The following is a 144,179-nucleotide window of genomic DNA, read 5'->3' on the forward strand; positions in this document are numbered from 1 at the left end:
GGATCCGTTTATAGTCTTACAAATTGTAATTTTGTAAGAAATGAGAACATAAATAAGAACACCCTCCACCCCAATCTTTGTTTATGTAGGTTATGTACTTTAATATTCACCATTTTAGAATTATTAATGAAAATAGTTTTGACCTCACAGAATCCTAAGAGTCTTGGGAACTTTCAGAAGCCCTGAGAACATACTTTGAAAACTGCTTGTTAGGATCATTTAACTGTCGTGCAGGAAATTTATGACATCCCTGTAGAATGCTAATTTTAACTGAGATTTGGAATTTAGCTTAACACAGTGCCTGGCACATAGTTAACATATATTTACTGACTGACTAAAAATCCTTCTTGTGCAGATCATACATGCATACACATAAATACAAAGACTGCTAAGTTGGAAGGGACTGAAGAAGTCATCTCAGCCAGTCCCCTCATTTCATAGATGAGGAGACTGGGCCCCAAGGCTTAGAAAGTGACCAATCCAGAGTCACTCTAGTAGGAAGCATCAAAGTTATTTGCTACATCAAGAGCCTCTAATTCCAAAATCAGCATTCTTTCCACTATATCATATTATTTCCAGTTTCAAGGCTTATAACTTAAAGCCTGTATTATTTTCTTTAACATCACAGGATTCATAAAGAGTGTACTCTTCACACATCTTTTTTTTTTTTTAAAGAGTAAGGAAAAACGGTGATTCTAACAGATGAATTTTAAACAATATAAGTAGTTACTACTTATAATGCTTGAGAAATATTTCATTGTTTTTTAGTTCAACTCAGGCTTCCTTTATCTTTATTAATAAATCAAAAATGATTCATTTCATTAAGGAGATAAGTCTTGTTCAACCTCTTCAGCTATCAAGGTGAGAAAAGATAATTTGGTCTACAGCCATGGTCTCATTAAAGAAAATGAGGGCAGCTAATATTCATACCCAACACTGTTATTTTAGTTGCTTAGGAACTTCAAAGCAGAGCCAGAACAGATAATGAGGTATGTGCATGACTCAATGAAAATACCTAACTCTATGTTAGGTAGGTGGGTAGAGGGAATTTAAATAACTCCTAGAATCATAAAACAAGCATATTTATAATGTTTCTTAGGGATAGAGACTAGATCTTTGATTTCATTTATGTAAAGAACTTAAAGGTGAGGAAACTTCTTGCAATTTATAATCTTAAAAGTTGCCTAGAGAAGAATTAAATTAAAATAGAAGTAGGGAAAGGCATAAAACCATATATAAGGATGCCTGCAGGGACAGACATAAATTGACTTAGAAAATCACATACTAATATAATCTATGTTTTATTGTATTTTTATTTATTTTGTTAAATATTTACCAATTTCATTTTAATCTATTTTGGGTATTCAAGGATATTAGATGCCCTCATATGCTTGACACTTTTGGACTAGAAAACTGAGAGATTTATTTTGCCTAGAGTCACAAAATCAGATTTTATTAGAGACAGGACTTCAGCCCAGGTCTTTATGGGTTCTGGATAAGGGACCTTTCCTGGTTCTCTGTCCACTATATGTTGCTGTCTCTCAATTTGCTTTAAGATTTGGAAAATAAAGGAAATGATATAATTATGAATAGATACCCACATTTATATTTTCTAATGTAATGGAAATGAAATCTTCCCATTTAACACATTGATTACTACTGAAATTTAGAATAAAACCGCAGCTTTAATGACATGCTATTGTTAGACATTGCTGCCATCATGTGGCTAATGCTGGAATCTACAGCTAGAAAGAGTAGGACATGTATGTGAAAATGGTATACAGGGTTTTCTGTCATCATTGAAAATCTTATAGGAATTAGTATTTTGCTAATATACATCATCTGATGATCATGAAACCAAAGATTTAGAGCTAAAATAGGGCAAAGACCATCCAGTGTACCTCTTTCTGCTCCTATTTTACAGATGAAGAAATTGGAACCCGGAGACTTTTAAATTAACCTGATATCTATCGCTTGTAGAGTAAGTAGTCAGGCTGAAATGTAAGTCCAGGCTCTAATTCTAAATTTGGTGCTTTCCTCTTGAAAAGTAGATATAGAACTTGGAGTCCTGAATATTTACACATGGACTATCTTTTGTTTCTTTTTGTATTACTTAGGACAGTGCCTGGCATATAGTAGGTGCTTAATAAATACTTAATAAATTTGAACACAGTTCAAATCTTGCTTAGGACATTTGCAAGCCATTTAGTCTTTGGTAGGTAGCTAAAACTCCTAACTTTAGCTTCTTTACCTGTATGTAAAGTAGGGATAATAATAGCATATACCTCATAGGGTATATCACAGTTCAATAGAGATAGTATGTGTAAGGCACTCTGAAATGCTAAGAGAATTTGACCTCTGTTGATAGTTCAAAATCATATATGTAAAACTGGCCTTTATTGAATGTAGATCTTCATGGATTCTGGCTTAGGGACTCTTCTTGAGTCCATTATACCAAGCAGCCTCTCAATTTGTTTTATGATTGGGAAAATATATAAAATTCAAGAGTGACTAGACATCCATATATATCTTTTCTAATTTTGTTGAGCTCTTTTCATATTCAACTCTCAATGTGTGACTCTATTTGGAGTTTTCTTGGCAAAGAAAATCTTTTGTTTTGACATTTCCTTCTCCAGCTCATTTTACAAATGGCAAACAAGATTGAGTGACTTGCCTAGGAAAACAAATTTGCCTGACACCAGGTCCAGTATTTTATCCAAAATATATATGTTGTGAAGTCTTTGGCAGGAAGTAAACAGTGTGATCCATCTTCGGTCCTTTGAACTTGTGATTTATTATATCAATCAGGATTCTAAGTTTAAAAAAATATTTTTATCATTTTATAAAATGTTCTCATAGTTCTGTTCATTTTGCTCTGCGTGATCTCAGAAGTTCCATTCTTTTTGAAATTTTCATCATTTCTTATGACATAATACATTTCCATTCCATTAATATGCAATTTCTTTATTCCCCAATAGATGAGCAATCCTTTAGTTTCCAGTTTTTACCTATTATAAAAAAACTGCTATAAATATTTGTGTACATATGGATGTTTGATCTCTTTAGTGACCTAAGTTTAAGGGTTATAGGAAGGAAGGAAAAAGAGAAGCAAACCTACTATATTTTAGGCACTGTGCTAAGAATTTTATAAATATGACCTTATTTTATTTTCATAACAACCCCAGGAGGTGGATGTTGTTATTATCCTCATTTCACAATTCAAGAAATTGAGGTAGAGGTTAAGTGACTTGTCTTGATTAACATAGTTTCTAAGTGTCTGAGGTCAGATTTGAACTCAGTTCTTCCTGACTTAAGATGAACAGTCTATTTATTGAGCTACTTTGATGCTCCGAATATAACTGGGTCAAAGGGTAAAAGTTCAGTTTAGTTACAAATTCCCTACCGAAAAGAACAAGTTTTTTCTTTATACATTTTTTCCTCCCAATTTTATTGAAATTCATCCTGCTGCAGCCTGCCTTTAGTCATTAAGGTTTCTAGTTTGGGTTCAGTAATTGACTGTGTGTCTCTGTGCATCTTGCAAAGTGCAGAGCATTGGCCACTGATCAACAAATTCTTTTGGCCATTGCTGTTGTTCAGTTGTTTTCCATCCTGTTCAACTCTTTGTGATCCCATTTGGGGTTTTCTTGCCAAAGATAATGGAGTGGTTTACTCTTTCCTTCTCCAGCTCATTTTACAGATGAAGAAACCGAGGTAGACATTGTTAATTGGTTTTACCAAGGTCACATAGCTATCTGAGGCCAGATGTGAACTTAGGAAGATCACTTTTCCTGATTCCAAGTCTGACATTCTATCCACTGTAAGACCTAGCTGTCCCTTCATAATCAAAAATTCAAATAGGTCTAATCAATGTGATTCCCTCTAGTGTTGCAAATAAACCCATCCATGTCTGTACAGGAAAATTTACCAGAGGGTCCATTCAGTGGGTGCAAGGCTTTTTTTCCCTCTCATCTTCTGGCTATGGAAGCTCATTAAATTTTTTGGAGGGTTAAGTTGGGTGAAGAAACATTTTGGTTCTTCAATCAGTGAACCAGGGTTTAAATCTCACCTTTGTTGATCACCACTAGTGTGATTTTGGATAAGTCACTTTTAAGTAAACTTCTTGGTCCTTAGTTTTCTCATCTACAAAATGAAAGAAATGGACCAGAAAGGCCCTCAGGTTCCTTCCAGCTCCATTCTTTCAGATGGGCCAGATTTAGATTGTCTTGAAGACCCTTTCCATCATTGATCTCCAAGGTGAGCTCCTTACTTTACTTAAGTAAGTACTTAAAGTCTTTACTTAAAGTAAAGCTTACTTTACTTACTTGATGTAAAAGCGACATTTGTTGCTTAATTTTATTTCTTGGATGCTTCTTTCTAGTTCTTTTCTTTCTTTTTCTTTCTCTCTTCTTTGCTGCTCAATTGAATATTTATTGAGCAACTGTTATGGGCCTTAACTCAATGCAAAGGAAAAAAAATAAACCTCACAAGAAATTCCAGTAAGAAAGTAAAAGTATGGTTTGTGAACCATTTCCTGTATAGAATAACCCTTGTGGGTAGCTTAATTTCAGTTGTTTTTTCTTTCAAGTAACCGCACTCTAGAACAATTAAACAAGGGAACAATAAGGTGTTTTTAAAGACATAGTTGGAAGAATTTTAAAGATTTTTTCACTCTTCTAAGAATAAAGAGGGATTGTATTGATCAAAAAGGTTGCTGAATGGCCAACCATGAGGTTTTCTGCTTTGGCAGACTAGGTGTTCTTCTAGCCAACTTCTGAGATGTTGTGATTCAAGACCTGAATTCAAGTCCTATTTCTCAGGCAATTAACTCTGTAAATTGCAGAGCAGGTGTTCACTGCATTGATAGAGGTCTTCCTCCTAATAAATTACAGATTCAACCTAAAGGGAAAAAAAAAAAAAAAAACAACTCATTAGGACTCATGAACAACAAAAGTGATTGTGAAGTGCAGTTATAAAATTGTAGTTTTTTTTTTTTTTTGGTTAACATTTGAGCCAAGATAAAGGGATCATTCAAGCTGAAATCTCCCACCATTCTCCTCCAAACAGCTTTACAATGTAACAAATTGAATTCTAAGATGTTTTTCCTGCCCAGGAAAACTTATAAAGTCAGTAGGAGAGGTTGGGGACAGTGAGCTGGGGGCTGGCTTGGGAGTGCACAAAAAGTAAGACCAGGTCTGGGCTTTGATGGAAGTTATGGTGGCAGCACCAGTACTGGGAGCTCTGCTCAGTAAATGGATTGAACACCTGAGCAGAGATGAAGAGACTGCTGTGCTAGCACTTGGCACAGCAATGGGCTCCATTTGGCAAGTCCACTGTTTATTACCTAGTTCCAGATTTCAGAGGAATGGTTGGAGTTGGGAGAAGAGACCTTTCCTGGGTAAGGACCAAAGCCCAGACCTCACAAACGTGAAGTGACCACACATTTCTTCTGATTGTACCACTTTGGACGTGATGTTTTTTGAGTGATCTAGATTAGTGACTATAAGAGAGTTGTTAAGAATCCCCTTTAAATCGGCTGCAGGTTTTAGGAGTGAAAGAATTCACTCATTCCTGAATTATTAGTTGCAAATGAAAGTTTATTGTTAGATAGAAATCAATTTACCAAGAGATTGACTTCTATAGTGACAGATCTATTGGAAAATGGAGTTTTGCACTGAGAATGCAGTTCTCAGTGGACAGAAAATCCTGGCAACTGAGTGAGCCACCAAGGTCCATCTGCAAAAGACCTTCATTGAAGGAAGCTATTATTAGTCTTAGTGGGAGCTGGAACAGCCCAAGCAAGTCAGACTTAGTGGGGGCTGGGACAGCCCAAGCAAGTCAGATTCAGCGGGGGCTGGGACAGCCCAATTTGATTCATTTACAAGCTGGGTTTCAGCTTAAGGAATTGAATAGAATTGAAAGAGTTTTTGAATTAATTCAGTAAGGTTGGAATTCTTTTGCTCAGGACTGAAACAACCCCATCTAAGATAGCAGAATGAAATTGTCTTGTTTCCCTTGGGCAGGTCCCTCACTGAGGCAGAGTTGAAGATTTTCTCCTTCTAGGAGTTTTTGAGTTTTGGGGTCCCTTCTTCAGAAGTACCCAAAACATGAAACACTCTAGAGCTACTCTGAAAATAGCAGCAAGAAAAAGCTTGAAGTTTGGGACAATGCCTTCCCATCCCTTTAATGAGCACAAATCAACTTTATCTTAAAGTTCAAACTTAAACAAAAGATTGGAAAAATGGGCAAACAAAAAAAGAATCTGATTATTGAAAATTACAATGGTGACTGCTAAGATCAAAACACGAACTCAGAAGACATGAAAATAAATCCAAGCAAAGCCTTGAAGAAAAATGCAGATTGGGCACAAGCCCAACAAGAATTTCTGTAAGTGCTAGAGACAGCAAAAAAAACAAAACAAAACAAAAACAAAACAAAAAAAAAACACATTTATAGAAAACTTATTAGTATGCTTCTGAAGAATTACTAATCTCATTCAATCCTCCCTTATTTTACAGATGAAGAAACCAAGCTAAAGTAGGAATTCTAACTTGGGGAACTAATATTACTCAAAATCTTGTCTCATTTTACTATACTACAATAAGATCCGAATACATGTAAGGAATGAAAACCAATTTTCCATCATATTATGAAAAACAGAACAAAACATACAACAAAAATAAAGACTCACTAACTATTTATTTCAAACTTTTTAATTACTATTTCACAAAGTTGAATGTTTTTCTAGAAGAATTTTTTAAAAATCAGTGTGCTTGTTGTAAATAAAATTATATGCAAAGTTATAGAGAACATAACAAAAGAGAAGGAAAGGGAGAAATTATATGAAGAAAGCTAGAAGCAGCAATAATATTAATAACTACAAAAAAACTAGTAGTGCAATAATATAAACAGCAAGCAGCTTTACATGGAGGAAAAAAATACAGCTCTTTTAAATATAGAAATAGCACCTTTTAAAAAAAGAAGTTGAGAAATGTAAACTTGGTCGCTAGATTCAAGTATTTAAGTTATATCCCCAACATTTGTACCAGAATGGAAGGGTTTCACAAACCCTGGACCATCTGTGCACCTTCCTCAGTGCAAATACAAAGACTGCATTGTCCTAGCAGCATTGCTGCCATTTTTTCCCCTTTTACATTATACACTTATGAGTCTAGATTGCCATTGCTTTTTCACTACTAAGAAAAATCTCCCCCAAATAGTCCAACAACTCAAGTACCAAAAAGTATTGTCCCCACAAAATAACCACCTTCATGGTCTCTTTTATCAAGGCCACACATTTAGAAGGGGATGTTGGACACTTTAGGAACACGTTCTAGTCTTAGTTTTCCAAATATAGCTATCCCATCACCAGTCCTGCAGAAGTGACAGGCTTGCAATATAGAAGATTCTTAGGATCCCCCAAAGTCCAGGCATCCTTCTTCAATGTTGTATACCTTGTGATTAGAGGCATACCATGCAGGAAAGAATAAAATGTGAGTTAGGGAAAGAATAAGGAAGAGACATAAAGTGGTGAATTTTTAAGTAGAGTGAGAAGATTGGGGAGAATAGAGAGAAGGAAAGTTTTAATCTAAGGCATCTAATAGGCCATTTCAGTGAAAATGTAAGGGAGAAAATTTTATATTTGGCCTATAATAAAAACAAACTTGTATTCTGTACAGATTTATAACCTGTATATCACATTATCTTCCAATCATTATCTCTATTAGCTCAGGTTCATCTCTCTGCTCAATCATTGATAGGATGGGGATTGAACCTGTGATTTCAGTGAGAGGGAGCTCCCAGAGGAGAAAATTCCCAAAGTGAGTTGACACCTCTATACCTTGTCATTTTAGTGTTGTCTAGAGCATGGAAAAATGAAGTGACTTGCCCAGGTGTCACACACCCTGGATCCAAAGTTGGCCCTGTGGCCACTAAGCCACATTGTTCTCTCAATCACTTGAGCACTAACTATTGGCCTCTAATAATTCATTTCTTTTTTCAAAAAGCAACAAAATCGTTGCTTTCAATTTATTTAACTTTTAAGAAATATTCAGAAGGAATTTAAAAAATCATGTAAACTTTTAAGTGTAGTGTCTATAAAACTTTAAATTAAAAAAAAAAACTGGCATTTTTAGTCACCTACCTCAAAGGCTTTTTAAGATTGTTACTTTTCTGTTTCATTCAACAGAATATAAGTTTTTGAGGAGAAAGACTATTTGATTTTTTTCACTATATCTCCAGCACCTAAGCATAGTGCCTGGCACAGGGCAGGAGCTTAATAAATGTTTATTGAATTGGATTGGTTAATAAAAAGCTAATCAGACTCCCAGAGTCACATAAGTTACTATTTTTTTTTTTATGACATTTTATTGGGACTAGATTAGAGAACTCTAAATGTAAAACAACAGAGGAAAAAAGGATAAACCTATTCTAAAGAGGAAATGAGATAAATACCAGCACATTTAGGAGTAAGCAGCACCATTTTGGGTATCTTTGTACTTGTTTCAATCCAAAGGCATGAAATTGATCCCAGGGATACAGTAGAAAGGCACTCTGGCTACTGTTTTCACAATCTATTTAATACCTGTAAACTAACCATTCATTTCTTCAGAGTATCAAAATACTTCTTTGAGTACACTTAGATGCTTAATTTACAATGTATCTATTTTTTCTTTATCCCTTACAAGAATGAAAAAATGAGTCAAAAAAAAGTGCTGGTTTTTCCTATACAAATTTATCCATCTTAGATGACTTAAGATTTTTTCCTGAATTTCCTAATTCAGATACCTGGCAAAATATCCCAAGTTTCCTCCCCTAAGACCTACTCTAGAAGGACAATCTCTTGTCTTTTTTCATTTGACCCAAAAGAAAGTGCTAGAAAGAATTTCTCCAATAATTTCCCTAAATTTCACATTGTGAAAAAAGAATATGGTGGTGGTTATGGATGTGGGTGGGATAGGATTGGCAGGAGGGAAGGAAACTGGATGTATGGGATTTAAAAAAATAGCACCAAAACCCAATTTTCCACTTTGATACATGGGCACTAACTATTGCCCTTCTATCATTCATATCATTTCTTATCTGCATAAATAATGTTAGTACAATTCACTTATACTACATATACCATAATATGTTGTTCTTCACAGTTAATTCTGGTCTTAACATTTTTCCCCCATATGTGTACATTCATGTATAGGTGATTAAGATTTTTAAGTACAAGGCAAATTACAGAGGAACTAATATTAACATTCAAGTAGTCATGCCCTGAGAAAAATCTGTTTTTCTGTAGTTGTAAACTTTTTTTCTTCTTCCCACTAAGTTCCATTTCAGGAACAAAATAAATAAGAAAATAAAATGTGTAGATGATGCTGTCTTTGCTGACAGAGATTCAGAGAGCAATTGCATTTTTAATTGAAGAAAAGTAATTGGTTTTACCACAGATTTACTCAGGTAAGTCGAGTCTATGTAAAGTAAGGAATGATTACCCTATTTAAGTGCTAGAGAGCTCGCCTGTTCCCAAACCACAAAAACTCTGATAGTTTCTTCAATCAACTTGAGAGCAAGATGATGTTGAAACCACAACTATGAGTCAATGCTTTCATTGTTGCATAATGTTGGCTCTCAAATGAGCAACTAATAGAGTTACTTTCAGGAATGTGAATGACTTGAAAGGAAAGAGAGTTAGCAGGACTAGTGGAAGAGAATGGGAAATGAGACTCTTTAGCTTTGTAGTATAAACAGCCTATTAGGGACTAGCATGCCCCTTGTAACAAGTGTTAAAATCCCTGGTGGATTTCCCTATTCCACTTGGCCAAGCTATAGTTAATCAGTGCTGGCACTGGATATCTGCAGTCTCCTCTGTGCAGAGCTTAAATTTCTTTGACTCCCTTCAATTTTTCTCCAAGTCATAGGTTCTTCAAGGCTGCCAGGAGTTTTGAAGAAGGTCTCACAATATGGTGACCGGATGCTCTTGGGTGTCACTGGGCCTGGTGACTGGAAATGAGAAAAAGGAGATCATAACCAACATGATGCAATGTGACCTATAAATCAGAATGTTAAATCAGTCTCTATTATAAAAAATAAACTTTTTTTTCTTAATATAAAGCCTTCAAAGACTCTTGAGACCGTGAGAACATTAGTTAGGTTTCAGCTCTGAGTCAGAAATATGTTGCCAGCTCTTCACTCCCTAACATAGGTGGTATTTTCTGTTTCCAATTGCAGACAGACATAGCCCTCAGATATATCGCCTTAAGACCTTGACAACTTGACAAATATAAAACTTAAAGAAATATTGTCTTACTGCCTGTCTGGGAATGTAATTCTTAAATGTGATAACCTTTGCCTCCTGTCTGGGAAAGGAATCCTATTATTATAATGAACTCCTTTGTAGAATTTTCCTATATGTTTCCTATGTGTTTCTGAAACTGCTTGATATTGACCCCTCCCAGTCCTGATGGGGCTCAATCCTGACCAGTGACAATAAATGCTCTTAAACTTTTATTATTTTGGCTGTCTTGTATTTTTTCTCGTTTGGGCACTTCAGACCCAAAGATTTTGGTCCCAATAACTCCCTTATCTAGAAACTCCCTCTAACCCATCACTAGAATAAGAATAAATCAGAATTAAGAGAGAACTAGAACATAAATTTGCTTCCATTTTTATTTCTTACACATAAACACATCGCCTACTCTTCAACCCTAACTTTTAAGTATGTATAGATCATAAAATCTCTAGGGCAACTCTTCTTCATTTTTCAACTATATTAGTTTAATATCTGAATATTTCTATGGCTGCTATGACTGAAGAGGGAGGCTGGCACTTTACTGGCTAGAATAGGAAGAAACACTCTAAAAATACTGGGTCCATTGCAAATCAATGTACGTATACTGATGTACTATTGCAGGAATCCTGAAAACCTGAATTTAAATCCACGCTTATATATAATAGAACCAGGGTTGTTTTGAGGACCAAATGAGATAATTATAAAGAGTTTATTAGCTTAGTGCCTGGCACATAGTAAGTGCTATATAAATTTCAGTCATTATTAATATTACCACAGTTCAGTGACATCATATCAAGAATGACAAATGTTCAGCTCAAGTCTGAAATATTCAAAACAACCCACCAGAAGGTCTCTGTCTCACAAAGTGACTCTGTTGTGAACGGCTCAGAGAAAGAGATGCATAAGAATTATATGAGGAAATAAAGTGCGAAAGATTTGAAATCTAGGTTTGAGAGGTAATGGAAGCACAAAGATGTTAGGACTTTTGACTCAAAAAATGAAATGTTCTGATCCAGGCTTTGTAATTTACTACCCGTATGACTTTAAATAAATTACCTCATGTCTGAGGGCCTCAGTTCCCTCATCTTTAAGATGAAGGGATGGAGAAGATGATCTTAAATAGATGAAAGCCAAAGAAGTAAGTTACATGGAGGTGGGGGTGAAGTGTAGCTGTACTAGATTTAGGAAGACCTAGCTTCAAATCTTATTCTCAAGAGACTTATTTGTTATAAGACTATAAATAATTTAACTTCTTTTTTTTTTATATTTTATAATAATTTAACTTCTTTAGGCTTCAGTTGAAATAAGAGTGTTGGTCTTGATGGCCTTATAGATCTAAGTCCATGATTCTATGAACAACATTTGCTAGCATGGCTGATCCAAGTTCAAGTCTGAACAATCTCCCTCCAGAAAGTCTAAGGGAAGACAACACTGTTTCCCCTCATCTTTGAGTCTCAGGAAAAAATAACTTTGCTGTAATTAAAACTGTTAATTAATGTAAAAGTGTTGTTAGCACTTACCTGAGGTAATTTCATAATTGTTACTGGGTGACCCATGCAAACAGGGGAATCTGGTGTGATTGTATTACGGGACCTGGACACCCCAGAGCTGAGGTGAACTGGAGACTGGCCTGGGTGTTGTGGGTCCGTGGAAAGGGCTTTTGATGTCTTTGGACTAAGAATGTTGGTGTCAATGAGAAGCTGAGTTGATGATCTGAGACCGGGCAAGCCAAAATTCACTGGGCCAGGAGAAGGCACTGGACTGTTGATTGCCGGAGAATAAAAAAAAGGCATTGTGGCCAGTGCTGTAGATGGCACAATCATGCATGGAACATGGAGAGAAGTCAACTGACTTGGAGATGGTCCAGCAGCATTGGCAGCCTGGTGGTCAGGCAGCAGGAAATTAAAACCATTTAATCCTAAAACAACACAGGAAAATTAATGCTACTTAGTATTCAGAGAGACACAATAAAAAGCACTTCCAAGGAGAACAGTGGGAATGATTCCATCAAGGAAAGATAATATGGGAAAGGAAGATGGGCTGATCAGACATCAAGGGCAAGGACAAATAGGCAACTGGGATACTCAACTCTTACTCTTTATGATACCAGGAGAAATCAAGGAAGGCTTCTAGCCCTTTGGGTGTATCCTTTGTTCCCTTAGAGGAGACCTTAGATAAGATTTGCATTAGATGGGCAGAAATCTGCCTTGTTGGCATGAAGTCCTGAGTAGGTAACATCACAGATCTATACAGAGGCAGCTAGATAGCTCAATGGAGAGAGGGCTGCACCTAGTCAGGAAGATTTGAGTTCCAATCTAGCCTCAAACAACTACTAACTGTGTGGATCTAGGCAAGTCACTTAATCTCTATATGCCTCAGTTTCCTCGACTACAAAATGTAGATAATAGTAGCACCAAGGCTGTTGTGAGAATTAAATGACATAATATAGTCAGGCCTTTAACACAGTATCTGGCACAGAGTTGCTGCTCAAAAAATGCTTCCTTTCTTACCTTCCTCCGATCTGAAAATACACTTGGATTCCAATTCTTTACTAGTATACTAATAGTGTGATGTAAGTTGTCTCTTTACATTTTAAGATTTAGTTTTCTTATTTCTAAACAAACCAAAAAAAACCTAAACCCCCAAAAGACTTATGGTTTCTAAGACTCCTTCTTGATCTACATCTATAATCCTAAACTCATTTCCTTTTTAGCTCTTAGAGATGAGATGTTCAATATAAAGGAATCAGTGAAGAATTTCTAAGTAAAAATATTAGTAAATCATGCAGATCTTCTCTAAAATCTTACTTTGATAAGATTATAGAAGCAGAGAGGTGAATCTTAGTTATTGTCAGTAAAATAAAAGGTCTTATCAAGCTGGAAAGGCTAAAAGAATAGGCTCAACAAGGATCATCTGCTTATGCTCAGCAGACTAACAAAGACAGCTAATAAAAGAAAATGGACAATTGTTAAAGGGGCTCTGAGAGAAAGGCACACTGATATATTGTTGGTGTAGTTGTGAAGTGGTTCAACTATGATGAAAAGCAACAACAGCAGATAGCATTTATATGACACTATGCTTACAAAGCACTGCACAAATATATTATTTGATGCTCACAACAACCCCAGAGAGGTAGGTACTATTATTATCTTCTTTATCACACAGCTTGTGAGGCCAGGTGAACTCATGTCTTTCTGACACCAGGTCTAGTACTTTATCCACTGGTCCACCTAGTAGCCTTTAAATAGAATTTGGCAAGAATATGTGTCTGACATTCAAAGGAACAGATAAATTTTAAGACAGTCATCCCAGAATTGAAGGTGAATTTTCTATATACTCATAAAGCATGCACAGAAGTGGAGCCAAGATGGTGGATTAGAGACAACTCAGCTGAAGTCTTCCAATATTTTCCTCTAAGGAACTTTAAAAAAGTCTCAAGTCAAATTTTGGAGCTTCAGAGCCAACAAAAGGTCAAGGGGAGCCTTTTTTTGTGGCATGAGGATAAAGGCTGTCTGGAGGCCATATAAGTGGTGGCAGCAATAGCAGCTTCAGGCAACTTGTTAGGGGACCCTTTGCTGACAATGGATACAACTGGCTCTGATATATATATATAGTCACAAGGTTAGTCACAAGAGATAAGGGGTCCTGGCTCTGGGTAAAGACCAGAGTACAGATCATAAGAACAGTGACCATGCTTCTAGTATCATATTCTAGTATCATACCTTGGAGAATAGGAAACTTGCAAATACCTAGAATTTAGCTCTGAAAATAGCAGCATGAAGAAGTCTGAAACTTGGCACAGTGCCTTTCCACCCCCACCCCCCCAAAAAAAAACCCCAAAAAACAAACAGCCCAATTTTAAAATAAAGTCCTAAGTCAAGAAATACATTTTTAAAATGAGCAAATAACAACAAAAAAGAAAAAGTCCATTAAAAGCTGCAATAGTGTCAGGGAATATTAAGACAGACAAATGCAAAAGAAGATAATATGAAAACAACTACTAAAAAAAATCTTAAAAAGTAAAATGCAAATTGGATCCTAGCCCAATAAAAATTCTTGGAAGAATTAATTAAAGAAAGAAGAGTAATAGAAGAAAATTAGGAAAAGAAATGAGAATGGTGCAAGAAAATTGTGAAAAAAGAATGAATAACTGTGGGAACTGATTCATTGAGTCATCAAGAAAAAAAAATCAAAGTTAAAAGAATAGAAGAAAACGTGAAAAATCTTATGTTAAAAAAAAACAAAAACAGCAGATGTGAAAAATAGAACAAGAAGAGATAATTAAAATAACTCATTGATGTCCAAATGAAAACTCCCAGGTATATTATAGTCAAATTTCAAAGCACTGAGGTCAAAAAGAAAATACTTCAAGCATCCAGAAACAAACAATTCAAGTATCATGAAGCCACAGTCAGGATGACAAGATTCAGCAACTTCATGTTAAAGGAATAAAGGATTTAGAATAAGATATTCAACTGGGATTAAAACCAAAAATCACCAATCCAGCTAAAGTAAGATAAGACTGCAAGGGAAAAAATGGACTCAAATGGACATTTAATGAAATAGAGGAATTTCAAAAGCATTCCTGATGAAAAGACCAGAACTAAATCAATGTTAAACACAAGACTCAAGAAAAGCATAAAAAGATAAAGTAATGATGAAATAATCATAAGAGACTCAATAAAGTAAAAAACTGTTTACATTCCTGTATGAGAAGATGAGACAAGTAACTCCTAAGAACTTTATTGTTGTTAGGAAAAATCAGAAGGAGTTATTTAAAGGGCATAGATATAAACTGATTTATGTTGGAAGGATCTCCAAAAAATGAAGGAATGAGAAAAAGTGATGTGCTGGGAGAAAAGGGAAGGAAGAGATAGAATGGGGAAAATTTTCTCACCTAAAAGAGGTGTACAGGAAACAGCTTTTACAGTAGAGGAGAAAATAGGAAGGAAGAGATAGCAGGCAATGCTTGAACCTAACTTTCAATGGAATCAATTCAAAGAGAGAAGACTATACACAGATACGGTCTCACTTGTGTATAGTAATTTAACTTACCCAATAGGAAATAGGAGGGGAAAGGGATAAGAGAAAGGGCAGAATGATAAAAGGGAGAACAGACAAAGGGAGACAGTAGTTACAAAAAAAAAAAAATAAAGACTTTTGAGGAGGGAAGAGGTAAAAAAGAGAGAAGAAACAGAAAAAAAAAGGAATAGAGTAAACACAGTAATCATAACTAAATATGAGGCCACCCATTAAATGGAAGTAGACAGCAGAATAGATTTGAAACCAGAATCCAACATTATGCTGTTTACAGGAGACACACTTGAAACAGAAACACACACTCTTAATCTTACACTTCTTAAAATAAAAGACTAGAGCGGAATCTATTATGCTTCAATGGAAATAAAAAAGGTAATTTCAGACAAAACAAAAATGGACCTAATTAAAATGGATAGGGAAAGCACATTGTGCTAAAAGATTCACAGATAATGAAGTAATATAAAACAATTTTTATAATTTCTCTGATAAAGATCTCATTTCTTAACTGTACAATGAAAAGAGAACTGAATCAAATTTATAAAAAATAAGAGTCATTCCCCAGTTGATAAATGGTCAAAAAGGGGCAGATAGATGGTGCAGTGGATAGAGCACCAAGCCCTGAAGTCAGGAGGACCTGAGTTCAAATCTGACTTCAGATACTTAACACTTCTTAGCTATGTGACCCTAGGCAAGGCACTTAACCCCAACTGCAAGCCAAAAAAAAGATAAATGGTCAAAAAGATATAGTTTTCAGAAGAAATCAAAACTCCTTATAGGCATATGAAAAAAATGCTCTAAATCATAGATAAAAGCAAATTAAAACAACTTTGAAGTACCATCTCACCCCATCAGAAAATGACAAATGCTAGAAGGGTTGAGGGAAAAATAGGTACACTATAACAAACTGCTGATGGAGTAATAAATTGGTCCCACCATTCTAGAGAGCAAACTGGAATTAGGTTCAATAGATTATAAAATTATGAATATCTTTTGGTATTCATGGGCCCTTTCGTCCAGCAACATTACTATTAGGTCTGTGTATTCAAAAGGAAAAGACTTATATGTACAAAAATATTTATAGCAACTCTTTTTGTAGCGGCAAGGAATTGGAATTGGGAACAGAGATCCTAGGGCAAATCACTTAACCTTGCTTGCCTCAGTTTCCTCTTTTATAAAATGAGCTGGAGAAGGATACAGCAAACTACTCTAGTATCTCTGCCAAGAAAATGGGATCATGAAGTCACACATGACTGAATAATAAGAACAAAGATTTGGAAATCAAGGGGATGCTTTTCAGTTGGGGAAAAGCTGAACAAATTGTGGCATATAATTATAATGAGAGTGCTACTCTGTTATGAGAAATGATGTGGGTGATGGTTTCAGAAATATGATAAGAACCAGAAGAACAGGTGTAAACTAAAGTGAGAACTGGGAGATCATTGTGCACAGCAAGAGAAATGATCTAATGAGAAAGACTTGACTATGCCAATCAATATAATGATCAAAGACAATTCCTGAACTAATAATGAAAAAATAACACCAGAGAAAACTGAACTACGAGTTTAAGCTGAAGCATAAATTTCTCACTTTATTTTTGCTTTTTTTTTGCAAATATGGCTAAAATGGAAATTTTTGCATGGCTTCACATATATAGTTGATACCATATTGCTTGCCTTCTTTATGAGTGGGGTGGAGATAAGAAAATTTGGAAATTAAAATCTAAAAACAAAAGAATGCTAATATTAAATGAGAAATTAAAAAAAAAAACATTAAAGAATCATGCAGCAAGGATAAGAGGGATTGCAATCTGGCTTGGTAAAAGAAATGTCAAAGTCAGGCCAATCTCAGACTTTTTTAAAATCATGAAAAATAATAAATACCTAAGTCACAACAGTGATATATCTTGGCTAGTAGAACAGTTTCATACTCGCTATTTGTTCTTCTTTCAGTAATGGATTTCTAGCAAGTTTGGGCTTTAAGTTAACACAGAGCAGAGCTAAACTATCTTACCAAATTGTTTCGAGAATTTGCCCAGGGCCGAGAGGGTCTACTAGAAATACTAAAGATTAGTCTGCATCATTCATTAGAATGCTAATGATCCAATTAAGCTCCCTACAGAAAAGGACACAGTGCTTGGCACATAATTAGTGCTTAATAAGTGTGTGTTAGCCAACTGACTTTACACATCTCATTTCATCTATCTGTTCAGTATCTTTGAAATATAATTTGCCATTATCTTAAATTTATAGGTAGAGCTCTCATGAGGTTGTCACACATGATTTGGAGTTGGAAAGAAGCCAAGAGATGATTTGAATTTCAAGCCAAAGATGAACCAATAGAATAACACTCCTTAGGTGACATAAATGAAAAAATAACAAAAACCTAACCCACCAGTTTAGGAGAAATGAATGTGAGAGATGAAAGTTTTTAGAATTTCTTTTATTTCTTACCAGGTGCAGACTGCACATAAAGATACTGTGGCTTGGTGTTTTCTTCAGAGAGATTTTCTCTTTCTTTTGAGGGTTTTTCAATATCTGCATTTCTCAAAGGTTTCCTCTTCTCAGGGGTAACTAGGCACTGGATTGTAGTTTTTCTTGCTGAATCCTCAGCAAGGGGCATTTCTGAGAATCTCTGAAAAGCTTCAAAGGGCATGGTATCTATATTGCCAATATTCCTGGGAGAGGCAACATCACTGGGGTCTGTAAATTTCTGCAAAACCAATTTGAAGAACAAATATGAAAGTTAACAAACACCCAAAAAACAGCCAGTCTAAGTCCCTTATCAGCCCTAGTCTTCCCAAAACACAGCATTTAAAGTTAAAACATAGTTCCAATCATTTGCACCCTGTGCTAACTCAGTAGTTTGATGAGACCATTCACCAAAAATGTAGCAAAAATGACAATCAGCATGGTGTGGCGAACAGAAAGCTGGCTTTGGATCCACAAAGACACTGGTTCAAATCTCCACTGCAGCTCTACTCTTATTAATAATAATATCTAAATTGGTTGTTTTTTTCTATGATATAGTATATTTTTTACAATAGGTATAGGGACCAAACTGGTAATTTTTTGGTATGTGGAACTTTAAGGTAAGTCAGCACCTTCTCTTACATTTCTAGATTTTAAGAGTTGCCTAGAAAACAGAGAAATTAAGCCCAGAGTCACCCAGCCAGTATGTTTAAGAGGAGGGCCTTGAATCCCAATCCTTCTAGTTCTAAGGCCAATTCTCTATCCACTAAGCCATATTTACTGCTTTTAGACAATAATAAAATAATCCTAACAACATATATAGTCTTTTATGCTAATATTATCATATAACTATGGTTATATTGTCACAAATCTTTTTTTTCAAACATTAATAATACATGCATATACATATATGTGTGACTGTATGTCCACATAAAGTGTGTATGCATACACATATATGTATGCATGCATATATATTTTTCACTAAGTATACATTCACATGTATATGTAGTTTATATTGTGAGCTCCTTGAGAGCAGAGACTATTTTTTTTGCCTTTATTATTCCCAGCACTTATTATTAGCAGTGCTTGAGTGCTTAGCACACAGTACATAATAAATGCCTCTGGAGTGACTGATATCTAATCCTTGAATATCACTTTGCAATTTCCAAAATCTTTCATTTCTTATTTTTGGTAGAGTAAAAAAAGATGAATCAAGAGTTCTCTTTTCAAATATTCAAAATCCAATTTCACAGAATCACAGACAAGCATCAATGGATGCTTATATTAAAATAAACCACTCCTACAAATGATTAGGTATCGTGTAGTTTCTTGAAGCTTCTTCCAAGAGGGAGAGCCCATCCCTTCTGAGGCTGCTCTCAGTATTGGGGAGTTCCGCCTCATCTCAAGCCTAAATTGGCTACTTTGTAACTTTTTGCTGTTGGCTCTGTCTAGTAAGTACCAGCAGAATAAACTGAATCCCTTTTACAAATACATAAAGCCAGTGTCAAGATTTCTTTAAAGATATTTCTTAAGAAGAACACTCTGGTAGCTTTTTAAATAGAGGGTTACATAGGACCAAACTAGTTTTTAGGAAAGGAGTTTTCTAAAAACAGAATTTTAAGAAAGTATTTTTAAGCTTCAATTATAATAGAGATATGTAATAATTTAAAGGGTGATATGACTAATGATTCCTTTCCTCCCTTCTGTGTCTCCTCATTTCTTTTCCAAAGTAAAGCAGTAAGTTACTGATTTCTTTGGCTGTTAAAAAAAAAAATCTTCTGGGTTAAACAGATGCAAATAGGCACCACCTCCCCCCAACCCCTTTACCTTGGGCAAGACCAAGGAGAGTGGGCCATCCTCAATCTCCAAGCTCTGTCTCTTGGCAACTGGCTCGTGAGTTGCCTGAGGCCTGCGCTTATAAGAGCTTGCAAGGGGCAGAGCTGACAGTTCTGTGGAGCAGGAGGCGGCTTGTGCCACTTCAAGCATTTCATGGCCCTTTTCAGGTTTGGAGTGGCCTTCCTGGAAGTTTCCATATAGCATAAAGAAAGAAGCAGAGGGAACATAGATCAAAGGTTGATTGGGAAGCACAGTGGGCTTCAAGCTCTCTGTTTTGGAGGTTGTGGGAGTGGGTGTGAATGTCATGTGTCCATCAAGACCATTCTGCAGATGAATTGATGTCAGGTCTGCTGGGGTAACAGAAAATACTTGGTGGGATAATGGGTGAAAGCAATACTCTGAGTCCTGAGGATGAACTGGGAAAGGTGGAACAGGGTCAAGCTTCTCTGATGAGTGTATCATCTTTTTACTGATACATCCCTGATTCCTGAAATAGAGAGGAAAATGATTATTTTAATGTACATACAGGTAAAGTTAATTGAAGAGTTCTTGCTCTTATAGAGTATAATGACCTAGCTATGACATGCCCCCAGTGCATGAAAATTCCAAAAAGAAATTAAATTTTAGATGGCAATTTTTTTGGGGAATGATAATTTATCATTTTTGAAAATAAATTTAATTAACATTTTTGATAACTATGTTTCAATATAATTAATTTACTCTGTACTTTATTTTGTACATTTTAAAAACATGATTCAAAGAAGGGGTCCTTAAGCTTCATTGGACCCTACATTAAGAACTTCTTCCTAAAATAAAGAAAAATAATTTAAACACTGATTTTATCTTCAATAACACAATGCCTTATATTTGAAGAAAAGTGTCTTTAATGATGTATCTTGAAGTTTTGTTCAGGCTAATGTGAAAAGTAGGCAGCTAGGTGGAGCAATGGATAGTGCTGGGCCTAACGTCAGAAGACTCAACTTTCTGAGTTCAAATTTGACTTCAGATGCTTAGTAGATGTATGACCCTGAGCAAGTCACTTAATTCTGCTTGCCTTTTGGATTGGAGACACAAGGGCAGGGAATATGGTCCAGAATTGAGTGGACATGGTAAGATAGAAACTAGATTTGGCAACTGGGGTTCTCTGTTTGAATTCAGACTTTACCACTGTGTGACTGTGGGCAAGTTTACTTAATGTCTCTGGGTCTGTCTCTTCACATGTAAAATGGTGACCTCCAAATATATGATCCTATAAGCTAGGTTCAGAAGGCTCTCTCTGTAAGGACATCCCAGGTCTACACCAAAATAATAATTGGCATTTATAGAGTGATTTGAAGTTTTCATAGTGTTTTGAAAATATGACCTTACTGGAACCTCACAAGTTTAGGTATTACTATTCCCATTTTATACATCAGGACATTGAGAATCTAAAACATTTAATGATTTGCTGATGGTCAGAGAGTTATTGAGTGACAGAGGCAGAATTTGAACTCAGGTCTACCTGATTTAAAAAAAAGCTACAGTGGAAAACACATTTTCAAAACCACTTACTGTGAATCTTCATCTATCTTCTCCCTGCAAGTAGCTGTCAGGCTGACTATTTTTGGGCAATATTCATCTGAACCTGCAAAGCAAAGTAGAAGGCTTATTATTAAGAATGGAAAAAGGCTTCTTATACAATGTTGATGAGTCACAACAAAAATCCACATTCATTGATGATGATAGTCTCAAATTATGTCACAGGAGCACTGTGTTCTCTAGAACTGGAAGGGACAGAGGCCTCAGAGGCCATTGAATCCACCCCCACCTTGATGGTAGGTGGCTGAATATTTCCCCACTACTGGTATAACTATTATGAACCTGCTATCACTTTCAAGCCACGATAAAGCAGCAGAGAAAGACTTTTGCAGGAAAGGAAAATGGCTATTATTGTTATTTACCAGACTGTATATTAATAAACATTATTAAGCATTTATTATGTGTCAGACACTATAGTTAGTGTGGTCTTCCCAGACGACTACCTTGTTCTCCTCGGTGAAGGCTGTTAGGTTCTGAGCTCACTTTCCTTTTGATCCCATCTGAAGAGGGAATCACATTGAAAGAGCTATGATGGGCAAGTCTCTGCTTCTCACAGGGCTGAAAAGGGGAGAGTGGTTCTGTTTTCAATTCTGGTAGAGCAGATGTTGAAACATCTACTAGTTGTTCACCTACATAAAGGAATGAATTTAGAACATTGCAATTAGAGCAACAAAGCTTAAATCAAACAAAACCAGATATCAAAAAATAGAACAAGTATAGGAATTTGCTGAACATACACACAAACCTGAGTGTGCTCACAAACATACAAATGTATAAGTATTGTATGTATGCATATATACATATATAAACATGTGTGTGTGTGTGTGTGTGTATGTACACATGGACATATATTAACTCTCATCCTAATCATGAATCTGAATAGCTACCTAATCTCTGCTTAGCAACTTAGACTGATGAGGAGCTTCCCAAGACAAAATATGACCTTTCAGTATGAGCTCTGCAATCAGCAGATAGGTCATTTATGTTCCATCCCTGAGGTTCCTTACTTGTGTGGGGCCAACTGCTAAATCTCTCTGAGTCTCAGTTTCCTTTTATGTTGCTTGAGGCAGCACAAGTCTAAATGATCTTTCACAAGAAAGGAAGTATGATTGGCTCGCTTAAAAAAAAAAAAAAAAAAGCATATACTCTCAATTTAACCACAGCCATATAATTCTGACTCTTCAATTTAGCTACAGATGTCTAGGAAAATATAATTACCTTTTGCTAAAACTTTGGTGCCCCAAATTACAGTGTTTGTAAAATACTGTATTTCCCTACACAGTTATAACATGACTATGATAGCACTTTAGTTAAAATTTACATTTACAAAATACAAGAGAATATGATGATTTGTGCCTTGTAAAATGTAAATTTGATAAAGAATTTAATTGTTCTCTTTAGAGAATTTTAATTTATCCTTTTATAAAAAACTTAAAAATCAGAGAAGACACTTGATGAGGGATTCACAAAATATTGCAATGATTGGTTTCCTGGGGCAGCTAGATGGTACAGTGCATACATAGAGCACCAGCCTGGAGTCAAGAGGACCTGAGTTCAAATATGGCCTCAGACACTTAACACTTCCTAGCTATGTGACCCTGGGCAAGTAAATTTTTTGTGCCTTGCTCAATTGCTTTGTGCCCTGCCCCCCCCAAAGAATGATTGGTTTCTCATAGACTCTTTTTGCTATATTATTTGTTTCAGCTTTAAATGAAATACACATCCACATGTATATGCATGCATATATACATATATACATTATCTTGGTCTGAATAGAGGAAACAATGAATAAAGTATTGGACCTTAAGCTGGAAAGATCTGAGTTCAAATCCAGCCTCAGACAATTAATTCCTCTTGTGATCTTGGGCAAGTAACTGAAGTTCTTAAGCCTTAGATTCCTCACCTGTAAAATGAGTACGAGAAAAGTTCCTACTTCCTAGAGTTGTTGTGAGGATAAAACGAGATAATATTTATAAAGTGCTTTGCAAGCCTTAAAATGCTATATATTAATAATGATAAAATAACATCTTTTTGAAACAAAAAAAAAACAAACAGGTAATCACTAAAACCAAAATAAACTATATCATTCTTAGGTTTATACAGACTAGATTTAAGAAAAAATGGGTAGCTTAAATGTGTATTGATATGAGTTTTTCTCCCCTTTCTTTTTTCTGTCACTTCATCCCATCTTCACTTTTCTATCAGTCTAACTCCATCTTATCCTTTAAAGTTCACTCAAATATTTCCGCTTCAGAAAGCCTTAAAATATAGTCTCTTTGCTGGTCTTCTTACTTCAATCTTCTTCCACTTGAAAATTCCATCATTAAGACAATTTTTTTAAAAAGCTGACTTTATATAACTTTTTACTTGAACCTATTATGGCTCCCTACTACCTACCACTTTCATCTCAAACTTCTTGGCTGCTTTTTAAAGGCCTCTCATAACCTGGCTCTATTCTATTCATCTAATCTTATTTTTAATTTTTTCTCAACATATATACTCTTTTCCCCTTCCTTTTCCCTTAACTGGGATTTTTTTTTAATTTAAAAAATAATTTGATAGATGTATTTTTAATATAATTGGCTTCCTTTATAATCCTCCATATTTTTATTTATGCATTTAAAGAAACTTATTCAGAAAAAGGGTGCAATAATTTCACTGGCCTGTTCAAGGAATCCAGGATACACAAAAGGGTAAGAATCTCTGCTTTAGACAGATGAGTAAGCAAGCACAATTAAAATAAAAAGAAAAAACAAACTTGATTGATTATATGTTAGCATCAAAATTAGCTGAACTACTAAAAAGAAATAAAGAAAACAATCCAAATCTGCAAACAATGTGCATTTTTCTGAGCAGAAAAATCATTGTCTATAGTATCAATTGTAATGGGAGTCAGGCCTTGAAATCTTACATAACAACTTAAGTTCAAGATTGTGTTCTTACATTTTATACTGTGGCAAGATTAATACCACATAGTATCCTTTAAAATTGATTTTCAATGGTAGTAGTTTTTATAATGTCAATCTTTTCCATTTTCAGTTACAATATAGCAGTTAATGCAATTTTCACTTTATCTAGAAGCTTCTAGTTCTCTTTAATACAAAAGAAATGCTTATTCTGCTTTTGTAGGATTTGGAATCAGATTTGAAAACAATGTTTTTTTTGCAATTACTAATGTCCAAACATCTGACAAGAACTTGGAAATGAAATCTAAGATTCTATTGACTGACAATGCCAGACACAAAAATACTGGGATCTGAGATTTTTATTTCTTCCTCATTTGTTGAGCCTCTATTTTTTTTTTTTTGGTGGGGGGGGATAGAGGGTGAGGAAGGCAGTTGTGGTTGACTACCCAGAGTCACACAGCTAGTAAGTGTCTGAGGCCATTATTGAGACCTTTTACATTGTGTATTTGGAGAGAACAATAAGACACAAAACCCACTACAATATAAAGGAAAAAAAAAAAACCACTAAAAGGCATTAGAACTCAGCTCAATGACCAATTTTGACTCCAGAAGGCAGATGATGAAATACCTCTTTTCTCATGGTATAGAGATGGTGGATCTGGTCAGTACATCGGATAGTTCTCCTAATTCTACTTTTTTTTGCTATAAGAGAGAATTTAATGGAATGTGTATGTATGGGGGTAGGGGGGAAATGGAGAAGGGAGTCATTGAGTAAGAAATATCAGTGATATAAATGAACCAAGTTAATTGACTAATCTTGACTCCAGAGCATTCATTCTTAATTATGGGTCTGTGAACTTAAAAAAAAAATATATATTTTTTGATAATTACATTTCAACACAATTTGTTTTCTTTGAGGTCCTACGTATTTTATTTAATGCATTTAAAACACTATTGTGAAAAGGAATTTATCAGGCTTCATTGACTGGACATGGGGGTTCAGTCCAATCAAATATAGGTTAAGAATCCTTGATCTAGAGAGCAGATGATGAAATACATCCCTTCTCCTGGAAGAGGAGTGATGACTTACAGGTATAGAATTAGATATTTACTGTCAGACATGGTCAGTGAATTAGTTTATTTCAAAAGAAAAAACATTAATAAAACATTGTTTCTTTAAATCTAGTTCTCAAGTTTTCCTAAAACTTAACAGTGATTGCATATGACTGGATGTAAAGGGAGAAAAATACAAATACAAGTTATAAAATACAAGAATACTGTTTAACTTAATTTAATACTATTTAATAAATATAATAAGCCTCTAGCTATGCTCCCAACCTACCATTTTCTGTGCTGAAATCTACAGGACCAATCCACTTGAATGCTGGCTTGCGACCTCGCTCTTCTGTCACATGGACTTTCTTAATTAGCACCAGGCTTGTCAGAACATTGGCAATATCATACAGCCTCCGTACCTTTGCTGAGAGATAAAACCCAATGATGTTTATATGGCTAGTGGCCCTGGGGGCCCTCAGGACTACTGCATTCAGGGCCTTCTTATAGCACTATATAAATATGAACAGTGAAAAGTAGGATTTGAGTATTCTGTCACCAGCTTCCTTTGCATTAAATTGTATGGGACTCAGTAAATGATATTTGCAATGTCTTTTATTTAAATACCTTCCTAGTTTTTATACGATGCATGTGAGTAGTTGAGGGGGGCACAACAGGAAGCAAAAATACCAACTAGGAAAATTAATGTTTTAAGGAAAGTGCTGATAAACTGGAAATCCTAATTTATGGCTCTGTCAAAAGGGAGCCATATAGTCTCTGAAGGAGATACTATAAGCTCCCATGCTTTCTTTTAACAGGGAGGAAGGGAATTTCTGAGCAATATATATTATTGAGCAGGGATGGCAGAGATCCCCAAGGTCCTACAGAATGCTTTCAAGAATTATGGTCACTGAGGAACTGCTATGATTTGCAATTAGACTTGGATGGGGGCTTCTTCATATAAAATGCCTGGAATTTGGATCAGAGGTATATAGACCTGCAGTTGAATGGGACCTTGGAGACTACTTAATCCAATACTTTCAATTGAGGAAGTGACAAAACCAGAGTTAGAACTCAAATCACAAGATCATAGATTTCTAGGGCCTGACACTACTCAGTGAGACAAAGTATTTCCTCAAATCTCCCATGTTTCTAGAAAGAGAATAAAAAACTTAATTGCCAGAGAAAATTTCAGGAAGTTATATTCAGCTCAGAGCAGAAAACACAAAAATTGGGAGGATAAATAAGGTTGTGATGGGGTCTTCTTAGGCAGTTGTTGATTTCTAGGAAAAACTCCATCTAAATGAAAAAGTGATTACACAGTTAGTTATTCCATTCTCCTTCAAGACAGAAGATAGAGAGGCAGCTAGGTGGCGCAGTGGATAGAGCACTTGAAGTCAGGAGGACCTGAGTTCAAATCTGGTTTCAGACACTTAACACTTCCTAACTGTGTGACCCTGGGCAAGTCACTTACTCCCAATTACTCTATCCCAAGATAGAGTGAAAGGGATTTTTCTATCATTGTCTGAAAGCATCAACCATGAGCTTTAAGTATTTTCTTCCCTTACAAAAGGTAGTTGCAAAGATGCTCTAAAAACTAGATGCTATATCAAAGGAAAGTAGCTGGACAAACCAAACTCATGGTTTCAATGAGATCATTGGTACCATCTTTATTTACAGGATCAGACTAATGTACTGGGAAATGCTAAGCATAGAGTCAGAAGACTAGGATTTGAATGCAGGCTGAGCCACTTAATACTTGTGTAACCATGAACAAGAAGTCCTACACTTCTGGGCCTATTTCTTCACCTATTAAACAATGGGTTTGGAACAAAGGGCCTTTAAGTACCTTCCAGTTCCAAACCTATTACCTACAACCTATTTCATATGATTAAACCATATGATTTAATCAAATGATTAAAAATATTTATTAAATGCTTGCTAAGTGATAGGTACTGATATCTAGGATACAGAGAAGAAATAAAAGCCGGCCCCTGCCTTCAAGTCTAAATAAGGAATACCCTGCAAACTTCATTGTCAAGATGCCATGTCCTAAGTAGGTAATATGGGACAGTAAAGTAACATTATGGGTATAATGGAAAGAGTATTGGTCTCTAAGTTATGAAAACCTGAGTTCAAACACTTAGACATTTGCTGGCCATGGAATAACCTCTCAGTGTCAGTTTCTGAGGTTATCTATAAAATTGTGAGAAAGGGAAATTATGAGAACAGATACTTCCCAGGGGTTTTGTGAGGATCAAATGAGATAACATATGTAAAGTGCTACATAAACGATATTGTCATCATAATTATTGTAACATATATAAAGTGCTACATAAATGACATTATTGTCATCATCATAATTATTCTAACATATATGTAAAGTGCTACAAAAATGACATTACTGTCATCACCATAATTATTGTAACATACATAAAGTGCTACATAAATGATATTTTTACTGTCATTATTATAATTATTTTAACATATATAAAGTGCTACATAAAGGATTATCACAGCCATCATCATAATTATGACATTTAAAGTGCTACAAAAATGCTATTTCTACCGTCATTACCATCATCACTATTATTCTAATATATGAAGTGCTATATAAACTATATCATTATTATCATCATCATGATTTTCACAACATATGTAAAGTGCGACATTAATGATTTAATTGTCATTATCACCATTATAATTATTCTAACATGTAAAATACATCAAATTATCACTATCATTATCATCATAATTATCATAACACATGTAAAGTGTTACAGAAATGATATTGTCATCATCATTATAATAATTATAACATATAAAGTGCTATATAAATGATATCATTATTGGCACTATCATCATGATTATAATAAAATTTATAACAAGAAAAGTGCTATATAAGATATTACTATCATCATCATCTTTACAACAATATAACAATTAAAATTATCTGCTCAAATCCTCATTAGCCAAAACATTACTGCCAATGTCTTATATTTCTATCTTTCACAAGAATATGCAGAAGGTAGGAGAAAAAGAAGAGAACCCAGACACTTAATCTCAGATGAAACCACATAAGCAGAACACTCGTCTTTATAGATTGGCATTTGCAGGACCAGAATTGTCCTTCCCTTTCCACTGGCCCCTGCAAGAAGAATCTTGTATTTCAGTTGTGTGGTTCACTTGCAAGGCCCTTCTTGTGGCCAGGGAGGAAGAAGTGCATTAGTGATCAATTAGGTTGCCACAGAGATTGGGAAGCTTTATAATCCCAAACAAGGGCTCTACAGAGTGCCTTAAAGTGCAGAGAGCTCTGCATGTGTAAGATCCCTGGATCCTTGCAACAACTGTGTAAGATCAGTGGGATTATGATTCCCCTTTGATAGGAAAGGATGTCCACAATTATATAGCCAAGACATGTCTGAGAACTTCATGATTCCAAGTTCCTTCTCTATCCACCATACCACTTAGCTATTTCAGTGACTTCATCTGAACTGATGGAGAAGAAAAGGGGATGTGAGCTCTGTTCCTGGCCCTGCTATTTCTATTCACTCTAGCCTTCTATTTTTCTAGACTTGCTTTGTCAAAAGTAGAACAAGGAATTGGGTGGGACTAAAGAATTTTTCCATTCGATTGTCTAAAATTACAATCACCTGTTCTAAGAAATCAATTAGGAGAAAACCACATCGAGTTATTCACCTGGCACCAGACGCTGTCTGGTCGGATTCTTACTTTTAAACTTGCTATGGTCAGCCACATCCTGGCTTTCTTCTATCAGTATCTTGGCAGCGACATCTAAGGTGACTATCTTAGTCTTGGAGACAAGGAACAGCATGACAAACTTCTGGCTCATAATTCGCAAAGATTTGTCTTTCCTGCTGTTTGCAGATGCTACAAAGAGAAGAGAATACAAGTCAAAAGGCACCCCTCATCAGAGCAAAGCCATTCGAAGGGCAGTACTGAAAATGAGCTTGGAGAAAAAGGACCATGCCTTTGAGAGTCTGTTTTTTTTCTGCAATTTCGTTAAAATAGGGAATTCGCTCTACTTTTGTGGACAAGCACCTGTTCTGCAACTTATAATCCTAAAAGAGTTATCTGGGGTATCACCCAGGAGGCTTAGAGATCTTCTGTCACTTCACACTAGTAGGATCTTTCCTGACAATTTCCCATTTAAATAGGAATGGGATTATGTTGAAAGCCAGAGTCACAGATTTTGACTTCAAGGTTGCCTTTCTATCCATCGCACCATGCGTTGGGGTAGGAATACAATTTGATCCATAGGATGAGGTATGACCATAATTACAAAACAATTATTATCCTGGGCATCTTAAAACTGGTTCTGGGGGCAATTACTTTGTCTTTTCAATTCAATGAATAATTTATTAAGCACCTATTTGGTGCCAGGCACTGTGCTAGGTCCTAAGGATATAAATGAGACAAAGGCATTGTTTTACACACAGGGTTTTTTTGGTTTTTGTTTTGTTTAAACAAAACTCATTTCCCATTAACTTCCATCCTGTTCAATAATGTCCTTTTATGTGACACAGAAGTACAGTTATATAAAAGAAACCAACATATTGACCAAGTTTGAGCATACATGTCTCATTGTGCACCTGTGGTCCACTCCACCTCTTTTGCTAGAAAGGACATTGAAGCCATTTGATCTCTGGAGCCCCCATTTTACAGATGAATAGCTGAGAGACAGAGTGTGCTTCAGTGACTTATCCACAGTTACACAGCCAGGTAGGTCTCTTATGGGGATGATGTGAATCTCAGTTTTCTTAACTGCAAGTGTTACTGAATTGGCCTCGAATGCCAAAGCCTTTAACAGTTTGTATTTCCATTACTGTGGCTACTGTGTTAGTTATAGTGTCCTCTTGTTTCTGTTGATTTAAGTTTGTATCAACTCCTGTAAACTGAAGATGGCATCGAAATACTTAAGCATTGGAAAACGTTTCTGAAATGTACTTTCAAGTAGCCAACAAAGGAAGGCCATTTTTAAAAAAACAAAACTCAAAAGTAGCAAGGCTGTTTTGTATGTGTGTGGTACTGATTTTTTAAAAAGAATAAACCAAAGATGGCAAAGCCAAGTGTTGTATATGGAGAATGTATGAAAGTGGTGAGCTTAGGGTCAGGAAGACCTGAGTTCAAATCCCATCTCGGATACTTACTAATTGTGACCCTGGGCAGATCTCTTAGATACTAAGTACCTCAGGCAAACTCTCTAAGAATTTGCCAATTTGAATTATTTACCATGGCTCTGGACCAAAAAAAAAAAAAAAAAAAACAAATACAACTAAACAAAAAAACAACAAAAAAAGACCAAAATTAATAAGAAGGTGTACTGAAATATTGGTTTAACATCAGAAACAAACCACTAAAGTTTAGAAGTCTCCGTGAAAGCTTAAGAAAATACATTAATTATCTATTATAAGCAAAGCATTGTGCTAGTCACAGATCATTTCCCTTTTTGTCTTTGAATTGTCCATTACCTGGACAGAGTACTGGACTCAGAGTTAGAAAGACCAGAGTTCAAACATACCTTGGATACACAATAGCTGTGTGATCCTGGGCAAGTCATTTAACTTGTTTGCCTCAGTTTCTTCATCCGTAAAAAGGGGATAACAGCAGTACTTGCCCAAAGGAATAGCCTGGCACATAGTAGATGCTTAATAAACGTGTACTGAATCAAACTGAAAATTGTTGTGAGGATCCAATAAGAAATAATTGTAACAAGTAAAGTAGCTTGTTAGAATGTAAGGTCTACAAACCTTAAAGTACCATCTCCTAGATAAATCACCAGCCTTTCAGGGATCTAGGGAACTTTTTAAGTTAAAAAGAAGGTACCAACTTGTATTGGTGAAAAGAGTTTCCTCATCTGATAGATCCCTATATCAATACCTCTACCTCTATTATTCCATATGTGATAAATGCCTGTTAGATTTTATTGGATAGAATTTTGGGACAAAAGATAGGGAATTAGAAGAAATCGCAAAAGCTGCAGATTTGGCATCTTTCACCCTAGCATTGAAAGTCTTAGGAGAAACACAGCTCTCTCTGTTACTTACATGGTCAGCAAACTCACCAGAGATACAATCTGACTCAGAGAAATCCAATAACTGTTGGTCTTGCTCTAGGAAACCCTCCTTTTTACGCTCTCCAAATTTATACTCCATGAGGTCAAGTTCCTTTTGGTGAAAATAAGCCATCTGTTCTTCATATTTCTGTTCCTCTCCTAGTCTCTGGAGGTTCTTCAAGGTTTTCTGGAGGCCATGCCGTCCATGCCAGCCATACTGATTTTTGGCTACTCGACTAACCATATGCAGGGACTCCAAAACATTCACAATGTCATAGATACGCCTCCGTTCCACCCCTATTGGAAGAAAAAAAAACAGCACCAAAGCTGCCATGACATCAAACACACACTTCAAAGTCCAAATCTGTCTGGATGACAGATCCAACCTACATCAGGTTTTAAAGTTTCTAGAGCAGAATCCTACAAATGGTGGCTAAATCACTGTTTGATGGAAATGAATTATTTTTCTTATTTCTTGAGATGATCCTTACTAGCAAGATTTAGAGATGTTATGGATAAAATCTAGACAATTCAATAATGGCTCTAGCTTCTTTCAAAGGCTAGCTTCTGTGATACTTTCTCCATGAAATCTTTTCTCTCCCCCAATCATCTCATATCTCTTATGTACATATGTATAATATGCAAAAGTGTGTGTATATAAAGATATAACATCTTATGCTTTATATATAAACAATACATACATTGTATGTGTGTATACACATGGCACCTCCCCGGGCTAAACTGTTAACTCTTTGAGGGCAAGGTCTATTTCATACTTGTTTTTGTCACCCAGTACAGCGTTTGGCAAAGAGCAGAACTTCAATAAAGACAGGCTGATTATTTTATCTGTGATGTATAAATGGTAGAAAGACTTTTTAAATAGGACTCGAAAAAGTAGCTTGTTAGAATGTAAGTTCTTTGAAAATAAGGGTTATTTCATTATTTGTATTTGTGTCCCCAGAATCAAACATATAGTAGGTATGTAATAAATACTCCATTGAAGTTCTCTAAAAGTTCTGAAGTACATAAAATTTAACAACATTTAGTGATTTATCCATTGTCTTTTGTGTATATTCAGTAAAATGATATATTTTTTTTGAATGGGGGGAAGGAAAGGGAGAGAACAAGCATTTATTAAGTACCTATTATGTGGCAGACACTGAAGTGTTTAATAAATGTTATCTCATAAGATCAGCCATTTCACTTCATCTGTAGTGTGGAAAGTCTCTCCACCAATGCATATTTGCCGCTTATCTATAACTATAATCTTAGGGAGTTGCTTGGGGCTACTGAGGGATTAAGCAATTGGCCCACTGTCACTCAGCTGATCAGAGGGAGTAGTTGATCTTAGATCAGTCCTCTGTCCAGTATACAACAATTTTCGTGTCAAGTACTTTATTTTATAGTTAATCATGTACATGGCTTCTCTCCCCTGGTAAACTATAAGCTTCCTGAAGGCAAGGATTACCAAATTTGCATTTTTTGGCCACAGTATCCCATTACAGTGCCTTATACATAGAAGGTACCAAAAAGTACCTGCTGGATTGAAATGTCTGACTCATTTTTTAATCTACAGCCAAGAATGTCAACTACAAAATACCTATGCCTAGTAATTGAGAACTGGCTTCAGTCAGAACAACAACAGCATGTGTCAAGTACACCTCTCAGTAATTCAGGAAATTTTCAAAGACTTTAAGTTGCTAAGTACAGGTGCTAAACTACTTTAGAAGAGGAAGACTTCTATATCTATGAAATCATAGTTTGGACCCTCTTTTTTTCCCCCAAAATTACAAGAATTACTTCAAATAGCTTCCTTCCTTGACACTTGGGTCATGCAGAAACATTTTTAAAATTCTTCTAAGATCTCAATGGAATAAATGGCTGCTAAATATTTCATGGTTTTCAATTTTTACATTGGTAGCCTGAGGGACTCAAATTAACTAGACATTTATTTAAGAGAGTGCTAGATTTGAATTGGGGATCTGGGTTTGAATCCTGCACTAGACATTTCCTAGATAGGTGACTGGGTAAATCACACAATTTCTCTGGCCCTCAGTTTCTTCTTTTATAAAATTGCCCTGCCTTCAATGATCTGAATGTGATCTGGGACACAGAGCTAAGAAAATGGGCATTTGTCTATTAAGATATTGGATAAAGAGGGCAGCTAGGTGGTGCAGTGGATAGAGCATCAGCCCTGAAGTCAGGAGGATCTCAGGTCAAATCTGGTTTGGACATTTAACACCTTCTAGCTGTGTGACCCTGGGCAAGTCACTTAACCCCAATTGCCTCAGGGGGGGAAAAAGATATTGAGTAAAGTTCTAAATCAGACCTACAGCTAGTCACTTTCATGGATTTTCCAATGTATCATTTTTCCTACCCAGAAATATACTGAGAAAAAAATGACTCTACATAATTTTAAAGTACCCCAAACTTTCTTTTCATTTAATTAACATTCTCCAACCTTTCTGTTGACTTGATTAAGAAAAGACAAGCTATTTTAATGAAATGAATTGATTTATTTTAAAAAAATGCTTCACTTCAGTTACCATTTATGAAGTCTAGGCCAGACTAAGGCTGGCTCCTGGGAAGTTTAGCTTAGATATTTGAATGAAATAAGACAGAAGGAGATTCTACAAGATACAATACTCCCATTGGGATCTTGCCTCCTTAAGAAAATATTATCTAATCATAAGGATGGGTATCGGAATTCTAAAGACACTGGGAAATCTAACAAATCTGAAGAGCCCCTTGAATTATCATGAGTTGGCTCTTATATATTTTAAGTGAATAAGAAGACATGTTATCATGGCCTGAGCCTATTAGGAAACTGCCAGGAATCTATTTTCAGCACTTGAAGCCAATCAAATCTTGGGACAGTTTCCTTGGCTATTGGGAAAATAATTAACATGTGGGGAGGAAAGAGTAGAGTATTGGAGATAATCCTGGCTTATCATTCCATCTCATATATACAGAGGATTCCCTAATATACAGAGGCGATCTCATCTCAATAAATGGTCACTGAATCTACCTGATTAGATGAGAGCCCAATGTAGAAATGGATCCAGAAAGAATTCTTCCCCATATGTGAATTGTTTGATTTAGCAACAAGCTACCTTTTCTGAATTGATTTGCCCCATTTGTTCTGATGTAAGTATCCCTGACAAAAGAATTCTGACATCTCTCAGAAAACCATAGCAATTATAAAGGGTCTCCTTCTGCCTGGTTGGCTGTCTGCCTAGTTTGTGTAACTAGGATGGACTAAAATTAATAGAGAAGGGTTGCCCTTCAAAACTCTATCATGGGAGATACACTTTTAATCAAACAAACTGTGCAACAAAAATGTTGGTTGCTACAAGGTTATTTTCTGGTCACATGCACTCAAAAGAACTGAGAGTTCAATTCTAAGGTTCTGGTTGATGAACCTAATGGGAGATTTTTCTTTCCAAAAATTGTCACAGCCTACAATAGAATATCCCTGGTATGAAGGTTGATCAGACCATATGTCTAGAATAAGCCATTCCAATGTTTTCGTATATTTACTTTGAAAATAAGATTTAGATAGCTGCCACCTTAGTGCAAACCCTTATCACCTCATACCTAGATTATTGTAATAGTAATAACCAATCACAGGTAGGTTTTCTTGCCTTTTGGAGGGCAGGGACTGTGTTTTCCCCTTTCTTTATATCCCTAGTGGTTGGCCCACAGTAAGAACTTAATAAATTCTTGTTAATTTAGATTAGATTATATACTTTGCTCAGAGAGTACCAGAGAACAGAAATGATCTCCTCTGGCAAAGTCAGTGATGGTACACAGAGAAAATTCCTTTGTCACACATTTGTTATACATTCAATTAAACGCCTAAGTTTTCAGTAAGCTGAAAAAATGAAGACAAAAATCTGGCCTCCTATTAGGGATGTTACAGAAAGAAATCCTGTATTAAGTGGGAAACTGGTCTAGAAAAAAGTTTTAGAACTGGAAGGAATCATCTAGTTAAATCTCCCTCATTCCACAAATGAGAAAACTGAGGCAGAGAGATTAAGCAATTTATCCAGAATCAGAAAACTATTAAGTATATAAATTGGTATTTCAACTCAGTTTTTCCTGATTCCAAATCCAGTAACTGGTCCTTTATATTTCTAAAGATCAAACACCACATATAGATTTAGGAGACAGCTTATGAATCTAGCTCTGTTACTAATTAACTACAACTGTGGGAAAGTTCCTAATTTGGGTTTATGAACTTGTTTTCTTAATATTCTGATAATTTCATTAAAATAGGATTGATTTCCTTTGTAATTTCATATAATTTATTTTAAGGAGTTAAAAACATTATTTTGGGAGGGGGTCTCCATAGGCTTTAGAGTATCTAAAGGGTCCAGATAACAAAAGGATAAATACTTCAAGCTTGAAAATAATATAAGGCTGAAAAATGGGAACTGCTAGATTACTGTGTGAAAAGAAGTCCTGAAATATTCTGTTTATATCCAGCAATTTTACCAAGCAGGAATAATTTTAAATATCTGCTTGCTATTTTATGAAAAGTTCAATTTCAAAGATCAACTAGCTACCCATCCTTCTGTTTTTGTCCACTTTAGAGAAAGGGGTAGTCAGAAAGTAGCCAGCTCCTGGTAGCCAACTAGCATTTTCTTTTGGATCCAAGTAATCCTTCTAATCCTGGTTATGACATCATCGAGGATTTAGACATCATTACCCTCCTCAAACTCCCATTAGTCACTGGTAAAGCTTTTTAAGAACCTCCCTCACCCCAACAGATTGATTATATCGCCTTTGCATGCTCTCTCTGTCTCTCTCTCCGTGTTTTAATGTTAGTCAAAGAAAAATCTTATTCTTTCATTTTCTCACCAATCATTTTCATCTCAAATCTGTTACATTAAAATCTCAGGAAAATAATGCTTATTCCACTGATTTGGTTTATGCTATCATTAATTCAGATTTTACAGATAAAAAAATTCAATTCTAAAAGTTTTAAGTGATTTGTTCAGAGTCAAACAAGTATTGAATAGCAGAGCTAGGATCTGAACCCAAATCTAGTTAAAAATTGGGGTCTCCATTTATACCCTCCATTGTCCACACTCTAATTAATCCTAAAAGCCCTCAACTGGAATGAGATGGAATCAGGGGATTTGGACTTAAAACCAGATTTTGATATAACCATGAATGATTCAGATACTTAACTTCTTCAGTGTCTATGTCTGTAAAACGAAGATATTTGTACTCATAGGGTTACTATGAAGTGAAGGGCTTTTTTTGTAAAGCGTAAAGCATTACCAACTCATGGCTATTATTTGGTCCTGCTGCCAAGGGTTTGATTAATGTTGAAGGGGCTACTAGAATAGTCACAATATACCACCTAGTCACTACTCTACTACCTGTACTTTGGGCACAGTGCTCTAACAGACTGGGACTTACAGGCCTACCTGGCTTCCCCATCTCTGAGGCTCTTTTGTAAATCATGACAACCTTGCTGATCTGGAGAGATATGTCATCTGTTCTCAAGCATCAGTTTCAATTACACCAGCAGCTCTGGAGTCAGATCTAAGTGGGAGCTCCGAGTGAGACAGGCAATGACAGGAAACTACAATGGATCCCTATAGTGGCTCCATTTTCTTAGTAGAATATATAAGTATTTTACTTCTGGTCCTATATAACCTAGATGGCTAGAGTTCCCTTTAGCTTTATAAATCCAAGAACCTTCTTTTCTTAATCCTTACTCCTAACAGGATATTTCCAGTCTTGACAGTGGTCCATTCTTAAAGCCAGTTATTGGTGCATGTTGTTTTCTCCTGCTAGTTCTAGTTCTGGGAAATGTCATCAATAGAACTTAAAATTAATTGTCTCACATTGTCATTACCTAATAGTTTCTGCAATCCCAAAAATCTTTATATGGAATAGATTATCCTAGAAAAATTTAATCAGCTTAAACAACAAAAACCAGGAAAAGATGAAAAGACTTTCAAAACTGATCTGAATGATCACATACTATCAGAAACCTTTCTTAATTTTTAGTTGTTAGCAGTTTATCTATTCCCTAACTTGAAACTCCTTTATTTCATATTTATTCACAATAACCTATTTGAGTGCAGGACAATTTCATTTTTTGTCTTTGCCAAGCACAGGGCAGATCCTAATTAATGCTTGTTGAACTGAATTCAATTGAAAATACAATTCATAGAATGAGAATTGATTGAGTCTGCTAAATTTTGAAAAGGCTGGTCAACAGGTCACCAAGGTTTAGCACATAAGCCAATTGTATGGCTTATGGTTAAAGAATTCTTTTGTTCATGGGTCTGTAAGTTAACAGTCATTACTGCTATATGAAACATACAAACTCACCTTTTTGCTACTGCTGCTATATTTTAATGTTTATTACATGTCTGCAATATGTTGGTGCTATGAAAATCTTATGACAGCATATGTCCACAAGGGGTCTCTATTTTAAAGCAGCAAGACAGATAAATATTGTGCTTATATTATGCATACAGGTCCCACAGAATGAATAATGTCATTAGTTTTTCCTTTTTTGAATCTGATTCCCCCTCTCCTACTTCTAGTTTGTTATGCCTACTTTAGTAATTATAGAATGTATTTCAGACATGGCATCTTCACTTTCCAAACACCTATGTAGGTACCTTTTGCCCTTCCTTTCCCTTTCAGGTCTCTTTTATGTGCTACTTTTCCCTATTAGAGTATAAACACTTCAAGGGCAGGAATTCTTTTCGTTTTACTTGTGTTTTTATCCCCAGCACAGTATCTGGCATATATAAGCCCTTAATAAATGCTTGTTGCATGCCTTAAAAAGAAAATAAAACCCAATTTTTGTGACATTTGGGGGAGGGGAGAGAAGAAAAACAATAGATAAAAGAGAGCTTCTGAGTCACTTTCTCTTCAAAGTTTTTTTTTTTTAAAAGGTGTTTCTGAAATGTGAGCCTTACATTTTTAGTGATGCAATAGGAAGAGCATAGGTTTTTGAATCAGGAGGACCTGGATTCAAATCCTAGTGGCTCTTTTGCCACTTGTGTAACTTTGGGTATGTTGCTTAGCTGAAATGCAATGGAAAGAATTCTGGCTCTTGAAGTTAGAAGTCCTGAGTTCAAAGCCTGCCTTGCATACTAAGTGACTCTGAATAAATCACTGTGTCTCAGTTTTCATCTGTTAAGTAAGGGGATGATTGGACTAGATGGCCTGAAAGCTCTTCCAGCCCATGATCTTTTTTTTTTTTTTTTTTAACCTCTCTGGGCTAAGTTTTGTTACCTGTGAAATGAGAAGGTTGGACTAGCTGATCTTTAAGGTTCCTTTCTAGCTCTAAATCCTAATAGTATTTCTAAAGCCCGTCATATAAGTTTGTAAGCAGGTACTATGGCATCCCTATGGGGAACCTAAGTCACTGAGAGGTAAAACCAATTTATTCATGACCAGATAACTAACTGAGAGCCAAACTTTATTTCTAAGTTTTTAGGATCAGAGTTCACAACTCATTTTTCAGATGAGAAAACAAGCTCTGAGAAGCTCAAGGCTGTACATACGGTAAATGACAAGGAAAGGCCTTGGCATACTTTCTCTGACTTGAAGCTCAGACCAGATGTGCTTACCTCTAGCTCAGCTCAGCTCCTATGTTCCAGACTTTTACACCAAAGGTACCCTTACATAGGTACTTCCTTACCCTTTCCCCTAATTTTACTTGTTGTCTTTCCCAAGAATGAAGCTCCTTGAAGGCATGCAGGGACTGTCTATTAAATTTGTATCCCCAGTGCTTAGCTCTTAGTTAAGTGCTTAACATTTGTATTTATATTTTATATATGTTTAATGTAAACTTTCTATTTGCGACACTGTAGTCACAATGAAAGCACTATTATCAAAATTAGAAAAAGGAAAAATTGACCTTCAGATTTCAAAGATGTGAAAAGCACATATGTAAAAAGAATTGTAGTTAAAAATGGCATGGTCACGTTAGCTCCTTTCACCTCAATAATCAATAAACATTTATAAAATATACACTTAGCCAAGCACTGTACTAGGTGTTCTTACAAGACAGCATTCCCCCTGAAGTACTCACTCTTTACACAATTAAAGAGATGCAACACAAAACTTAGAGATAGACAAAAATCATTTCTTCCTTTATCACATTCATTATCTGCAGTCTTTGAAGAGATCCAGTTTAAATGGACCTCTTTTTTCTGACCAGCTTCTCAAAGACTTTAATCCAGAGCATACATACCCAGACTGGCTGCTACTTCATCCAGGGATATTGTTGTTTTCTCAGTGGACAAGGGGTAACTTGGATAGCGAGCCAGAAACTTTTGGCACAGGAGTCCTAAGCTCTTCTGCTTCCTACTTGGCCGCTGCTTTTCAAATTCATCTACAGGGCCATCTCCAACAGCATCAAGCTTGAGGAAGTGGAGGGGAGGAAGGAATGAAGGGGAAAATAAAATAACCCATTAATGTATAAGAATTAGTAATATACGAGGAAAAAACAAAATCATTAAATTTTACTTCTCTAACTTTTCTTGACTTCTATTCATTATCTTTTCTGTACTGGACTTGTGATTTCATTAATATAATTTCTGATGAGAAAATTTTGTCCACCAACACAGACCTGAAACTTGGAAATTTAGGAACCCAAGATATGAATGTTAAGTGACTTGCCCAGGGTCACACAGCCAGCGAGTGTCAGAGAGGAAGGGAATATGCATTTGTATATAATTCTATATGTTATTATTTATATATTATTATATAACTTATATATGATGCCACTGTGGGCCTCATTTGATCTCCAAAACAACCCTGAAAAATAGGTGCTGTTATGAGTCAAATAGTTATGCTGTTATGAGTCAAACAGAAGTTAGATATCTTGTCTAGGATCACACAGATAGTAAGTGTCTGAAGCAGGACTTCACCTAGTATCTTCCTGACTCATGCCAGCTCACAATCTAATAGGGCACACTGATCCTCGACGCTTACCTTTTAAGTAAATTAAAATGATGCTCCTTTGTATTATGAAGCTGAGTGAGCTAACAGCTGGTTTAAAAAAAAAAAAAGAACAACAGGGCAGCTAGATGGGACAGTGGCTAGAGTCCTGGCCCTGGAATCAGGAGGACTTGAGTTCAAATCTGACCTCAGACCTTAACATTTACCAACTGTCCCTGGGCAAATTACTTAATCCCAATTGTCTTGCTAAAGGGGAAAAAATTGCCTTAAAAAAGAACAACTTCGATCAACTACTAGGTGATGGAATTTGTGTGATGCTTGCTTTCCAAACCCAGGCCTCCCTATGACCCAAATGTCTGACAAGTCAACTCAAACAGCCTAACTATGAATGCCCAAAAGTCTTGAGTGTGCTTCTTCTTCCTCTAGACTCATCTTTTCTGCTTACACAGCCTCACAATGGCTGGGATATAGAATAGAAGAAGCAGCTCAACTCTTCTATCAGTCAGCCAGTCACAAAAGCCTATTCTGGGTTAGGGATCAGTCTAATGGTCAGATAACATGCAAACAACCCTATATAAATGTGCTGGAGATAGGCCAAACTGAAAAAAAGAGCAGGAAGACATTAGAATGAAGGGGAAATTGAGAAAGCCTACTTATAGATTTGAATGAAATGCTTAGGTTTTTTTTCTCTTGGAGGAACAAATCTACAGATATAACCTTTTGCCTTTATCAAAATGTACTCTTCATGTTTATCTACCTCTTCCCTATTTTGCCTGTGTTAAGGAACACAAAACTGAGAGAAATAAACCTATCTTGTTGGGTTGTGAGCTTCAAATGAGATAACATTCATGGAACACTTTGCAAACCTAAAAGTGCCATACAAATGCTTGTTTTTAATACTGTCCTTAGAAAGCTAATAACTTTATTTTTATTATAGCTTTTTATTTATAAAACATATGCATGAGTAATTTTTCAACAATGACTCTTGCAATTATGCTCAAAAAGTTATCAAAATGTGCATACCCTTTGATCCAGCAGTGCTACTACTGGGCTTATATCCCAAAGAGATACTAAAGAAGGGAAAGGGACCTGTATGTGCCAAAATGTTTGTGGCAGCCCTGTTTGTAGTGGCTAGAAACTGGAAAATGAATGGATGCCTATCAATTGGAGAATGGCTAGGTAAATTGTGGTATATGAATGTTATGGAATATTATTGTTCTGTAAGGAATGACCAGCAGGATGAATATAGAGAGGCTTGGAGAGACCTACATGAACTGATGCTAAATGAAATGAGCAGAACCAGGAGATCATTATACACTTCAACAACGATATTGCATGAGGATGTATTCTTATGGAAGTGGATTTCTTTGACAAAGAGACCTAACTGAGTTTCAATGGATAAATGATGGACAGAAGCAGCTACACCCAAAGAAAGAACACTGGGAAATGAATATGAAATATTTGCATTTTTGATTTTCTTCCCGAGTTATTTTTACCTTCTGAATCCAATTCTCCCTGTGCAACAAGAGAACTGTTCGGTTCTGCAAACATATATTGTATCTAGGATATACTGCAACATATCTAACATATATAGGACTGCTTGCCATCTAGGGGAGGGGGGTAGAGGGAGGGAGGGGAAAAAATTGAAACAGAAGCGAGTGCAAGGGATAATGCTGTAAAAAATTACCCTGGCATGGATACTGTCAATATAAAGTTATTATTAAATAAAATAAAATTTAAAAAAAAAACCAAAAAAAAAAAATGACTCTTGCAAAACCTTTTGTTCCAAATTTTCCCCTCCTTCTCCTCAGCTCCTCCCCTAGATGGCAGGTACTTCCAATATATGTTAAATCCAATATATGTACACATAATTATACAGTTATCTTGCTGCCCAAGAAAAATTGGATCTAGAAAGAAAAAAAAAAACCTGAGAAGGAAAACAAAAACGCAAGCAAACAATAATAGAAAAAATGAAAATGCTATGTTATGGTCCACACTCATAGCCCTCTCTCTGGATGTAGATGGCTCTCTTCATTACTGAACAACTGGAACTGGTTTGAATCATCTCATTGTTGAAGAGAGCCATGTCCATCAGAATTGATACTCATATAGTATTGTTGTTGAAGTATATAATGAGCTCCTGGTTTTGCTCATTTCACTTAGCATCAATTCATGTATGTCTTTCCAGGCCTCTCTGAAATCATCCTGCTGGTCATTTCTTACAGATAACATTCATATACCACAATTTACTCAGCCATTCTCCAATTGATGGGTATCCATTCAGTTTCTAGCCACTACAAAAAAGGCTGCCACAAACGGTTTTGCACATATGGGTCCCTTTCCCTCTTTTAAGATCTTTTTGGGATATAAGCCCAGTAGTAACACTGCTGGGTCAAAGGGTATGCACAGTTTACTAAGTTTTTCAGCAGAGTTCCAAATTGCTCTCCAGACTGGTTGGATCTATTCATGATTCCACCAACAATGCATCAGTGTCCCAGTTTTTCAACATCCTTTCCAACATGTGTCATTATTTTTTCCTGTCATCTTAGCCAATATGAGAGGTATGTAGTGCTATTTCAGAGTTGTCTTAATTTGCATTTCTCTGATCAATTGTGATTGGGAGCACCTTTTCATATGATTAGAAATAGTTTCAATTTCTTCGTCTGTTCATATCCTCTGACCATTTATCAATTGGAGAATGGGTGATTTCTTATAAATTTGAATCAATTCTCTATATATTTTAGAAATGAGGCCTTTATCAGAATCTTTGAATGTAAAAATGCTTTTCCAGTTTATTGGAAAGCTAACAACTTTAGAATGCTCATAATTAGACAATATATTTAATACACCAAAAGAGGTTGCATAAAAAGGTTATTATTATTATAACAACAGAAGAGATAGGCAAGACCTTGTAGATAGAAAGCTGACCTTGGAGCCAAGTCTTGCCTCTGATTCCCTGGAAGGGAAAACTGGAAAACAGTTTAGCAGAAATCAGGCTTAGATCAACATTTTATACAATATACCACAATATACTGCAACTGGATATATAACATTAATGATCATATTATAAAAAAATCTAAGAGATCATATACCTCTCATAATCATGTTACATAATTTAATTACATGAAATTGAAAAGCTTTTCTACAGACAAAATTAATGTACCTAGAATAATAAAAAACAATCTCAAATCAATTTTTTTTCCAGAGGATTTCATTTTCAAAGATACACAAATAAGTAATAGCTACATAAACACCCTCCCCATACTCCTGAAGTCATTTTTCAATGGATAAAGGGTCAAAGGATATAAACAAATAGTTCTCAGAAACTGCAAACTATTAATAATCCCACAAAAAAAGGCTCTTGTCACTAATAATTAGAAGTGAACATTAAAATATCTGGAAGGTTTTGCCTCACATCCTACAAACTGGCAAGGAAGACAAAACATGTTAATAGTATCTAGAAAAGTTATGGGATGAGATAGGCACTCTGATGTACTGTTGGCACAGCTGTGAATTTTTTGAAAAGCAATTTGGAATTAGACAAATAAAGTGACTAAAATGTTCAGATGCTTTGACCCACCAATTCTATTACAATGAGGCCACCAATAAGAAGACAAAATACTCTTGGACACCAAAATATTTATAGGACTTTTTTCTGATTACAAAGATTTGGAACAAAGTATACTCCCATTAATTGAAGAATGGCTAAATAAACTGGCACATGAATGTAATAGAATGTTAACATGCTGTAGAAATGATGGATGTGATGACTACAGAGAAGCATGGAAAGATCTACATGAATTGATATAGACCAAAGTAAGCAGACTAAGAAAACAATATTCATAATGACTACAACAATGTAAATGAAAAGAATTCCCTGCCCTCAAGACACATACACAATGAATATTGCAAAATTATAAGACAGCATGGCTTTAGAGTTTAAGAAGGGGTAGCTAGTTGGCGCAGTGGATAGAGCACCAGCTCTGAAGTCAGAAGGAACTGAGTTCAAATCTGGTCTCAAACACTTAACACTTCTAGCTTCATGACCCTGGGCAAGTCATTTAACCCCAATTGACTCAGAAAGAAAAAAAAAAGAGTTTAAGACATTCCCTCCCGAGTCCTTTGCAGAGATGGAAGCTCTACAAGTACAACACGTTGCACATATTTTCAGATTTTTTTTTGGATAGTTTTTCAGTTATGTTTATTTCTTCTTTTTATTAATTTTAAAAAATATTATATGGGATGGATTCTTTAGGAGGAGAAAAGGGGGGTTATTAGAAAAAAGTTAGGTGGTATAAAAAATAAGAATAAAAATTTATTTTTAAAGTAGATTAAAATCTAGACAAGGTATAGATTTATATTATTAGAGGGAGTTTCTCTTTCTGAGAGTTCCCTATATTTGTATTATCAGTCCATTCCCTCTCTCTTAATATCACACAGAGTATTTTATTCTAAGGACCAAGGAAATAATGGTGAAACTGACTCACTAGCAGTCTCAGGGAACTTCAATGGGGGGCAAATTTGTAGGTAATTTACAATGACTATTAAAAAAATTAGTCTCTCTCCTCTCTCTGCTGTGGTGGAGAGAATTCCCTAACCTGAAGGGCCTTTCACTGATGAAATCACATGCCTGGATCCCTGCCTCCCCCCAACCCACCCCTCAAAAAGGGAGAGGTTATTTCATTTACTAGGATTAGACTAAGCAGTATTTTTTGTAATTATTTGGAATAATGTAGTTCTTTTGACTCTAAGAATGGTGCTGGATGATCATAACTAGGTTTCATTAATTTTATATGTAGAAAAACGTCTTGTATCCCTGGAGTATACCTTGGTTTTTGTGTTCCAATAACTTATGCATGAATTCTGAAATTCCTTTCTGATCCTAATCTTTTATCTTTCCATCTCTCTCATGCTTCATTCTTCCTTCACCTCCAAATCTTCCACCCCTCAATTTTTCTCCAGATCTCATCCCTGCATTGACTAGACTTTTCCCTCTTTTCTATCACTTTTCCCCTTCTTATCTCAAATTTCTTGCCCCCTTTTCCTATGGTACACCTGGTCAAAGCCCAACTCTGGATTGCTTCCCAGCATTTTCTTCCTTGGTTCCTAGTGATATATATGATGTTAAATAGAGCTGGGGGAAGTTACGAAGTGGGGCTCACTGGGTCCACTACAAATTTATATGATCCAATCTCAACTGGGCTCTCCTACTCCTCCCTAATTAATTTCTTCTTTCACTTCCCACAGAAGCTGCTCCAAACTTACAACTTACACTGGCTGGCCCCTGGGCCTGGAATTGTCTCCCTTTTGATTTCCATCTGCTGGTTTCCTTCATGTTCCAGTTAAAAATCCCATCTTTCGGACAGAAGCAGCTACACCCAAAGAAAGAACACTGGGAAATGAATATAAACTGCTTGCATTTTTGTTTTTCTTCCCAGGTTATTTCTACCTTCTGAATTCAATTCTCCCTATGCAATAAGAAAACTGTTCAGTTCTGCACACATATATTGTATCTAGGATATACTGTGACCTATTCAACATGTAAAGGACTGCTTGCCATCTAGGGAAGGGGGTGGAGGGAGGGAAGGGAAAAATCGGAACAGACGTGAATGCAAGAGATAATGCTGTAAAAAAAATTACCCTGGCATGGGTTCTATCAATAAAAAAGTTATTAACAACAACAACAAAAAAATCCCATCTTCTACAAGAAACTTTCCCTTTATTATTTATCTGCAGTATATTTGATCTTTCTTAATATCCCTAGCCTTATCACAGTGCTTGGCACATAGTAGTCATTTAATAAATGCTGACATAAAAGAGTTTTCATACCAACGAAATCTCAGGTCTAGACCAAAGAACATTTATTTTCTCCTATCCACCTATTCCATATAAATGGCACCACAATTATTATTGCCACCATTTTATAGGCAAGAAATGTAATCTCAGAGGTTTTAAGTGACCTGCCTAACTTAGCTGAGTAATAAAGGACAAAGCAATAGTTTGAACAAAGGGCTGCCAGTCTCTAAAGTTGATACTCTAGTCAGTCAATCTACAAGCATTTATTAATGGTGCTAAGTGCTGTGAGTACAAAGAAAGGAAAAAAAAAAAAAGCCTCTGCCATTAAAGAAAATTATGTTGTAATAGGGAAAACAAATTTATACCAATGTTTCTTGTAGAAGATGGGATTTTTAACTGGAACATGAAGGAAACCAGCAAATGGAAATCAAAAGGGAGACAATTCCAGGCCCAGGGGTCAGCCAGTGTAAGTTGGAAGATGGAATGACTTGTATGAAGAATAGTAATGAGGTCAGTATTACTAGATCACAGGATATGTGGTAAGGAGTAAAGTGTAAAAAGTGGCCAGGTTATAAAGGGCTTAAAAGGCATTTTATATTTGGCTAGCAGTAATAGGACTCACCTGAGCTTATGGACTAGAAGGAAGGGATGGTGGTACCACAGTCAGACCTCTACTTTAGGAAGATCAACCTGACAGCCAAGAGTAGAATGGACTAGAGTGAGGAGGGGCTTGCGGAGGGAAGATCAACCAGAAAGCTACTATAGTGGTCAGTCATGAGCTGATGAAAGTATGTACCAGGATGGTGGCAGTGTGAGAGAAGAGGAGGCATATTCAAGAGATCTTGTGAAAGCAGAATCAATAGAATCTGGAAATAGATTGGATTGGGGGGGGGGGAGAGGAAAAGGGGGAGAGAGAGATGAAGGAAAGATGAAAAATTGAGAATTACACCCAGGCTGTGAACCTGAGTAACCAGGAATATAGTGCAAAGCTTGATAGTAATAGGCAAGTTAATAAGAAGGGAGAGCAAGGAGGGAAAAAATAAGTTCTTTCCAGGGGCGACATGTTGAGTTTAAGATGTCTATGTGATGTCCCATGGGTAGTTGGAGACAGGAGATTGGAGAAGGAGAGCTGAGAATCATAACCACAGAGATGACAACAGATCCAAGGAAGCTAAGGCAGATCTTTCTGCTCTTTCACAGTTTATAGACTTAGAGTAGCCTGGATTATTGAAAGGATAAACGATTTGACCAAGGTCATACAGCCAGCATAAGGCAGGGCCTGAATCTAGGTACTTCTGATACTCTTTAATCAAAGCTGGCCTAACTGAGTTTGGGAGAGTTCCTCAGCATATAGAGGCCAGGTGATCAATTTTTGTTTGTTACATTAAGTCTACTAAAGCACAGAGATGGTATCAGTAACTGGATGAGTGGTATTCTTTTCATTGAGGAAATCAAAGATCCTTGAGGGTCTCAGAGGAAGTGGAAGTGTGGGACAATGAGAAGAGTAAGGACTCTTTAAGTCTGAGCAAATAGGTTCAACCCTCACCTATGTTAGCTATGTAACTATACTTTACCTTCCCTGAGATTCAGTTTCTTCAACTAGGGGGTACTATAGTGCATAGAGCAACTGACCCACAGTCAGAAAGATGAGTCTTCCTGAGTTCAAGTCAGACACTTACTAGTTGTGAGATGCTGGGAAAGTCATTTCACTCTATTTGCTTCAGTTTACACTTCTGTTTAAGCTGGAAAAGGCATATGGCAGGTACTAATTTGCCTATGATTATGTTCTAAACTTATGATAAATGTTCTTATCCTAAATGTTTCACAATATGGTTTCACTTTGAACTAGCTATCATTTGATTTGAAAATGTCTTTCCAAGGAAAAATGACAAAGAGAATGACAAAAGATAAGGTATGAATGTATGAAGGGAGTTGTAAAACTTGTTCTGGCTTTAGGCAAAGAGGTAATTATTTTCAGTATTGTTAATACACATATCTTTATTCTTTCTGGAAATCTGTAGCTTGTGACACTCCCAAATAGATAAATCTGTGATCTCAATTTGCTATATATCTATTTAATTTTTGATTATTCAATGACAGAACTAATTACTTGCATCTATCAAAAAGTTTGAAAAAAAATGCTGATAATATTAGAACAGTGTGGAAAAAGCCATTAAAAACCTCAACCATCAAGAAATATTTACTAAGTGCCTACTATGTGTCGAAATCAGGGAACCTGGGTTCAAATGCTGGCTTTGATGTTTAATGTCTACATGATGGTAATTACAAGGAAATCACTTGACTTTCTTGGCCTGTAAAATGAGGGAATTGGAAAAGTTAGCCTCAAGAGGTTCCATCCAGGCTAAGATCTACGCTCTAATAAATACAAATATGTAAATAGTAGCAAAGAACAACACAAAATATGACTAAATACAAACAAGCTTCAGAAGGGGATAAAAAAAAAAATCACTGGACATTTTTGTTGGATCTTGTTAAAGATAATATCTATTTTTGATAGGAATTCTGATTTCATTAATAGACAGAACTCCCAGTGAGCTAATTTCCTCTATTAAAATATTTCTTCATTTGCTCTGCAACTAACAGTTCTAGAATTGCATGACAGTACCAACAGGTCAAATGACCACAAATCCAGTCTCAAATATTACAGTATCACACATCACAGACAGGATTTGAAAACAGGTCTTCCTGATTCTTTGCTATGATATCCTATCTCCTGAAATGCACATCTCCAAGGAATAGAAATTCCTAATTTCAATGCCCAATGTTTAACATTTTTGTTTGTGTATCTGAATATTTTTTTATCAATAGTTAATAAATCAAGAAATAGGGACAAAAATACTTTTATCTGTAAGTAGATCTTGTCCTTATTTGGAGTTTTTTAAAGCACTTTCGTGGGAAAGAAAAGGAAACTAGAATCTAATGAGATTTTTGATCTCTGCATGGTTTATTTAATTTATCTCTGCTCTTCCAATAAACTCATGAGACAAGGCAACTAAGAGAGTGGCAATACTTCAACGAAGAACAAAATCAATGAACTATAAATAATCTATAATGATTAGAATAAATAAAGGTTATTGATTTGTAAGAAAGAAAAATTTTCAGGTCAAGAGTAACTGAAAATAGAGCTTTTGTTGAATTGAAACACAAATGGATTTTATAGATTACAAGAGTTTCTTCACAAAACAGGATAAAAATCTTAAATCTTAAAAAGTTGGTTCTATTTGGCTTAAGTTAGCATCAATTTTAAAAAAGAAATTTATAATGAAAAATCATTTTCAGAATGAAGACTCTTATTTTTTTTTTGCTCTGTCTCCATCTGCCAAGTCCCTTAACATTTCAAGACTCTAGGCAAGGGCTAAATGTTGCAGAGAAGATACTGATCTGCCTTGATAGAGGCTTCCTCACCCAGGAGAAGTTACCTATTCCAATGAAATCAGTGCCCATCTCCTAAAGAATATTATGCAGTATACCTCTATTGATAGACTGAAAAATACTGATAATGAAACATTCTTCGTTTAAATTTATTTGTTCACTTATTTTTCTATCTCTTGATTTCATTGGTATAAAGAGCTCCTCCATCAGATACAAATCAATCACGATCATGCAAATTGTAGTAGAGAGCTAAAATATTTATGCAGCACTTACTATATGCCAAAGCTCCAGGGCACTAAAATGTTAAGGGACTTGACTAGGTCACGAAGCCAGTGTATAACAAAAGTGAGATTTGAATCCAAACCCTCAAGGTGGTGAGGCCAACTCTACTCACTCAGGAATGTCTGCCTTTTGAATTTTTTAAAAGAACCAGTTGTTAAAGAGGATGAAAATCTTCTACTCTCTAAGTTAGCACACATCTGCCTGCTTGATTAAATCTTCTTAAGTTTAAGGACCTAAGCCCAACTCCCAGTTGTCACCTGGGGGACCAGACAAGTTGTTTTACCTCCGAGGGAGCGGGGGAGGGCTTCCTCAGTTAGGTGGCATGATGAAGAGAGTGCCAGGCTCTAAGGGAAGACTCATCTTCCTGAGTTCAAAACCAGCCTTAGACACTTGCTGTGTGACCTTGGCAAGTCACTCAGCTCATCTGTCAAATGAGCTTGAGAAGGAAATGACAAAATGATAAAGTATCTTTGCTAAGAAAATACCAAATGAGGTCAGGAAGAGTCGGAACTGAAAATGATTGCACAGCAATAAAATGAGGACTGGACTCTAGATCTTTAAGTCTGTGACCAGGTGATCTCTAAGTCACTGAGGCACATAGTAGTGGCTTATTGTCTATGATTACCTTTTAAATTTGGGATAAATGTTTTATCTTAACTTTTTCGCAATTTATTTTAAACCCATTTACTATCTATGTGATCCTGGGCAAATCACTTAACCACTATCTGACTCAATTTCCCTATATATAAAAATGGGGATAAAATAGCATTTACTTCCCAGGGTTGCTGTGAAGATGAAATAAGATATTTGTAAAGTACTCTGTAAACCTTAAAGCACTGAATAAATAGCAGTTGTTATTATTACCTGCAGTGAGTCTGAGAATGCATCATTCTTGTTTTCAATTGGTCTGAACAGCTCCTTCTTCTTTTCTCTGTCTCTCATGTCAGGACTAGCAGCACTAATGAGCATCTTCAGATTAGCTGTAGGGGTCCAGGGTTCTGACTGAGGTCTGTCGGCAAGCTTAACTGGTGTAATTGGATTTCTTTCAGGTGTGTAGGTTTTTTGCTTCGATAAATCAATTGGCTCATTTTTCATTGGTGTCTTTGGAGTCATCCTTGATCGATCAACAAATATATTTTCCTATTAAAGAGAAAGATTGTTTAGTGATGATGGCCAAATGAGAATAGTTCATCAGCTGAAATCATAAACAGGTCATTTAAGATTTCCATCATTAGTATAGGCCTGAAGAAAAAAATCATCCTACAGGCCAAACAAATTAAACAAAAATTTAGTGAGAGGGGTTAATGGGACTTAAACATTAGATCAGGTGAAAAATTCTGCCCAACCAGAGGCTTCTTCTGATTCTTACTTAATTTGATTTTCATGGGATTTCCATGTATTTGCTACTGACAGATGATAATAAAAGAACAGGAGGCAGAAGGACATGGAAATAAAGTCACTGTGGATGACTCAATAAAACTTCTTTGAGTCACGTATCTGTTTTGCTGTTGTATCCTAAAGCCCACTTAGTCTTTCCATCAAACCCGTAGCTGAAACTACTTTATATATTTTGTCACCTTTTATTATAGGGGTTCTTCATCTTTTTTTTTTTTTTAATGTCATGGACCCCTGGCAGTCTAATAAAGCCTAGATGCATTTTTAGAATAATATTCTGTTATCCAGAAAACTTGAAATTTGGGTTTTCAAATCCTTGGGTTTGGCTCTGTTCACCCAGCAGTGATTCCATTAGCACTCGTAAATACTTGGAATATAAAATCATACATCTTGGAGCTTCCTTCAAATTGACAAATAACATTTAAAATATTCAAAAGTGAAAAGAAATGCTTAATTTCAACTACAGATTTGTAAAAATAACAATGAAATTTTTTCTAATCCCAGTTCACAGACTCCCTGAAATCTATCAAGGGGGCCTTGAATTCCAGATTAAAAATCTCTACTCTATTAGAAGATGAGTTCCTTATGAGCAGGCATCATCTTGGGTTTTGTTTTTTGTTTTTTTACTGATGTCCAAGGCACCTAGCATGTACTTTGCAGATTTCCATTAAACAAATGTTTTGTCATTTATTCTTTTTCTTTAAAGCCCCAAAATACTGGGATTGCAAAGTTCAAGGGAAAAAAAAAACTTCTTCCAATACAGATCGATATTTGTTCTGCAACTTAGAAGCCTCAAGGGTTGTTTGGAGTACTGAGAGTCAAGTGACTTTTCTAAAATTACACAGTCTAAATGCATCAGAATTTGAACCTAGGTCTTCTTTACTTTATATGACACTCTAACCACTACTCCATATTGCTTTTCTTAGCCTAATTTTAACCTGATTATTTTCTCTCTTCATGATATTTTGGTTCATCCCTCAATCTTTTCTTCTTGAGGATAAATAATCCCAACTCATGCATTCTATTTTCTGGCATTTTCACAAATTATTTCCTACATTAAATTGTGACTTCCTTGAGGGCTGAGGCCATCCTTTGCCTCTTTTTGCATCCTTACTGTTTAGCACAGTATCTGGCACATGGTAGACACTTAACAAAATGCTTACTGACTGGGTGGTTAAAATATGCACGTTCAATTTGACATGGCACTGGTAAGGAGAAATCTTTATCAAGGCTGGATATAGTGAGAAATATTTTTTCCCTAATTATTTGACCAAAAAAACAAAAAACAAAAACCACTGACCCTAAGAAAGAAAGCAAAACTCCTGAGTACTGACTTAGAGTCTCAGGCTTTACCAAGGAGATAACAGATCCTTTCCAGTTTTTGGAAATCTGTTTTTTGTGCAATTCAAATAAACAAACATTAAGTGTCTATTATGGGCCTTGTCCAGAAGTAGGATACAAAGACAGAAACCTAAATGACCTCTGATCTCAGAGTTGACTTATTGTGTTGGGGGAGGGTATAACAATTACAAAGTTAAGTGGATAGAAAAATATATACAAAGTAATTTCAGTGGAAGGTAGAGTACCTAATAACTAGAATAAGGAAAGATCTTCTAGAGGATACATTTGAACTTACCTTGGAAAGGAGCTACAGATTTTGAAAGTTAGAGATGAGGGGAGGAAGGATTCCAGGCAAGACAAAGAACTTGGAGGACAACTGCAAAGGGTGGGACATGGAATATAAGCAACCAGTTACTTTGGCTGAATGTAGTTTGTGAATCAATCTAGAAAAATAGATTAGAGTCAGACTGTGCTTTGACCTTCTGGTGAAAAACTAGAATCTAAATGTAACTTCAGATATTAGCTGTGTGAGCTTAGACAACCACTTAATCTGTCTGCCTCAAGTTTCCTCATCTGTGAAATGGGGTAGTGGCACCAACTTCCCAGAGTGGTTGGGAGGATCAATGAGACAGTAATTACAAAGTGCTAAAATCTTAGTTGGCACTTAATGATCATATCCTTCCTTCTAAAACATTGAAATTTATATTTTAATTTAGAGATGCCTGAAAGCTATTGAAATTTTTTGAGCAGGGGGGCAGAATGATCAGATACTTTTTAGGAGTATAATTTGGCAGTTGTGTAAAGCTTGGAGAAGAGACTGGTTATCAATATCTTACTTAGCTATCCTTAAAGTAAGGAATTTTAACATATTTTCTTCTATTTCATTTCTTCCACATGTAGCTTAGGCTATAAGAAATACTGTTCTCTTAAGGAATAAAATTTTGAGATATTTTCTTTTCTTAAGAAAAGAATATGCCCTTAAAAAAAACAATAGACTTGGTCAAGTTCCAGATTTGTGATATGACTAAGCCTCTTTTCCAAGCCTGTTTTTTTTATGAGAATACAGTTTAATGAGAATACTTGTCCTCCTTCCCAGAGATGCTTGGAACAGAATATGAAATAATAAATGTGAAAAGGCAGTCAACTCTAAAGCCTTATGTAAATATAGTGAATTCTAATTTTCCTTTTTCTTTACAAAAATTAGACAAGTAGTATGACAGGCAAAAAAAAAAAAAATGAATCATCCTATAAACTTCAAAATAATGGCAGAATATCATGTGCTACTCTTAAAAAAACCCAAAACCCTATAGTCACAAGATCAGTCACTGGAAAGAACCTTAACAAGAAATCTGGTTTAATTCCCTCATTTTACAAATAAGAAAACTGAAAGCTAAAAGGAAATTGATTTTGTCTACTCTAACCCAGGTATTGGACCCAACTGATTCAAATTCAATAGTCTTTCCAAGAGCATGTTTCAATCTGGAAGAGACTTTAGAAGCCAGAGTCCAGTTTTCTCATTTTACATATGAAGAAACTGAGACTCAGGTTAAGTGATTAGCTCATAGATATATAGTGAAGAAGTGTTGAAAGAAGGTCCAAACCAAAGTTTTCCCGAGTCAAAGACCAGCACTCTACTCCTAAATCCATGTCTCTCTTACCAATGGGTACCATACCTGTCAATTGGAGGAGAAAGTGCTTATGAGCAATTCCACTTAAAAACCTATCAAGTCAGTTTCATTTTTATTGCTAAATCTAAATATAAGATCAAATAAACCAGGAGACGCTAAGTGAACTTAATCACAGTTAAAGAAGTGGGCCTATATTAAAATTCAGTTTTTAAAATATGATTTAGTGCCAACAAAGTTTAGATACCTTTTAAGATGACTTCTAAGCTGCTTCTTAGTATAAAAATCCTATGAACTAAGACTGTTTGCTTGTCTCTGCCTAAAATGTACAGCAAATTATCTAGATATTATAATTCATGGCTTATGCAGGGGTCCTCAAACTTTTTAAATAGGGGGCCAGTTCACTGTCCCTCAGACTGTTGGAGGGCCGGACTATAGTAAAAAACAAAAACTTTGTTTTGTGGGCCTTTAAATAAAGAAACTTCATAGCCCTGGGTGAGGGGGATAAACGTCCTCAGCTGCATCATCTGGCCTGCAGGCCGTAGTTTGAGGACCCCTGGGCCTTATAGCATCTATGGTTGATCAGAGACAGTGGATAGAGGACTGAACTTGGTCTCGGAACACTGGAGTTCAAATCCTTTTTCAGTTACTTAGCTGTGTGACCCTGGGCAACTCATTTAAGCCTGCCTCAGTTTCTTCATCTATAAAATGGGGATAATAAAAGCATCTACTTTTCATGGTTGTTATGAAGTTCCAAGGAGATGCTATTTGTAAAGTGTTCTGCAAACCTTACAATGCTTTATAATTGCTAACTATTAATGCAGTTATTGGCCAGAGATCAGTGCTTTTGAGACCAAGGTCATGGATTCTATTAACCCTAAGGACCAATCAGCTTTATTATCTTGCTGCATGGATATACAAAGCACCATTAGGTCCAGCCAGTTACTACATAATAAAAAATAGCAATAGCTCACATTTATATAGCTATTTAAAGTTTGCAAAGCATCTTACACATATAAAACATCTTATCCCACTTTTAGAGTTCAGGAAACTGAGGCTTTGAAAAAGCTGTTATCCAGAATAATAGAATTTATGCCTGAGGTGATATTTGAACCTGGGTCTTCTTAAATACATGTATACAGCTGGTTCAGTGAAAATCTATTATCACAACTGTAAAAATTCCTGTCTATTATCTTATATTCTTTTATTGACAGTACCCATATCACCATAGGTAAGAAATGTAAAAAAAGGATGGAAAAAGTTTGTTTGAGATGTACTTCCTGATTGTTATCAAAGTAGTTTACATATCAATTATTCAAACACTAATGAGATTTAATTTACTTGGTTGCAACTGAAACAGCATTTCAGCATAATACAATACAATTATCTAAGTTCAAATTTCACCTCTGATGATTATTATGTGTGACTTAATAATATTCTTAATATATTAATATAATATTAATGTAATTAATATAATGTTAATATAATAATCATGACACTTAACTTTATGGTGTCTCAATTTCCTCATCTATAAAATGAATTGGCTGGACTAAGGCATACTTTGGTTCCCTTAGAAATGCTCCTTGGATCAGTCTAGCTCAGATAATAGATGTTCTTAAATATTCAATGATGGTGGAAAAAGTAGTGATTGGTAGCTTTTGCTTTAAAAACCGACTATAAATTTCAGAGAACTCTGACATTGTATTCTATAGCACGTGGGCTTCTTCATTTGTCAGGAATTTACTAATGTTGACCTTCCGAAAAATACTAAAGTCAAGCTGGATTTACTTGAAATACAAGTCACACCACAGAATTATAAAGAGAGCCAGAAAGAACCTTACAGGTTAATCGAGTCTAGTCTCCTCATTTTCAAAGATATGGAAACCCGGGTTTCAGAAATGTAAAGTGACTGGTCCAAGGTTACTCAGAGAGTGAGTTAATCTGCTCAGCCTAGATTTGCAGAAACCAGGAGGTGTTAAAGGCAGTTATTATTAAGCTTAAAATAGTTTTGCACTTACCTTTTGTGCATTTTCCCCATCTTCAATCACAAATTCTAGCCTGGGCTGCCTGGGGCTGATTAGGTCTTGCAGTGTTAAACAGTTGATCTCCATCTGTAAGTTGCAATTATGCAAGAAATGAGATTTTAAAAACTGGGGAAAGAATTATATTCTTTTTGCAAGCATTGTTCCTTTCCGGCATTTCCATGATCTCCCCCTCTTTCCCCCCTCTCCCCCCCTTCCCTTCTCTTCCTCCCCTCATTAACCCACCTCCCGCTCCGGTCTGCTTGTGCAAACGTCTTGAAGAGCGCTCAAACATCTAGGAAAACGCTCGAGGGAAACAAATTGGAGCAACTGGAAGGAAAAAGCGGTAGCAGATCCTGGCCAGGGGTAGGGGTGGGAATGGGGGGGTGGGGGAGAAAAGGGGTGGCAAATGTCAGAAAGTCCCGGGGTCTTCCAGGTCAGTTAATTTTGGCGCAAAGCACTGCCGGGTATCACAAAACTCTCAGGTACTTCGAGTGCCTCCATCTCGGACCCCAGTGTCTTTCGGGGTTCTGGAGAAGAGCCTTTCCAAAGATGATATCAAAGATGAGATTTGGGGGTCCCCTCCCAAATCACGGGGAGCGTGGGACCAGCAGTGACCAAAGCAGGAGTCAGAACACCTCAACCAGGGGATTCTGGAGTGGGGGAAGGCTGCTCTGCCCCCCAACGCCGGGGACCCCAGCAATGCCCCAGACTTTTCCTTACCGCCCTCCTTCCGAAAGAGGCTTCCTCCGCCAACGCCGGGGCGCGGGAAGCGGGGCTGCTCAGCGGCGCTGCGGTCTGGGGACACGCATCGAACTTGACTATGGGCGGAGGGGGACGAGCGCAGGGAACCTTCCCCCCTCCCCCCAGAAGCGAGCTCTGCTTATCTCAGTCAAGCCCCTGGGCAGCTCGCGCCTGCCTCTGCCCTCAGGAAGCGCCCAGCGGCCTTGATCTCCCGATCTCGACTGGAGCGCGGACCTGCCACTGCCCCGCTAAAGCCCCAGGTTCTGGCGCCTTGAGACGGAATGTGAGGATCCAGCCAATGGGAGGCGGCCGGAGGGGGAGCCCCGCGGAAGAGCCCGCCAATCCCGAGCCTCCCGGTGCGCCGCCCCCTCGGCATGTTGGCGCTTCGCTCCGCGCGTCCCGGCTTCGGACCCGCCTAATTGTTGCAAATACACTCCCCTCCCCCTTCCGGGTACCTGCGAGACGTCAGGCAGCGGCGGGAGGAGGCGGGGACTGATGAGTCTATTTCAGCCGGAGTCCGGCCGGCTGCAGCGGGTAGCGCCCAAGGGGCGTGAGGAGGAGATGTGGAAAGGGGGGGGCGAGCAGAGGCTGAGTACTTCTTTTGTCGTGCATAAAAGGCGGCTCTGGGGCCAGCCAATTAATGGGCGGCTGAGCAGATGGAGCCGCGAAAAACGATCCACTAGTCTCTGGGATGCTAAAGGCGGGTCTCCTGCCAGCAAATAACCACCTGCTTTGAAAGCAGTGGCGTTCGGGCTTGTTTGGGCACTGTCCAGGCCCGGTTGGAGTTGACACGAACCCCAGGTTTCCACCTTGGGCTGGGAGCAGATGGCGAGGCAGTTGGGGGATAAAGGATACCCACGGAGAAGTTTGGGGGTCGGAAGGGGGGTCGTGCTGCATCGCACTCAGTCGCGGGAAATGTTTAATTTCAGCACTTCTTAGCACTCCCCCCCTCCCCCCTCCCCAGTTCCAGTACCTGTGAAACAAGTTTTTGTAAAACTTGAATGGTTGGCCACAATTTAAAAAAAGAGACATTCCTGATATTTTTTTTCTTAGATGTTTACTGTTCCCAAATCTTCATTTCTCTTTCAAAACATGAACATTTGAGTCTTTTTTTTTTTTCCTGCAACACTTACTGAGGAGTTGGTTCACATTAGGGCATGCCACTATTTCACGAGAGAGGGATGGGGGTGCGCAGCCTGGAAGAATAGAAGAGGGTTCTTGATTTAGTATTGTATTTCCACTGAAGGGATATATGATCCTAAATACTATTAAGTTAATAAAATTCAAAGGAAAAGAAAGTTTAAAAAAGATACAAACCATGTAACCTACTTGAAAAATAAACAATTAATTGTTTAATAATTATATATATAATATATATGATTATATAGAATTAATAATAAGTAAACAAGTCAATTAAGTATTAAGAAACTACAATGTAACAGGAACTGTGGTGTTAGAAAATCCTTGCCTTCATCATGCTTACATTCTATTGGAAAACAACATACTCGAAAATAGGGAGATAAAAAAGTTGATAAAGTAAATAAAAGATGACTTGGGGGAAATCATCTCTTCCCTCATTCTAATCCCAGACCAACCTTGGGGCCAAAAGTCCCTAGGAGCTAAAAGGGCAGGCTTTCCCTTACAGAGGACTTACTCTTTCATTCCCTATACTCTTTCCCACTTTCCAACTATGGCTCTATGTTGTCTGCATATATACTTAACCTCTTCTCTCTCCCCTTTTCTCTCTATTGTTCTGCCAAAGTCCTTAGCCAGTTAAGTAGAAACTGATCCCTGTGGACAGCTTATGGACTTAGCAAAACACAAATGAACATTATCTTGTATATATTTTTTTTGTTAAACATTTTCCAATCACATTTTAATCTGGTTCAGGTCCTACAGGATTGCTCACAAATATGAAACCTTCTATATAGAAAATATATATCAGAACATGAACTTAAGAGCAGGACCCATCTTGCTATTTTATATTTATCTCCAACTCTCTGCATGTGCTTGGTACTTATTAAATGATTAATAATAGGGGAAGTGATTAGGGAAGTCTTTATAGAAAGACATATACCAGTTGTGCTGAGCTTTGAAGGATGCTAGGAATGCTAAGATACAGAGGTGTGAAGACTTCTCATTCTAGGCATGACTTGAGTCTAGGATATGGAATGTCCTGTGTGAAGAACAGTAAAAAGGTAGATAGGGCATGTTATATCTGGAAAAGTAGAAAAGCCAGATTGTGAAGGACCCAATACAGGAGTTTCATACCAGTTTTAGGAATATTATTTTGGGGAATGTGTTAGAGAAAAGAGAAGTGCAAAGAAGAGGAAGCTGTTAGGAAGATATTATCATGGAAGAGCTGATGAGTACCTACAGTAGGAGGACTTTGCAGTGAGTTGAGGAAAGGGAACTGATACAAGAGATATCGTGGAAGTAGAATAGATAATATGGCAATAGACTATGAGGGAGAGTAGAATTGAACCTGAGAGGTAATGAACCTGGGTAACTGGAAGTATGCTGTTGACCTCAAGGGAAAAAGACAAGTTTATAAGAGGGTGAAGAAAATGAGTTCTGTATTGATGTGTTGAGTTTGAGAAGTCTATAGCACATCTATCAGGAAAGGTTTAAGTCACTTGGTGATTTAGGTCTGGGACTCGAGGAGAAAGAATAGGTCCAAATATGCAAAATTGGAAGGTATCTGAATACAGGTGATAGTTAAATCCATGGAAACTACTAAGATCACCAGACCTTACACAGAGAAAAGAATTGCCTCATAGGTAAAATAGTTCTTATGTTTCAGAGATTGGTGCTTGGGTCTTCTGGAAAAAGAAGCCCTCTTGGCTTCAGTTAGTTCTCTATCCGGTATTCCACATTGCCTAATTGAGGATCATGGATTTAGAACTAAAAGGGACTTTGGAGCACAACTGAGGCAAACAGAGGTTAAGTGATTTACCAAGGGCCACCCAAATAATAGATGAGGAAGATTTGAACTCAGTTTTTTTTGAAAACAAGTTTAGTACTCTTTCTCCTGTGCTATCTGCTTCGATTAATTCAATACAAAAGTTCTTAATGAAATAACATAATAAGAAAATTATCAATAAAATATTTTTACTATAAGACCGTGGCATGCTATCCCATAAATATATGCATGTTATCAGTGGAAACTCTAGAATGGACATATGTAGGGAACATATATAAGGAGGAACACTAATATAGAAAACATGTGGCCAGGGAACAGATGGAGGATTATGATATAGGAAACATACAGTTGGGATACACCTAAGAATGAACATATGAAAAGAGAATGTGTATGTATAGAACCAGAGGTATATAGGTACATGCTTAACAGCTAGCTCTCTAAAAAAGTAACCATAACACACATAATTTTTATCTGCATTATTAACATTTTCAATATAACATTCTTGTTTAGAAAACAATGTAACAATAAATCAAACCCCGATTTGTAATATTTGCCAATTTCTGTGATGCTCACAATGAAGATTTAATAATTGGCTCACTTGAATTGCTATGAGCTGGTTCTAGCACATCACTGGCAGAAGCATATACATGGAAGATACTTCTGATATTTCAGGGCTATTGGTAGTATCTGAAAATGAATGTTTCATTTTGTACTTATTCAATCCATCTCTTCTCTTTTAAATAGATGGGAAACATGATTCACTATCCCCCTTGCAAAGTCACGATTGGTCACAGCATTGATCAGAATTCTTAAATCTTTCAAAATTATTTTCCTTTGCAATGTTGTACTCATGCTAAATTGCTTTCCTGATTTTGCACATTACATTCTGCATTAGTTCATATACTGTGTTTCCCTGATAATAAGACACTGTCTTATTAATTTTTTTTGGACAGAAAAACACCAGAGGGCTTATTTTCAGGGGAGGACTTATTTTAATGAACATTGACAGCAATTTTAATAAACAGGTAAATGTGAACAAAAAAAAGTACCTTTATTCAATAATGATCACGTCATCTTCTTCAACAACATTGTCATAAGTGTCCATACCCTGAATTCCATCCTGGATATCTTGCGCCTCTATTTCCTTCAGAAGAAGTGGATCCAATCTGTCATGTCCAGCAATATAGCTATCTTTAAATGAACATGTCTTGTCTGGGTAACCTGCTCGTAGTGCCTTGGCGACACAGCTGTCAGTAATTTTATCCCATGACTTCTTCACCCAAGTCACGACTTCTTGCAGATAGGGCTTCACAAAGTTTCCACGCTGATTTCTTTCCATTCTATTTTCAATGTAGTCATTGACTTCCATGCGCAAATGGTCCTTGAATGGCTTGTTTATTGCAATATAAAGGGTGTGGAGATAGGCAGTCATTACTGCAGGAATCATTACTTGATCTATTCTTCTCTCTGCAAGGAAGTTCTTCATTTCTTTAGTGCAATGAGTGCTGGCTGAGTTCTTCTTTTATCCTCCATCATGCCCCCTGAGTTCTTCTTTTATCCTCCATCATGCCCCCTCACTCCCGCTTACATACTGGGTTTTTATGTTGTCCTGCCTCAGCTCTCCTCCGCGGCACTGCTCTCAATGGTGCCAGCAAGCAAATCACTGGGGAAGAACAGGATGACATGCTCACTGCTGCAGCTCTGATTGGATGCAGCTCGGAGCACGGCGTGCATTTCCCCCCAGGGGGTGGGGGGGGAGGGGAATGGTGCATACAGAGGATACCGTAATGTAGTGTGTAGCGCAGGGGATCACCTTCACTACAGTAGCAATCTCAATAGGGTTTATTTTCGGGGGAGGGCTTATTTTAGAGAACTCTTACACAGTAAGGGGAAGGCTTATTTTCAGGATAGGTCTTATTATCGGGGAAACATGGTAAGTCTCTCCAGGTTTTTCTATCTTTGTTCCTCTAGTCATTTCTTATAGTATAATGATATTTCATTACATTTGAGTATTGTAATTTAGTCAGCCATTTCCTAATAGAAGGGTCTATATTCTGTTTCTAGATTTTTAGACTCTTTTATAATCCTTCTAGAACCTTGTTGGGATGTTCCTCAGGAGAGCTGTGCTTCTCTATCATTTTTCTAATTGTCATTCTAGTGAAAATTATTTTTGACAATAAGTATTTTTTTATCTCCTTGGTTTCGTTGGTTTCCCTGAATATAGAGTTAGACTAAATCCTTTTTTGAGTAAGCATAGGCCTCATTTTAGGAGACTCTATCATATCCTGGGACTTGGTGTTATTAGAGTATCATCATTCACAAACAGGATTATCTAGAGGACTTCATTCTCTGTAGGAGATCTTCAACATCTTTGGTGGCATGTGTCCTTGTTTTGTTCCTTGTTCTATCTTATTCAGTCAGGTGCTCCTCTTAAGGCTTCATGGACAACAGCATACCAGGCTCTTCTATTCTTTACTATCCCTCAAGTCTGTCCAAACTTATTTTTATTGCTTCTATAACCATTTATCCATCTCATCCTCTACTGTCCCCTTTTCTTCTGCCTACCATCTTTCCCAACATTAAGGTCTTTTCCAAAAAGTCTTGTTTTTTCATTATAAGCTTTGTTTGATAATTAAGTCAAAAGGTTATAAAATAAGACTTCCTATTGTTATGACTTATACATTTTATAAATGTGTGAGAGACACTTTGGTAACAATAATAGCTTAATAGTGTCTAGATGGTTTAGTGAATAAAGTCCTGGTCCTGAAATCAGTTAAAAATCTAATCTCATCTAAGATGAAGAAAAGATTATGATAAATGTTGGAGGGGATGTGGGAAAACTGGGACATTTAATATATTGTTGGTGGAGTTGTGAATTGATCCAACCATTTTGGAGAACAATTTGGAACTATGCCCAAAAGGCTATCAAACTGCATACCCTTTGATCCAGCAGTGTCTCTACTGGGCCTATATCTTAAAGAGATCATAAAAAAAAAAAAAAAAAAAAAGGATCCACATGTGCAAAAATTTTTGTATACCTCTTTTTGTAGTGGAAAGGAATTGCAAATTGAGTGGATGCCCATCAGTTGGGGAATGTTTGAATAAGTTATGATATATGAATGTTATGGAATATTATTGTTCTATAGGAAATGATCAGCAGGATGATTTCAGAGAGGCCTGGAGAGACTTACATGAACTGTTGCTAAATGAAGCGAGTAGAATCAAGAGAACATTGTACACAGCACCACCAAGATTATGTGATGATCACCTCTGGTGGATGTGGTTCTTTTTAACAATGGGGTGATTCAGGCCAATTTAAATAGACTTGTTTTGGAGAGAGACATCTGCATCCAGAAAGAGGACTGTGGGGACTGAGTAGATCTCAACATAGTATTTTCATCTTTTTTGTTGTTGTTTGCTTAGTTTTTTTCCTTTCCCATTTTTCCTCCTTTTTGATCTGATTTTTTTTGTGCAGCATGATAAATGTGGAACTATGCATAGAAGAAGTGCTCATGTTTAGCATATATTGGATTATTTGCTGTCTAGGAAAGAGGGTTGGGAGAAGGGAGGGAAAAAATTTGAAACACCAAGTTTTGCAAGGGTGAATGTTGAAAACTTTCTTTGCATATATTTTGAAAATAAAAATCTATTATTAAAAAAAAATCTAGCTTCACAAACTTACTAGTCATGTGACCCTGGGCAAGTCACTAATCTCCTCAACTGTTAAATGGGTATAGCAATAGCATTCACCTTCCAGATCAAATAAAATAATATTTGTAAAATGTTCAACATAATCTCTGGCACATAGTAAGTGAAAATAAATGCTTGTTTTCTTCCTTCCTTCTTTCCTTCCTTCATATCCTTAAAGATTTTTAAAACAATTTATATGTGAAAGGAAATAATATAAAAGAAGTTGGAAAAGGTAGATTCAGGTCAGACTAAAGGCATTACATATTGAACGAACATTTTATCCTAGAGGCAATAGGGAGTCACTGAAGATTTTTAATCTAGGAAATACCATGATCATATCTGTGCTTTAGGAAACTATTTTATTTTATTCCCCGCCCCCAGTTTTTACTTATTTATTTATTGTTCTATACTCTTTCCTCTCCATTTCCTTTCTTTCCCTTTTTAAAAAAGCTTTTTATTTTCAAAATATATGCATAGATAGTTTTCAGTATTCACCCTTACAAAACCTTGTGTTCCAATTTTTTTTTCTCCTTCCCTTCCCCTCATCCCCTTCCTTAGAGGCAAGTAATTCAATACATCCTAAACATGTGCAATTCTTCTATACACGTTTCCACAATTATGCACACAAAAAATCAGATCAAAAAGGAGAAAAATAAGAAAACAAAAAGTAAGCAAATAACAACAAAAAGAGAAAATAGTATGTTGTGATCCACACATAGTCAGTCCCCACAGTTCTCTCTCTGGATGTAGATGGCTCTTTCCATCACAAGTCTATTGGAATTGGCCTGAATCACCTCATTTTTGAAAAGAGACCCATCCATCACAATTGATCATTGTATAATCTTATTGTTGCTGTGTACAATGTTCTCTTGGTTCTACTGACTTCACTTAGCATCAGTTCACGTAAGCCTCTCCAGGCCTTTGTGAAATCATCCTGCTGTTTCTTATAGAACAATACTATTCCATAACATTCATATACCATAACTTAATCAGCCATTCTTCAATTGATGGGCATTCACTCAGTTTCCAATTTCTTGGCACAAAAAGGGATGCTACAAAAATTTTTGCACATGTGGGTCTTTTTCCCTTTTTATGTTATCTTTGGGATATAGATCAGTAGAGACATTGCTAGATTAAAGGGTATGCACAGTTTGATAGCCCTTTGGGCATAAGGGAAGCTTGTTTTGGTAGAAACTTTCTCTCAATTCTGTGAGCTTAAATGGCCTTGTTAATATCATTTCACAGATGAGTGGACCGTCTTAAAGGGGCTAAATGACTTGTCTAGTAGCATAGCTAATATTTGTATGAGGCAGGATTTGAATCCATTTCTTTGTTGCTTGAGAGTTCTAACTATGAAGTCTGGAAAGGAAGACTGAGTCACACAGTCACACAGATGGAATAATGTGTCACTACAGTAGGTATGAGAAAGTATTTAGAAAGAGGAATCTTTAATGGTGAAAACTGTCAGAAGGACAAGAAGTTTGAGAACTGAGTATTAGATTTAGAAGATGTGAGATCAATAGTAACCTGAAGAAAGCTTTAGTCTTGACATTTTAGTCATGTGGTGAAGTCTGCGGCCAGATTACAAATGCAACTCACTTTTTATGATATGTTTTTATCTTTATATTTTTGTCCATATCCATCAATATCTCTTGTCTCTAATGCATAAGAAACAGCAAACACTAACTATTCAACATACCAAAAAAAAAAAAAAACAAGAAGAGGATTATATATGACACTATATTTAATTTATTGACTATATTTAATTTTATGACTATTTAATTAAATGACTAAATTTAATATATACTTTTTAAAAACTATGTAACAAAAGTTATATATATATATATATATATATATATATAACTTTTGTTACATAGTTTTTAAAAAGTATATATTAAATTTAACAAAATAGCAACAAAGCTGCCTCCTTCTTGTCTGTTTCCCCTTCTGAACTTTCTTCTGCTTTCTTCTGTGTATTAAAAGAAAGTTTCATGGACACTTCTTTCCTTCCTTCCTTCCTTCCTTCCTTCCTTCCTTCCTTCCTTCCTTCCTTCCTTCCTTCCTTCCTTCCTTCCTTCCTTCCTTCTTTCCTTCATTTTCCTTTACCTCCCTACCCTGCCCCCAAATAAAAGCCTTCTCTTATAACAAATATGGATAAGCAAAATCATTTTTCCACACTGGCCGTGTCTGATTTGTACTGATTTGTTCAAAGCCAAGAATGTGGAGTCTGAGACCTCTTCTGAACTCATGATTGGCCACTAGATTCATTGGTCAGACTTCTAAAGTCTTTCAATTTTCCTTTATGTGATTTCAATTGTTGTAGGTAGCTGGTTATAATAATAGCTGGAGCACCACTTGGAGGCAGAAAGATATGAATTCAAATCCAATCTCAGAAACTTACTAGCCCTATAAGCCTGGACAAATCGTTAAACTACTGGATCTCAAAGTTTTTTTTTCAAATCTGTAAAAGAATTAATAATATCATCTTTCTTACAGGGTTGTTGAGATGATCAAATGAGATAATGGATGTAAAATGCCTGGCAAGTTCTATCCAACTCTTTGTGACCCCATTTGTAGTTTTCTAGTAAGGATAATAGGAGTGGTTTGCCATTTCTTTTTCTAAATTATTTTATAGATAGGGAAACTAAGGTAAACAGGTTTAAATGATTTGTCACATAGCTAATAAGTGTCTAAGGTCAGATTTGAACTCACATGTAGTGCTTTATTCTGTGGGCCACCTAACTGTCACTTAAAGTACTCTATAAATGCTTCCTATTAACATTATCACTATGTAAATCATATAAGTGTTTACAACTTTCTTTGAATCTATCACTGTCATCATTTCTAAAGGTACAATATTCCATTACTTTCCTGAACTATAATTTGCATGTCTGTTCCCCAAATCACTAGCATCACTTTAGTTTCCAGTTCTTTGTGACAACAAGAAGTGATGCTTTAAATATTGTTATGTATATGGGTCATTCTTCTCTGTCTTTGATCTCTTTGAAAGAATATGACAAGTAACGGTGCCTAACTGGATTAAGGGATATTCCTACTCTAGAGACTTTAAATCTAATTTGCAGGAAACTTTCCTTTTTCTTGGAATCTGGTTGTAAAATGTGGTTATACTGTGCTTGAGAAGACTTCATGGTCAAGGAATTATTTTTTTTTAAAGAATAAAGGAGGCCTAATTGACTCAAATTTATAAGAATTCAAATCATTCTCCAATTGATAAATGCTCAAAGGATATGAACAGATAATTTTCAGATGAAGAAATTGAAACCTTTTCTAGTTATGTGAAAAGTGCTCTAAATCACTATTACTCAAAGAAATGCAAATTAAGACAACTTGCGGTACCACTACATACCTCTCAAATTGACTAAGATGACAGGAAAAGATAATGATGAATGTTAGAGGGGATGTGGAAAAACTAGGACACTAATATATTGTTGGTGGAATTATGAACTGATCCAATTATTCTGGAGAACAATTTGAAACTATGCCCAAAGGATTATCCTTTGATCCAGCAGTGTTTCTACTAGTCTTATCTTCCAAAGAGATCTTAAAGGAGGGAAAGGATCCACATGTGCAAAAATGTCTGTGGCAGCCCTTTTTGTAGTGGCAAGAAACTGGAAACTGAGTGGATGCCCATTAATTGGAGAATGGCTGAATAAGTTATGGTATATGAATGTTATAGAATGTAAAGTCCAGACTAGCTCCCTGGAGTCCTCAAGAACAGCCAGAGTCAGGATAAGTAAAAGTCCTTGGTCTTTAGGGGGAGAAGTGAAGGAGACAAACTGCCACAGGCTTGTCAACCTTTTTCCTCTTCTTCCTGCTGAAAATGAGTCTGGCTTGTCTCACCCCACTCTCTAATCCTTCCTATGATTATCTGTATACACCAAACATCGAGCCAGCAAGGAACAGTGAGAAGGGCCATTTTTTCAAACATATGCTAATAGAATCATAGGTCAATAGGTAATTAGGCTTCAGTGCTCGGTTGTTTGATTCAAGCATACCTTTTAAGAATTTCAGCCCTTTACATCTCCCACTTTCTTTTGTTTTAGAACACAGGTGGTCATGCCAAACCCTGACTTCTCAGGGAGGTGAGAACTCCAAAAAAAGGATGTGATCACACCCTATCCTGACTTTTCAGGAAGGGACTTAATAGACCCTAAATACCAAGGACTTTTACTTATCCTGACTCTGGCTGTTCTTGAGGACTCCAGGGAGCTAGTCTGGAAAACACCAAAGAGATGATCATGCCCTCCCTGATTTCTCAGGAATAGAGATGAAAAACAACCAAAGGGAAATGGGGAGTCAAACCAGATATTCTTAGCGGGTTTCTGGGCTGAAGAGCCCTTCAAGGAATCATATAAGTGTTTACAGCTTTCTTTGAATCTATCACTGTCAGGTGATAGAAAACAGGTATGTACAAACCCATCAGCGTGAGAGGTATTACATAAGCACTTAGCAATAAAGCACAGGCTAGCAATGATGACTCCCCCCACAGCTGGTGCAGGCTCAATGTGGTATAATAAACATAAATTGAACATGGAAGTAGTGATATAACAAAGAATATGAATCAACATGGTATTGTAAAAGATTTCCAGAAGTCCTAGAAGGAGGATATGTAAATAACAATCACATATATGCCTCCTTCAGCAGCCCTATTGTCCATTACTTCATGTGTCAGGGAATCCAATGATCCCTGCAAGTTCTTGAAGTCCTGCAACAGTCTTTTTATGTGTTAGGGTATCCAATGATTCCTGCAGATTTTGAAGTCTTTCAACAGTCTTATCATGTTTTAGAGAAATCCAATGATTCCTGAGGGTTTTCAAGTCCTACTACAGTCTTATCATGTCTCAGGGAATCCAATGATCCCTGCAAGTTCTTGAAGTCCTGCAACAGCCTTTTTATGTGTTAGGGTATCCAATGATTCCTGCAGATTTTGAAGTCTTTCAACAGTCTTATCATGTTTTAGAGAATCCAATGATTCCTGAGGGTTTTCAAATCCTACTACAGTCTTATCATGTCTCAGGGAATCCAATGATTCCTGAGGGTTTTCAAGTCCTGCTTCAGTCTCATTAACAATTTTTGATGTCCACGAGTCAATTGCCATAACTGTCATGCTCTTTCAGTGGTAGGCACATTCAGAACTGGAAATACCTGATATTTCTTGGGTCTTCTTCATTTCAAGGGTCTGCTCTGTCTCTCTCCAATGGACAAGGTGAATACGAGCACAAGGTGCTCATTGGCACCCATCTGATTCCTTCTCCATCTATAGAGATATAAGCAAACCCTCTCCCCCAAGTAATTAACATATCTGGTCTCTTGCATTCACCACTTTCTAGATCTCTCCACATCACCTGGTGATTATCTAAAGATAATGGAGCTGCTCACACTGGACACTGGCCTTCTGGTGGGTTATAAAAACCTGTCTGCCGGAGCCAATGCATCTTTGTTAAAAATCAAGAAGTTAATAGTATAAAGAGCTAAATTTAGAAGTTCTCTAGGGTTACCTGTGGCTTCCCCCTTTCTTTGGTTTTTGGAGAAGCATCTTAATATCCCTGTTTCTCCTCTCTATTATTGCCCATCCTTGAGGATTAAAGGGTATGCCAGTGGTGTGTAAAATCTTATACTGTGCACAAAAGTGTGAAAAATGTTTAGAAGTATATGCAACTCCATTATCTGTTTTTATTGCTTGTGGCACACCCATAATTGCAAATGCTTGTGTGAGGAATTCAGTGACCACTCGGGCTGTCTCTTTTGCTGCTGGTATTGCAAAAGCGAATCCTGAAAAGGTGTCTACCACAATATGGATAAAAGACAGATGACCAAAATATATATAATGGGTCACATCCATTTGCCAAATTTCATTGTGTCTCAAACCACAAGGGTTCTTCCCTGGAAGGAGCCTAAGAGCATGGAAAGGAAGGGAAGCAGTACAGGCTTTTACTATGCTTCTAGCTTCCTCTCTTGTTATTCCAAATTGTAAATGTAAAGCTCGAACAGCCTGATGATATTTAGCATGAGATTCCTAGGCTTCTTGAAATAAAGGAGTATTGGCCAACATGGTTAGAAGGCTATCTGCCTTTGAATTACCATCAAACATAAGACCTGGAAGTACACTATGAAAGTGGGCATGCAAGATATAAATGTTACCTGGATGCTTTCTCACTTGCTCTTGAAGTTCCTTAAAGACCTGATATATATTGGAAGATACAAATTTTATTTGGGCTGTGGCAATTCTTTGTGCCACACCTACTGAATAGGCTAAATCAGATATTTTATTTATATCTCTTGGATAATAAGAACTAGAATGATTGTATACAATTCATTTTGCTGAGCAGACTGAAAAGGAGTTCTTACCACTTTATAGTTGTCATGAGAGTATACAGCACAAATATTATGTTGGGATGCATCTGTAAAGATAGTTGGTCCTTTAAGGGGAACTTTAGAAACCTTTTCTTCAAGAATCCATCACCAATTATGTAATACTCTGGTTATCTTTAGTGGAGACCCATGTGTAAAATTTGGAGCCATGGCTAATAAAATGGTTTTCACAGCATACATGGTTTCACACCATATATTAATTTATGCATTAGTATAAAGGGTGTATATCTTGTCAGGTCTTATCCCAGATAATTGTACTGCTTGCTTAATGGCCTTTAATAAAATTCTAGCCACAAGCACTGGATAAGGAGTAAGGCTTTGTTCTGGTTGTGCTGGGAGATTCACCCACTCTTTCACACTGTCTCCTTGATGAAGGACTGCTGTGGATGCTTCCTGTGTAGCAAAAACTGATATTTCCAAAGGTTTTTGAGTGACTCAACCACATTGGATAAAGCCAGGTTTAACTTCTCTCAAAGCCTCTTGAACTTCTTTTATAAGCTGGTATTTGAGTTTAAAGCACTGTCTCCCTTTAAAATGTCACACAGTGGTTGCAATTGATAGGTAGTGAAGTCTAATACTGGATGCATCCATTGGATATCTCGTATTATTTTTATGAAAGTCATTTAAGGTGTTTAGCTTCTCTGTTCTTAAGGACAGTTTTTCTACTGTTAGCACCTTAGGATATACTTCATATCCTAAATATTGAAAAGGAACATGTTTTTGAATCTTTTCTGGAGCTATATGCAATTTGTAGTTCCTTAGTGTTTCCATGGCCTTTTGTATACATGCTTCTAACATTTGTTCCTCAGGTGCACATCCCAATATATCATCCATGTAATGTAATAACATAACTTTTGGAAATGCTTTTCTTACTGGAGTAAGAGCAGCAGCAACATACATTTGACGCATAGTAGGGCTGTTTTTCATTCCCTGTGGCAAAATTGTCCATTCATATCTTTTATAAGGCTCAGCTAAGTTAACGCTGGGCACTAAAAAGGCAAATATTTTCATATCCTCCTTATCTAGAGGGATAGAATAGAAACAATCCTTAATGTCTATAACCCAAAGAGGCCATTCTCTAGGTAAATGAGTAGGAGATGAAAGTCCAGGCTGAAGAGTTCCCATAGTTTCCATCTATTCATTTACTTTTCTTAAGTCAATCAATATCTTCCATTTTCCAGATTTCTTTCTTACAACAAATACTGGAGAATTCCAAGGACTTAAAGAAGGTTATAAGTGTCTTTGCTCAAGTTGCTCCTGTACTATATCTAATAAGGCCTGAATTTTATCTTTGGCTAAGGGTCACTATTCTATCCACACTGGTGTATCAGTTTTTCACTGAATAGGAACAGGTGAGAGTGTTGGCAAGCCTTCAACAGCAGCCCTGCCTAAAAAACTGAAATACTCATTTTTAACCCTAATTGTTGTAAAATGTCTCTTCCCCACAGATTGATGGGGATTTTTCAACTATAAAAGGAATAAAAACTCCTGTTTTGCCTTCAAAAGTCCATCTCAAACGGATAGCACTAACTTCAGCTACTATTGATCCTCCTATGCCAGCCATTTAGGTGTCTGCCTTAATCTTTGGTCAGTGACTAGGCCAGTTGGCACCTCTAATGACTACACGATCTGTACCTGTGTCTACCAATCCTTCTAATGATATGCCATTTATACAGATAGTGAGCATAGGTTGGTCAGCTGTAACTGCTGCTGTCTAGAATATTCCTGGATTGTGTTGCTTGGAGTCACAATTTGGGCGACTATCACCAGATTGCCTATTAGGATTTTGTATCAGTAAAACTGATATTACTACTTCTCCTGGTTATAAGTCACACATTGTCTACCTGTATTAGTGACTGGGATATTATCTACACATTCCCCAATTTCCCACATTAGGGTATGGATGAACACTGTTTTGTAAGTACTCTTAGGAGGTGAACTGGTCAAACCTACTGTGCCTGGAGGCAAGGGATCCATAGGCTGGAGAGGAACAGATTTCACTTCTCCAGCAGGTATCTCAGTAGTCCCAGCTGCATACAACTCTATTCTCCCCAGTTGTAATCCCTTTCTCCTATCACATTGCTTCCTGGCTGATTGGTTATATTCTAAAGGCTCTCTGGGTGTAACATTGGTCCCATGCCCCAAATATTTTTTGTTTGGGACCCTGGGCCTGGGCCCTTCATCTCATTTCCCTAAATCAGTCTACATTCTGATGCCCAATGGAAGCCTTTGTTGCATTTTGGACACAGGGTTTTGGGTCTTGTTCTCTCACCCTGTTTTCTCATTCTGTCTCTATGCCAACATTGAGCTTTCAGTTGCCCTACTTTATCACATTGAAAGCATTGACAAGTATCTCTGAAAGTCCCTTGCCAAAAGGGACCCTGTCTTCCCATGTTCAGATCTTGGGGAGTCTGCATCATAGCTTGGCTATAAAATGTATTTGTGCCTACTGTGACACAGCGTCTTATGATCTCCTCTAAAGGAGCATCCTTGTGTAGTCCTAGTATAATTCTTCTACAAACCTCATTAGCATTTTCTTTAGCAAGTTGCCTCATCATAATTTCTGTTGCTGCATTTTCACCAATAGTTCATATGACAGCTGTCTGCAAACGTCCCACCAAACAGCAAAGGATTCATTTGGCCCTTGTGCTATTTTTGTGAAGGCCTCTCCTTTGTCCTGTTCACCTGGGATAAAACCACATGCTTTGATAGCAGCAGAAGCCATTTGCTCATAGCTGCTATGGGGTAATTAATCTGTATTGAAGTGTCTGCATAAGAACCTACACCTGTTAGTTGGTCATAGGTGATTGGAGTATTAACTCCACTTTGACTATTTCATTAGACTTGTATCCTACAGAGCTCACTATATTCAGAAAGCCACAACAAGTTTTGCCCAGGTTCTAAGCATGTCCTTGCTATAGATTTCCAGTCACTAGGGGTTAAGATGTCATAAGCCAAATTCTGTAATAACATCTTAACATAAGCTGATGCAGCCCCATAAAGAGTGCAAGCCATTTTCAGGTCTTTGATGATTTCTAGATCAAAAGGAGTGTATCTTCTACTTTCTTCACCTGAAGATTTAAATTGTTGAGTTACAGGATACATTTCTATTCTCATCATATAAGTTGTATTTTGCACTTTCTCTGAGGCTTTGCCTTTTGCAATCTAGTCATAGGAGGGAGTGATTGCTGGGGAGGAAGTTCTGGTGATATCACTGTCCCTCCCATTCCTCCTCCTCCCTCCACTCAGGAAGATGAAGTTGATGGGGAGGGGAAGGGGGTCGTCAAGCATCTGCTCTGGTATAGGTAGGTGGGCTGTGAGAATAAGAATCACCACGCCCTTCAAGTTCACTTAAGTCCTCATGCCTCTGGTGATATTGCCATTAATCTGTCCTTTTTCTCCTCTTTTTCCTCACACTTCTTCATTTGGCTGTTCATAAAACTTTTCTTTTTTCTGTAACTTGTGGGATTTTTTAAGGCCAATTGTATTAAGTTGTACTATAGAATGTTTCCTTGGAAATTGAATCAGGACCATTATCATTATAATATTCACATAGTTGATCTCCTATTAGTTTCCAGTTATCTGCCTCTATTTCTTCTTCCTTGAAGAACCAAGGGGATGTACATTCTAATGTATCCACCAGTCCATCAATTTGCTCCCAAGTTACAATCAAACCCTGTCTCTTTATCAGTCTGAGTATGCTTCCTGTAGATCTCCTTTGGGGTGGGGTTGGGGGTTGGGGGAGAATCTTTTCCTAATATCTGCCCCATTTCAGCTAGAAAATGAGTTACTAGTTTAGCTCTTAACAAAGTAAATTTCCTGTTTGTCTATTAAAATACTCATCCTATTTCCTGGTCACCTGGGACTTCTTCAGTGAAATTAGGGTCCTTGGTTCACATATTGGGCACCAAATGTAAAGTCTGGGCTAGCTCCCTGGAGGCCTCAAGAACAGCCAGAGTGAGGATAAGTAAAAGTCCTTGGTCTTTAAGGGGAGAAGGGAAGTAGACAGACAAATTGGCATAGGCTTGCCACCAACCTTTCTCTTTCTTGTCCTATCAAAAAGTGAGTGTGGCTTGTCTCACCCCACCCTCTAATCCTTCCTATGATTATCTGTATAGACTAAACATAAAGCCAGCATGGAACAGTGAAAAAGGCAATTTTTCCAAATATATACTAATAGAATCATTGTCTAACAGGTAATTAACCTTAAGTGCTCAGTTGTCTGATTCAAGCATACCTTTTAAGAGTTTCAGCCCTTTACAATGGAATAGCTTTGTTCTATAAAAACTACTCAGCAGGATGAATTCAGAGAGCCCTGGAGAAACTTATATGAACTGATGCTAAGTGAAATGAACAGAACCAGGAGATCATTGTACACAGCAATAAGAAGATTATACAATGATCAGTTCTAATGGATATAGCTCTTTTCAATGAGATGATTCGGGACAGTTCCAATAATCTTGTGTTGAAGAGAGCCATCTATACCCAGAGAGAGGACTGTGGGAATTGAGTGTGGTTCACAACATAGCATTCTCACTCTTTTTGTTGTTGTTTGCTTGTATTTTATTTTTTTCTTTTTTGATCTGATTTTTCTTGTGCAGTCTGATAATTGTATAAATATGTATGCCTATGTTATGTTTAACATATTTTTACCATGTTTAACATATATTGTATTACTTGACATTTAGAGGAGGAGGTGGGAGGAAGCGGGGATGGAACACAAGATTTTGCAAGGGTTAATGTTGAAAATTATCCATGTTTTGAAAATAAATAGATTTAATTAAAAAAAAAAAAGGATAAAGGAAGCCTGTTAGAAATGGTGGAAGAACTAGCAGATAAGGAGAGATTGGACATGAGAGAAAGAAGGCAAAATTTTCATTTTACTTAGGACATGAGACCTTTTGATAAAAAATGTGAGAGTAAGTAGTACAGGAAGCTGGCAGAGAGATCAGAAGATTTGTAATAGCTGTCATGAGCATTGTTAATCAATATATCAATTAATCTTAGAGAAGATAAATGGTATTTTTGAGATTCAGAATTAGTAAATGTGGAAGCTAGAATTTATACCCAGTTCAAACTCCATTGCCATCTAACTACCCTCAGTGCCTAATAGTTTGTAATAGTTTTGGGAGGGAGGGGAAGGACTCAGAAAGATGGACTCTAGATTCAATTCAATTTAATTCAACCAACATATTTCATATCCTAAAGCTTTATGCTAGGTACATACAGATAAAATTTGCCCAAGAAGTTTAGATTCTACTGTGATATATAACATACACATCTATAAATGCTTAAGTAAATAGAGCATTGGGCCTGGAGTGAGGAAGACATGAGTTAAAGTCCAGCCTCAGACACTTACTTACTACTTATGTGACTCTGGGCAAGTCTCTTAACTCTGTTTGCCTCAGTTTCCTCATCTATAAAATTTGCTAGAGAAGGAAATGGCAAATCATTCAAAGTCAGACATGATTAAAATGACTGAACAATCACAATAAAAGTTCTCTGTGAAATCTTAGGAAAGCCACTAAACATCTCTAGCTATCAGTTCCCTCATCTCTATAATAAAGAGATTAAGTCCCTTTGACTTCTAGAGCTGTGATCCTATGATCTTTCACCTTTAAGTTTCCTTGTAATTCTATATGTATAAGTGTGTGAACTGAATACAGCATAACAAAGAAGGGAAAGCAAGTTAAATCAACTAGCTGAGTAAGTGCTTATTTTGTGCCAAGCATATGTGCTAAATTGGTGGGGGGGAAGAAAGGCAAAAGACAGTTCTACTCTTTAAGAAGACAGTCTAATGTAGAGACAAAATGCAAATTCATATATACAAATAAATTATAGATAAAATAAAATGGAGATAGTCACAGAGAGAAGGCATTACAATTAAGATAGAGAAGATCTAATGAGACTTAAAGGAAGCCAAGGAAGATGAAGATGAGGAGGGAGAAAATTCCAGCTATGGGGGATATCCAGTGAAAATGGCTAGAGTCAGGTGATAGAGTGTTTTGTGTGAGGAACAGCAGGGGGGCTGGTGTTACTGAAAAGTAGAACATATGGAGGGAAATGACCTGTGAGAAGAGAAGTAGAGAAGAGGGAGCTCTCTTCAAAGAGTAAGGTGGAGATTTGAGCATCAAAGGAAATATTTGGAAAAACCACTGTGGTGAGTGGGGTAGTAAATTGATTAGGGAGGTATAAAATGTTGCTTTTTTGAAGTGAGGGCTCAGTTCAGATTAAGTAACATAAATTTATGGTGGCCCCATTCAGCATGGTTTTGTGATTTGTCTCTAGCTTTGTTCAGTAGCAAGTAGATGAAGTAGAATCAGAGAGTGAATAGTGGAAATTATCTGAGGAATTGGTGAGGCAAGATCTCCAATAGGATAAAGGGGTAAGGAACCCTAGAGCATAAGATAGTATTGAGTTCAACTGATTCCTCAAAAAGTCAAGGTGGGAGAAAGGAGGAGAGCATAGCCAGTACAAGGGTGATGGCCAGGTAAAGAACTGGAGGTTGTAGTGAGGGCACAGAACAGGATTCAGAATTGCAAGGCATAAGGAGAGGAGAATGACAACAGATTATGTAGTCAGATAAAAGAATTTCAGCATTCATGAACAAGTATAGAACTTGTGGGTGAACCAAGATCAAGAGTGTGACCACCTCTCTGTGTGGCCCTGGAAGGGTGGATAGTAGAGAATTAGGTCATGGGAAATGAGCTAATTTGAGGGCATATGGATATGTGTGTTGGAGTACCATAGTATGTATGCAAGACAGAATGTAAGAGGGTTTAAATGATAGTTAGTTTACTTTTTTTTTTTTTTTTTTAGCCTAGAGGCAATAGGGAGGCATTGAAGATTTTTGTGCAGGGGGTGAGCTGGTCTGATCTTTATTTTAGGAATAATGTCATTTTGGCAATTATAAAGAGAACAGATCCACAAGATGTAAAAACTTGAAAGCACCACTACACATAATGAAACTTTCATTTTATTTTGTTTAAACACAGGATGTTAGTCTTAAGTCTCACATTAATGTTAGACTAAACTGAAATTTTTCTCTGTGTAGGGTTTCCAAATATATCATCTCTTCTGACCAAATTTATTAACTACCAGATCTTTTAAGACTTGCAAATATTATTTATTTAATTATAATCATAGGCCCCAGAGAAATTACGATTTTTTAATAGTCTGTTCTAATTTATTAGCATGTTAATGATTATTTTAATGATACCACCCACATTTCTATTAGTCTTTAAAAGAAACAACTTTATTGGAAAATAGGGCTCTAAAAGTGTTTTGATGGTAGGGTGGAAATCGGATCAAGTTATAGCTCAGAAATAGCACAGTGAAGAGAGAGACAGAGAGAGACAAAGACAGAAACAAAGAGAAAGCAAAAAAGAGAAGGGAGGGAGGAGAAAGGGAAAGACAGACAGACAGACAGAGACATAGAGAGAGATACACAAACAGGGAAAGTCAGTCTTAGGGTCCCGAGAGCATGGGTTCAAGTCTAGTCTCTGACACATCTTGGCTGTTATAAAACCAAAGGCAAGATGTGTAATCTCTCAGTACCCTAGGCAACTAAAATTATATAAGCAGTGCTGATCAAATGATGATTAATTGTTCACTTCTCTAATAAATTTAAAAAAGCCTTTGTTTTGAGGGCATCTGAAGGATACCTTCTCATGAAGAGTCAAAGTATGCTCATTGATGACTTGTTGAGAGAAAAAAGAAAAATCCCTTTTGGTTTTTCAGTCACTAGGATTGCTTCCAAGATCATTAACTGGCTAGAATTTAGAAGGATAGACTATTTTTGGAGAAAATGCCTTTCTCCATTATAAAGACAAATTTGACAGGCTAATTTGATCTCTTGTGCTTGCTTTTTAAGTTTTCTCTATTTAGAACACAGACCAGCACACAGCAAGGCAGAAACGGATCTGGAGAGAGAAAGAGAGAGAGAAAAGCCCAAATCTCCTCCCAGGCACTGATGTTGGCTGTCTTGTGACAGAAGTACATGGGAATTGCATGTACTTGTATGTAGTTTAATCAGAATGATCCTGAAAGTGGTCTTCGCCAGCTTATTAGGTAACAGTAATGGGTACTGGTAGATTTCTTGCAGAAGACAAGGCAGAGGCTGACATATATATGCCTATTTGGATTCAAGACTGGCTCATGGATAATGTTTCTTGAATCCCAGATTCCTTTATAAAGAAGGAAAGATTTTGTTTACACAGGCAATATGAATTGAGAATCTGGCTTTCCCTTCAGAAAAGATGTAAATGTGATGATTTTGCCATCAAATCTAGAGACAGAAGAAATCTAAGTACAGAATTCCTGAGCAACATCCTTCTAAGAGACTACAGTGGCTACTTGGGGAAGCAAGAGATTTGAATCTAACCACTTCTACTATTGCAGTAAGTTATGTAGACCTTAGAGATTGCTTATTCTATGGGGACGGGAAATTTAAAATGCAAAGTATTACAAGAAGGATTCCATGGGAAAGAAGGACTCATCTTTTTTTCCTCTTCAACATTTTATTTCTATTAAATCAGATGAGGACATTCTTATCTAGACCCTCTTTCCAATTGAGAACTCAAGAAGAATAAAATTCATTGCAAACATGTATAATTAATCTCAAGAACTTTCCAAATTGACCATACCCTAAATATATATTAATCTGATTCTGCATTCTGCTTCCTTCACCTCTCTAACAGGAGATGGGTAGAATGTTTAATCCTCTTAAATTTTGATTGGTCATCATGCTGATCAAAGTTCAGCATAATAGTGTATCATATTTACATATTATAACTTAGTCATCCATTTCCCAATTTATGGGCACTCCTCAGAACCCTATTCTTTGCTATTTTAAAAGAGCTATAAATATTTAGTATCTTTAAAGTTTGTTTTATTTAAACTTAATTCCTCCCTTAATGTATCCTCTCTGTACTTCTCCCTCCTCTTCTTTTCATTTTATTTCTCTGTTGAGTGAATTTTATTTCTGTACTCAATTCTGTGTGTATATGTGCTTCCTTCTATTTCTTCTTTTTTCAACTTCTTCTTCTTCTTCTTCTTCTTTTTCTTCTTCTTCTTCTTCTTCTTCTTCTTCTTCTTCTTCTTCTTCTCCTCTTTCTCCTCCTCCTCCTCCTCCTCCTCTTCTCCTCCTCTTCCCCTCCTCTTCCTCTTCCTCTCCTCCTCTTCCTCCTCCTCCTCCTCCTCCTCCTTTTTCTTCTTCTTTTTCTTCTTCTCTTTTTCCTCCTCCTCTTTCTACTCGTCTTCCTCCTCCTCCTCTTTCTTTTTATCAGATGAGAAAGAGGATTTACCTTTTCCTGATTACAAGCCCAATTTAGTTCATTTCTGAGGGAAGCTAATGGAATCTAAATGTATTTTTGTTCAATTCAAACTTTTTTGGACTCTTCTCAAGCCTCCCGTAATACCCTTCTTCCTACCTTCTTAGTTGAAGATGTTCCCTAATTTTTTACCGAAAAAATTGAGGCCATTCACCAAGAACTTCTTTTCTCTATCTCACATCACTCAGATATCTTTGTTGACTCTTCCTTCACTCCTGTCTCTGATGAAAAAGTGACTCTTCTTTTTGCCCAGACTAAGCCCTCTTTATGTACCATTGTTCTTATATTTTCCAATATTTTCAATCAGATTGTCTCACCACTAAAATCTTCATTTTCTTGTTAGTCTTCAATCTCTCCCTATTGACTGCTTTATTCTCTGTTGCCTAAACCCAATTTTTCTAAACTCTCATCTGGTCTTACCCATTCCCTATACCTATCATCATATATCTTCTTCCCTTTTTTATTTAAACTCTTTGTAAAAACTGACTACACAAAATGCCTGCACTTCTTATTACTCTTCTAAATTTTCTGCAATTTGACTTCCAACTTCATATTCTGCTGAAAATGACCTCCCAAAATTATCAGTGATTTCTTAATTGCAAAATCTACTGACCTTTTCTCAATCTTCATTCTCTGAACTTATCTAATATCTTTGTCACTGCTGAAAGAAGTAGGGGTGAAGAGGGGAACATGAATCACTATCCCCCCATTCTCTCCTGAACCCTCTCCTCTTAAGTTTTAATGATACTATTTTCTCCATATTGTCTTCAATTTCTCTGACCATTTGGTGAGGAAACCACTTGGTTTTTTTCGGTGGATCTCTGTGTTCTGTCCACTAAAAGTATTTGTTTTCCAAGGCTCCATCTTGGTTTCTCATCTCTTCTTCCTTTATACTATCTTATTTGGTGAGTAGATTAGTTCCCAGGATCTGCCATGAGATCAATGATTATCTTTTTTTGCAGATGACTGTCAAACAGAACTTGGTATCTTTACAACATCAAACTCTTCTCAACTTCCCTCAAAGACACCTCCATCATCTCTAGTCACCCAGACTTGTAGCTTCAGTGTCATCCTATATTCTTCACCAGCTCTTCCTTATATCTGAGCTTCCTTAATCTGAGACCAATTTTGTCATTTTTGTCCTTGCAGTCTTTCATATATGATTATCCATTCCTACATTCACATTACTAAGATATCTTTCTCTACTAACTCCTTCTTTATTCTTATCTCTGATGAAGTGGTTCTTCTCTTTGCCCAGACCAAACTCTCTATATGCACTATTGTTCTTAAAGCTTTCAATATTTTCTACCGGATTGTCCCACTACTAAAATCTTCATTTTCTTGTTAGTTTTAGATCTGGACTACCAAAATATCCTTCTAATTGGTCTTTTTGCCTCAAGTTTCTCCCTAGTCTAATTCTCCCTAATCCAGAAAGACACATCTTTCTGAGTTCAAATGTGACCTTAGATACTTATTAGTTGTGTGACTATGGACAAGTCACTTCATCCTGTTTGTTTCAATTTCCTCATCTGTAAAATGAGCTTGAAAGAAAGTGGCAAACCACTCTACTATTTTTGCCAAGAAAACCCCAAATGGAATCCCAAAGAGTGGAAATGACTGAAATCTGAACATGTCATTTCCATATTCAAGGAGTCTTTCTATTACTTCCAGTATCAGATTTCTGTTTGGCATTTAAAGCCCTTCACAATCTGATCCCTTCCTATCTTTCTAATTTTTTTTTTTAACATTTTATTCCCTCAATATATTCTATTATTTAACTTTACTGCCTTGTTTGCTATTCCTTACACATTCCATCTCCTGACTTGGTACATTTAAGACTTGGTAATTCTTTATTCCTAGAATGTTCTCCCCCCTCACCTCTCCTTTTTTTTTTTTTTTTAGCTCCCCTGGCCTCCTTTCTCTGTTAACTCTGCTTGTAATGTCTTCCCTTTGAGATTACTTTGCATTCACTCTATTTATATCTTGCATGTACCCAGTTATTATATGTTGTTTTCTCCATTAGAATGTGAGCTATTTGAGTGCAAGGCAGGGGGTTACAACCTTTTCTGTGTGTCATAGACCCCTTTGGCAGTCTGGTAAAATCAATGGCTACCTCAGAATGATGTTTTTAAATGAACTAAATAAAATGCATAGGATTACAAAGAAAACCAATTATCTTGAAATATATGTAAGAGAGTTCTGGCCTACCTATAGGGTATCTTTAGATGTTCCTATATGGAGGATCTAGGGAACCTATTTATTGCTTATGAAAACATGAAGACATGAAATAGAAGGGCCTTGAAAGGACTGTGCACACATATGAATGTTCTAGTATTTCTGATTGGTTTTGTGGTAAAAGGGAGGTGCTTTGAAGTTTGCAGAAGCACTGACTGCAGAAGCATTCAAAAAGGTCTGTCTGTCATTTTCAACTACTTGGATTTTGGAGGAAAATTATAGACTTTTATTCACAGAGAAGGGAGTAGAACTCAAGATAATAGATGCTGTCCAGTCCAGAGGTTGAAATGGTATTTTGGAATTTTAGAATTCAGATTTATAGGTAATGTAGCAACAATGCCCTGAGGAGCTGAGAGTGATTTTTAGAAGTGACTTTTGGGAGAAAGGAAGGAAGGCAAGAAACAAACATTTATTAAGTGCCTACTGTGTGCCAGGTTCTGTGCTAAGCACTATAATCATTTCATTGGATTTTCACAGCAACTGTGAAAGGTAGGTGCTATTATTATCCCCATTTTACAGTTGAGAAAGCTGAGGCAGACAGAGATTAAGTGAATTAAGGTCTCTAATTCGAAGCACAGTGTTCTACCCACTGCACCACCTACCCAATTTCTAAGACCCTTTGAGGCCACAGTCCAGTGGTAGCTGAAACAAAGATTGATTTGGCAGCAATGCCACATCTTTGTGAACTCAGTAGGACCAGTGCCATGAAGAAATTGAGATAAGTTTTGATTCTACTCCCTCCCAGAGAGTGAGATACTATAAGGGAGAAAATGAACCTAAAATCCTGAGGGAAGTTTATTCTTATTAAAACTTCAAAGTAAATTTTCTTTTGTAAAAACTAATTAATGTTAATGGTGGGGAATATTGGCACCTAACCGTAGGAGAAACTTGGTGAATAGAAATTCAGGCCAATATCAGTAAAGAAGAGAGTTCCCTCCATGCCAAACATTCTATCTCCCAGGCTCTCCTAGAACCTGAGGGGGAAGATAGCATCCGAAGGAGCCAGAAAGTAACACATTATAGTTAACTGAAACTTAAACAATTACCAAAAATATTTAAGTAGTAACTTCATGAACTTGGGAAACTTTTGGATTAGAACAACATTTTTGGCCATTTTTAGTGCTTAATACAGTGCTTGGCACTGGTAATTGCATAATAAATGTTAACTCCCCTTTTTATAGTGCTTCTTGGCCTATTTGGATTGCAGTACGCTTCTTCCACATCTATTGACTAAGTTATGAGTCCTTCATTTCTTTTATCTTTTCTGTGGAGTAAAATAAAGGCTAACCTGGTATTCATATTATTATCTTAAATATGGAAACCAGGAATCTTTGTGGAAACTCAGACATGGGTTTATTTTGGCAATTTGCTGGAATAACTCCTGATGGGGATTATCACACTGAGATAAATGACCCTTTTTGGGTATTCATCTGAGCAGACCCTGTCCATGCTATTCCAGAGCTTTGGGAAGCAGTAAGCTATAGGTTATAGTTATCAATTGCACATGAACTGTGCTTGTTCAAACTGTTGCTTGAGAGAGATTCTTCAATGAGAATTCTCTTTACCAAAGCTTTTTACACTGTGTAACTGAATTTGAGAATTGAAACGACCAAAATCAGAGTCCAAGGTGTTTCTGACAGTGCTTGCTCATGTTTCATTGCATAACTTCACTGCAGACTTGCAGTGATGTTATGCAATGAAACATGGTGCTTGCTCATTTGCAGTGAAGTTATGCAATGAAACATGAGCAAGCACCAGACTTGGTTCTGAATATACAACATGCATACTTTGCATTATACATGCATGAATGTTGCCCAAAACACTTTGCCTCATATTTGATAGTCACATAAAAATTTCTTGGGTAAAAAGGAGTTACAAGTGGAAAAAGTTTAATTTCTCCTCCATTTCTGTGGATCAGAGTAAGGAGACTAAGTAACATTTCCCCTCAACCCAAGGCACTTTTTTTACATTGTTTTCTGTAACCTAAATTTCCTTGAACCTATGTTGTCCATGATATATGATTAGTTTCTTCCTCTTTAAAATAGAATTTTCTCATTGTTTCCAAGGCTACTTAACTCAATTTTTTCCCCATGTGGTAGCAAACAAAACCAAAAAACTAGAAAAACATCAAAACCCTCTATTCCAAAGTATTTGGTGGGAAAACAATTATAAAAAAAATCACTTCAACCCATCGTCTCAATGGACTGGTCTGTTTAGATCATCACATAACATAGTTTTAGAGTTAAAAGAAAACTGAGAGATAATTTAAGTCCAACTCCTTCATTTTATGGATGAGGAAAATGTGACCCATTCCATATTGAAAAGAAATAGCAGAGCTATTGTGAAGCCAGTCTTTTCACTCAAAATACATCATTTTCCCCACTAGACCAGGTCACTTCCTTCACTAAAATGGTCATCTGTGTAGTTACTTGTTCACAAATAACTTGAGAGTATCTGCTTTGTCATCATTCTAATTTTACTTGTCTGACCTTGAAGATTTTAAACTTAGAGAGGAATAGATCTTTAGAATTTCAAGTAAGCTGATGCTTTATCTTTTTAGGTAGATCAATACTGTCTGGCCTGAGTCCTTTGGGCCAGGAGTCAGTCAGAGCTTATAGCAATTTCTCTGAGGTAACTGGAGCCAGGCCTTGGGTCATTTGAATCCAGGCCTCCAAGGGTCCCTTATTATTCTCATAAGCCTGAAAATTGCAGACCCCGATTCTTGTTTGGGATTAAGAAATGTCCTGTAGACCCGCCACACCACGTAGTAGACCTTCAGGAACCAATAAAGGTGGGGTGGGTTGCTATTTGGAGCTCTGAGATTCCCAGGAGAGGTTGCAAAATTAGTCCTCAACCAGAGGACTTTGGTACTATTATATGAGACAAACTTTTCAGGTCTTTTAGCTGTGCCTAGGGTCAGCAGTGTTTACTTCCAGCCAGGTCAGGACAAATAGAAACTGTGTGCTAAGATATTTTTGTCATGCAGTTGCAAACACAGGCAGCTTTGCTGTACACAAGAGGTTTTTCTTTTTCTTTTAAACACAGCTGACTGTATAAAGGAGCCATTGTCAGCGAACTCTCTAATCAAGATATGAATGGTCACTATTACCCCAATAGCCTCATAGCAAAGTCCATCTGATTTTGATATAGGGTCAATTTAGGATGTCTGATGTCAGTGTTGTTTATTTTCAATACTTTTAAAAGAGTCTGTAGTTGAATCTTTAATTAATTTGGTGATTTAATTTTTGTTTGTTGGTTAGACAAGCTGCATTTTCATTTCACTATATATTCTGGGAGATAGCAATAGAATTCCGCCCCCCCCCCCCCCCCCCCCCCCCCCGCCCCAACCTCTTTTTCTTTTCTAGAAGAGACGAACTGCATTCTCAATTGAGTCAGGATCTATTTTTATTTTATTAAGCATGGCCTAACAGGGCTTCTGAACATTTTTTATTATGGACCCCCTTGGCAATCTGTTTAAACCTATGGATGCCTTAAAAAATAATGTTTTTCGATGTATAAAGTACCCAGGACTAGCAAGGAAACCAATTTACAAGTTGTTAAAAAGTCCTAGTATATTTGTAAGCTTTAATATTGAAATAATTATACAAATATTTAGAAAAACAAACAACGTCCTCTTCTCCCAAATTCAGAGACACCAGATTAGGAACCCGTGGAATTCTGAAGAGAATGTGAACGTGTAATCAGGACAACCTGAGTACAAATTTTATTTCAGTACTTACTAGCTATATGACTCTGGGCAAATCAACCTTTGCATTTCAAAAAATGCTCTTAAGATATACCATCTAAATCACAAATGAATTGGAATCTGGGCTGCTGGATGGAATTTCCAGAAAGTGAGATTCTCATGCTGACAAAATCAGAGATCTTTCACATGTAACATTTGTACCTGCCTGGATTTGAGACAGAGTGAAATCAAATGGGGGATAAGTACTCTATTTTTTAACCCCACTTTTGGAATGTGGACATTGCGCTCTAGCCCATCCATTCAGCAGTTTCTGCTCCTTAGTCACTGCCCTTGACTCTACCCTGAAGAGAATTTTCTTTGTTAGTGGGATTGGGGGTGGGGGTGGGGCAAAGAAGAGAGAGGAATGATGAATAAGTGAGGCCATGTGATCTGACAGCAAAAGTTTATCCCAGATAGCAAAAATGGTCTTCTGACTCATAGGATCATAGATTTAAAGCTGGAAGAGTCTTTAGAAACTATCAAGTTCCCTCCCCTCCCCCTCTTTCTGGGAGCCAACTAATGTCTAGGTTATTCATTTACTTCCTCTTTTTGCTTCTACCCAGCTGCCTCTGGGGTACTGGAATTTCAGAGTGTTGTTCTTTTCCTGAAAATTCAATTTTGCTTTTAAGCCTTTGAAATGTAATAAAATTACTGGTAAAAAAAAAAACAAAAAAACAAAAAAAAAAAAACAAAAAAAAACCTCAGTGAATTATTGTATTTTATTAATGTTCAGATAAAGATGTAGGGGGAGAGTAGAGATTTCCTGTTTCAAAGACAAAACAGCATTTTGCTCAACAAAATGATGCAGGTAAAGGCTAGAAGTATACAGAAGCATTATCTAATCATATTCTTTCAGCATTAAGTTGTGCAGAAATTTCTGGGATCAAATGTAGAAAAATGACCCTTTCATTTGTTTTCTATTTCTTTTGTGAAAGGAATCCTTAGTTAACATTTTTGCATTTCAGAAAAATAGGGGGCTATTGCTTTGCAAGAGTCTTAGCAGTTCCCTCTTACATTTCAAGAAAGTTAAATTCTAGAAAGGAGAACTATGGTTCTGTATAGGCACATTCAGGTCCCTTACCTAGATATTTCCAGCAATCCTTTATTTCTTGTCTTTCTGAATTAGAATGTAAGTGCCTTGAGAACAGACTCTTGTCTAGCTTGTCTTAGTGTCCCTGAATCTGGGGCCATCTCTAGTCATCCTGAACTGTATTTTGTCGTTGGACCTAGATGGTCCTCTTCAAGAATAAAGGACAGCAACAGTTACAAGAGCAGTTACAGTCTCTCTCTCTCTCTCTCTCTCTCTCTCTCTCTCTCTCTCTCTCCCTCCCTCTTTTTCCCTCCCTCTCTCTCTCTCTCTCTCTCTCTCTGCCCCCCTTTCTCTCTCTCTGTCTCTCTCTTTTTCTCTCCCTCCCTCCCTTCCTTCATCTGTCTGTCTGTCTATCTATCTATCATCTCCTTCAGATACTTTTTAGTTTATCAATATCCTTTCTAAAGTGTGGCACCCAGAACTGAATGCTACACTCTGGTGCTCTCATCAGGATAGAGTAAAATGGGATTATCATCTCCTTAATTCTGGACACTCTAGCTCTCTTCTAAAATGCCATTAACTTTTTTTTTAAAAAGCCATATATAGTTCATTGTTAACTCATCCTGAACTTGTAGGTCATGAAAAGTTCTAGGTCATTTTAGATGAATTGCTAGTTAGCTATATTTGGGATAATGAGAGAATATCACTCCAACTTTCTGAAATCTGTCATATTTATTCTCCTCAAGTTTTTCCTCTCATTTCAAGTTACTTTTTTTTGTTTATTTGTTTGTTTTTGTTCTAAATCATGCATCTATTTGGGTATCTTACTATGTGGTATGAGATGTTGGTTTATAACTATTTTCTACCAGACTGCTTTCCCAGCTTTTCCAGAAGATTTTTTCGCCTCAAATAGTTAAGTCCTTACCTCAGTAACTGGGATATTTAGGCTTATTGAATGCTATATTATTATGTTCACTGACTTCTGTACATTGTGAATTAGGATCACTGGTTTCACTTAACTCTATACATGATTTTTTTCCCCTAAAGTATATTTTGCAAGATGCTAAAACAAAGTAAAAGTCATTTTATTTCCTTTTTGGGTTATTAATCTTTTAATATTATTTGAACTATGAATATAGGTCTTAATTTTCCAACTATTAAACTTTATGTTTTAGTATGCTAGATTTAAATTTGGTAGTACAATATTATGAGGTTAGCACTCTGCAGTGATAAATTGATTTTTTTAATGTTCTTTTCTTCTATTTTTGTAAAGGTCACTTAGAAATTTCATTCCAGTTCTCCAAGGTGGAAGCTACTTCATCCAACTTGAATCTACTATCTATTCTACCATCTAAATCATTAATGGAAATGTCAAACAATATCAGACTGAGGAATGACATCAGTGAGAATCCATTTGATATATTCAAACTTTTTGTTTCAAACATTAATATGATCTAAATTACTGTTACCTTGCTTTATGATTGGAATATCAGGCAGGCCCAAATAAAAACCTTTACTTAGGCCAATAGGCATTTGTGGATTACTCTGGGTTTAATAGTAACTGATGCTTCTAGAGTCCTTTAAAATTTATAAAGCATTTCAATTACATCAGCTCTTTGGGGAAGATAGAGATAGGAATAGGGATCAGACCTGTGATTTTATTGATAAAAGGAACTATTGGATAACAAACATTTTTCTTCCAGAGTAGAATGACAACTACTATGCAATTTATGTCTTAGAGAATTGGTTGAGGGCACTGAGAGTTTAAATGACTTGCCCAGGTTCAACAAGCCAAGTATGTATGTATCAGAGGCAGGCCTTGAATCCATGTCCTCTTAGTTTTGAGGACAGCTCTCTATCCACTATGTCACATTTGACCTTGGGGGAAGATAGCATAAATAATCATTTTCCATATTTTACTGATAGGGAAATTCAATGAAGCATGTTTTCATTTATTTATTTATTTGTTAAATAATTTTTATTTATTTTTCATTTATTTATTTATTCATTCATTTATTTGTTTTTATTTTATTTATTTATTTTAATTTTTAAGTTATTATTTATTTTATTAAACATTTACCAACCACATGTAAATTTTAAAAAAATCATTAAACATTTTGAGTTCTAAATTTTCTCTTTCCTTCCTACCTTCCCTCCTTCTCAAGAAGGTAAGCAATTTGATATCCATTATACATATGAAATTATACAAAGCATATTTTCATTAGCCTTGTGGCAAAAAAAAATACGAACAAAACAATACAATAAAAATGAAAAATGAAAAAAGAAAAATGAAAACAATACAATAAAAGAAAAGTATTCTTTGATCTGTATTCAGAGTTTATCAGTTCTTTCTCTGGAGATGAATAGCAATTTTCATTATGGGTCCTATGGAATTATCTTGGATCAGTGTCTTGATAGCTAAGTCTTTCACAGTTGATCCAGTTCACAATATTGCTATTATTACATTTTTAAAAAAAGATTTTGTTATATGAACACTTTTCAACAACAACATAGAAGGTATCATGGGTAATTTAATATACTATTCATAATATTTTGTAATTATTTACTGTTTAAGGTACCATAAAATAATTTCTGGATCCATTAGTCTTCAAAGAGTTCCTGAACCATTAACTTTTTTTTTTTTTTTTTTTTTGGGTCACATTGCTTCTATCCCATTTATAAATACATTTTTTGAAGCATTTACTATGTGCTTAAATCCTACCTATGCTGGATACTGGTGATAATCTTCTCTCAAGCAACTTATATTTTATTGGGTGAGAGAACATCTATCCATCCATCCATTTAAGTGCTAGTGTTGAGGCAATTGAGGTTAAGTGAATTGCCCAGGGTCACACAGCTAGAAAGTGTTAAGTGTCTGAGACTAGATCTGAATGTAGGTCCTCCTGACTTCAGAGCTGGTGCTCTACCCACTGTGCCACCTAGTTGCCCCTTGTCTTCTTCTTCTATGTATGCCCTTAATTTTGGTGATTTCATTTACTCACATGGCTGTTATATATGTAATTGACCCATACATCTATATCTATATCTCTAGCCAATGTTAGCCTCATTCTCACACTCCAGTCCTGAATCACCAGTTCTCGCCTGGATACCTATACTCTGGTGTCTCTCTTAAACCTGGTTTTCCTTACAGTTTCTTTTTGGTAGTCTTGTCCTAGATTTGAAATTTTGGTGTCATCATCAATCTCCTTTTCTTCATTCTCTATTGTATTCCATCAATTACCAAATCCAATAAATTTTTTTTCTTTGCTTCATTTCATCTCTTTATTTATTCTGCCACCATATTTGTACTGATCCTCATCATAACTTGCTTGGATTATTTTATTCCTAACTGACTTCCCTCCTTGTGGTCTTTCCCTTCTTTATCTTTCACATAAGTATAGATATGACTATGTCACCACCCCTCAGTGACATGATCATATCAGTGCTCTTCACTCCTTTTAGATTAAAATATAAATTCCTAATGCTAGCATTCACAATTGAATGAACTGGCATTTTTTCTCATTAGAGATCTTTATTCAGATGTTATAGGAATGATTGTTGTTTATAAGGTGGGATTAGATGACCTTTCAGGCTCTTCCAACTTAAAAATTCTTATCCTTTTCAGTTTTGATATCACTTGTAATTACTGCCTCTCTATGAAACTTTCCTTGAAACCTTCAGCTATTCATGTTTTTTCTTTTTTCAATTATTCCAGTAACAGTTTGATTATGATCTTGTCCCACTTGTTGTGTACTTTGTGTTATACATATTTCTGTATATGTCATAACCTATCAGTAAAACTTAAGTTCCTTGAGAACAAAGATTATTATTTTTTTCTTTTTTTAAACTATTGTTTTTAACCTAAAAAGCTGTAAGCTTATCATTAAGCTCTCTATATCTATATATCACTATATAAACTCTGGGAAGTTTTTATTCCAATTTCTACTGTCAGTGTAGAGTTATGTCCCAGAGTATAGGTGGTTACATCTTCTCCTCAGGGTTCTAGGAGCATCCATAACATTGGGATCTCTATCCAAAGCTATTGGCTTGATCTCTCATTCTACTGTAGGGTTATTTAAACTTTTTCTACTTGTCACTCCTTTTCACCTGAGAAATTTTTATGTGACCCCAGGTATATAGGTATACAAAATAGATATACAAATAAACATTTGTTTACAATCAATCATAAGTTCATGACCCCCATATTCAGTTATGAGACTTCATATAGGGTAGTGAGCCACAATTTAAAAAGATGAATGTTTTCTAACAACATCAATTATCAGTCACTCCTTCATTATCATCTAATCAATACCAGCTAATATTTTTCAATGTCATTGATTAACAATGATTAGTGTTCAACAGTGTTTAAACAATTAACATGAATTAATTTTGGATATTTACTGAGAAGACATAGTGAGAAGACAAGTACAAAACTCATCTCCTCTCAACACTAGGAACATATTTTCCCTTGGTCCTTAGGAAAATAGATTTGAACCTAAAGCAGTTACTATAAAGTTTTTGCCCCATACATGCCATAGCCAACAGATAAATTCCTTTTTTATCTGCAGCAGGATATAATACCTTAAGACTGAGCTGTTGCTTTATTGGTACCTTTCTTGGATTGACTACTGGTAAATTCTTGTATGGAACTTTCAATAATCTGACCTTTCAAAGCTCATGAAACTGTAGTTATCTGCCATACTATTTCACTTATGAGCAGAAAGATTACCCACAATAGAGATAAAACCCCCTTCTTCAAAACAGCACTGTCAAATGATCATGGCTTCTTGGTGGTTTCAGGTGAGAAAGGGACAGAGACCTATCTACTCAGAGACTCACTGCAATTTATCCTTTTTTGCTCATCATCAGCAAAGGAAAAGAGAACACATTTTTCCATTGAAACCTTTTATATATATACTCTCAGTTCTGGCTCAATAGTCAAACAAAAATGCCCCTCTTAACCATACATTTAAGCAAAAAAGAAATAATCATAGAATATTTGTGCATACTACAAAATCCATGGGCATGATTGCATTGGACAGAGCATGATGAATGTGCTCATAAGCACTGGGATCTTATTGTCTATTTCCTCATTAAATGTGCTAAGCACTTTACAAATATTTTCTCATTTGAATTGTGAAAAGTAACGCTCAGATGTTTGCTCATCCTTTTTTCAAGATTCTTTCTTCTGTTTTTCCTGTAATTTGTCTCTAATTCTGTAGCCCTGAGCTCATTTCTCTTTTTTTCTAGAAGCTAGTGTTATTCAATAATTTCTTCTTTTCTCTTTAGAAGTCTAAATCCCAGAACTTTCAACCTTGGGGTTGTTAATGGAGCAATGCCTTTTCTGTTAGAAAAGACAGAACTATAACGAATAATAAGTAGAAGGTAGTCAGATCCAGTTTCTCACATCTCGGTCTAATGACTGAATTACTTGATGCTTGTAGAGTTCTGTTGGTTTTCTGGAGGTCTTAGAGCAGCCTCTGTTTCAGTTGAGTAATCACCATGAGAATAGCCAGGTGTTAAAGTCCAAACCCTTTATTATCTCCTTCACAATCTAGTTTCCTTGCCTGGGGACCAGCTAGCTTTCTTAGAGGCCTTCCAGACTCTTGCTTTCAGTGGAGAAGCTAAAGAGGAGAGCCCTGCCACCATGATGATGTGAGATGGAGTGAATGAATGCTTCTTTCAGTCCCCGGGCTTGTGCTTCAGCCTCCAGCCACCACAAAGGTGGATGATTGAATGAATCTGTCTCTGGGTTCCAGGGCTTGTGCTTCAGCCTCCAGCCACCACAAAAGTGGACAATAGAATGAATCTGTCTCTCAGTCTCTTTTCTTTGTCTGTCTCTGGCTCAGATGGGCCTTGATCTCAATGGAGAAATGAAGGAGGAGAACCTGCCACCACAGTGGTGTGAGATGAAGTGAGTGAATCTGGTTCCCAGTCTGAGGGCTTGTACTTCAGCTTCCAGCCACCACAAAGGTAGATGATGGAATGGGTGTGAATCTTGTGGAACTATATTAAGTACTAAGTATATGTACTGAACTAGAGAACTATTAATCACCATGCTAAACTAGATAACCATTGTCTGATTTAACTGATTTAACACTTGGTAAGAATCCTTGTTTCAGAGTTCTGGCCCATAACAGATGCTCCTCCAATTATGAGCATCTTGTTTACCAATTATGTTTTACCTACAGAGAGATGAAATAGGTGAAGAGCTCAGAAAACAAATCATAGATTTGGCACAGTATCTAGACATATATTGGAATATTCTGCCAAAAGTAGTATATCATTTTATCATTCAAAAATAGAATTAAGAAAGAGAACATTATTCTAAGCAAGATTTTGATCAAGGAGGAACTAGATGCTAGGATATAAATGATGAAAATTTTTCATGGGAGAGACTTTTCCATCTTACAATTTGTGATAAATTTGAGGAGAAATAGGCATAGGTTGATATAAATCCTAGATAACAAGAGGGAAGATTTCTAAAGTTTCAAAAAAAGGATAAGATCCCATGTTCTAAAATTCTTTTTTAAAAGAATTCTTTTGTCCAATTACATTCCAATAAATTTGACAACTAAATTAAATAGATGAATATTTACAAAAATATAAATTTCCCATGTTAATAGAAGAAGAAATAAAGTACTAAAATAATCCAATTAGAAAAATAAATGAATAGAAAAATGAATAAGTCATAAAGAACCAAGATAGATTTATAAGAGATTTCTATCAAATGTTCAAAAAACAATTAATTCCTATGGTACCATTACCATTCTAAAATTCTAAATTCTATTCTAAAATTCTATGGGAACCCCAGGAGAGATGGGAAACTCTTGAAACTGAAATTCTGTATGCACAAGGGAAAACCATTCTGATGGGAAGAAAACAGGGAAGCTGCATGAAGAAATTTATGTGGATATATAGGAAACTAATAATAAACTATCTTGGGTTTTAAAAAAAATGTGTCCCAAAGATAAAAGCAAAGGTAGGTGAAGTATGATTACAAAATTTTATCATGGTACTGAAAGAACAGTGTTTGGAGTAAAAAAATTATTAATCTAAAACTAATAATATCAAAACCTTTTTTTCCTTTTAGTTAAATTAGGAGCAGGGAAGAAGATGAAGTAAGGGATAAGACTGGGGTTTGGCATGGATAGGACAACTATCACTGTCAATGGAGAAAAATTAGAGCTAATAAATAAACCCATGGAAAGATTTGTAAAGAAGAAGAGAAATATTTTGACTTTTTTTTAAACTAAGGAGTTAAAGTTGAAGTAAGAGAGGCATGGGTTCAAATGCTAGCAGTGTGACTCTATGAGAGTCACTTAGACCCTCTGGTTCTCAATTACATCAGTTGTAAATTGATGGGATTAGACTCCTGCTCCAAGGTTCCTTCTACACTAAATTTATAGTCTTTAGGTCTTTGAATTGGAAAGAGAACAAATATGTCTAACAGTTGAAGCCTATGGGAGATAATAGGAAGTTAGTAAGAGAACTTGTAGCTTCTTTAGGTGAGTTCAAGTTGAGTCCAGAAAAATAGCATCCCAAAGGTCTATGTGATTTCTGTGTCATTATTAGTATTCTCTGTAAGATCATAGAGAGACTGACTGACAGTCAGTGACTAGCAAAATGCCTGACAAGTTACATCTAACAAACAATCAGCAGCCTTCAGCTTTCAGAAAAAGAAATGATATGTTAGATAGAGTGAAATTGAAGCTGAATTCACAAGTTAAGAAGGCAAACACATCACACAAGATAAAAACCTTATGAAATAACATGAAAGAACTTAAATAACTAGAATTTCCACTCAGCTTCTCTTCCCTCCCCTTCCAGGTGCAGCCATAGTAAGAAGCTCACAAAGACTTTGCTCTGTGGGGAGCTCTGTCTGCTCTCTTCATAGTGAATCAGCCTGAACCCCCTTCCTCATCACACAAGAGGACGTAGATACTGATTATGTCTATCTACAAGAAGGTAAAAGAGAGAGACTACGAACCACATTTAAGAAGATGGTGTCTAGACAATGAAATATTTAGGTGGATTTAGAACTATTGGAATTGCTGAACCTCAAAATAGTTATTAAGAGATTGATGTTAACTTGGATAGAGATTTTTGGTGGAGAACTTTTGATGCTCTATGGCATTTTGGCTATTATACCACTAACTGATTATTGAGTTTAATGACCCCTACAGATATTCTTCTTCTTCTCTAATAAGACCCCCCCCCCCCAACAAAAACTCATAAAACCCCATTGTTTAGCCATATCACATTTTTATTTGTGAAGTTGATTCATTGATTCAAGTATAAGACTTTATATTTATGTCTATTAAATTTAATTTTATTAGATCCTTCCTGACATTCAAGTCTATTGAGATTTCTTTGGCTCTTTAGATCCTTATTCCAACATACAGTATTAACTCTTCCTTCACATTGATTTTCTTCAGTTGCTTGGCTTAGAGGAGAGACTGTGATTGCCTGAATATGCCAAGAAGGACCATTATGACACATTGTCTCCTTGGTCCCTTCTTTTCCATCCCAGAGAACTCACTAGTTCTCATTTCAAAGTTTGTCTCTGTTTCTTAAAGTTCATTTATAATTTCTGTTTAATTATTATTAATATAATTAATTAATTTAATTTAGATAAAAATTTGATTAATCATAATGGCTCTGGTTTGTATGCTCAGAGGAACCTCTCTTTAGGGGTAAAACACAAGGAAGAGACTAGAAGCTTGATCTCACCAGGTGGAAAGATAAAGGGAGTAAATGGAGAAGATTGTTGATGCCCATATTCCAAAGGTAGTGGTTAGAAGAGAGAAAGTGAAATTCTTACATCTTGTCATTGATATAATACAGGTAATTTCTTTTTTTCATCTAAAACAAAACAATAATAAAAATGCCAGCTGGGCCTGAAATGAGATGAGGGGGGAAATGATGGGCTCATCAACACAAAATGGATAACTAAGTATAACTTTATCATTCACTATAATTGTTCCATCCATGCCATATCATGGTTATTTCCCTTATTTGATCTTCTTTTTCTCAATTTAGTCTCTCTGTTCTCCTCCCACAAAAAGTCTCCCCCTCAGCATTTTGATGAATATTGAAATGACCAGAGAATTATATAATCTCAGATCTAGAAGATGTCTCAAAAGCCATCTTGTCCAAATTGTATCTGACTCAGATCCCATTCTACATGGGGATGACATATCAAGAGCTGAAAGAGACCTCAGAGGTCATTCCAAATTTTACAGATGAAGAAACATACCATCCCTCAAAAGTGGTCATTTAGGCACTAAAAGCAGACCTTTTTTTGGAGGGGGGATCCACTACTTCCTGATACTCTCCACTGCATTTTTAGATAAATTTAATTGTTAGGAAGTTTTTTTTTTTTTTTTTACAGTAGATAGAAATACTCCTTTTTGAAACATCTACCCATTGTATTTAAGTCATCTGTCTGTAGTGAAGAAGACAACTCTAATTTGATGAGATAGCCCTTGAAATATTAAAAGATAGCTATATGTTTCTTCAACACTTCTTGTCTCTACATTAAATATATTTGCTGTCTTTAACTATTTCTCTATGAAATGATTTCAACATCACAATAATTAGGAATTTATTTCAATCAGATTACCAATCTGTGTGGTAATCCAATCACAGATTCAGTTTCTGTATCTGTAAAAGGAGAATAATAATATTTGTGTTGTCTACCTTCTAGGATTATGATGAAGCTTAACTAAGAAAAATATTTTTGCAAATTTTAAATACATTTAAATACATATTTCAAATATTAAACAAAATTTCTATATTGTTTAAGTAATAATCTGAAAAATTATAAACCAACATTTCAAGGAAAACTATTTATGATGTAATGAACTTCCTCCTATTTATCCTCAATAATATTGTTTTTAAAATATATGTAAAGATTGTTTTCAGCATTCATTTTTGTAAAATTTTGAGTTCTAATTTTTCTCCTTCTCTCTCTTACCCCCTTCTTCCCCAAGACAACAATCTGATAAAAAATTATACATGTACAATTTTTAAAAACATATTTCCATATATTTGTCATGTTGTACAAGAAAATGAGAGAAAAAAAGAAAGAAAATATAGAAAGAAAAACCAAACAAATAAACAAAAATGGTAAAAATCCAATGCTTCAATCTGTATTCAGTGTCCATAGTGCTCTCTCCGTATGTGCATGACATTTTCCATCCCAAATCTTTTGGAATTGTCTTAGATCATTGTATTGCTCAGAAGAGCTAAATCTATCACATCTGATCATCACATAATCTTATTGTTATTGTGTACAATGTACTTCTGGTTCTTTTCACTTCACTCATAATCAGCACATGTAAATCTCTCTAGGCTTTTCTGAAATCAGCCTGATCATAATTTCTTATAGAACAATAATATTCCATTTCATGCATAAGCTATAACTTATTCAGCCATTCCCCAATTGATGGGCAGTTCCTTGCACCTACAAAAGAGCTGCTACAAACATTTTTTTTTTTTTCACATATGAGTCCTTTTCCCTGTTTTGTGGTCTTCAACCATACAGACCCAGTTGTGAAACTGCTAGATCACAATTTTATAGCCTTTTGGGCGTATGAACTTCCTCCTTGGACCAATTTTTTTTGGGGGCGGGAAGGGGTAATTCCTCTTCTTCTATTTCATGTATATAGGTATAGATTTAAGAACTTTCTTGGATCCCATTCTGATCAAATAAAAACATTTTCAATGAAAAAAGTATTAGACAATGGTAAGTTATATTATAGCTCTAAAGTCACACAGCAAGTGTGTTGGGATTAGGCTTAGTACAAAATTTTCAATTTTTTGAGATTAAGGACCTCTTTTTAGAGGAAAAAATATCCTGGAACCTTCAAAATTAGCATTTAGACAATTTAGGATGGTAATCCAATCACAGATTCAGTTTCTGTATCTGTAAAAGGAGAATAATAATATTTGTATTGTCTACCTTCTAGGATTATGATGAAGCTTAACTAAGAAAAATATTTTTGCAAACTTTAAATACATTTGCACTTAAATACATAATATAAATATGAACATTTTGAAAAATGAAAAAAATTACCTAAGGCAAACACCAAATATGATTTCTATAAAGCTACATTTAGAAAAGCAAAAGGAAAATAAATCAGATAAAATTCTCATACACAGTGTAGAAGTGATTAGGTAATCACTATAGTGGAAAGAAATTTAAAGTTGGATTTAAAAGATCTTTATACTAGTCCCTGTCCTGGCAGCTGATAGATGAGTGACTCTAAGTTCAGCCCTTCACCTGTCTGAACTTCCTCTTTAATAAAAAGAGTTTTAATATATAGACTACTTAATTTTCCAGTTTAAGAACTTAGTTTCTGACTGATAAAGTAGTAAAAAGAAGGATGACTGAAAATCATAAACAGTATTACCTCAGAAAGCAGAGAAAAGTGTTGGAGGGTAAAACAAAACTAAAGAGAACTTCATAAGAGACAAAGAAAAATAATCTGAGAACTTTTAAGGATAAAAACAGGATAACAAATAGAAGATACATGGAAAAATTCTTCAATTTTTATAACAAACTTTTCACTATCATAGAGAATTAGAGTCTTCACACTTGGAATCCAACACAAGAGTCTTAGATGTGTAAATGAACAAAGACAGAAAAGTTATTAGACCAAATATTCAGGGAAACTATCTGTGCTAGATATGGGACAAATGTTAGGTTATTCAGGGGATCAATTCATCAGATATGTGAAGGAAGTGAAGATGATCATACACATGTGTGGCATCCTTTTGGATTGCCAAGGAGATATGGATGCTTGTTGGTTAGGACAGAAATCACCTAGTCTGTGCCATGGAGTTATTCTGATTGTGACTGATTAGAAATAGACTTTGACTGGCAAGCTAGTTCAACCCATTTTGAGAGGATAAAATGGGAGGGGTGTGTAGATCACAAACCTTGTGTGAGAGAATATCTTGGGATCTGGTCCAACAAACTCTGAAGTGGGAGACTGGGAAAATAGAAGGTTGGAGATTAGGAGGGGAACAGTGCTATGAGGTCAGCAATAATAGACTCCAGGCTAAAAAGGCATGTTTAGGCATATCTGCTTTTTGCTGAGCTCACTCCAACAGCCAGACCCAAAGATGCTGATTCCCCATTCCCCTCCCCTCCTTTTCCTTTTCTGGAAGAGATGTGCTTGTTCCCTGAATTTCCATTTCTTAAATTTTTCTTTCTTTCTTTCTTTCTTTCTTTCTTTCTTTCTTTCTTTCTTTCTTTCTTTCTTTCTTTCTTTCTTCTTTCTTTCTTTCTTCCTTCCTTCCTTCCTTCCTTCCTTCCTTCCTTCCTTCCTTCCTTCCTTCCTTCCTTCCTTCCTTTCTTTCTTTCTTCTTCTTTCTTTCTTTCTTTTTTCTTTCTTTCTTTCTTTCTTTCTTTCTTTCTTTCTTTCTTTCTTTCTTTCTTTCTTCCTTCCTTCCTTCCTTCCTTCCTTCCTTTCTTTCTTCCTTTCTTTTTCTTTCTTTCTTTCTTTCTTTCTTTTTTCTTTCTTTCTTTCTTTCTTTCTTTCTTTCTTTCTTTCTTTCTCTCTCCTCTCTCTCTCTCTCTCTCTCTCTCTCTCTCTCTCTCTCTCTCTCTCTCTCTCTTTCTTTTGTATTCATTACACAAATACAATAAAGAGGGACAAAAGCGAAGTATACTAAGGTGGGTAGTGAGAGAGAAATAGATTTATCAAATGTTGTACATATTATATCAGAAAATTTTTCTGGCTGGGGGAATTGAAAAAATTTTCTGGCTGGGGGAATTGCCTTAGAAAGAGACTTATTTAATCATTATATTGTGACTTCCTAGAACACAGAAGTTTTCTTGGTACATGAATCATCATCTTTGGCTTCAGGGTGATTATAACAGACAGGGATTGATATGAAAGAGGATGGTTCTCAGATATTCCCCATTTCTATTACTTCCCATTGCATCATGGCAACTTTGTTAGGAAAATTATTCCTACAGAAAAGAAGAGCTAAGGAGGTGACAGATTATTCCAACCCACACAAGAGAGGGGGCAAGTGAAAGGAAAGGACAATCTCATGGCAACCCTTGCTTACCAGCCCAGGATGTACTATACCATTGCTATACATGGAAAATGAAGCTTGAATCTCATTAATAACAATATTTATATTACGGAAGAAGTATGAATGGAAGAACTCTTACAATGGAGGGGAGAGTAGAGTGGGAAGTGGGAAGTGCAGGAAAATCATTCTCATCTGAACTGGGTTAAAGAGGGAATGACATGTTTAATTAGTTGGCTTTAATAGACAGAAAACTAAACGGCCAAGGAGATAAGATAGGAGAAGCATTTTTAAAAGGATGTATAAATTAGGGAGGCAGTGGTCAGAAACAAACTAGACTACTGAGGAGGGATAGGATAAAAAGAGAGATAGAATGATGAACAGTGGGAAAAATTAGAAAGGAATTGGAAATTATAACTTTAAATATAAATAGGATGAATCTATCCATAAAATGGAAATGGATAGCAGAACAGATCAAAAGTAGAACATGACAATATGTTGGTTAGAAGAAACACATTAAAAAATGAGAGACATACATAGAATAAAAATAAATGGCAGGGGTAACAATCATAATCTTAGACAACGTTAAAACTAAATAGATTAAATTAAGAAACATAAGTAGGGAAATGACATTATGTTAAAAAATACCATAGCTAGTAATATTAATTCTTAACATATATGCAACAAATAATAGAGCCTCCAAACTTATAAAGGAAAAAAGCTCAATGAGATGAATAGAATGTTATGAGAGATTCTGAAAGATATGAAAGACCTCTGAGGAGAATTGAATAGGACTAGAAAGGAATATGTCTTTTTTTCTCAGTACATTTACCATATATTTGGGCATAAAAACTTTATAGTCAAATGCAAAAACACAGAAATATTAAGTGCATTCTTTTTAGGCCATAATACAAGAAAAATTAAATTTAATAAAGGACCATAGAAACACAGATAAAAATTAGAGACTAAATAATTTAATCTTAAAGATTATTAAAAAAAATAAATGAACTGGCAAAGAAGAAAGAACCCAACCATTAGGGTTCATTATTATGAAACAGGGAAGACTGGGGTTCATCTTTAAAGGACACTGAAGTAAAAAGAGCTTCTTTTACTCCAAAGAGTAATGTGAAATGGCAACAAAAATTATTTTGTTGAGCCAGGAAAAAAATAGCAAAAATCAATTGGGAGAACAAAAGGACAAGAATAACAAAGGAATTAATGAAAAAACAAGTGAATTCTATCAGACATTTAAATAAGTTATAGAACAACTCAAAAAAGAATTTAAAAATCAAATGAGAGATATTGAGAAAAACTAAAAAAAAAAAACCCAAGAAAAACAACATTATGAAAAAAAGTTAATCAACTAAAAAAGGAGATACAGAGTCTCAGAGATGAAAATAATTCTTTGAAAATTAGGTTGAGCAAAGGGAAGGGGGAAGCCAGTGAAACTATGAGAGACTAAGAAATAACAAAACAGATTTTAAAGAATGAAAAAAATAGATCAGAATGTGAAACATGTCATAAGAAAAACAACAGATCTGGAGAACAGATCAAGAAGAGAAAATATAAGTATAATTGGACTGCCTGAAAGTTGTGACCAAAAAAAGAACATTGACACAATAAAGCCAGAAATAATCCAAGAAAATAGTCCTGGAGTGTTAGAACATGAGGGGAAAGTAGAAATGGAAAAAATCCACCAATCACCACCTCAATAAGATCCTTTGTGGACAACATATAGAAATATTGTTGCCAAATTTCTAAACTCCAGATCAATAAGAAAAATTTGCAAGAAACAAGGAAAAAAACAATTCAAATATGCTGGAGTAATAATTAGAATTATACAGGATTCAGCAGCAGCCATAATAGAAGACCCCAAGTCCTAGGATTATATCCATTGACAATCAAAAGAACTAGACTTGAAGCCAAGAATGTCATATCCACCAAAATTATCTACAATATTGAATGAGAAAAAAATAGACATTCAATGAACTTGCAGATTTTCAGGACTTTCTATCAATCAAACCCAAACTTTATAGAAAATTTAACATATAAGAGTCAATATTAAAGAACAATTTCAAGAAACTCAACATGGACAAATTGTTTATGTTTTTTTTTTTACATGGGAAATGTATCCCATATGTTTAAGATTGACATCAACAATAAGGTAGCTCAAAAGAGAGTTTGGGGCAGAGTTAAGGTAAAAATGATAATTATCTTCTACAAATGAGGTACAGAGGAAGAATAGACATAGCGAAAGACATTAGAGAGAGGGGGAGGGCTCATAGTTCTGAAAACCCATTTAAACTGGGAATGGGTTAAATAGGCAACATTACATATATACATTGAAGCACCCTCCAAAATCTATAAAGAAATAAATAAGAAGGGAAGGATGGGCAGATGGGGAAGCAAAAGATGAGGGAAGAAGACAAAGTAGGGATTTATGAGTGGGGTGAGATTAAGCAAGGCAAGGAGCAGAATTAAAGAAAAGACTCAGCAGGCATAGGAAAGATATGTGTATTATATGTGTGTGTGTATGTATGTATATATCTACATATATATACATAAATATATCCTTTCTTAACTATAGCCTGCTTGGGGGTGATGGAGGAGATGAAAAGGGGAAAAAGAAGAAAGTAAAAATGGTGCCTGCAGAGAACAAAAGAACAATTTTTAATGAAGTAAAGAAAATATGGAGATTCATGAATATAATTTCTTCTACATATATATATATATATATATATACTTTCTTGAATTGGCAATTTATTATTATATATTTTGATTCCTTCCTGGTTGGGCACATGATAGTGTTCTGTTTTGTGTTATTTTGTTTTGTTTTGTATTCCTTTTCTATTTTTCTATTTTTTAACACAATAAATTTAAAAGAAAAAATAGACAACACTACAAATATGCCATGAAGAGTATAGATAGCATCCTTTAAAATCTATAAAGAAATAAGGAAAGCAAAGGGTGAGAGATGAAGACAAGAGAGGGATCCATAGCAAGGCAAGTTAAAGAGTTAAAAAAGCAAGGAGTCAGCAGGCATAGGAAAGATAAGAGTATGTATATGGGAGATGGGGATGGAGTATGTGTGTGTGTGTGTGTGTATGTATATAGCTATATTTTAATACATAAATATATACTTTCTTTACTATAGCCTGCTGGGGGATGGGTGGGAAGGATGAAAGGGGAAAATCAAGAATAAAGTAAAAAAGGTACACAACAGAGAACAAAAGAACAATTTACAAGGAAGTAAAGAAAATATGAACACTCATGAATAAATTTTTCTATTAATAACTACAATGTTCTTTTTTCTTTTTTCTTTTTCTTCTTAAAAATTCTGCATTTTAAAATAAAATAAACTTTTTTTAAAAAGAAAAAAAAAGCATGAGTGGCAGAGGGATTTACAAGTGAATTCTATCAGACATTTAAATAAGTTAGTTGGAATAATAGACAAAAGAGTCCTACCAAATGCTTTTTATGAAACAAATATGGTGTTGATACTTAAACCAAGAAATTCCTCTGTTTTGAAAAACAGAGGAAGAATTTCACTAATGAATTCACTAATGAATATTAATGCAAAAATGCTAAATGAAATACTAGCTAAGAGACCACAATAATCCATGGCAAAGATTATACATGGTGACCAAGTAGGATTTATAACAGAAATGCAGGGCTGTTTCAATACAATGAAAACAAGTTACATAATTGATTAATAACATAAACTTATACGAAAATTAATATTTAAATAATCGGAGAAATATTAATTGTTCATGACTGGGTCAAGTAAATACATAATAAAAATGACAATTCTATCTAATTTACTTATTTAGTATTATCCCAATTAAACTACCAAAAATTATTTTGTTGAGCCAGAAAAAAAATAGCAAAAATCAATTGGGAGAACAAAAAAACAAGAATAACAAAGGAATTAATGAAAAACCCAGTAAAAGAAGGAGTCCAGATCTTAAACTGTATGAAATATTAATTGTCAGATCCATCTGGTACTTGATAAGAAATAGAGTGGTTGATTGGAATATACAATGCATAGTAATAAATGACTGAAGTAATCTTGTGTTTGATAAATGTAAAACTTGTGGAATAAAAACTTACTTTTTAATACAAAGAAATTGTCAGGAAAACTGGAAAGCAGTCTAGCAGAAACTAGGTATAGAACAATATCTTCTATATTTTACTAATGTCAAATAAGGTTAAAATGGATACATGGCCTTGACATATAAAAGGAGATATCATAAGTAAATTAGAAGAACATGCAATATATTATGTATTAGATTTGTGGGGAAGTGAAGAATTTATGAATAAAAGATAGAGAGCATTGTAGAATGTAAAATGGATAATTTAGATGACATTTAATTTAAAAAATTATACAAATAAAAACAATGTAGCCAACCTTAGGAAAAAACTGGGAAAAAAAAACTTTTATAGGAAATTTCTTGGATAAAGACCTCATATTTCAAATAGATAGAGAACTGAGTCAAATTTAGGAGAATGTGAGTCATTCCCTAATTGATAAATGGTCCAAGTATGAACAAGCAATTTTTTTGAAGAGGAAATCCAAGCCACACATAGCCATATGAAAAAATAATTATTGATTAGAGAAATGCAAATGTTCTCTTTGAGATGACTTCTTATACTTATCAATCTGGCTAAAATTATTGAAGGGGAAAATGACAGACATTGCCTTAGATGTGGAAAGATTGGAACACTAATGCACTGTTAGTGTAATTATGAAGGGATCCTACCATTACAACCCAAAGTGTTATAAAATTGTATATACATTTTGACTTATCAATACCACCAAGATGTTTTCCAAGATTATCAGGGAAAAAGAAGTTATAGATTCTGAAATACTTATTATGGCAGTTCTTTTTGTGATGGTAAAGAACTAGAAACGGGAGGGGTGCTTATCAGTTGGAGAATAGCTGAATAAATTGTGATATATGTTTATGATGGAATACTACTGTGCTATAACAAATGAAAAGCAAGTTGATTTTTAGAAAACCATAGAAAACCTTCATTATAAATAATGAAGAGTGAAATGAGCAGAATCAAGAGAACATTGTATGCTGTAAAAGCAATATTGACTAACCTGTTCTGACTTTTTGTATAATAAGCATTTTATAATTATTATTCTATAATTCCTGAATTTGTCTTGGAAAGTATATACTCCAATGCATTTTATGTAGTATGCATTTATTTTAATCTATTCTAACTATAAAGGACTTATAAAAGAAGATGATATCCATCTCCAGAGAAAAAAACAGATATATAAAAAGTATCTATTCTGTGGTTTCATACATGTTGGCCTTGTCTAGTGGGTAGGAAAGGAGGGAGATAATTTGGAACTCAGTATGTGACAAAAATAAATATTAAAATATGGTAATAACTTACATTTATGTAATACTTTAAAATTTGTGAAACATTTGCAAATATTGTCTCATTTGATCCTCTCACAACAATTCTATGAGAGAAATGCTATTATTAGCCCCATTTGATCCATGAAGAAACTGAGCTGAGAGAAGTTACATAACTTAAAAACCATTTGAGTTGGTAGGGCAAAGTGCTGCCCTAAAGGATGACTCACAAACTTGAATACAAGTCCAATCTACATATCAAAATCATTTGAAATTCTTTGAAAGATATAACACAACAGAGATAACTGTAATCAATGATCATCTTATCATGGTCAGGTAAGGATTAATATTTATTACTTTCCAGCCCATATCGGTTTTATAAAGGAAACCAATTTAAGTCCACCTTGAAGAGGGATTCCCTATGGATGGTGACATCTTCCAGATGCTTCTGTTTTGCAAATGACATTTTTTTTTTGTTACTTACTTTAATCCCTTTAAGCAGAGCATTCTTTTTTAAAGATTTTTTTTAATCATTAAAGCTTTTTATTTTCAAAACATATGCATAAATAATTTTCAACATTCATCCTTGCAAAATCTTGTCTTTATAATTTTTCCCTCCCTTCTCCCTTGCCCCCTCCCTGAGATAGCAAGTAATCCAATAAACATGTGTAATTTTTCTATACATATTTCCACAATTATTATGCTGCACAAGAAAAATCAGATCAAAAAGGAAAATAATAAGAAAGAAAACAAAATGCAAACAAACAACAAAAAGAGTGAAAATACTATGTTGTAATCCACACTCAGTTCCCATAATTCTTTCTCTGGATGCAGATGGTTTTCTTCACCATAAGACCATTGGAAATGGCCTGATTCATCTCATTGTTGAAAAGAGACACATCTATCAGAATTGGTCGTCATATAATCTTTCTGTTGCTGTGTACAATATTCTGTTGGATCTATTCATTTTACTCTGCATTAGTTCATGTAAGTCTCTCCAGGTCCCTCTGAAATCATTTTGCTGATTGTTTTTTACAGAACAATAATATTCCATAACATTCATATACTATAATTCATATAATATACTATATTCAGTCATTCTCCAACTGATGGGCATCCATTCACTTTCCAGTTTCTTGCCACTACAAAAAGAGCTGCCACAAACATTTTTGCACATGTGGATCCTCCTTTTTGATCTCTTTGGGATACAGGCCCAGTAGAAACACTGCTGGATCAAAAGGTATGCATAGTTTGATAGTCCTTTGGGCATAGTTCCAAGTGATGCAGAGCTTTCTTGAAAAGATAGGTAATCACTTGACCGTCTACATAGGAAAAATCCACTGGATGAAGAATGTCAGAAACTCTAAACCATTTTTTTTTGTGTGTTATGAATTCTTTTGGTAGTCTAATAAAGTCAATGGATCCTTTTTCAGAATAAAAATTTTAAATACATAAAATAAAATATATAGTGTTCCAAAAGAAACTAATATATTGAAATAGAATTATCATTATTTAATATTTTATTTTCCCCAGCTACATGTAAAACAATTTTTAACATTTGTTTCTAAAACTTTGAGTTCCAGATTCTTTTCCTTCCTCCCTTCTTACCTCTACTAAGAAGGCACATGAAAATTTATGCAAAACATTTACACAAAGAAAGAAAACATATGTTTTGTTCCCTACCCCTATCTCCTTTCCCCTCCCGCCCCTCCCCTCCCCCCTCCCCCGGCCAAATCAAGAAAAGTAAAGTTAAAAAAAGTATGCTTCAGCTCTTTCTCTAGGTATGGATAGCATTTTTCATTATAAATCCTTCAGAGTTGTATTGGATCATTGTATTGCTGAGAATAGTAAAGTCATTCACTGTTAAGAACCATGCCTAAGTGAAGGGACAAGTCAATTCTCCAAGAGCTTCCACAGCTGTGAATCATAACACTTGAAAGAGTTGCAAAGTAACCTTTGATGCAGATGTTCCTTGTGGATTGGGAATGAAATAAATTGAAGACAAGAGGGAACAGGAGAGAGATCAGACAACACAACTGCCTCTCAGTGGAGAGATCAGACAATACAATTGCCTCTCAGTCTCCTTGTATCATTATCATCGTCTCACATGAAGAAATCCTCCTGTATCACAACTTCATAGCTAGTCACTTTCCAGTATTGCTATTACTTTGTACACAGTACATTTCACTTTGCATGAGTTCATGGAAATATTTCTATATTTTACTGAGAGCTTCCTGCTCATTATTGAAATGTCATTATCAAAATATTAATAGAACAAAAACAAGTTCATGGACTGAACATTAAGAACCTTTACTAGAAAGCTTGTTCAACAATTTAATTTTAGAAAGAACAGATAGTAAGCTGGATCCAGAATTAAAAAAGAGTAAGATGTATTATATTTCCCATAGGAAGTTGAAAATCTCACAGAAATGAATGTCAGTTTTCTAATGTCAATTAATTTCTAATGTCAATACTCTTCTGGTGATGTCATGCAGTTGTGAGACATGGAATTCAGTCATCTTTGATGAACTGAAAGCAAATATCCCACAGAGGGCAATGAAGAACTTTATGATGAGAGTTAATAAGGCTGCAGCATGCCACAAACAAGAAATTTTGAAGAACAAGAATAACAATGTTATTATGGAAATATGATTGAAAAAGAAGAGCTTGGTCGCATGGCTAGAGTGAGGGATAACAAGTGGATAGCCCTTTTGTTCCACTGGTATCCTTCCAAATCTGAGAGACGGCAAAAAAACCTCTACTAAGTTGCATCTTCTCTGGAGTGTTCTCAGGGAAGACAAGGACAAAATTCACACAGGATGGACAACTCATATGAGTTGAGCTTATCATCAGCAACAACATTGTGACAATCATGGACCCATTTGAATATGTGAATACTTACCTCATGGAGTTATAAAATTTAAAGGAGACATTATATGTGGAAGTACTTTGTAATCTGTAAACAATGATGCACATATTATTATTGATGATTCTCTTGCTATATGTTTGATCTATGTAACAGGAAAATATCACATTAGCATCTGTGTTTACTTAACAATGAGACCAAAATCCATTTGAGTTTTAACAACTATGAAAAGAATATAAAATTCAATATTTTAAAATTGCAAGGGACTTTTGTTCAAATATCTTATTCAGGCCTTCATTTGAATGGATTTTTTTCAGTTATAAAATGTTTATTTTTTTTCTTTTTAAATTCAACTAAAAAAAAAAGGAATATAGAATCCTTGGATTATATTAACATTGTTAAGTAAAATAAACTCACACATTAGCCATATCAAAAATGTGAATTAGTTCACCTCTCTGTCATAAGGTGGCATACTACTGCTCATTACCAACTCTCTGGCATTCTGATTAATCAGAATTATTGTTATTTTAAAAACATATTGCTTTGATCATTCATATAAGTCTTTCCAAGTTTTTCTGTAATTACTTCTTTCTTCATTTCTTGCAATTCAAAAAAATTACATTTGTGTACATATATTTTATTGAAGAAGAAAAGGAGGTTAAATGGCTTTCTCAAGTCATATAGACAGTATGCGATAGAATCAGATTTCATCTTATTGGTTTCCCTTTTCTTAAAGTAGAACCTTGGGAAGGGCAGTTAAGTGGTACAATAGATACTTATTACTATGTGACCCTTAGCAAGTCACGAAACCCTAACTGCTTCACAAATAAATCGCTAAATAAATAAATAAATAAATGATATTGTAGCTCAGGTTTTAAACATTTACATTAGCCACTGGAAAGACACCAGACATTTTTAGTTCTTTGGCCAGGGACCATCTTATCTAGGTGATTAAAGATGGCTCTGATCATAAATGCGTTTTAAGAATATTACATCTCCATGAAAAACATGGGACAGGCAGCTCAGTTATAGGGCCTTCACTTAGTTTCATTTACTTTTTTGAAAATTAATTATTAAAACCTTTAATGAAGCTATAATTCTGTTTTGTATTTATTTAGCACTTTTCAATTTGGAGAACAGTGAACATTCTATAAGCTTCTGAGATAATTTCTGCCTTTAGATACATGTATTGGGCTCTGCTTGGAGCCAGCCAGAGGCACATAGATCATGTGCTTCAGACAGAGTAAGCAACACAGAAATAAATGAGTTCCAAATTCAGGGTTCTTGAAAGGCCAAGTTTAGGAACCATTATTACATTATAGCTTTAAAAAAATCATTGTTGATGGGAAAGAATATTAAGATTTTATTCATGTTATGAGCATGTCAGAGTCATATGTTATAGTAATCTCCATTTAGACAGATCTAATTCTTTCCTGTAACTGACAATGATACAAGAGCCCCTGGGCTCTGAAAAACAGTCTGTTTTGTACACACGGATTTCTGTATGCCTAGTAGCCACAGATCTGAATTGAATTTGGATGGGAAATGAAGCAAAAAACATTATCCCCATATAGGGAATTTTAGTAGGCAGAGTACAATTAATTTCAATGAAGGTTGGCAAGGACATGGAGATTAACTTTTCTCTCATTTAAATGTCCAAAAGGTTTTTGGGAGATATTTTTTACCCAATGGCTAATGAACTCCATTAATATAGTTCAGTACAAGACTGGAAATCAGGGAATGTAATCTTAATCTGCTGTTCACTTCCTGATTGATCTTTGTGGGGTGGAAATTGCTTAATTTCCCTTGTTTATTTTTTTAAGGCACAAAGAGGAATTAAAAAAAAAGTTTTAATGTAATCTTATTTTTCTTATAGTATGATTACTTCTCTGTTTCTTTTATCTTCTTTTTCCCTTCTTCCCTCAAAAAAAGGTCCTTTTGTAGTAAAATCTAGATGGCTAGGTGGCACCATAGTGCATAGAGTGCTACATGTCAGGAAGATTCATCTTCTTAGGATCAACTCTGGCCTTAGACTTTCCAGCTATATGACCCTGGATAAGTAATTTAACACTGTTTACCTCAGTTTCCTTATCTGTAAGATGATCTGGGAAAGGAAATGACAAATCACTCTAATATCTCTGCAAAGAAAATTTTCAGTGGGATTGGAAGAGTCAGACATGACTGGAAATAACTGAACAAAGAGAAATATTTAACAAAATAAATTTAAAAATACTATAAAACATAGAAAACATTACATTTTAAAATTCAGTCAATATGGAGCTACAAGCATTCTTATATATGAATTATTTGAGTTCTATACCATTGCTGTAGGTTAACTCTTTAATAGTTTAAGTTATAGTAAACATGCTACCTATAGAGAGGGTTTTCTCATTGGAAGTTCCCTGTACCAGTGAAATCACAGATCTAGGCCCAATCCCCTATCATCAGTTTTTTTTTTTTTAAATAATTTTTTATTGACAGAATCCATGCCAGGGGAATTTTTTACAGCATTATCCCTTGCACTCACTTCTGTTCCGATTTTTTCCCTCCCTCCCTCCACCCCCTCCCCCAGATGGCAAGCAGTCCTTTACATGATGAATAGGTTACAGTATATCCTAGATACAATATATGTGTGCAGAACCGAACAATTTTCTTGTTGCACAGGGAGAATTGGATTCAGAAGGTATAAATAACCCGGGAAAAAAAATAAACATGCAAGCAGTTTATATTCATCTCCCAGTGTTCTTTCTTTGGGTGTAGCTGCTTCTGTCCATCCTTGATCAATTGAAACTGAATTAGCTCTCTTTATCGAAGAGATCCACTTCCATCAGAATACATCCTCAAACAGTATCATTGTTGAGGTATATAATGATCTCCTGGTTCTGCTCATTTCACTTAGCATCAGTTCATGTAAGTCTCGCCAGTCTTCTCTGTATTCATCCTGCCCCTATCATCAGTTTTGAAAGATGGATTAACTTTACATTTTTCAGTGTTTTACATTTTTCATTTTACATTTCTTCAGTGTTTTGTTCATAAAGCAAAGCATATGGAAATAAAAGTAACATCCTGTCTCTGCCATATTCTTTCTATGTGACTAGGTCACATAGATTCCTCAGCTGTCCATTTTTTCATTTGTACAGTGAAGGTTTGGGGAAATAGAAAGCATCCTGGATTTGACACTAACGGGTTTCAATTCAAATTTTGGCTCTTATTAGTGATCTGTGTGACATTTAATCCTTGGGCCTCATCTATAAAAATAAATGGCTGCATCAAATGACCTTTTAAGGTTTCTGCCTACTCTAAATCAATGATCCTATGACTTGATTATCTCTGAGGTCCTTTTTGGATAAAAATCTATGATTTAAGTACCTATAATTAAGATATTTACTATAGCAACAATCCCTGTACAATAACAATGTTGTGGCTGTAGAATATGGAATGAAAGTAGTTAGTGACAAAAGCTTATAATTTATTTGGTTATTTAATAAGTCCTTATAACAATGCAAATCATTGTTTGATAGAAACAGTTGCTATCCAAATGTCCTTTTAAAAATCTTTGATGGATAACTATACATTTGGAAAATTGCATAAATGTAAAAAAAAATCAGCAATGGAAACGAACAGAAAGTTAATGTTTCATTGAATGCATATTCTTCATTAAGAAGAAGAGATCTGTAAGATAAATAATACTGGCTCTTTATGAAGAAATGATTGTTGCACATAGGAAGCTGTGTTGGCACACTGCAGCTGACTTTTTAATTAATTAATTAAAATTTATTGTATCATTCTGATTGCTTCCCAGACTATGCCATATGCAAGAATCTGAATTAAAACTGACATTTTGATGACATCATTCAACATGAAATGGTTCTTAACAAAAGCATTTAATCATTTTATATCTTCTTCCCTCCCCCCTTCCTCCTTTTCATCCTCCCTTCCTCCCTCCCTCCCTTCCTCCTTTTTTCCTTCCCTCCTTCCTTCCTTCTCTCCTTCCCTCCCTTCTTCTTTCCTTCCCTTCCTTCCTTCCTTCCTTCCTTCCTTCCTTCCTTCCTTCCTTCCTTCCTTCCTTTCTTTTTTTGTTTCATTTTGTTTCTAATACTCAAGTCCATGCATTCCATGCCAAAGATTAATGGACTTCTGTATTTCATGCCAAAAATGCCATCTCAGAATTATTGGGATGTCAAAATGACCAAAGCATTTAAGAGTTATTTTCCTTAACCTTACAACTCAAAAGAAGCTAGGGTATTTTTTAAAAGTAAAAATGATCAATGAGACAGTTATATATATTTGATCAGTTTTGATATATGAAAGGAAATAAGAAGTCATCTCTGCTTTCTCCAGTTCTTTCTCTGTATACCTTTAACAGGGAATGAATTAGTCACTATCTGTCCATGATTAGAACTATTGGTCTGTTAATGCCTGTTTAATAGCTTTTTCACTAACTGGTGATGTGTGTATTTTTTATTCTTTTACAAATAAATGGAGCACTTCATAGCATAGATGATTTTGTGGTCAAAAATAGCTTTGAAACCATTATTATTCTTGTTTAAGAAATATCCTTTAGTTTCTAAAAAGTTTTCAAAGGCTTTTCTTTTTGACTGGAGTGTCTCAGACTAGTCTAAAAGATACCCAGATTAGATATCTTTTGGGAAGACAAACATAGCCATAATTTCATGTAGGCCTGAAGATTACCTCAGACTTTTCTGGGAAAGGGGAGACTCCACCTGTCAGATGAAGATTATAGATTCACAGGATATGTATATTTAAGCAGATAAAATTTCCCTGAGACCCAGAAGAATCAAATGATTTGGCTAAGACCATTTAGGTAGCAAGTGCTAGTCAGGATCCAAACTCAGGTTCCATGATTCAAAATTTAATGCTCTTACCCTGGTATTGTGCTAAACTCTCTTTTCATTCCTCTCTTAAGTGGACTACCAAGTGGGACATACCTCTACTTTTTTTCTTTTTAAATACACAACTGTGATTTCCCAGTACAGCCCTACCCCCATTCCCTAATTTTTTCTTAATTTCCTCTCATGTTTGTGAAGTTCAGGTTAGCACCTGAATTAGCCTTAGAATCAGCAAAAGTCCTTGGTCTTTAGGGGGAGAAGTAAAGGAGATGGACAAAAACTCCACAACTTCCTCTCTCCTTCTTGTCCACAGCCAAAGTGACTTTGGCTTGTCTAACTCCACCCCCTAATCCCTCCTACAATTCTCTGTATACACCCAAAAAATCAAGCCAGCACAGAATAGTGGGAAGGATCATTTTCCAAGCATATGCTAATAGAGCTCAGTTGTCTGATTCCAGTGCACCTATTCAGAGTTTTAGCCCTTTACACATGTTATCTTTATCTATTAGAATAAAAGTGCCTTGAAGTCAGGGATTATCTTACTTTTTTATTTTCTTTGTACTGAGTATAATGCTAGGATGATGTAAGTACTTAATAAATTCTTGTTTATTCATTCACTCACTCATTTATTTTTCAGTATAAGGAACTCCCAGTATGGAAATTCCATCTATCAAAACAACTTAACAACTGGTCTGAAATATTATAATCTTAGAAGGTTGACCAGGTTACTGTTAGGTTAAGTGACGTATTCATGAGCATATAACCAGTATATGATAGATGTAGGACTCTTTGATTGATTCATTTCATTTTTTCATTGCTCCAATTTTACCCTCTTCTGTACTTAATGGCATGATGTGTCTTATGGCACAAAGGTCGGAACAAAATATATGGCACATTAAAATAAGCTAATTGAATAGTCTGCCAAATATTAGGATTAAGTCTCTAAAAAAAAAATGCTACATTTTTATTTTGGTTGCTTATATTGGAGAGCTCTTCTGTTCAATAAATCTTTTGCTTTTTGTGATGACTCCTCTCCACCCCTGAATTAAATATGAAAACTCATGCTGACAAAGGATGTTTCTTTGGCAAAATCTCAGTAAAAATTCACTTGTTTTTTCCTGAAATTAGAACTATCTTGGAAAATCTGACACGTATGGTAGACAAACCCAGAAATCATTTTCTTGGAAGTCTTATCCCTACAACCTCAGAAATTGTACTCTGAAAGCATGCATTTATATTGAGTTTTAAGATTTACAAAGCATTAATATTTTATTTAATTCTCATAAAAATACTAAAAGGCAGAAGCTATTATTACTCCATTTTACAGATGGAAAAGGTGAAATACAAATGAGATTTCACAAATGAGAGAGGTTTTAATGTGTGCAGGGTGACACAGCCAGTAAGTGTCTACAACACAATTCGACTTCATCTCTTCTTCACTTCAAATCCAACATCCTTCCTTTGTTCTTAAAGCTCTGCCCTGGGTCACAGCTAGTATGTGTCTGATCTGGATTTCACTCCCAAGTTATCCTGATTCCAAGTCTACAGCTTTATCCATTATATCAGGAGTTATCTACCCTTTTCAGGCCTTTATGCCCTTTGATTTTCAGTAAATCTTCCAATATCCATTATCTAGAAATGAAAAAAATATAAGAGTTTACTTCTCATATGCATATTAGAAAACCCCATATTCCTATCAAATATGAAAGGAAACAAATTCTTGAATGTGCCATAGATATACCCATAAGAAATAAAATAAAGAAATTATTTTAATGCAATAATCTGGTCATTTATCAAATATTTTCCATAATTCTCAGCAAACTTCTTGGACACTTTAAACCCTTAAGGTACAAACTCCAGAATGGGAACTCTCAAAGCGTGCCACCAGAAGATATATAGCACAGTGGGATTGTTCTCCCAGAAATGTCTATCTAGTTGGGGAAATGAAAAGTCATAAAGAAAGATGTTCTTTTCTATTTGAGGTGGGTGAGAGTAAGAAAAAAATGTTTACTAATTGAAAATAAAATCAAATATAACTAAACTAAACTAAAGCAAGAACGATGACTAAAATTTGGTATAAACTCAACCAAGTTATAGAGGTTATATTATGTATGTGGCAGTGTCTGACAAATAAGTTGACAGCTAATGATGATTATAATGAAGAATTACACTGGAATGTTCAACAAAGTTGGGAAATGGCTAGGCATTTTGGCCATTTCTGTAATTCAAACAATTACCATCATAGTGGGTCTCTGACTGACTGTTGGCATAATGTCTTCTGCTATTACTGAATTGCACATTTCTAATGAAATTAGGAAACATATCCCCAGGTCTCTTTAGTTCTGGTTGCACATGTAAAATATTCCATGTCTGTGATTTCAGGGTCAAAATGTTATTGACAGAACAGAAGTATATGGCTGAAAATTATATTGTGACAGGAATATACAGTTGTTCTATGAATGTTAACCCCTGGCAAGCAATGTCACACTCAATTATGGAATCGCAGGATTTCTGAAATGGAAAGGACTTTCATGATCCTCCCATTCCTTTATTCTATGCATGGGAAAGCAAAAGTTTGGAGATCAGAAATGACTTGCCTGCTTACAGATAGTTAGCGGAAGAGGAGATAATCAGAGTTAGTTTTCTAGGTTTGGACCATTTTCATGGTTCTGTTATACCTTGAATATGTAACATCATGCTAATTCTCAAAATTAATTAGTTAAGGCTTTTTCTTTGCTTAATAATATCTTCTGAGGCTGAGGCTGGGGAAGGAATTCAAGGCTATGATTACCTAGTATCCTTGGAAGGCATTGTTCCATTTTGGATAAGCATTTATATAGTTCTTACTGCAATGCACTCTGTTAAGCATTTCACTAATTTTATCTAATTTGATCCTCATCACAACCATTTACAATTGAAGCAATTGAGGTTAGATGACTTGTCCAAGGTTACATAGCCAGTAAGTGTCTGAGGTCAAATTTGAATGCAGGTCTTCCCGACTCCAAGCTCATTGCTCTATTTACTGTACTACCTTATGGTTAGAAGTTATCTTAGTTTAGCTATTTATTGCATCCTTAAAGTTTTTTGTGCTAGTTTTCAATTAACAAACATTATTCTTGTAATTATTCAATATAAGAATATATTCTATATATTTCTATATATTTATTTCTTATTTGTTTTTATTATATTATATATTTATTATTTATAATATTATTCTATTTATTCTCTAGCATTTATTAAGTGCTTACTTTGTGCCAGGCACTGTGCTAAGTGCTAAGGGATTCAAATATAAGTTTTTTAAAAAGAGAGTTCCTGCTCTCAAGTAGCTTACATTCTATTCAGTGGAAATGACACATTAAAGGGAATTAAAAGTAGGCAGAAAGGGGACATAGGGAAAATTTCTGAATTAGGGTATGGTGAGAAAGTTTTGAGAGTCAGAAGCATAACAAGGGTTGGGGCAGAGCAAAGCATGATTGATCTTGGTGTGTTCCCCAAATGGCAACCCTCAGAAGGGGTTTTGTTCTTTTTAGTCCTTTGAAATTGTGGTTGGCCACAGAATGTGAGTTGTTAAATCTTTTGAAGTTGCTTGATTTTACAATGTTTCCTTGATTCTGTTCACTTCATTATGCATTAGTTCATATGAGTCTTCCTCTGAAATCATCTCTTTCAACACTGCTTATGAAACAATAGTATTACATTATATTTGCATGTCATAATTTGTCCAGCCATTCTCCAAATGATGGGAATTCTCCTTAGTTTCTTGTTCTTTCCCACTAAAGCTGCTTTTAATTATGTGCATGTGAGTTCTTTTCTTCTTTCTTTGATCTTTTTGGGAAATAGATTTGTTCTAGAATTGATGTATCAAAGGTTGTGCACAGTTCAGTAGTTCTGGGGGATAGGGGAACTTCATATGAACACCATATCCATTTTACAATTCTCTTCATTCAATTCTCTCATGATGTATATTTTCTATGCTGTCACATATGGCAATTCCACATTGATGTAATTTAAAAATTTTTTTTAATTTAATTTTTTAAAATTGATTTAATTTTCAAGCATTATTAAAGCTAAAATTGACTTGTGACCAATCTAGTGATGAACCCTTCTGAATGTAGTTATACTGATCATGGAATTAAAGGATCAGAGGTCATTATTTTAATCTCAAAGGTCATCATCCACCTCATTTTATAGATGAAGAAACTTAAGTACAGGAGGGTTAAATGACTTGCTCAGGATTACCCAACTATTAAGCATTTGAGTCAAACTCAGGTCTTCCTGATTCTAAATACAGTACTGTATTCTTTGGGCAATTTATTTATCCTTGAGTCCACATGGAGAGATTTTCTAGCCTGCAGAGCTGTCGAAAGCTTTAGCATTTGTCAGGTCAGGGCTCCCTTCATCATAGTATGAAGCTCTGGAGTAGATTATTAGTGGAGAACTCATTACTTCAAACAAAAAATCAAACAAACCTATATTGAGATCTGAAAGTAGGTGCTAATCAAAATATTTGGAAAAGCAAAAAATACGCATTTATATAGTGCCTTCTATATGCCAAACACTGTGCTGTGTTTTTTCTATTATCTCATTTGATTTCAAGACAAGTGCTATTGTTATCCCTATTTTGTAGGTGAGGAAACTGAGCAAAGGTTAAATTACTTGCTCAGGATCACCCAACTAGTAAACCTATGAGGCCAAATTTGAACTCAGGTCTTCTTCATTTCAGGTACAGTGCTCTATCCATAGCATCACCAACTGCTAAAGAAAGAATACTAGATTTAAAATGAAGAAGACCTAGATTTGATTATTTCCTTAGATATGTACTAGCTGGGGGACCCTGGGTAAATCATACCCTCTCAGCCTCAGTTTCCATATTTTAAAATGAGATTGTTGTGATATTATAAAGACAATTTTGAAAGATTTGGGAACTCTGATAAATACAATGACCTCCATAATTCCAGAGGATTTATGATGAAACTTTCTCATAGAATGGCAATGGACTCAGAGATGGACTCTAAAAAATGGCCAATCTGGAAATTTATTTTTTCCTTGACTATACATCTTGTTTTTGTTTTTGTTTTGGTTATTAAGGTGGCAGAGAAAGAAGGTGGTCTTCATTTAAAAAATTAAGAAAAGGATTGTAAGCATCCAATTAGATAACATTTGTAAAACACTTTGCATATCTCTAAAACACTGTATAAATATTATTATTTTTATTATTACTAAGAAAGAGCTGCAATAAGGTAACTTATTGTATCTCTTCACTATTGTATCTTCAAATATGGATAGATAAAATACAGAGGTCTATATATCTGATGAATTACCTTTTCCCTCTGTATAAGAGATGATAATAATGTGGGACTTGGATTCCTTCAGGAGCATATTCAGAAATGTGTGCTAATACAAATAGTTATGGGGTTCATAAAAATCTAACCATGAGGATGGGAGCATCATTCTAGAGCCCCTAAGCTTAAGTACATGTAAGGTTCCTTCTTCCCTTCCTCCCAATATCGGACTCAGTTGCAAATAAAGAGAACATGGGAATTCTAGGTTACACATTCTCTGCCTCCAACTAAACCTCAAAGAGTGAGGATTACTAAAAAACCCTAGAAAACAAGCAAGCAAAAAAAAAAAAAAAAAACAACTCCAAAGACAAAAGATAATCAACAGGGGATTTGGGAAAGGGACATTCAGAATTCAAGGGAAAAAACAACAACAAAGATGAGAGCATGTCTCATTGGGGAAATGGTTTCTGAGTGGGGAAAAACAACCTCAAAACAAAATCCTGACAAACATTTTAAGAATCCATTAGTGATATACTGCAAAACCTCTATTATTCTTCACAGGACCTGCACTTAACTAACTTCTAAGAAAGTTTGATTTTACTTATTTTTTGTAACCTCTCTGATTTTCTCTTCTTGTTCTTTCCCATACTTCCCTTGTTTTCAAGGTAACTGTGTTTAATGTTTCATGCTTAATATTCTCAGTAGAGTATCTGAGCTAATCTGGAAGAAATGTACTATAGAAACCTAAGAAGTAATATCACTGACAAAAAGGCTGCCAGGCATAAATACCGATAACTAAGCTTTCACCTGTTAGTTTATTTCATAAAAGGAAGAGTTTAATAATTTGATTCAAATAAATTTGACCAACATTTATTTAGCACCGACTTTGTGTTTAATACTCTTTTCTGGGTTCTAGGGACAGAAAAATGACAAACAATGCAGTTTCTGTCTTCTGGGAGATTTCAGTGTAGAAGGAAGATGGAACATACACACCAAGACAAGTTAGATTGATGAGTATGTAGGGGAGGCTAAATAGAGAAGCATTGGAGACGTGGCATGAAGTTGTTAGGGCAGGGAAGGGGAGCAGGAAGACTTCATGGAGTAGGTGATATCTGAGTTGGATATTAAAAGAAGGAGAAGTTTTCAATAGGTACATATTAAATATGTACATTCCAGGCATGGGAATGTTAGCAGGTGAAATTAGGTAGAATGACATCATGAGATATCCTGTGGTCTAGTTTGGTAAGAATGTAGAGTATATAAAAAGTAACATCATGAAATGTCTGGAAAGGTAGTAGAAGAAGACCATTTAAGTCCTTGAGTTCTAAGGAAATAATTTTTTTTTTTAATCTTGTAAGCTATAGGAAACTATGTAAGTGTTGTTTGACTTTGAACAGAGTAGTTTCCTTTGGCAGGAGTGGGATGGATAGAATGAGAAGCAGAGATATTTGAGACAGAGGGGCCAGTTAGGTGGATTTTTACAATAATATGATAAGAAATAATGAGAGTCTTAATTAAATTGGTGGACCACATTAATGTAAAGAAGGGGAGAAGTGTGAAAGGTATTGTCAAGGTAGAATTGATAGGACTTGGCAACTGACTGAATGTATTGATTGTGAGAAAGGAAGAATTCAAAGATGACAGATTATTGATCTTAGATGATTGAGACTATAATCATGCTATCAAGAGAAAAGGAGAGTTATGGATTAAGTTTTGGATGTGTTGAATTAGAAGTGTTGGCAATGATTACATCATGGATTTAGAGCTTGAAGGAACCTTAGAAGTTATCTAGTTCAACTTCCTCATTTTATACAAGTGGAGATACCTCATATCTAGGTGAGGTATAGAAGGCAGTTTAAGATTTAAGATTGGTATTTAGGGTAGGGGTCATACTTAGGAAGGGGATAATTGAAGCCATGGCAAAAGATGCTGCTGCTTAGGGGAAAATGGTTGAGAAAGGAGAAAGAAGGGCCATGAAATAAGCATAGTGTGCTCAGAAAAGCCTACTTAATACTTGGTCATTCCCCCCCCCCCCCTTCCCCTTTTCTGGATATATATTTCAGTATGCTGTAAAAGCTCATAGGTATCAGTTGCTAGGTTTTTATCTCTCTTCATGGAGTTCCCACCAAGTTCATTTTATGGTGATGTAGTCCTTTGCTCATTTGAACTTGTACTTTACAAGATTTAGTGACTCAGCTGATAGGTCACAATACTGATGGGCTAGGTCCAGCAGATCACTCAGCTACTGCACTAGCCTTTCCTTAGACTTGAATGCTGCTGACTTGATGGCTCTGGATATTTGGCTATTGGAGAGTTTTTGAATGGCTTTAATGAATTTCATGGTACCACTGCTCACCTAGGCTCTCCTATCTTCTACTATCTTGGCTACTCATATAACAAAGATCAGGAAAGAAAAAAAAAAACAGAATAGAAATAGAGGCCTGCATTCAGGGACACATATTAGGGGTGTGTTACAAAGGCAGTATGTCCTCCCCCATCTGGCAATGCACTTCACTTCAATAAACATTTATTAAGCAAATACCATGAGCAAGGCCCTGTCCTAAGTGCTGTGAAGAAAAATGAATCTAATGGAGGAAGACAAATCACAAAAAGGAGCTAGAAATTAATTTGGGGAAGGGATAGAAAGGGTTACCAGTGCTGGAACATCTGGTCCGGTGGAGTTGAAACCAAACAGAGTTACAAATACAAAGTGGAGTGAGCTTAGAGTCCAATTTCTGCCCCCTATATAGGAAGGTTTTCCCTCCCCTCCCGTCCCTTTCCTTCCCTCCTTTCTCCTTCCCCACCCCTCTCCTTATTTCCTTTCTTCTTCTTTTTTTTTTTTCTGTGCATGTTCCAAAGTGGGGGGAACTACCCTTCATTTAATATTCTTGAAAGCATGTACACCAACTCCATGTTGATTGACACTAGGAAGGGCATGTTGTCCATGCTCTAAGTACTAGACTCTCAACTTTTCAGTTGTCTATACTTGTGAAATGGGCCGCTAGGCTATAATAAGGATCCCTGAAGACCTTAGATTGACTTAGAAAAAACACATATTAATATTATCTATGTTTTGTTGTGAGGGCAGCTAGATAGCACAGTAGATAGAATACTGGGTCTAGAGTCAGGAAGACTCATCTTTGCAAATTCAAATCTGGTCTCAGAACTTACTAGCTGTGTAATCCTGAGCAAGTTGTTTTACCCTCTTTGCCTTAAATTCCTTAATTGTAAAATGAGCTGGAAAAGGAAATGGAAAACTAGTTGAATGTTTTTTTTTGGCCAAGAAAACCCCAAATTGGGTCATGAAGAGTTGGATACAACCGAAATGACTGAATAACAACAATAGATTTCATGTTTTATCATTATTTTTATTTTGTTAAATATTTTCAACTATATTTTAATCTGGTCCTGCTACTTTGAAGACTGTGTATATAATATCTCTTCTCTTGGCAGATCTATAAGATTATATCTATATAAGAAAGAAGTACCTACTTGTACTGATAGAAGTTTCTTCATTTAGGAGTTTCTTTGACCAATTAAATCAAGGCTCCATTTCTGTACTTACTCTTCTCCTTAGTAATATGTATTCTCTTCTATTTCATTTCTTGTACTTTATACCTAAATCTCATTCCAAACTTTGATGGAGAAATTCAAGGCTTAAAAGACTTTACTAAGACTTGTGATTGTAGCTTTAAGATGTTATTATCATTTTTTCCATCATATGTAATGTGTTTTAGCAGTAATTACCAAGTAATATCTAGATTGTGCTTTTGTACTATTCCTACTCTATGGGATGTTTATGAGAAGAGTAAATCCAATTTCTGCCTCACAAAGCCTCAATAAACAGTGACAAAGTGTTTGCACAATTTTCCTGTGGCCTTTTGAATCTTTGTCAATGGAGCCTTTGAAGTGACTTTACAGTGTGGTACCTACTCTTTTTCACACTTGAGAGGAATATAGTTTATCAAATTCCTATAGTAATGAATATACAGTCTATAAAATATGAAAAGCTTAACAGTTGCTAACATAAATCTAAACTAATTACTAGGAGATTAAAGAGCATAAATACTTCCCATAGCAATTTTAGAGAGACTCATATTATACGTATTCCTTTTATTACACTATTTTCCTTCCTGACGTTAATTCTACATGCACATTTTGAGATGAAAATCAAGAAAGAAATTTATCTGTATCACCTCTCCCAACTGGTTCCCTCCAAACATATTTGTTTTTTGTTTTTAAGGAACAAGATGTCTCTGTAGAAGTATTGGAAGCAGCATTAGAGTAATAATCTAAAAATCAGGTTTGAAATCCCAGCTCTGATCCTTAACTACCTGTTAAAGTAGTTAAATAAGCCAGTTTCTTCTCTAGCTACAAAATAAGGAATTATACTACTTCAGGGTTCACTAATTATTAATCTGAGGCCTATGAATTTGTTTAAAATTAAAAAAAATATTGTTTATTTTAAATATTCTTTTCTTGATAAATTTTGAGTTCCAAATTCTCTCCCTCCCTTTCATCCTTTCCTCATTTATTGTTAAGTCAAACAAAATGATATAAATTATTTGTCTGAAATCATGCAAAACATATTTCCAATACGTTTAAAACAATTGTACTTGTATAACCAGTGTATGTCAGATTGCTGGCTGTCTTGGGGAGAGGGGAGATGAGGAAGGGATAGAGAAAAAAATTTGGAATTCAAAATCTTACAAAAATTAATGTTGAAAACTATATTTACAAGTAATTAGAAAAATAAAATACTATTAAAACATATTTCTAAAAGTTATGATATATGAATGTAATAGAATATTATTGTTCTGTAAGAAATAATCAGCAGAATGATTTCAGAAAGGCCTGGAGAGACTTGCATGAACTGATGCTAAGTGAAGTGAGTAGAACTAAGAGAACATTATACACAACAATAACAAGATTATGTTCAATTGGCTCTTTGCAACAATGAGGAGATTCAGGCCAATTCTAATAAACTTGTGATAAAGAAAGCCATTTGCATCCAGAAAATGCACTATGAGATTTGAATGTGTATCACAACACAGAATTTTCACCTTTTAAAATTGTTGTTTGCCTGCTTTTTTCTCACTTTTTCTCATTTTTACCCTTTTTTGATCTGCTGTCTCTTGTGCAACCTGATAAATATGGAAATATGTTTAAAAGAATTACATGTTTAGCCTATATATGATTACTTGTTGTCTAGGGTTGGGGGATGGGGAGAAGGGAAGGAGAAAAATTTGGAATATAAGATTTTGCAAGGATGAATGCTGAAAACTATCTTTGCATGTATTTTGAAAATTAAAAGCTATTATTAAAATATTTCTATATTAGTCACATTACACAAAAATAAAAAAAAATTCAATTTGTACTCAAAATTCATTAATTCTTTCTGTGGAAGTGGATAGCATTTTTTTCCTTGAGTCTTTTGGAATTATTTTGGATCATTGTATTTGATTAGAGTAATCATGGATTGATCATCTTTATAATTTTGCTGTTACTATGTACAGTGATCTGGTTTATCTTTCTTAACTTTATAGTTAATATAGTTCATAGTTATAGTTCATATAGGTTTTGCTATGTATTTTTTTCTGAAATCCCTTCATAACAATAATATTCCACAACTTTTACAGCCATTTCCCACTTCTAATTCTTTGCCATCACAAAAAGAGCTGCTAAGAATATTTTTGCATATATACATTCTTTTCCTTTTCCTTTGATCTCTTTGGGATACCAACCTAGTAGTGGTATTGCTGGGTTAAAGAATAGATACAGTTTTATAGTTCTTTGGACACAGTTACAAATTGTTTTCCAGAATGGCTGGACCAATTCACAAGCGTACCTATTTTTCTGTCATTTTTCCAGCTACTATTATTTCTGATAGGTGTGAGGTGGTACCTCAGAGTTGTTTTCATTTTATTTTTCTCCAATTAATAATGATTTAGAACATTTTTTTCATATGACTATAGATAACTTTATTTTCTTCTTCTGAAAATTATTCATATCTTTTGATCATTTATCATTTGGGGAATGGGTCTTTTATGAATTTGACTCAGTTCTATGGAATCTTTTTTTTTTTTTTTTTTAGCAAAATATGGTTTCCTTGATTGTGTTTTTAATTTAATTTAATTATGACTTTTTTTTACTTCTGTTGAAGCAAAGTAGATTTTTACTTCAGCTCTTTATTTTTAATTCTGTAGGTGTTTTTCTGTTCAAGTATTTCTCTTATAAATAACATTTATTGAATTTTAGTTTCTAATCTACTCTGCTATCCATTTTGCTTTATGAATGAGCTCAAACCATTCAAATTTACAGTTACAATTTACTGAGTTAAATTTCATCATATTTTCTTCTGTTTATCCTTTTCTCTTTCAATCCTGTCCCTATTTTGATTTTGAATCACTGTCACTCTTGATCCGTCCTTTCTTTTATCATCTTCCCCCACCCTCCATCCCCAGTAACTATCTCTTATCCTCTTTCCCTGTTATTTCTCTTTTGGCTAAGATAGATTTTTATATTAAGTTGAGTGTGTATATATGTTCTTCCTGTTTGAACCGATTTTGAGGAATATAATTTTCAAACATTGTCATCTCTTTTTCCTTTCTCTTGCCATTATAAAAGCTCTTTCTTGTGTACTTCTTTTATGTGAGAAAAATTCCCCCTTTTGCCTCTTTTTTTCCTCTTCTTCCAGTGCATCCATATTTTCACCTCTCTATTATTTTTATTTTTAGATATCATTTCAATATAATAGATTCAAGATCACGAAGTTCTTAAAAGTTATATGTATTATATTTCCGTGTAAATTTTAAACTAACCTTACTGCGTCTTTTGTGATTATCCTTTCATATTTACTTTTTTATGCTTCTCTTGAGTCTTGTGTTTGTATGTCACATTTTCTATTCAGCTCTGGTCTTCTCATCTTCTCATGTCTGGAAGCTCTTTAATTCAATAAATTTCTACTTTTGAAAGTAGATTATATTTTCTGAAAGATTATACTCAGCATTGCTGAGTAGGTTCTTTTTGCATGTAATCCTAGATCCTTTATCTTCCAGAATATCATATTCCAAACATTTCACTCCTTTTACCATGGAAGGTGCTAACTCTTGCTGACTCATAACTATGATTTCATGATATTTGATTTGTTTCTTTCTGGCTGCCAACAATATTTTCACTTTGACCTGGGAACTTTGGAATTTGATTATATTTTTCCTGGGAATTTTCACTTTGGGCTCTCTTTAAGAAGGTGATTGATAGATTTTTTCAGTTTCTTTTACCCTCAGGATTTAAGATACCAGGGCAGTTTTCTTGATAATTTCTTGTAATATGATATCTATCATATAACGTGGCTTTCTAGTGTATAGTAATTCTTAAATTATCTTTTATCAATCTATTTTCCATGTCAGTTATTTTTCCAATGAAATATTTAATATTTCATTTATTTTTTTCATTCTTTTGACTTTTAAAAATTGTTTCTTGATGTTATGTGAAGTCATTAGCTCCCACTTTTCAATTCCAATTTTCAAAAACTTTTTTTCTTCAGAGAGATTTTCTCCCTTTTTTCCCATTTGGTCAATTCTGCTTTTTAATGACTTATTTAGTGAATTTTTGTGCTTCTTTTAACCATTTGGCCTATTCTGCTTTTTAAAGTGTTATTTTCTTCACTATTTTTTGGGCCCATTTTACTATTGCTGTTTAGTCGATTCATTCTTTATTATTTGTGATCCCATTTGGAGGATTTTTTGTGGGGCAAAGGTTCTTGAGTATTTTGTCATTTCTTTTTTCAGCTCATTTTCACAGATGAGAAATTGAGGCAGAATGCCCAGGGTCACATAGCTTGTAAATGTCTGAGACCAGATTTGAATTTATGAACATGGGTCTTCCTGATTTCAATCTCAGTGCTCTATCTATTGTATGGGCTAGTTGCCCCACCATATACATATTTTTTCTTTTTAGCATTTTCTTGTGTCATTCTCATTTCTTTTCCCAATCTTTTCCCTCCCTCCCTCCCTCCCTCCCTCCCTTCCTTCCTTCCTTCCTTCCTTCCTTCCTTCCTTCCTACCTTCCTTCCTTCCTTCCTTCTTTTCTTCCTTCCCCCTTTTCCTTCCTTTCTTTCTTTCTCTCTCCTGTCAACCTCTTAATTTGTTTTAGCCTGAAAACATATCTTACTTTTATTTTTTGTTGTCTCTGCCATTCCAAAATATGATTTCAGGAGTTATTTTAAAGTTCTTTGGAAGGTAATGTTGGGAGAGTTCAGCTGGGTTACTGCCTCTACTCTACCATCTTGACTTCCCCTAAAATTGTTCTTTTAAAAAATTTAGGTAACTGTACTTATAAATATAAATGTATAATATAATAATAGAAATAACTAATAAAATATTAATAAATAAAAGAATAAAAGTGAAAAATAAAATAAATATAATTTCTTTTGTAACTTTATTTATTTTATTTTATTAATTTAAAAATACTGTTCTGAGAATATTTTATAAGTTTTACCAGGCTATCAAAGGGATATAAACAAGGTTAAGAAGTGCTGGACTAGATGGTTTCCAACTTCCACTTCAGCTCTAATACTCTTATTCCTTTGTTTTTAGGTCAAAGCATTAGATGAAAATAATCTAAAGAATCAAACAATCACTGAAGAAAGGGAAAACAATTTACCTCTAGATGGCTTTGCCATTGAGTTGTGTGTTTGTGTGTGTGTGTGTGTGTGTGTGTGTGTGTGTGTGTATGTATGTGTGTGTGTGTACATTTTTGGCTGTATAAATGAGCCATTGCCTTTGAATAAACGGACCTGAGAAATTCCTCCCAAATTCCTCCCAAATTAAGAATTTGTTATGAATCAGAGCCAGATATTACTATCTTCCCACTCACAGAGATCAGTCATGAAACTTTTTATCATCCCCAACAATTCTCTTAGCTGGAAGTGATAATATCCTTTAAATTCCTCATTACTTTGTTCCTCTTTTAGGACACCAATCACATTTTGCTTTGAATATAACTTAGAGTCCATAGGCCTAGAGTTGGAAGTGATTTCATTTAGTTTAACATCCTTCCCCTTTTTCTAAGGATGAATAAAAACTAAGACTCAGGAATTTTAATGGGAAAGGGAACAGGTATTTATTAAATGCCTCCTCTGTGCCAGGCAGCTGATAGGTGACAAATTGGATAGAGTGCTGGGATTGGAGTTAGGAAGATCTGATTTCAAATCAATTTCAGACACTTACTAGCTGTGTGACTCTGGGCAAGCCACTTAACCCTGTTGCCTCAGTTTTCTGTAATGAGCTGGAGAAGGAATTAGCAAACTAGTTCAGTATCTTTGCCAAAGATATTGGACAAAGAATTGAACATATCTGAAAATGACTGTGCAACATCATCACTCCAAAGAACTTAGTGGAGTTTCTGGCACATAGAAAAGATTCACTAAATTATTGAATTCATTGTCACACTTCTGATGGTTAAATAATATTTTCTTGGGTGATATTATACTTTATATGACTGGGTCAGTAATCTTTTTTAAAATTATAGCTTTTTATTTACAAGACATATGCATGGGTAATATTTCATCACTGACCTGTGCAAAACTATCTGTTCCAACTTTTCCCCTTTCCTCCCACCCCCTCTCCTAGATGGCAGGTAAACCAATAAATGTTAAATTTGTTAAAGTATATGTTAAATGCACCATATGCATACATATTTATACAGTTATCTTGCTGCACAAGAAAAATCAGATTTAGAAATAAGGTAAAAATAAACTGAGAAGGAAAGCAAAAAATGCAAGCGGACAAAAATAGGAATGGAAATGCTATGTTATGGAACATACTCATTTCCCATACTAATAGTCTTTTATATGAGAGGTTCCTAATTATTTTTTGTTTTGAGAACCCTTTTCAACAAGCCATACACATACAAATATGTTGTGACCCCCAACATTATTAATATTAATATTAATATATTAATCATAGTATTTTATAATTATTTACTACCCAAGATGCTATTAAAGAATTTTTAGTGTAAAGTCTTTGAACTTTCCTTGAGAACTCCCAAGGGGTTAATGAACCACTAAATAAGAATTACTGCTCTATATCAATATAATCACAATTCTGGCTTCAAAGAAAATTCCTTCTGTTTAGTACCAACTTTTCAACATAGAAGGTGCTTATATGAATATTTTACTCTGTCATTTTTTTGAGAGGCAACTGAGGTTAAATGACTTGCCCAGGATCACACAACTATAAGTGTCCAAGACTGAATTTGAATGCAGCTCCTCCTGATTCCAGTGGTGTATACCCTATATCACCCAGCTGCCCCTTATTGATTAATATTGAATAAAATTATGACGTGCAAAAAGGAATGCCTCAGAAAACAAATATCTGCCTTTGAATGATTACATCTTACTGAATAGTGAAGTAAACATTAAAAGAAATAAAGAAAAGGCTTTAAAAGCAAAGATAACAACAATGTGTTTGGTGTTAATCACAATTCTGGATTCAGAAGAGAGAGAATAAAGAAAGGATATTTTCAGGAGAAATGATTTGACTTAAATGTCCTTATTGAAATTCATCAATATCACACCATCATCAGAAAGAAATTTATCCAGTGAGAAACATTAACATAAAAGGATTAAAGAGAGATTCTGATGTTCTGGTCATACATTGAGAATGAGGACTGGCACACATAAGACCTTTGTAAGAAAAATTATAAAGCTTTAGTGGCAGAAATAAAGCAAGTCTGGAATATATCAGTAGATATTTTTTATTCATGACTAAGAAGACTGAATATGATAAAGATGACAAGCTCTAAAAATTAATTTATAGGTTTAATTCAATACCAATAAAAATTCCAGTGGTGTATTTGAAAGAACTAAAAATAAAGTGGTAGTTAAATTTATATGGAAAATAAGCCAATTAGGACAGCAGAATATGATTTTTTAAAATGTCAGTGGTGGGAGACCTGTTCTCTTAGACTTTAAAATATATTATAAAAGCAATAGTTACCAAAACTGTGCTTTAGACAGAACAGTGGAAAAAGAATAGCATTCTCAGAAATACATACAAACATGTAGCTAAGTTTTTAAATAAAAATTAACATACATAAACTTGATATTAATCAATGGAAGGAATTATTCAATAAATCATTAGTAAAAGCAGATAATTTCATTTGTTTAAATTCAACAATTTTTAAAAACCCTCATCTACCATGTACAATGCATTAAACCTAAGTGTTGGGGTTACCAAAGTAAAAAAAAAGTCCATGGCCTCTGGCTTCAAGGTGTTTACATAATAATAGAAATGATTATAAATTCATAGACTATAACAATACGTAAAAGAATAAATTTAGGTTCATATCCACATTCTCCAGATGTTCAGAGCCCTTTTCAGATATTATATATAATTCATTCTTATAACAGTAGAATAGAAAATCTCAATGAGCTAATTAAAAAACAAGCAAAAACATAAAGAAGGTCATATGTTTATTTCTCAGGAGAGAGAGGAGATAAATTCTTGGCTATTGAAGGAAATGTTATGATAGAAAGGGCTGATTGACTTGATAAATGCATAAAAATAAAAATATTCAAACCAATAACCTTCAAGTGCAGTAGAATTATATTCATCTCCCTGAATTCAAATCTGGTCTCAGACACTTACTAGCTGTGTGACCCTGAACAAGTCACTTAACCCTGTTTGCCTCAATATCCTCACCTGCAAAATGAGTTGTAGAAGGACATAACAAATCCCTCCAGTATCTCTGCCAAGAAAATCTCAAATGGGTCATGAAGAATCAGACACAACTGAAGACAACTCAGTAGCAAGACACTGCCTGGTCCATACTAGGTATTAAATATCAGAGAAAAACTTTGTTCTTCAGAATTTACAAGGAAAAATTCTTCAAGGGAAATACCCAAATGCCAATGAAAAGAATATGAATACATAATTCATCAAAGAATAAACACTTAGGAATATGTTCAATTTCAGTAAAAATTAAAGAAACATAAATTTAAACAACCACATAGCTTTCACTTTCACTCAAAGCAGGAAAAAGTAAGTAAAAATAAGCCCAATGTTACTGAGGTTGCACTGCCATCTTTGCTAAATACTTTTCTTTAGTGCTTTGAATGCCTTCAAAGAGTTAATAGTGGAATATGGTATCTTCACCACTACTGACAAGTTCTCTCTGGTCCTTGATGAAAGTCTTTACTCAGCATTAGGTCCCATTTTTTCAACAAATAGGCAGTTATTAATTCCTAAAACACACTTATATGGTGTTATGATCAACTATAATTCCAGAAGAATGATAAGGAAGAATGTACCCACTTCCTGAAAGACAAATAATGGATTAACAGACAGAATGAGATAGATATTTTTTTTCTCATGAACAATGTGGGAATTTGTTTTGCTTGACTATCCCTATTTGTTACAAGGATTTCTTTCTTTCTTTTCCCTACAGTGGGGGATAAGGAGTGATTATGGTGAGATTGAGAGGGAGAAAAAAATAAATGTTTGTTAATTGACAAAAATTTTAAATACAATTATACATTTAATCCATAGATTTTTGCAGAAGAACCTAAGTTCTTGCAGAAGCCTGTTTTTGAATAGTTCTAATTTTTGTTCTAGTAGAACAATATTAGTACTATAGTTTACAACCATATACCTATCAATGTAGCCCACCTTTTGTCTCCATATGGCTTAAATACCTAAAAACATTCAATGGAACCAATTATTAGTGCAAGGCACTAAACTCAGAAGTTTAACATTTAAGTTAACGTTAACTTAACAGAAAAAAAGACATAAAAAGCCATCGAGATGAGTCACAAAAATGGGCCAAGAGCTCTATCATCACAGAGAAGCATCTGTAGGATGACATGGACTTGATTCAGTATTGGGAATTTCTTCCCTTTCAAAGTTTTATTATATAGCTCCATTTATCAATTAAATAAAAATCGATTTTCTCTTCTTTCCACCCGCTCCAATAATTTGAAAAAAATAGACAAATAAAACCCTTGATATGATAGATATGTTTAGTCAAGCAAAACAAATTCCCACACTGGCCATGTGCAAAAAATGAATATGCCCTGAATCCATCACTTTTCTATCAGGATGTGGGCAGAATGCTTCATAATCTTTCCTCTGAATCATGGTTGTGCATTGTCTGCAAACCAGACTTCTTAAACCTTGCAAAGCTATTTATTTATATTGTGTTGTTGTTATTGCATAAATTGTTTTCTTGTCCTCTTTTTATCAGTTCATACATGTCTTTTCCAGTTTTATTGAAACTATTTCCTTCATTTTTTTAATGGCACAATAGTATTTCATTACATCTGTATACCACAATTTGTTTAATAATTTCCTTATTGAACGTCAACTCCCCTATTTATTTTTCTGTTCTTTTCCAATACAGAGATCTACGAGAAATATTTTTGAACTTATAAACTTTTTCTCTCTTTCTTTGATCTCTGTGAATTATAGACCTAGTTATCATATTGCTAAATCAAAAGATACATACAGTTTAGTAATTTTTTTGTGCAAAATTCCAAACTGTTTTCTACAATAGTCAAACCACTTTATGGTTCTATCAACAGTGCATCAATGGGCCTATTTTCCTGAACATTTACAATTTTCTTTTTTTGTTACCTTTTCCAATATGATTATTATGAGGCAGAGTTGCAGTTTCCTTAATTTATATTTTTATAATTATCAGTGATTTAGAACCTCTGTTCTTTTGCCTATCTCTAGCTTAGAATTCTTCTTTTGAAAACTGTTGATCATTTGTTAATTGGGAAATGATACATAATTTGAATGAGTTCCTTAAATATCTTAAAATTGATAGCTTTATTAGAGAAACTTGCTCTAAGGAATTTCTTTTCCCCAGACCAATTAGCTGCTTCCTTTCTAATTTTACATGCATTTGGTTTTATTTGGCAAAGACTTGATTTTATGGAATCAAAATTTTCTATGAGTTATAAATTCTCTTCATAGATCAGAAAGAGAATTTCTTTCTTGAGTGAGTCAATTTTTTATGATATCACACTTTGTATCTATATGAAGTCATATATCAAAGTCATATATCACTATGGAGCTGTCTTAGATTTGACATAAGTTATTGGTCAAACTAATAGATTAATGTGAGGTTGCTTTCTGATTTTCCTAGCAGTTGTTAAATAATGAGTTCTTCTCCTAATAGATAGGATTTTTAGGTTATTGTGCTCATTTGCTTCTATATGTTATATACCTCAATTGTTCACTGATCAACCATTCTTTTTCTAACTTAGCCCATAAATTATTTTGGTGCTTGCTGCTTTGTAATATAGTTCAAGTACTACCAAAACTTCTTCCTTCCCACTTTTTTTCATTATTTTTCTTAAAATTCTTGACTTTGTTATTCTAATTTTGGAAGCTTCTTAGTAATTATCTCTTTGAATGATTCATCCTCTCACCCATAAAAAGAAAGAAATTATAATACAATGATAGCCACATGAATCTAGTTCATAGAGAACTACTTTTTCCTTTCTCATAACTTTTTTGCTCTTGCAAACCAAGGTTCCAGTCAGCAAAATACAACAGAGTATTTATTCAAGGCTATAATGAACAAAGCTGCAGCAGCATAGCAAAGCTATATCTGAGAGGAATCTTAGTGTATTGGATAAAGAATTCACTTCAGAAATGGGAAGATATGACTTTAGAGCTCACCTCCAATACACAATGGTTTTATGATCCTGAACAAGGCAATAAATTTCTTAATTAAAATAATTATTTTTTATATTGTATTATGGAAATTCTCATTTTATTCCATAAATAAAAAAAAAACTAATAACTATATAGTTGCAGAATAGTTCATATCCAACCCTTGTTGGATGTAGTTTCCTTACTGGGCTATACATATGCGCATGGAATGGCATATGTACTTCCTCTATTCACCTTGCCCAAAAAAGGAATAGAGAAGTATTTAATCCCTTAGTAAATTATAGGCAATATATTTTACTTGTGAGTATTATTTCTTAATTTTCTTTTACTTAATAGTTTGGTCTCTATCCCATCTAAGTCCAATTAAATTAAATGGGGAAATTTCAGGATCCTGTGTTTTTTTGCATGGGTCCCTGTGACTTGTAGGATTTGGAAATCCCAGAGAATATGATGTTATTGGACCTTATCTCATACTTCCTTTATAATAAATGAAGACCTGACTTGTGCCAATGATACAGGGTGCATATGTGCATGTGTGCGTGTGCGTGTGTGTGTGTGTGTGTGTGTGTGTGTATGTGTGTGTGTTGCCATAGGGAAGGATATATTCTGTAAGAGCTTCACAGCCAGCACTGAATAAGTGTAAGTTTCAGTGATGGCATACCTTTTGTTTTGAGTTGGGGGAAGAGAGACATTAAATATGGTTTGTGACCCAAACCATACAAGATCATGCCATTCTGATATTTCTAAGGTGGACATCCTGGTTGGCAAGAGAAACACATTGAATAGAAGTAGATGCTTCATTTTTTGTTGAGGTGATCATATGGTCCCATGTTCACCATAACATAGCATAATGGCCTTATGTCTAAATTGATGAGGAATCCAACTCCCAACACCTCCAACATGTACCATTCTCATACAACAATAACATCAATTTGATTATTCAGTGCAGCAGAATATGATATTATGGTTGGCACCCATAATGCCCCATAAATTGTTATTTGTGATGACAATCTTTTTTTCTATTGATCCTCACCTTAAATAAAAAAAGAAGCTTTGATCATTCAATCATTTTTTTTCCCCCATGCCTTAGTCTTCTTATCAGTACAGATGAAGTTCTTATTTCCCTTGAGATTATCTTGCCTCACATCTTGCCATACTGGGAAGACTTTTCAGTATTCCTGTTCTTTAAGCTATTCTTCATGCTTAGATTAATGGTCATTAAATTCTAATTGTCCATGACTTTCTCATAGTGAACAGAAACATTAGTGATTCAGGCAAAATGTTTTTTCTCATGAACCTGCTTTTTGTAGCTGGGAATCCATTGGATAGATAAATAAGTAAAGTTTTTATTCAGCACTTAGTAGTGCCAGTTACTCCTTAGCCCTGAGGATACAAAAATAAGAAAAAAAGGCAGTCCTTACTCACAAGGAACTTATATTCTATTTGGGGAACAATACATAAAAAAATGGAGATACCTGAGTAGGGTCAAAGCAGCCTCTATGGAAATGGAACAAATTAAAGGATCAGTGAGGCAGAAAATGAATGTATGGTCGAAGCTTCTTGGTTAGGCCTCAGGACAGAGGTATTCTCAGGGAATAGTCCTCATTGGATTAGAGTAGGAAACCAAACATTGGGGTTAGGATTCAAGGTCTTATTTTATGATAAAGTCCCAATCTGTTCATAAACTAACATCCAAGGGACTCAGGTGAACATGATCTTTAATATAGTATTTATATTTGTTAGAGGGACTATCTTCAAGTCATGATGGCCAATTCTGGATGAAGGGTATTATCCTGTATTATCCATTCAATAACAATTAGAATCTAGTAAGATACAAATAACTGCTTTTTAAAAGTGGTATAATGAATGAGTTGCTCCCGAAGGAAATCTTCAAGGTCATTTAATTTTATCATCTTAAGACTTTCTTAGTTCTTACCAAAGGCTTTATTCATCTTCATCTTTAAGCTTAGACAGTGATCTTCCAATACATAGGCTCTGAAAAAGTTATAAGGGAGATAACTTGCTTTTATTTTCTTTATATGGGCAATCCAGATTTTCTAAAATTGTTATCTAGAGTGAGGGAAACTCACTCTTGCAATTACTTTACTTCCCTTATCAATGTTTTAAAGGATATATTGAGCTTATCTTACAGGGTTAGTAGGGGACCCCTCCTTATCCCACTGAGTAAGCTCCCCACATGTGGCTTTAATCAAGACATCCAAAGAGTGCCGGATTCCTGTATCTAGCCCTCTAGAAAGCTATCTTCACATGACCCTACATCAATCATGAAATCTACTACAAGATTATTCTAATCTAATTCTATTGATTAGTACCAAATGTTTTAAGCTAGGCTTAGCTCAGGCTAGTCTAGTGATTCTAGTTTGAGAGTGGAATGCAGTGAAAGAATTGTGGACCAAAAAATGTAATAAAAATTTTAATTAAAATAAGAGATTAAAAAAGAATACAAATACTAATGATTAATCTTAATGGATACTTCTGCTTTGTACTTCTGCATTCCCCATGCAAGGAGAGTCAGAAACATATCCCTTAGGACCTGAGAAATCTGTAAATTTTCCAGTGCCCAAGTTATCTATAGGCTGAACTTTTTATACCTCAAGCAATGAGAAATACTCTTCAAGAGTTCAAGTCCTAGACTCCCAGATAAATCAAACCTAAAGGATGGAATCCTTGTTTATTTAGAAGAAAGGGATGGCTTAACAATACTAGAACTTGGTGTATATTACAAAGATAACAAAGAAAGAGGAAAAGCACAAATATGTAAATAAATATTTATAGTGGTTCTTTTTGTCAAAGTGAAGAATGGAAAAAACAAAGGTGGTATCCATCAATTGAAGAATGGATGAATAAATTATAATAATAGATTGTAATGGAATATTATTGCTCTGAAAGAAATGCAAAAGAAAGTAAGCCACCCATTTCTTTGATGTGAAGGTGATGAACTCAAAGCACAGAATGAAACGTATTTTTGGCCAATTTGTGAATCTGTGACAATGTGACAATGAATTTGTCTTATTTTACAAGATTTATTTGTTATAAGCATTTTAATTATTTTTCCTTGTAGGGGAAGGAAAGTACAGTTTTATAAAAAAAGAAAGAAAAGAAAAAGAAAGAAAGAAAGAAAAAAACACTCTTTAATCACTTAAAAGAGAAAAGGAGGAAATTCAGAACCATGGACAAGTAGGACACATTGAATTTATTAAATACTTTAAAAATCCATGGGACTCAAAATTTCATATGTATTCATCCTTTTTTTGTACTTTGTGGAAATACTCTGTATATATGTTAATTAAGTGAAGAATTAAAAAATAAAGAATAAAGAAAACAATGAAAGAAAATCAGCCCAGGCTACATAAAACAGACTACTTCTATAATACTAGGAGTACCTAGAATTGGAAATGAGAACAGAAAGCATTCATATTACAGGATAAAACTAGTATATGGATGGAATATTGATATATTGATGGAAGATAGAGTGTTATGTGTGAAGAACTACAAGAAAGCCCAGTGTGACCAGATGGTAAATTATGTAGAGGATAGTAATCTATAAGATCTATAAGAACACTAGAAAGGTATAAAGGGACTAGTTTTTTTTAAGAGATATAAATGCTAAACAAAAGAATATTATGTTTGATCCTAGAGCTACTGGTGTTTGTGTTTGTGTGTGTGTGTGTGTGTGTGTGTGTGTGTGTGTGTGTGTGTGTGATGACATAGAAAATCAATTCTTTGGCTGGGTAGAAGATGGACTGGCAGAAAGACCAATCACTACAATCAATGGTGCAAGTGAAAGCTGATGAAGGTCTCTAGAAGGATGGTGAATGTATGAGTAGAGAATAAGGGACAGGTATATGAGATGTTGAGGAAGTAGAAACATAATTTGGCAGCTGGTTGAATATGTGGAGTGAGGGAGAATGAAGAGTCAAAAGCTATTGCTGAGATTGTGAGCCTGGAAAAGTAGAAGGAAGGTACTATTCTTGACATAAATAGTAAAGTTTGGAAGAGATAAGGATTTAGAATGAAAAGATAATGAATTTTTCTCTTAGATATGATGAGTAGAAGATGCTTCTAGCTTGAAATATTTAGCAGGTAGAATTAGTCTTATGGAATTAGAGTCTCAATAGAGAGACAAGAGATGGACTTATAGATCTGGGTTTGATCAGAATAGTGGTGTTTTTTTTTTTAATAACTTTTTATTGATAGAACGTATGCCAGGGTAATTTTTTACAGCATTATCCCTTGCATTCACTTCTGTTTCGATTTTTCCCCTCTATCCCTCCACCCTTTCCCCCGGATGGCAAGCAATCCTTTACATGTTGAATGGGTTGCAGTATATCCTAGATACAATATATGTGTGCAGAACCAAAAAGTTTTCTTGTTGCACAGGGAGAATTGAATTCAGAAGGTATAAATAACCTGGGAAGAAAAACAAAAATGCAAGCAGTTTATATTCATTTCCCAGTGTTCTTTCTCTGGGTGTAGCTGCTTCTGTCCATCTTTGATCAATTAAGGCTCTCTTTATCGAAGAGATCCACTTCCATCAGAAGACATCCTCAAACAGTATCGTTGTTGAGGTATATAATGATCTCCTGGTTCTGCTCATTTCACTCAGCATCAGTTCATGTAAGTCTCGCCAGTCCTCTCTGTATTCATCCTGCTGGTCATTCCTTACAGAAAAATAATATTCCATAACATTCATATACCACAATTTACTCAGCCATTCTACAATTGATGGACATCCTTTCATTTTCCAGCTTCTAGCCACTACAAACAGGGCTGCCACAAACATTTTGGCACATACAGGTCCCTTTCCTTTCTTTAGTATCTCTTTGGGGTATAAGCCCAGTAGAAACACTGCTGGATCAAAGGGTATGCACAGTTTGATAACTTTTTGAGCATAGTTCCAAATTGCTCTCCAGAATGGCTGGATGTGTTCACAATTCCACCAACAATGTATCAGTGTCCCTGTTTTCCCACATCCCCTCCAACATTCCCCATTATCTTTCCCTGTCATTCTAGCCAATCTGACAGGTGTGTAGTAGTATCTCAGAGTTGTCTTAATTTGCATTTCTCTGATTAATAATGATTTGGAGCATATTTTCATATGTCTATAAATAGTTTCAATTTCTTCATCTGAGAATTGTCTGTTTATATCCTTTGACCATTTATCAATTGGAGAATGGTTTGATTTCTTATAGATTAGAGTCAATTCTCTATATATTTTGGAAATGAGGCCTTTATCAGAACCTTTGATTGTAAAAATGTTTTCCCAGTTTATTGTTTCCCTTCTAATCTTGTCTGCATTTGTTTTGTTTGTACAAAAACTTTTCAATTTGATATAATCAAAATTTTCTATGTTGTGGTCAATAGTGATCTCTAGTTCTTCTTTGGTCATACATTCCTCTCTCTTCCACAGGTCTGCGAGGTAAACTATCCTATGCTCTTCCAATTTATTTATCATCTCATTCTTTATGCCTAGGTCATGAACCCATTTTGACCTTATCTTGGTGTATGGTGTTAAGTGTGGGTCAATGCCTAGTTTCTGCCATACTGATTTCCAATTTTCCCAGCAATTTTTGTGAAATAATGCATTCTTATCCCAGAAACTGGTGTCTTTGGGTTTGTCAAACACGATATTATTAAAGTTATTGGCTGTTTTGTCCTTTGAACCTAACCTATTCCATTGATCAACTAGTCTATTTCTTAGCCAATACTAGATGGTTTTAGTAACTGCTGCTTTATAATATAATTTTAGATCTGGTACAGCTAGGCCACCTTCATTTGATTTTTTTTTTTCATTAATTCCCTTGAAATTCTTGACCTTTTGTTTTTCCATATGAACTTTGTTGTTATTTTTTCTAATTCATCAAAGTAGTTTTTTGGGAGTCTGATTGGTATAGCGCTAAATAAGTAGATTAATTTAGGTAATATTGTCATCTTTATTATATTTGCTCGCCCAATCCAAGAGCATTTAATATTTTTCCAGTTGGTTAGATCAGACTTAATTTGTGTGGAAAGTGTTTTGTAGTTTTGCTCATAAAGTTTCTGATTTTCCCTTGGCAGATAGATTCCTAAATATTTTATACAATCAGTAGTTACTTTAAATGGAATTTCTTTTTGTAACTCTAACTGTTGGGTTTTGTTAGTGATATATAAGAATGCTGATGACTTATGTGGGTTTATTTTATATCCTGCAACTTTGCTGAAGGTGTAGATTGTTTCTAATAACTTTTTGGTAGATTCTCTGGGGTTCTCTAAGTATACCATCATATCATCAGCAAAGAGTGATAATTTGGTTTCCTCATTGCCTATTCTTATTCCTTTAATCTCTTTCTCAACTCTTATTGCCAAAGCTAGCATTTCTAATACAATATTAAATAGTAACGTGATAGTGGGCACCTTGTTTTACTCCTGATCTTATTGGGAATGGTTGCAGTTTGTCCCCGTTACATATAATGCTTACTGCTGGTTTTAAATAGATGCTACTGAATTATTTTAAGGAAAAGTTCATTTATTCCTATACTCTCAAGAGTTTTTAATAGGAATGGATGTTGGATTTTATCAAATGCTTTTTCTGCATCTATTGAGATGATCATATGGTTTTTGTTAATTTGATTATTAATATGGTCAATTATATTGATAGTTTTCCTAATATTGAACCAGCCCTGCATTCCTAGTATAAATCCTACTTGATCATGATGTATTATCCTGGGGATGATTTTCTGTAGTCTTTTTGCTAATATCTTATTTAAGATTTTAGCATCAATATTCTTTAGGGAGATTGGTCTATAATTTTCTTTCTCTGTTTTCAACCTACTTGGTTTAGGTATCAGTACCATGTCTGTGTCATAAAAGGAGTTTGGTAGGACTCCTTCATTCCCTATTTTTTCAAATAGTTTATAAAGCATTAGGGCTAATTGTTCTTTGAATGTTTGGTAGAATTCACATGTAAATCCATCTGGTCCCGGGGATTTTTTTTTAGGGAGTTGATTAATAGCTTGTTCTATTTCTTTTTCTGAAATGGGACTATTTAAGCAATTTACTTCCTCCTCTGATAATCTGGGAAGCCTATATTTTTGGAGGTAGTCATCCATTTCGCTTAGGTTATCAAATTTATTGGCATAAAGTTGGGCAAAGTAACCCCTTATTATTTCTTTAATTTCCTCTTCATCAGTGGTAAGTTCTCATTTTTCATTTTTAAGACTGCCAATTTGATTTCCCTCTCTCCTTTTTCTAATCAGATTTACCAAAGGTTTATCAATTTTATTGGTTTTTTCATAAAACCAACTCTTAGTTTTATTTATTAGTTCAATAGTTTTTTTACTTTCTATATTATTAATTTCTCCTTTTAATTTTAGAATTTCAAGTTTAATAATTGATTGGGGGTTTTTAATTTGGTCTTTTTCTAACTTTTTAAGTTCCAGACCCAATTCATTGATCTTCTCTTTTTCTATTTTATTCAAGTAAGCCTCTAAGGATATAAAATTTCCCCTTATTACTGCTTTGGCTGCATCCCATAAATTTTGATATGATGTCTCATTGTTGTCATTATCTTGAGTGAAATTAATTGTGTCTATAATTTGCTGTTTCACCCAATCATTCTTTAAGATGAGATTATTTAGTTTCCAATTACTTTTTGGTCTATTTACACCTAACTTTTTGTTGAATGTAGTTTTTATTGCATTGTGGTCTGAAAAGAAAGCAGTTACTATTTCTGCCTTCCTGCATTTAATTTTGAGGTCTTTATGTCCTAATATATGGTCAATTTTTGTGTAGGTTCCATGAACTGCTGAGAAGAAAGTATACTCTTTTCTGTCATCATTCAGTTTTCTCCAGAGATCTATCATACCTAATTTTTCTAATATTCTAGTTACCTCTTTAATTTCTTTCTTATTTGTTTTGTGATTTGATTTATCTAAATCTGAGAGTGCAAGATTGAGATCTCCCACTATTATAGTTTTGCTGTCTATTTCTTCTCGCAACTCTCTTAGCTTCTCTTTAAGGAAGTTAGATGCTATACCACTTGGTGCATATATGTTTAATACTGATATTGCTTCATTGTCTATAGTACCCTTAAGCAAGATATAGTTCCCTTCCTTATCTCTTTTAATTAGATCAATCTTTGCTTTTGCTTGATCTGAGATAAGGATGGCTACCCCTGCTTTTTTGACTTCACCTGAAGCAAAGTAGATTCTGCTCCAGCCTTTTACCTTTAGTTTGTATGTATCTCCCTGTTTTAAATGTGTTTCCTGTAAACAACAGATTGTAGGGTTCTGACTTTTGATCCAGTCTGCTATCTGCCTCCTCTTTATAGGAGAGTTCATCCCATTCACATTTGCGGTTAAAATAACCAATTCTGCATTTTCTGCCATCCTAATATCCCCAGATTATACTTTTCTTTTTCTTGCCCTCCTTCCCTTCTTCCCTATTGGTCCCACTAATATCGCGCAGCTCTCCCTCTTTAGTATTCCTCCCTCCTCCCTTTGAATCCCTTCCCCTTTCTTGTACCCTTCCCTTATTACTCTTTTTCCTTCTCCCTTTTCCTCTCTCACTTTTTAATGAAGTGAGAGAAGAATCTGTGTAAAACAAATATGTCAATTGTTTCCTCTTTGAGCCAACTCTGATGAGAGTAGGATTCACACAATGCTCCTCCCCCTCTCTCAGTTCCCTCATATATGATAGGTTTCCTTTGCCTCATTGTTGCATGTAGTTTCCCTCTTTTTATATCCCTTCTTCCCTTTTTCTGATGCTATCCCCTTTCCATTTCTACTTCCCTTTTTTATGTTATATCGGTAAAATCAAATTATACATATGGTTTTTATGTATATTCACAACAGAAATACAGTTCTCAAGAGTTCTTTTTACCTTCTTTTACTTCTCTTGATTCTTGTTGTTGAAGATCAAATTTTTTGTTTAAGTCTGGTTTTTTCCTTAGAAACAGATGGAATTCCTCTATTTCATTAAATGTCCATCTTCTTCTGTGAAAAAAATACTCAGCTTAGCTGGATAGTTTATTCTTGGCTGCATTCCAAGTTCTTTTGCCTTTCGGAATATCTGATTCCAGGCCCTTCGATCCTTTAATGTTGAGGCAGCCAGATATTGCGTGACCCTTATTGTTGCATCTTGGTATTTGAACTGTTTTTTTCTGGCTGCTTGTAAAATTTTTTCTTTAGTCTGGAAATTCTGAAGTTTGGCCACAATATTCCTTGGAGTCTTTATTTTAGGGTCTTTTTCAGAAGGTGTTTGATGAATTCTTTCAACTCCTATTTTCCCTTCCGGTTCTATTACTTCTGGGCAGTTCTCTTTGATGATTTCCTGTAAAATAGTATCTAGGCTCTTTTTTCATCATAATTTTCTGGTAGTCTGATGATCCTCAGGTTATCTCTCCTAGATCTATTTTCCAGGTCTGTTGTTTTTCCAAGCAAATATTTGACATTTTTTCCCAATCTTTCATTTTTTTGGTTTTGCTTGACTGATTCTTGATGTCTCAATGAATCAGTCATTTCTATTTGTTCAGTTCTAATTTTTAGTGAGTTATTTTCTTCATTAGCTTTTTTTACTTCTTTTTGTATATGTCCAATTGAGTTGTTTTGTTCTATGGAATTTTTTCCATTTCACTATTATTTTTTTTTTTTTAGTGAGTCATTTTCTTTTTCCAATTCGCAAACTCTGTTTTTTACCGTTTCCACTTCACATTTCAGGAAGTTGTTTTCTTTTTCCACTTTATCAAATTTTTCTTTTAGTGAGTTATGTGTCTTTCCCCATTTCTCTTCTAGCTCTCTTTTAAGGTTTTTAATAGTCTCTTCTAGGAGAGCCTTTTGTATTGGAGACCAACAATCGTCTGGAGACTGTCTGCTATTAGTCTCTTCAGGGTTGAAAAGCTCTCTTTTTGTGTAGAAACTATCAATCGTTCTTTTGATTTTTTAACTCATTTTGTTAAAGCCTGTAAGGTCTGCCTTCAGAGCCAGGAGGTTACTAGCTTCCTCTGCAGAGCAGTGAAAGGTATATGGACGGGGTAGCTGTCCTGCCAATCGGCTACAAAAAGCAGCGAGGTACTGGAGTGCTCTGGGAAAGAGTTCCCCACACCAAAGTAACTCAGGCCTGCAGGGCCGGGCTGGGAAAGTGCCTTTCAAAGAACCTCAGCTGTGTGAGATAACGACTGCCCTGGGGCTAGACACTTAGCAGTGAGAGTTTCACTGCCCCAAGCCAAACCCTGCCCAGGGGCTATGGGTATTAGCAGCTGAGCAGTGAATGGATTTGCAAGGACCAGAAGTGTCTGCCTGGGAAGCACAGTCTGCTGGGGAGGTTCTATTGCCCCAGGCCGAGCCCCCCCACTCTGCCCATCAGAGGCTGCCCAGGCTGTGCCCGCTGCCATGCAGATTAGTAACTGCCCCCTCAAAAGCCCCGAACTGCCGGATGTGGCCACAGGGCTGCGGTAAAGTCTGCCTGAGTCACTTCCGGGTTTGAGGGGTTACAGCCAGATCTCGTTAGGTTCTGGCATTTTTTAGAGGACCCTCTGGTTTAGGCTTTAACTTCTCTGCCAGTTTACTGCTTTGTAATCAAGGCAGAGCAGTTAGCCTATAGCAGAGTGGTCCCTATAACTTCTCTAGCCACAGAGATCACCCCCGCCCCTGGTCTGCGACACTAGCCTTTCGCTGCCTGTGCTAGTCTGTTCCTGGCCCCTCAGGACAAAACTTTCCTGGCGAGCTTCCGGATAGGCTGGTAAGTTGTAGTGCTTCTTATCTTCATGAATTTGAGCAGTGAAGAGTTATTTTTGAGGCTGGATTAAATAGTTGGTTATGAGGGTAATGAGAGGAGCTTAGAGAGTCGTGTGTGCCTGCTCCGCCATTTTGGCTCCCCAGAACAGTGGTATTAATTGTGTCTATGAAAGCTAATGAGAGACCACTATATGAGAGCATATAAAGAAAAAAGATACTATACTTCATCAAGGACAGAACCTTGAGGTATATCCTTAATTATGGGACAAGGCATACAAGATGATTCATCAAAAGAGACTAAGGAGAAGGAGTTAGGCAAATGAAAGGAGAAGTGTTATCATAAACCCAGAAGGGAGAGAGTATCTGGTTGAGGGGAAGGGGGGAAGATGGTGATTAACAACATCAAATGAAGAAGAGGTCAAGAAGTATTAAAGAAAGCCTTTATTGCTATAAGATACTTTCTCCTTTTACTTACAAAATATTAAACATTTTATTATTAAAAATGCAATGCCATCATAGGGAGACCTTTTGTTATTACCTAAGGTTCTTAATTTTTTTTTCATTTTAATAGCTCTCCTATTTAATAGAAAATGTACTTGTATTCCTCACCCTCCAAAGTGAATACAGATTTTTTCTTTTTTCTTTTAATTATAGCTTTTTATTTAGAAGTTATATGCATGGGTAATTTTATAGCATTGACAATTGCCAAATCTTTTGTGCCAATTTTTCCCCTCTTTCCCTCCATCCCCTCCCCCAGATGGCAGGTTGACCAATACATGTTAAATATGTTAAAGTATAAATTAAATACAAAATAAGTATACATGTCCAAACAGTTATTTTGCTGGAATACAGATTTTTCAAGCCATTACTGACTAGAGTCTGACATGGATCTTATGCTGCTGTAATGCCAAAATCCAAACTTCTTTCTTAAATGTCAGCAATCAAGGAATCTCAAAATTTTAAAGGCAGAGGGAATCTCAGGGGCCATCTAATTCATACTTTACTTGAATAAGATCCACTCAATACTCCCTAAAACTGGAAATCTAGTCTACATCTAAGACTCCTAATGAAAGGGAAGTTCTACCTTTTGAGGTAACCAATTTCATTTTTGGAAAGCCCTAATTATTGGTAAAATTTTTCTTATATTAGGGCAAAAATTGTGGAGTATGGGCTAGTTCCCAGGAGGATCTCGGGGTCAGCCAGAGTCAGGAAAAA

General features: G+C 35.3%; 1 protein-coding gene across 1 annotated transcript; it reads right to left on the reverse strand.

Moving 5' to 3' along the window:
- Positions 1 to 6,694: 6,694 nt before the first annotated feature.
- E2F7 (E2F transcription factor 7) lies at positions 6,695 to 56,906 on the reverse strand. Its single transcript, XM_052001394.1, has 13 exons — positions 56,759 to 56,906; positions 56,033 to 56,125; positions 50,518 to 50,793; positions 39,473 to 39,641; positions 31,246 to 31,533; positions 28,893 to 29,051; positions 25,450 to 25,587; positions 21,645 to 21,830; positions 21,175 to 21,247; positions 19,615 to 20,110; positions 17,770 to 18,028; positions 11,800 to 12,197; positions 6,695 to 9,990 (listed from the first exon to the last, which is right to left on the reverse strand). The coding sequence occupies exons 2-13, from the start codon at positions 56,123 to 56,125 to the stop codon at positions 9,820 to 9,822; spliced, it is 2,706 nt and encodes a 901-aa protein (XP_051857354.1). The 5' UTR covers positions 56,759 to 56,906; the 3' UTR covers positions 6,695 to 9,819.
- Between the last annotated feature and the right edge of the window lie 87,273 nt (positions 56,907 to 144,179).

This window comes from Antechinus flavipes, chromosome 5, assembly GCF_016432865.1.
Source record: "Antechinus flavipes isolate AdamAnt ecotype Samford, QLD, Australia chromosome 5, AdamAnt_v2, whole genome shotgun sequence".
Classification (NCBI taxonomy): Eukaryota; Metazoa; Chordata; class Mammalia; order Dasyuromorphia; family Dasyuridae; genus Antechinus; species Antechinus flavipes.

Coding starts and splice junctions, on each gene's coding strand:
- E2F7 (XM_052001394.1), bottom strand. CDS start 56,125: ATGGAGATCAACTGTTTAACACTGCAAGACCTAATCAGCCCCAGGCAG. Junction 12,198..17,769: donor TTATGTGCAGTCTGCACCTG/GTAAGAAATAAA, acceptor GTGTTGTTTTAG/GATTAAATGGTTTTAATTTC. Junction 9,991..11,799: donor CAATTATGAAATTACCTCAG/GTAAGTGCTAAC, acceptor TCTCATTTCCAG/TCACCAGGCCCAGTGACACC.